This window comes from Schistocerca piceifrons, chromosome 4 (assembly GCF_021461385.2).
Source record: "Schistocerca piceifrons isolate TAMUIC-IGC-003096 chromosome 4, iqSchPice1.1, whole genome shotgun sequence".
NCBI classification, from domain to species: Eukaryota; Metazoa; Arthropoda; class Insecta; order Orthoptera; family Acrididae; genus Schistocerca; species Schistocerca piceifrons.
Genome location: NC_060141.1, coordinates 454,774,940 through 454,919,118, shown reverse-complemented (window position 1 = coordinate 454,919,118; position 144,179 = coordinate 454,774,940).

Genomic DNA, 144,179 nt, shown 5'->3' with positions numbered 1-144,179 from the left:
TGTTTTATGTATTAACCTTATGTATCTCCAATGCTCGTGATTAGCGAGTGTTAAGCGCCGTCTTCCACAAGAAAGCTCATTTTGAATATTGGGGGTGTGCATTAATATATGCGTCACCTATTCTTGTCCGCCTTGCCTCAGTTCTTCTGATTTTTAAAGTATATGATTGGTCATGTAATTTTTAACTGGAGGTTCAATGAACTGTTTATATTACTTGTTACCGCGGATGATCAATTGTTCTCGCCAGAATGTGTGTCTGTGTTGGCGTTTTATCGGCCTATTTGTAAATTGTTTTTGTTTCTTGAAAGCTAATGCCAAAGGCCTATGCTGTGTAAGAAATTATATACCTCGTCTGTACTATTTAAGTAGCTCAGATAAATTTAAGTCTATTCCAAAAATGGTTCAAATATCTCTGAGCACTATGGGACTTAACATCTATGGTCATCAGTCCCCTAGAACTGAGAACTACTTAAACCTAACTAACCTAAGGACAGCACACAACACCCAGCCATCACGAGGCAGAGAAAATCCCTGACCCCACCGGGAATCGAACCCGGGAACCCGGGCGTGGGAAGCGAGAACGCTACCGCACTACCACGAGATGCGGGCATAAGTCTATTCCAGAACGTATTTGTTTTCTCCTAACTGTTACGGACTAATGTGTGTTCTGATGAGTTCTGAATGTCATGTGAATGTTCTTGCGGCTGCTTTAATGGTTTGGTAGAAAGGAAAATTTTTCTTGTATTAATATCTTATTCCTGAAATTATTTCTTAAAAATATTTGCAGCTGGTTTATTAGAGCCTTTGGTTGATTTGTTAAAAGCCAGTCAAGTTGTCATCCTTTTGATAAGAATCCAGATTAATTAATTCTACCCTAAGACTATTTATTTGGTGCGTGGCTGTGTTTTGGAATTATGTCTAAGATTATTTGTGCTACAGGAAATTGTCGTTAATAATCTCTTGTAGTCCATTGCTGGGAGTGTCAGCTACGATCGGGCCTCGTCAGTTTGCTACCCGGCTGTTGATGTCATTTGGGGTGCATCGTGGCCGACGAAAGAGACAGGCCCCGGTGCATACGTAACAAGCTAACTGTCACGTGGCCAGGGTAGGTCTGAGCCCGCTGGCTCCGCTCAGCAGACGAATCACATTTCTAAATCTTTTGACTCTTAACTGGCCGTTTTCATACAAACTAGAAATAAGTTTTGTGCTAGATGCCGCTATTTTGGACTCTTGCTGATTACTACACTCCTGGAAATTGAAATAAGAACACCGTGAATTCATTGTCCCAGGAAGGGGAAACTTTATTGACACATTCCTGGGGTCAGATACATCACATGATCACACTGACAGAACCACAGGCACATAGACACAGGCAACAGAGCATGCACAATGTCGGCACTAGTACAGTGTATATCCACCTTTCGCAGCAATGCAGGCTGCTATTCTCCCATGGAGACGATCGTAGAGATGCTGGATGTAGTCCTGTGGAACGGCTTGCCATGCCATTTCCACCTGGCGCCTCAGTTGGACCAGCGTTCGTGCTGGACGTGCAGACCGCGTGAGACGACGCTTCATCCAGTCCCAAACATGCTCAATGGGGGACAGATCCGGAGATCTTGCTGGCCAGGGTAGTTGACTTACACCTTCTAGAGCACGTTGGGTGGCACGGGACACATGCGGACGTGCATTGTCCTGTTGGAACAGCAAGTTCCCTTGCCGGTCTAGGAATGGTAGAACGATGGGTTCGTTGACGGTTTGAATGTACCGTGCACTATTCAGTGTCCCCTCGACGATCACCAGTGGTGTACGGCCAGTGTAGGAGATCGCTCCCCACACAATGATGCCGGGTGTTGGCCCTGTGTGCCTCGGTCGTATGCAGTCCTGACTGTGGCGCTCACCTGCACGGCGCCAAACACGCATACGACCATCATTGGCACCAAGGCAGATGCGACTCTCATCGCTGAAGACGACACGTCTCCATTCGTCCCTCCATTCACGCCTGTCGCGACACCACTGGAGGCGGGCTGCACGATGTTGGGGCGTGAGCGGAAGACGGCCTAACGGTGTGCGGGACCGTAGCCCAGCTTCATGGAGACGGTTGCGAATGGTCCTCGCCGATACCCCAGGAGCAACAGTGTCCCTAATTTGCTGGGAAGTGGCGGTGCGGTCCCCTACGGCACTGCGTAGGATCCTACGGTCTTGGCGTGCATCCGTGCGTCGCTGCGGTCCGGTCCCAGGTCGACGGGCACGTGCACCTTCCGCCGACCACTGGCGACAACATCGATGTAATGTGGAGACCTCACGCCCCACGTGTTGAGCGATTCGGCGGTACGTCCACCCGGCCTCCCGCATGCCCACTATACGCCCTCGCTCCAAGTCCGTCAACTGCACATACGGTTCACGTCCACGCTGTCGCGGCATGCTACCAGTGTTAAAGACTGCGATGGAGCTCCGTATGCCACGGCAAACTGGCTGACACTGACGGCGGCGGTGCACAAATGTTGCGCAGCTAGCGCCATTCGACGGCCAACACCGCGGTTCCTGGTGTGTCCGCTGTGCCGTGCGTGTGATCATTGCTTGTACAGCCCTCTCGCGGTGTCCGGAGCAAGTATGGTGGGTCTGACACACCGGTGTCAATGTGTTCTTTTTTCCATTTCCAGGAGTGTATTACTGCAACGGAACACAACTTTGCAGTATAGTGTAATTTAAGGCATACACTCAACATAAATGATATGACCGCATGTTCTTAGTGTTGAGTCTCTCCTGCTGAATAGTCCTTATTTCATACTAGATGTAGTGCCTCATAGAATTCACAATCCTTTCGCAATGTTTTTTTTTTATTTTACATAGCAAACACATGACAAATTATTAATGGGTCTCTAGAATTCTAAATTTTCCCAGCATAAAAACGCAAGATAAATTATAACTTTTGCGCATCATTGAGAGAATTCTCATACAGAACGTCATTCGTCTATTTTACATTAGATGAACCAAACAACATCACAAATCAGGTGTATGAACTTTATTTATCTTGTAACTGTAACTAGAACAAATACAATTGGCTCTGAGCACTATGGGACTCAACTGCTGAGGTCATTAGTCCCCCTGAACTTAGAACTAGTTAAACCTAACTAACCTAAGGACATCACAAACATCCATGCCCGAGGCAGGATTCGAACCTGCGACCGTAGCGGTCTTGCGGTTCCAGACTGCAGCGCCTTTAACCGCACGGCCACTTCGGCCGACAGAACAAATACAGAAAACATTGTTCACTGTTGTTGTTGTGGTCTTCAGTCCAGAGACTGGTTTGATTCAGCTCTCCGTGCTACTCTATCCTGTGCAAGCTTCTTCATTTCCCAGTACCTACTGCAGCCTACATCCTTTTGAATCTGCTTAGTGTATTCATCACTTGGTCTCCCTCTACGATTTTTACCCTCCAATACCAAATTGGTTATCCCTTGATGCTTCAGAATATGCCCTACCAACCGTTCCCTTCATCTTGTCAAGTTGTGCCACAAATTTCTCTTCTCTCCAATTCTATTCAATACCTCCTCATTAGTTATGTGATCTACCCATCTAATCTTCAGCATTCTTCTGTAGCACCGCATTTCGAAAGCTTCTACTCTCTTCTTGTCTAAATTATTTATCGTCCACGTTTCACTTCCATACATGGCTACATTCCATACAAATACTTTCAGATACGACTTCCTGACACTTAAATCTATACTCGATGTTAACAAATTTCTCTTCTTCAGAAACGCTTTCCTTGCCATTGCCAGTCTACATTTTATATCCTCTCTACTTCGACCATCATCAGTTATTTTTCACCCCAAATAGCAAAACTCATTTACTATTTTAAGTGTCTCATTTCCTTATCTAATTCCATCAGCATCACCTGATTTAATTCGACAACATTCCATTATCCTCGTTTTGCTGTTGTTGATGTTCATCTTATATCCTCCTTTCAAGACACTGTCCATTCCGTTCAGCTGCTCTTCCAGGTCCTTTGCTGTCTCTGACAGAGTTACAATGTCATCGGCGAACCTCAAAGTTTTTATTTCTTCTCCATGGATTTTAATTCCCACTTCGAATTTTTCTTTTCTTTTCTTTCCTTTACTGCTTGCTCAATATACAGATTGAATAACATCGGGGATAGGCTACAAACCTGTCCCTTCCCAACCACTGCTTCCCTTTCATGTCTCTCGACTCTTATAACTGCCTTCTGGTTTCTGTACAAATTGTAAATAGCCTTTCGCTCCCTGTATTGATAAGATTGTTCTCTATAAATCGGAATTTATAAACCAACAATGGAGGAGTCACTAATTCTAATAAAGGAAATATTATACCAATCACCGTCCGCCGCTCGTGGTCTCGCGGTAGCGTTCTCGCTTTCCGAGCACGGGGTCCCGTGTTCGATTCTCGGCGGGGTCAGGGATTCCTCATGATTCATCCCCATTCCGGTCGGAGGAAGGCAAGGGAAAACAACCTCCATTAGGACTTTGCCTAGTACAGCGGTGCGGGTCTCCCGCATTGTAAGCCTACGCTCGGTCAAGAAGCATGGGACTTCATTTCCATACCAATCTTCAAAGAAGTAGATCAGTACTATAATAAATACATTCTTCATCCCCAGTTTCAGTTACATGAACTGGAGCTACTGGGATGAAACAAGGAATCATGCCTCTGAGGCCACGTTTGACATTCATAGCTGATTAATTTGATAAGAAACTGACTTACAGAGATTTTATAATTTCTTACGTAAATCTGGAGCTTCAGCTTACTTTCTTGATTAACAAAACCGAAGAACAAAAAACTAAAATAATGTGGTACCCTGCATTTCTTTAACATTTCATCCCCGTGTATAAGAGATCAAATTGTGGCTGAGGTAGGTAGTTAACTCCCTTTAAAGTAATTAAGTGGCGGAAATCTCTGACAAAGTTACAGTTTGTTCACAAGTTAGAGAAGAGAAATGCAGTAAACATACTATCACTTCAGGATATCACCTTGTGTATAAAGATTCGTCTTAGTAACAGGGCCTATCTTCACTTTTTACGTAGTGTCAAGTTTGCTTCTCTTATTCCCGAACATCTCACACCTTGGATACGACGCCTTCTTACGACGGCAACGGCTGTCTTTGCAGGAACAGCACCTACGCTCTTTCACGAGCTCGATGCTTTGTATTTCCACTCCCCTTCATTTGTCGTCTCTTTCTGCACATCGCAAAACAGCGTGAAAGTCACAACAGTGGCTTCGCCGAATGTGCACGGAGCACAGGCTCGAACACGTGGCTTCAGGGCGTCCGAGGTTCCATGTTGTAGCCGACTGTGGGCAGACTCAAAGCATCGAAGGTTTCGGTAGAACTGTTCTCTACAGTGTCGCAACACATTTTCAATCTTTTACAGACGCCATGCTTTGTCCGTTCGGCTTCGAAGCCGACTGCCTGCATGACTTCTCCACCTTGGTAAAGAAAACACTTGAAAACCCATGATGTGTATTAATGTAAACTGCTAAGACAAAAAAGATATAAAGCACTTAGCGGTAGCTACTGTCATGTACACCTGAACGAAGGCGAAATTGTAATTAAAGAACAAATTTTCCAAGTTATCAGCAGGAATATTAACCAACTTTCTACATAAATTTTACCTTGCAGGAAATAGCAAATTATTTTAATTCACAAGGTACTGAACTTTCTTAGACTAATAAGTTGTATCAGAGATTATTCCAGTGTACTACATTTATAATGAATTTCTTCATCACCAAAGGAGTTCATAGGGTTTTAGGTTTCTACATTCTCTGCACTCAGGGGCAGAAATATTCAAGAAAGCACAAATGGCTGTCTTTGTTGTGGGTCTCAGAGTGCATACGCTAGGAAGCTGTCACCGTTGTGGCCTTTCGCGCTGTTTCCTCCAACTGCAGCCGCACTACTTGATGTTCCTGTTCAAGTTAAGTTTATATGTGGAATAATTCTAAATTTGTGTCCGTTAGCTTGTGGCCTTTATCTTACGCAGATTTTGATGTGTATTGGGATCCTAACAAATATCTTAATCTTTGTGACTTAATTATTGTTGTGTTACTGGAAAAAAGGTTTGTCTTGCTCTGTTTTTAATGTTTCCTTTACTCTTGTAATGTTTGTCAAATGAATAAAGTAGTATGTTCGAGTGCAACTGACAGCGTCTCATTTTGGCCCCTTTCCACAAATTAAACTATCTATCCTGTCCTGCAGGTATAGCAGAGGATCTCGGGTTTTTTTTAAACAGTCAAGTTTAAATCATGTTTTATTCGCATCCATTTATATTTAGAGCCATTCTGGTCTGTTCGACAACTGCTGTTTAGAGTTACGTTTGCCTTTGTTACGCCTTTAGCCTTAATACATTCAGAGCCTTATGTAGGACGTGCCTTTGCCTGAAGGAATATTAAATTTTTTGTGGGTTAAAAGTAACTTTAAATTTTTCTGTAAATTATTTAAGTTGGCACTGAATTTTAAATGAGTTTCTCATTGCTTGGAATTTTAATTAATTAAAAAGGCTTAATCGGCTGCTATGTGCTTGAAACTATGTAAAATAAATTTGTGTTCTACCAGTGAATGAAGTGTGTAAAATCCCCACTGGTCCAGTCCTTGCAGGGTTTCCTTCCTAATGAGGATGGTTCAGATGGCTCTGAGCACTATGGGACTTAACATCTGAGGTCATCAGTCCCCTAGAACTTAGAACTACTCGAACCTAACTAACCTAAGGACATCACACACATCCATACCCGAGGCAGGATTCGAACCTGCGACCGTAGCGGTCGCGCGGTTCCAGACTGAAGCGCCTAGAGCCGCTCGGCCATACCAGCCAGCCCTATTGAGGAGTTGCTGAATGGAATTGGGGAGAGAAGAAATTTGTGTCACAACTTTACCAAAAGAGGACATCGTTGACAGTACACAATTTGAGACGGCAAGTGATCAACAGTTTGTGATGGTGAAGTATGGGCGGTAGAAATTGTAGAGAGAGACCAAGAGATGAATACAGTAAGCAGACTCAAAAGGATGTAGGTTGCAGTCGTTATTCGGAGATGAAGAGGCTCTCACAGGATAGAGTAGCATGGAGAGCTGCATCAAACCAGTCTCCAGACTGAAGACCACAATAACAACAACAAGAAATAACTTGTATTTTTCTTCTTTGATCAGTCCAATCACCTCACTTGTATAAACTGTTTTAGCTTTCAGGCAGAGTTTGGTGGCGACGCCTCTGTATTGCCGAGGGTTAATACGTTTGGTTTTCGGGATCTCGCCTTTGGAAAAATCCTTTGCATTACTGAGGACAATGTGACAGATTAATGAGGTACTACACTTCATGTAAACAGGGGACACTCGTATGCGCAGGAGGGGAAATGCAAGGAGGGGAAGAGGTATTGCAATGTAGAGGACGAACCAAAGGGGTTAGTGGCGGCACGGGCATACATAATAAAATGTAAACGGGTTTATTTTTACAAGCATAGCCATGTGAAACGTAAAACTTGATCGCAAATATTAGCTTCACTGTTAAGAAGACGTTCGCAGATCTTTAGAGTAATTGCAGGTACAATTACTCGTTACAGACAATACAGTTCATCATTCAACATATAATCCTATGAATTTTCATTGTTCTCACACACCACATTTACAAATTGCTCCAGTCCTTCATTTTCAGTAGCGATGCCTCACTTACACTGACAGTGTCAGTCGATTCACTATCGCCTTCACTTACGGAATTAGTACTGCTTTCATCAGTATGACTCTAACTATTCGAGTCTGCATCACTTTCCACATCCATGATCATCTCTAGCGCTTGGTCCAGTAAAGCTTCACTTGAAATATACTGCTCTTCAATTTTCTTTACGTATTCACAGCGTTTCTTCCAGTCAACTCATCACTACAGTCTCAAAGGTAACTAACGCTCAAGACCGTTACAGCGCATATTAAAGCCAAACTGATTTGCATCCTCTTCCTGGCGCCACTAGCGCCACTCTTATCTGACTGCCGCCAAATTTGAACAGACATCATCTTTTGGATGTATAAACATGTTTACCCACTTTCATTTATCTCGCACAGTTCCTTGTTGGTGTGGCGATTTTTTTTCCTCCAGTGTATATTTAAAATAACCTTTCACAGTACTAACAATAGTCCTTGTATCTAACACCCATAGCTATTAACTCTTGCCGACCGGAGTGGCCGAGCGGTTCTAGGTGCTTCAGTCTGGAACCGAGCGACCGCTACGGTCGCAGGTTCGAATCCTGCCTCGGGCATGGATGTGTGTGATGTCCTTAGGTTAGGTAGGTTTAAGTAGTTCTAAGTTATAGGTGACTGATGACCTCAGATGTTAAGTCCCCTAGTGCTCAGAGCCATTTGAACCATTTATTAACTCTTGAATAACAATCAAATAACAACAAGTCCTGACAAACCTAGTACAAGTGTAATACGTGTAGGCTCAAACTCGCAAGAAACAGTGCTGCTGTCGGAAGCCGAATCGAACAGAATTAAGCAAAGGTACAGCATCAAGTATGGCGAGTTACAATACTCACATAAAAAATACTTTGCCACAGTCAATCAGCAGGATGAGACCAGCTGTGCCACTCATCTCGATTCTTTCTTTACACACCGGTTGTCAATCGAATAAGTGACCAATTTAAACATAGGTCAAATAACATTTATTTCCAACTCATAACAACGATAACAAATTAACGGGCGGAATCAATTTAACATCAGACACTGAGTAATCAATTCTTTTCAAGTCTGTCGGAATCAATAACAGAAACCAAGTAAGAAACAACATCAATCCAATGAGGAGTGAAGTTCCGGCAAATATCAGTAAACAGACTGGGCAGTTTGTTGAAGTTGGCTCTGCGGCATAAGCGCACAAGAACAGAAAATTTTCTAAAACGTGCTCACCAGGGTCAGATCTTTTTGGTTGAACATGAGCTGTCGTAAATGGTAACTGATACATTGACCTTCCTTAGGTCAGTCCCCGTGATTCGACAATACCTTCGCTCGATGTACAGCCACAGCGTCCAGTCTGCACGTTCACATGGCACCGAAGCCGGCATCGTGCACTCGGTCACTCTCTGTTCTAAGGGCTCCCACTCAGCTTGTCCGCTCGGAATGGACTCGGCGTTCTTGTTGCCATGTGGAACCTTCCTTGTTCGACCGCCACGCAGGGACACTTCCACGCGAGCCCAATACGCCTGTATAAATGGAAATGTCGTGTGGCTAGGGCCTCCCGTCGGGTAGACCGTTCGCCTGGTGCAGGTCTTTCGATTTGACGCCACTTCGGCGACCTGCGCGTCGATGGGGATGAAATGATGATGATTAGGACAACACAACACCCAGTCCCTGAGCGGAGAAAATTTCCGACCCAGCCGGGAATCGAACCCGGGCCCTTAGGATTGACAGTCTGTCACGCTGACCACTCAGCTACCAGGGCGGACAATACGCCTGTCAAATGCTCTGAAGTCGCCGTGCGCGCCCTCTCGGGCGTCACGCCCGAATCCGTTGCTGGGAAATAGCCAGAGGGGTGTAATCACGCGCAGTGCCGATAAGAGCGGACATGGCTCACACACAGCAGCGCTATAGGATTCATTTATGGGCAGCATGGAGGAAGTCGTAACAGTGTATGACCACGTTTGGTTAAAATCCTGTCTATTTTACAATTGATGTCTGATTTTTTCACTTTGATCAATGAATAAAACTGGTGTCTTAGCACGTCTTTGTGGAAAGAAATTCCCTTTTCTGTCAATCAGGACATCATTTTTCTCCTCTTGGATTTTTCTGTGGGAGCATGAGTCACTTGTTTACTATGGCAATGGGCGTTAACTATAACGAGGACAGTATTAGGCAGTATATTGTGTATTAATCTCTCCTTGAGCCACTTGTCATTATTTGTGAAGTCCCATGTCTTTGTGATAATTCCCTCTTTTCTGATCCGATTTAACCCTTACATAAGCATTTGGTACAAAAGCGTCCTCTCTGCCAGCATGGATGATGATGATTCTGCTCCTTTTACAAACTTTGTGTGTGTGTGTGTGTGTGTGTAGTCGTACTACCAGCTTTGTGGCTGGAATACCTGTGTGGTTAATGTAAAGATAATGAAGGCTCTTTGGCTCTTAATAAGAACTGTGGGTTCCTGGTCTTCTAGTTCGTATGAGGTGTTGGTTCTTCTGATTTTTAGTTACTGTGGAATCTCGACGATTGCTCTTGGCAGGCTCACCCGGTGCCGGAGTTGTGGTGCGACGGATCCTGTGTATTGAAGGTGTCGTGACGTACAACGCAAGCTTCAGTATGTCGAGATGCTTTTCCATAACTTCGGTAATGCACTCCCGAATCAAGGGTTGACTAAGCTCCTCTACGCGCCCAAATGGGGGCCCCAAGGATCGGACGTAAGTACCCGCTTTGAGGAGTTTGTATCAGTGTGTTAGTTGTTCCCATTGTAGAACAACCATATAGGATAGTCGGGAGAAATGTTGCTCTGTGTAATTTCAGTTCTGTTCGTACGTGCATGTGGGAAGTATTAGGCGAAATATCTTCACTTTCTTGTCCCATATTTGCTGCTTCAATAATAGCTTATTGTCCAGGGTGACTCCAAGGTGCTTAATGTAGTTATTCCAAGTAAATGCCTTGTCATGAAGTATCAGACGTCGGCTAGTAAGCATAACAGCACGTGCTTTGTCAGCGTTAAGGGCAATGGTATTGTTCTTTGCCCACTCCTCAGTCAGCGTAATACGGCGTTGCACACACCCGACAATGCCGGCCGAAGAGGCCGTGCGGTTAAAGGCGCTGCAGTCTGGAACCGCAAGACCGCTACGGTCGCAGGTTCGAATCCTGCCTCGGGCATGGATGTTTGTGATGTCCTTAGGTTAGTTAGGTTTAACTAGTTCTAAGTTCTAGGGGACTAATGACCTCAGCAGTTGAGTCCCATAGTGCTCAGAGCCACACCCGACAATGGCGTTCGTCCTCCGACCGCTACTTACGAGAGTGACGCGTGGCAGTACCGGAAGATTGTTCACGTATATGACAAACAGTGTTGGTGACATTACGGATCCTTGAGGAATGCTATCGGTGAGTAGTTTCATGCTCTCCAAACAGGTTTCGACAAATCCTGTAATGGAATGCCGCGCGGGATTAGCCGAGCGGTCTAGGCGCTGCAGTCCTGGGCTGTGCGGCTGGTCCCGCCGGAGGTTCGAGTCCTCCCTCGGGCATGGCTGTGTGTGTTTGACCGTAGGATAATTTAGGTTAAATAGTGTGTAAGCTTAGGGACTGATGACCTTAGCAGTTAAGTCCCATACGATTTCACACACATTTGAACATTTGAAATCCTGTAGTGAATTGTCACTCGATTCCTACGATGCTGTGCAACAAGTGTGAATTATGTCTCACGTCTGTACTTTCGGATATTTTTAACTAAGCAGTTCGTTTTGCCCTGACAATAATTAGTTCCTGGAGAACTTCTAGTTATTTTCAGTCTTCTTCCACCTAAATCCTAGAGTACGAAGAATTTTACTAAGTGTATTTATACCTCCTTCAAAATTTATTAAACTCAGTAACTTTTTATGAATTTCCTTCAAAGTGGGCCTTCTTTTATCTATGATGTGGAAATTGTTAACTACTCGGCGAACGACCTACTCATTAAAATTATGTAAACTGGCCTTTCAAGATCTTCTGGTCCTTTCCGTATAAGGTGCTGAAGATGTCAAAACTTCACCTTCCTTGATTCTGTCAAATTGTCTCTTGGTTCGCCCAACGGATGTAAAACGTTAGTCCAGTTGCTTCGGCCACTCGTTTCAGTGTGGATTTAAGTTTCAATGGAGCACCTAGCACAGCTTCTTTCTTCATAAACTGGTAGGCATTTGCAGCCATCTCCCGTGTTTGACTACGATGAACTTTACCCTTTGGCTTACTTTTGTACTGATGAACTGATGGCATCTTCAACTTAGCATGTGTTCTCCCAGAGTCTTCAGTCGTGGAGCGCTCCGCTTGATAGCAACACGTCCGATGGCTTGCTCAAAGGGAGTATGATTTTTATACGCAGACCAGGAAACAAGTAAAAGCAAGTTATTTTGACCCACTATTGTCTAAAAGCACTGTTCATACCTTAATTGCAGTTCTCTTACGCCAGTTTTTCCACCCTTGTTTGTTGTGACGTGAACATTCCTTTCTGCCCTTGGAACATTACGCATATGAGAAAGAATCGTAGAGGGCAGAGCACAATAAATAACTTTCAAGCGAGTCTACCAGCCAGATTAACAGTTGGCATAATAGTATACGAATGCGTGAAGGCACTGATGTTAGTTGATGTTGATACAACTCCCGTGGTACCTCTGATTTCCGGGATTCCTTTCATATGCATTTACTCTTCAAATAACGATTGGTCGGAGTTGAAAATAAATTCTTCGCTGAACGATGGGATAAGTTTGTTCATCTCATCTACAAATTTTCGGGCTGATTCCGGAGTTTGCTGTGCATCGTCAAGTTGACGCTTTGTTTGAAATTTCGTTACCTTACGTCTTCCAATTCTGTAGCACTGGTTGAAGGTATGCAACCATTCACTGCCTCCCTCGAAATCACTGTAATCTATGTCGCGCGCAGTTTGATGCGCATAACGTAGTGGGTCACAATCATGAACGTCTCGTAAATTGTTAAATTGTACTGAGCATCAAAAATGGTTCAAATGGCTCTGAGCACTATGGGACTTAACAGCTGTGGTCATTAGTCCCCTAGAACTTAGAACTACTTAAACCTAACTAACCTAAGGACATCACACACATCCATGCCCGAGGCAGGATTCGAACCTGCGACCGTAGCAGTCGTGCGGTTCCGGACTGAGCGCCTAGAACCGCTAGACCACCGCGGCCGGCTACTGAGCATCCTTAAAACGCGCAAACACGAGGTTTTATAACAATTGTCGCTTTCTTCCCATGAATATCCGTAGTTTGCCTGATGCACTTATCGATCATATTGCTGCGGACTTATTCGAAATCTGCTCATAATTTTTATTTATTTATTTTTTTACTATACTGCGGGTGATCTTCCATGTACGTAATTACCGTTAGTACCCGCTCCTTGGACAACGATTGTCCTTTACAGTGGTTGTCTGGAGACGGGATTTGTGGATCCTTTCCGTCAACCGCACGGCTTGACACCTGTTTCGGTACCTCTTTCGCTTGTTAAGCTCATATTGTTGTCGTTGTAGTCCTCATGTCCAATGTCCGCACAGTCGAGCGTATACGACACCGCACATTCCACTTACTTATCTTGCAGAAACGTTGATATTTCATCTGGCATTTCTTTCTCGTTCTGCCAAATTCCTCGGATTCCTTTCCCAAGAAATGTTATTTCGGGAAATGTCGTTTTGGGTATTATGCAATTTTTTCTTTCTTTATCGTTGCCATTTCTCTGCTCTGCTTCACCACCACTACCACTGTAGCAGTGCTGTTTGTTACTCGTCGACTGAGCAGTTATACTACGCCCTACAGCCTCATGACGTGCTCACTATTAGATACCTCCAGTCCCGCCCCTTGTCGCTATTAGCAGCCAAATATTGTCGTTACATGGTAGCCAACATGGGGTGTGTCGTATGGCCCTAGACATCATAGGCATTTTGGGACCTCACACTCAAAGGGTTCCTGGTCAGCTGACATGTGAAACCCAAATTGTTGCACAATCTATGTTATGTGTATTGATCGATTGTGACCCCACTTTCAAAGTCCGTTGACTTACGACGTTACTATCAGACATCGTCCGGAACAGACTTCTCAGAGAGCGTGTTTACTACACCTGCACCATACGCCACATCTAGCTGCAACATTCTGGAGACATACACGTCCCGTCTCCAAATGGGTCAACCCGCCCCGTGACTTTTGTCCACTCAGTTTATCTGCGAAACGATAACGTTAGAAAGGGAGACTGACGGCTCGTCGACGACAGGTCATTGAAGAAGGGGCACGAGCTCGAGAGCACGAAGATGGAATTCCACTGTGTCGTTTTGAAAGCCTAAATCAAGATGGCATGACGAGATTTGAAGTCCTGTCCTCTAGAATATAAATCGAGGGAGCTAGCCACTGCGCCGCCTGTCTCTCTTATAATGAAAAGTGGGAAGACGCGATCACTGAGCACATATATTTAACGGAGATTCGCAAGTGATGGTTATACTGGAGCAGTTTCTAAAATTCGAACTTTGAATACGTATTTGAGAGCAGCGCGACTGGAAACATCGTCGGCAGTCACGATTTAAGTACTCAGTTGTTCCCTTTTCTGTCTATTAGACTCGGTCATTATGCGAAGGTCTAATCGCGTCTCACACGGAGATAATAATCGTCTGTGGTCAGCTAAGATGTAAAGAAGTGTGACCTTTAGAAAAAGCCGAAGTCGAACGATAATAGTTTCTACGGTCTGCAATAGAATCGGTGTACTGCTGATTAGTTTTTTAGGCCTGTGAAACACTAAAATATCTTATGCGTTGACTCATGGCTGACATATAATTTTATGTTATGGGATTATAAAAATATGGAGTATATTACAAGTTGTATTTTGGGTCATTATAAACTGAATGTGAACAAAATATAAGAATATGATTCAAAACACTTTGACGGAGTTACAGTCAGTGGGATAACTAGGGTTTCACAGCAAGTGGGTATGCCCTGGGTGCGCCGTGTCCGGCGGAGGGGTTCAAATGGCTCTGAGCACTATGGGACTTAACATCTATGGTCATCAGTCCCCTAGAACTTAGAACTACTTAAACCTAACTAACCTAAGGACAACACACAACACCCAGCCCTCACGAGGCAGAGAAAATCCCTGACCCCGCCGGGAATCGAAACCGGGAACTCGGGCGTGGGAAGCGAGAACACTACCGCACGACCACGAGATGTGGGCCCGGCGGAGGGGGGTTGTGGTAGGAGGGGGGGGGGGGCAGGGCGCAGTTTTGAGACGGACGAAAAATAATGAGGAAGGGCAAAAGGAAAGAGCAAGAGGTGAGGGAAAGGGGGGGTGGGGAAGAAGAAGAAGAAGAGGGGAAGATTGAACGACGGCAAAGCAAAGATGGTGGAGAAGTATGATAAGAAATTATGAGGAGATTCGAATTGGAATGTGCTGAGCGACATTTGCACGAAATTTATGAATAACTGATCCAGTTGCTAAAAAGTTCTTTATTTTAGTACACGGGCGGCTTCGTCTTTAATCTTGAAGTCATTTTCTAGTGGAAACTGACATTGTAAATGAAACCAAACATTATGCATAATTATATAATTAATGTTTAGATAATTTACATAGCAGGAATGAGGAGTAAAACAATAAAAAATATAGATTTCTTTGTGCCGTGGCGTAGCAAAGTCAAATGATTAAGGAAGTAAGAATCGAGTAGATTTAAAAGTCATATACTCAGTAATATAGTCGGAAGAATGGGCACGTCATTTTTACAAAACTAAGGATTTTGATACATTAGAAGTATTGACATGCTTTAGCATTAAAAATGACAATACTTTTGTAAGACTGAGAGCGAGGAGCTGGAAGTGGAAGTGCTATGCTAAGAAAATATTTATTCCAAAGATAAATTATTTTATTTTTAAAGCCTGTACTGCAGCTAAACGATAAAAACTGCACAGGTATCGCCGTTGAGACTTAACAACAAATAAAAGTAATTAGTCACTTACAGAAGTGACACCTATAACTACATGTGTTAACGCTGGCAACTTACAGTCGGGATGTGGCCTAGTGTCACCAACACTGGACACGCATACCACCTAGCAAGACAATTACACGCAGTATATTGGCCGCACATTTTATCTACAACGTTAAAAAAGTTCTCATAAAACATGAAATGATGAAATATACATAATAGTAAATATATAAAAACAGACTTCAGAATACCAAAAATCAGAGCACAGAATAAAAGTTAAGAAAAATCTGGTAATGTTAAATAAAAGAACTATTAACTTCGAATATGCATAGCTTAGGCAATAATTAACGCCGGAACCAAGACATAATTAAAATGATACGTAACCTAGGGTGAATATACATAACAAACCAAAGGACACTGATCTGCTACTTTATAGTGAAAACACAACTAGAACCAGTCCACACTGACACGACACTGAAGAAGTCAATGAAGGTGGGCAAGAAAAGCCGAAAGTGTGTGTTTTAAGAGGTTTCTCACCCAATTAATTACAGCTAGTTCGTTTGGTGCAGCTGGCCTCGGTATATCACGAGCCCAACTCTTCCGCTTAGCCGGCCGGTGTGGCCGACCGGTTCTAGGCGCTTCAGTCTGGAACCGGGCGACCGCTACGGTCGCAGGTTCGAATCCTGCCTCGGGCATGGATGTGTGTGATATCCTTAGGTTAGTTAGGTTTAAGTAGTTCTAAGTTCTAGGGGAGTGATGACCTCAGATTCTAAGTCCCATAGTGCTCAGAGCCATTTGAACCATCTTCCGCTTATAGCGTCTCCTCCTGTGGGCTGGTGTAGACAATGTGGCGCACCGCAGCGCTTCACCGTGTTGCTGTATCCACTGGTCAGCGGCAGCACCATGACTCCAAGGCACTCGACGAGGAATACACTGAAACGCGTTTGTAATTAATTTGAAAGACATACGGAAATGTATGTGTGGCGTTCCGGTGTTCTGATTGAGAACAAGTACAAACCGAAGTAATATCGGGAATATTAATTACTCTTCCCAGTGAATTATAAAGATTCAATTTTCAACCATCTGACCGCGAGTTTTAAAAATATCCTCTAGCGTCGCCAAACAACTGTTCTCCAATGCCTCTGAATGCAACGGATAACTTACCCCGTTTTGCTGCTGCAACTGGGTGATCAGCAACATGCTAAAACATTTCAAAAAGCAATACTGCGATCCATGTAGAATGCATTGCATGGACTAGTTGCAACAATTACTACCATACTTTTATTGCGATCCATGTAGAATGCATTGCATGGACTAATTGCAACAATTACTACCATACTTTTATTGCGATCCATGTAGAATGCATTGCATGGACTAATTGCAACAATTACTACCATGCTTTTATACATAGAAATTGTATGATCAGGAGGGGTTGGGTCAAATAACCCTAAAGGACGTAAGGAAAAATGGAAGAAACTAACAGGAACTTTCAATTTGCTATAGTCAGAAAATTGATGATTTAAATGCTGACAAACTTTACTCAGACTTTTAATTATTCCACAATGTCTACACTCAATAAACACGTTTCTGGCCACAACAAAGATACGAATATTACTTTGAGTGTATGCACACACAAACCTGACAAAGTCCCTCCAGTGCGCAAGCAACCAACAGCTACGTGCAGCGAAAAGGCAAATTACTAAAAATCCTCATTTAATACCCAAGCCTCCTCCGGCGCTATTACCACGATCACTGCAGCCTGCGACCTCTCATGTCGCGCGGCGTACCTCCACCGCACCCTGCGTCCGACCACTTCCGACTCGCCTCGACAACTGCTCGCTCGCTAGTACTCGCGATAATAACATCGAGACTCAGAGTTTGTGTATGCACACAGCAGATTCATAGACGTCCAACTTTCAACACTGCGAGCGAAAACTGTTCACTGAGGCGGGGCATGGCGGGCCCTCTGGTGTGACGCTAAGTAAGGCGTCAAAGTTATTATAAAGCGAAGATTTTCCATAAATACAGTATACAGAATACCGGTTGCATAAGTTTACTGTAAAAACTTCTGACCACGTTTCAGTAACACTAGGAGCATCTTGAGAAAGTTGGTCATCCATAATGTTTTAAACTTTTGTACAGCAAACGAATAAAAATTTAACATTGAAATAGAGTACATGGAATACAGGGTATTTCCGTAAGAGCGTGCAAAAATTTAACATGACATAGAAGATGCTCCACTGAACAATTTGAAGAAGCGAAGTTGTGGTCGGAGAAGCCAGCTTAAGGAGATAACAGGAATAAAATCACATTACTGTGTACGCTTTTATTTACACTAGTTACAGCTAACTGCAAGTATCATCACTGAAACAATGAACGTACAACTTGTACTGTATCTTAAAAAAAAATGTGCTGAAGCTGACGACCAACAACCTCAATGTAAGCATGACATCGGCGAACAAGATTCTGAGTCACCCTGACAAATATCCCTGGTGTGTTTCGAATCACATCACAGGCAGCTACAACTCTGGCAACTAATTCCATATCCGTATCCACTGGGTTCTCATACACAACTGACTTTAGGTATTCCCATAGGAAATAATCAAGGGAATTCAGGTAAGGTGAAATGGTTCAAATGGCTCTGAGCACTATGGGACTTAACTGCTGAGGTCATCAGTCCCCTAGAACTTAGAACTACTTAAACCTAGCTAACCTAAGGACATCACATACATCCATGCCCGAGGCAGGATTCGAACCTGCGACAGTAGCGGTCGCGCGCCTAGAACCGCTTGGCCATCCCGGCCGGCCCAGGTCAGGTGACCTCGCAGGCCACGGAATAGGACCTCCCCTTCCAATGCAGCGACCATGAAACACAGCACTGAAATGGTTGCGGACATCCACACTGAACTGAGGCGGTACACCATCATGTTGTATCCACTCGAGTGCTGCAACGCTCAATGTTTGACCGGTCATGGCTCGCCTGTTGACGGGGGAGGGGGGGACCGAGCCGCTCGTGTCCGGCCCCACACGACTCGGGTCGGTCACGTACTCGCCCCATGTCTGTTGTCCGGATTCCGGACTCACTGGTAACCGAGCATGACTGGTCACCCTTGACGTCTCACCTCGCCTCGCCCCGGCTCGCTGCGCTGTACTGTACAAATCCAACGCCTCTCTGTCTCTCTCTCTCTCTCTCTCTCTCTCTCTCTCTCTCTCTCACACACACACACACACACACACACATACACACAATGTATTTATCTCTGTCTCTCTCTTCTCTTTTAATACAAAACTAACGTTTCCAAGAACGGTTACGTGACACAACTAAATTCATCAAGCACTTGGAAAGCAAAATATTTCAATACAATCGCGGATAGAAGACGGATCTAATTTCCAATCAGAAGATACAATTTTTCCTTTCATTAATAGGAAACATTAAATAAGTGCTGTCCCTGTAATCTAGAAGACAACCATCTTCATAAAGAAAGCATACAAAGAATGTTAAACATTTACAGACGCAACTTGTCATACTTTTCACTAGTTTGCAACAGAAACAAAATTATAGTTTTTGTTGATCAACAGTAAATCACTAACGCGTTCCGGATTTAATTGGCTGCGATTTGTTAGGAACATGCCGGCTTTACTGAAGCATCTTTCACTAGGTGCGCTTGTTGTTGGGATACATAAAATACGTCTTGCAACTGCAGCCAGGCCTGGCAGATCTGTTTCATGTCTGCTCCACCACTTTAAGATTTCATCATCATCTCCGGGATGCATTAAAATGTGGAGATCTACTTCATCTGCTGCGGATGATCTGTTGTTCCTCCATTCCTTGAAACGATATCTTTTTCTGGGTGGTGATGACACAGTACTTGAAGGATCTATGATAATAAACAAAAGAGACAAGTAATACAGAACTGATGTGGAAATCATCGAAACGTCCCCGTAAAAACGAGGTGTTTTGCGTTAATGAAATATTATACAAATTATAACATTCCCGTTTATCCATAATACACTATCCACTAACTATGCAAAAGCGATTATGTTAATGATTGCAAGTTTTACCTGCGTAAGTAGCACACATTTGTCGCACATTTCTAAGAATTTCCTGCTTTTCATTTATTTTCAAGAATATTAAGATCACGGTTAGACGGCCAAAGAAACGTAGCAATTTTATGTCTGAAAGTGATCACAATCTTCTCACAAATGAAAGTCAGGACTTAATTTTTAATCCTTTGTACCTCCTGTTAAAAAATACATATCTGTTAGTACACATCAACTACGCTAGTTAATTATAAATCTATCGCGTATCATAATGAAACAGTGCTTTTAACTGCAGTAATTACTCACCTGACAGTCAGTGTCATTGACACTGCAAACTTGATGCAGTATGTGAAACCAAAGAAGAACTAACTGGATTGTAGGTTCTTTTTTGCCTTTTGATTCACCTGTGGCCTCTTTAAATGGTCTCAGAAATTCGTAATTTTTCCTGCAAGCTCATTGTCGCATCCTTGCAATCTGTAAGCGGAGTCCTTTTCCATCAGCAAAGCAGCAACTTCGTTATACTGAGTGTGTAAGGATTCCAGCATAGTGTATAAGCTGTTCCAGCGTGCGCAGACCTCTTGTTTCAACAATGATTTCACAGACGAGCAGAGGCCACTTTTCTTAATGTACCTTACAATGCACTTTGCAGTATTTATTGTTGATGCGATGTTCGGGGCATTATTTAACAAGACGTTATCTTCATCGAAAGTATGCCTAAGTGTTGTGTTTATACAATGAGCAACACAAAGAATCCTTTCGTGATTTTCCAAAGCCTTTATTACATTGGCACCCTGGTCGGAGACAAAAAACAAAACTGTGCAACATGGCCGGCGAAATGTCCTAATCAGCCATCCTCTCTTCAATTTCTTTCATAATATTTACTCTCATCTTCTTAACGTCCGGGAATTTTGTTGTAAATAAAACATTGTCCACAAGAGACCAATCTGTGTTAATGTAATGTGTTGTAGGCGTCAAATAGTGCACCTGATTATGCGAATCAGTCCACATATCAACTGTCGCAGCACATGTTTTATTAATAACTTCCGCAATAACAGAAGGCATTATTCTGTTTCGTATTGCATCAGCTTGTTCTTTGACATGTCTGCTTACTGTAGAGGGATGTGGCATGACATCTGCCACGTTAACTTCTCCATAATGCACACCTAGATGTATTAATTCTTGGCCTAGTTCTCAGAAACCTTCTCCGGAAACATCATTAAAAGGCCTCATATCTTTAGCACACATTGCAACATACTTTGCTGTATTATTTTTTATTACTGCCAGTATCCCTGAAGGAGCTGTATCTTTGTGAGGTTTCTTGCAACTGTGTTTCTTTAAATGAGTGGTTCCCGGCTGGAAAGACAATAATGTGGAGCAGTTTTGCACGATACGTACACATTAGACGCACTGTTTTCGTCTACAACTAACAGAAATGTGCTCCATACTTGGCTTTTTTAGATCTTCCTGTTACTTCAATGAGCAAATATTGGTCTCAGTCTTACGTCTTACTGCACTGGCTTCCTCACGCTGCATCATTACAGAGAGAGACACACCACAAATGAGAAGCCCGTACTGACTGCAGTCTCACACGTGTAATGTGTTTGAAGTTCCGTGCTACGTATTCGGTCACGGCTTCTATGCTCGGTCACGAGAACTAGTGCGGGCAGCCTATCCAGTTAGGATGTGCTAGCCCCATCTTGTATTTTGTGCTCGCTTACTCGGTCATGGAGGACTCTAGTATCCAAATCCTGTCACAAACGCCGGCCGGAGTGGCCGAGCGGTTCTAGGCACTACAGTCTGGAACCGCGCTACTGGTACGGTCGCAGGTTCGAATCCTGCCACGGGCACGGATGTGTGTGATGTCCTTAGGTTAGTTAGGTTTAGGTAGTTCTAAGTTCTAGGGGACTGATGACCTCCGCTGTTAAGTGCCATAGTGCTCAGAGCCATTTGAATCTCTCACGAACAGCCAAGGATACTGTCTCCAACAACTCAGGTAGAACTCTTTGCACAAACCACAAGTACAGGCGGCCATTCAGACCGTTAGGTAGAAGAAATGCTGGTTCTTCTTGTTTCCTTGCAGGAAATAGAGAATGTAGATATAAATAAACGGCACAGTACGTGTAAACTTGCAAGCATGTTAGTTGTAAATAACCTGGCAAACAGTAATGTAGGCAAAGTGGTAGACAAGTTTACTTCCATATCTGCATAAGCTGGCTTCTCCAATCCCAGGTTCCCAACCTCAAATTGTTGAATGGAGCATCCTCTATATCCTGTTAAATTTTTCTACGCTCTTACAGAAACACTCTGTATAAATTACATGTCGTTAAAATTGTAAACATACATGATGAGCTAAGAGGCTCAAGTCAGACAGCAGGAAATATGGAATGTTCAAATGTGTGTGAAATCTTATGGGACTTAACTGCTAAGGTCATCATTCCCTAAGCTTACACATTACTTAACCTAAATTATCCTAAGGACAAACACACACACCCATGCCCAAGGGAGGACTCGAACCTCCTCTGGGACCAGCCGCACAGTCCATGACTGCAGCGTCCTAGACCGCTCGCCTAATCCCGCGCGGCAAATATGGAATAAAGTTCATATTTTCAACTGTATGACTTGCGAGAAGTAAAGTGGTGTCATAAAAGTAAAGCACTTTTAACTTTTGTGGCATGGCTAAAGGTGACGTCACTCCAGAGTTGCCACAGAAATTTGGCTGTTTCCACACGCAACTTCCGTGTGTCACTCGATTGGCGGCCGAGTGGCGTCATTTTTCTTGTATGTGGCATGTTGTGGCATGACTAAAGGTGACGTCACTCCAGAGGTGCCACAGAAATTTGATTGTTTCCACACGCAACTTCCGTGTGTCACTCGATTGGCGGCCGAGTGGCGTCAATTTTGTTGTATGTGGCATGGCTAAAGGTGACGTCACTCCAGAGATGCCACAGAAATTTGATTGTTTCCACACGCAACTTACGTGTGTCACTCGATTGGCGGCCAAGTGGCGTCATTTTTGTTGTGTGTAGAGAACTGGCTTTATCCGTAGTGGTAGATGTGTCGGAGCAGTGTCGCCCGCGGGGCAGACCGATCTCTCCGCGGGCAGCCGGCCGCACCTGCGACCCGCGCGGTATGGCCGGCATCCGCCCCTCCTGTGGGAATGCCGCACCGCTGGCGACACGGGCCGAATCCCGTCCATTGTACGGTTTTGAGCAGAAATATTTTAATGAGCGCGCGGCGGACGCCCCCTCGGCGGCGCGGGCCGGTTTTTTGTTTGAGGTGCTCGGCGTGTTGTTTGTACAGCGGGCGCCACTCTGCGGCCTCGGCAGCGGGCCTGCGCGCTCCTTCTGGCCCGTCGCTTCCCGGAACGGGCTGCCCAGGTACGGAGCGCCCCTGACGTCTGTGTCAGCGGCCGCGCAGGCCTGCCGGGAATGCTCGTCAGCGACGACCAGGACAAAAGCAGGCTAATTCCATCCAGGCACTGAGCATTTGATTTCTTTTTCTGTTTGCTGATGATGCTGTGGTGTACGGGAAGGTGTCGTCGTTGAGTGACTGTAGGAGGATGCAAGATGACTTGAACAGGATTTGTGATTGGTGTAAAGCAGGGCTTCCCAACGTGTGGTCCGCGGACCCCTTAGGGGTAAAATAACGAGTAAAATTATCGAATAAAAATGTGAAAATCAAATTCATCATTATTATCATTATTTTTTTTTCGTTTGAAAAACATGTGTACTTTTACTTCAGGTCGTATTCCCAAGCAGCCTTTGCGGTTCCTAAGTGAGAACGAATACACAGTTTAGTGCTGGAGAATGTGGTTTTTCTGATCGACTGTTTGGCAACAATCGGGGGTCGTTTATGCGCCGGCTCACGGCGCTAGATGCGCTGAAACTTTTACGCATGCGCGGAGCGAGCTTTGTCGGATTTATTATGTGAAAACGCTCCAAGTACTCCATTGGTTGCAATATCCTGTGGAAGTGGAATAACCAAGAAGCGTAAGTACAACGAAAGCTATTTAGAAATGGGCTTTATGGAGACAAAGAAGGGTAAAGCTCAGTGTGTAATTTGTGCGCGAGTCCTTCCGAACAGTTCAATGGTTCCAGTTAAATTGCACCGTCATTTTGAAGGTACTTACCCAGATTTCCAGGCTAAAGACATCGATTTTTTCAAAAGGAAGAGTGCTGAACTAGCTGCTTCTCAGCATTGCATGAAAACTCATGCAAAATCAATTAATAAAAGTTCATTAAAAGCTTCTTTCTTGGACTAGTTATCGATTGGCAAAAACAGGCAAACCTCATACCATTGCAGAAAATCTCATAAAGCCGTGTGTTAATGATATTGTTTCTTGCATGCTAGACGAATTGGGAACATGGCGCGTGCATTAAGAAGCTTTCAGTTCCCATGGGTTTCGCTCTGAAATTTAAAGTTACTGTGCTCTTGACTGACGAGGGGTCCGCCATGGATTTTCGACTGAAGACGGGGTCCGCCAACTGAAAAGGTTGGGAAGCCCTGGTGTAAAGAATTGCAGCTAACTCTAAATATAGATAATGTAAATTAATGCAGATGAGTAGGAAAAAGAATCCCGTAATGTTTGAATACTCCATTAGTAGTGTAGCGCTTGACACAGTCACGTCGATTAAATATTTGGGCGTAACATTGCAGAGCGATATGATGTGGGACAAGCATGTAATGGCAATTGTGGGGAAGGCGGATAGTCGTCTTCGGTTCATTGGTAGAATTTTGGGAAGGTGTGGTTCATCTGTAAAGGAGACCACTTATAAAACACTAATACCACCTATTCTTGAGTACTGCTCGAGCGTTTGGGATCCCTATCAGGTCGGATTGAGGGAGGACATAGAAGAAATTCAGAGGCGGGCTGATAGATTTGTTACTGGTAGGTTTGACCATCACGCGAGTGTTACGGAAATGCTTCAGGAACTCGGGTGGGAGTCTCTGGAGGAAAGGAGGCGTTCTTTTCGTGAATCGCTACTGAGGAAATTTAGAGAACCAGCAGTTAAGGCTGACTGCAGTACAATTTTACTGCCGCCGTCTTATATTTCGCGGAAAGACCACAAAGATAAGATAAGAGAGATTAGGGCTCGTACATAGGCATATAGGCAGTCATTTTTCTCTCGTTCTGTTAGGCAGTGGAACAGCGAGAGAAGATGCTAGTTGTGGTACGAGGTACCCTCCGCCATGCACCGTATGGTGGATTGCGAAGTATGTATGTAGATGTACTCATTTTATGTACACATGTGATCCTTGTCCTGCATTGCAGGAAACATCACATATTAAAAAAATTAGTGAAAAAGATGATGATGATGATTGGTTTGTGGGGCGCACAACTACGTGGTCATCAGCGCCCGTGAGAAGTCCCAAGTTTTTCACCCTTCAATTTTTTACGCACTCCAATCTAGCCACTCTCACGAATGGTGATGATGGTGAAATGATGAAGACAGCACTAACACACAGTCCCCGGGCAGAGAAAATCCCCAACCGAGCCGGGAATCGAATCCGGGACCCCTTAATGAAAAAGAGGAAAATACGTGATTTAATGTCGTAATGTCGCAGTGGACATGTGAAGGATAGATGAAAACTTTACCAAAAACATTCACGAAATGAGGGGATTTATACGTTTTGAGGAGACTGGTGCCCCTGTAGGGTTAGATTATAAAAGTCAAAGTCTTAACCTACACAAATACAAATGTAAATGTAGTGTGTTCAAAATAGCTTATCTCCGAAAGTTCTTCGCCCATTTCTTCAAAATTCTGACACGACTTTGCATTCGAATAAGCGCGCGTTTTTATATATCTATTTTGTGATATATATAATATATAAATAAATATGGAATACATAAAGAGGAAACGCTTTTACAAAAATTCTCGAAAACTTCTTGACCTATTTACTTCAGAGTTTTACTTTTACTTCTGATTAATATAGGCTATATACGATATTACAGTTCCTGTGTTATTCTGATGACAATGCACTGCGGCGACCACAGCCGTTACGAAACACTTCAGATGAATTCACAATTGCGAATAATGACTACCACCAGCTGTAGAATGGAATGACGACAGTGAAAATTTGTGTCGGACCGGGACTGGAACCGCTCGCGGTAAGCGAGAAACCCGGGTTCGAGTCCCGGTGCGGCACACATATTCATTGTCGTCATTCCATTCTACAGCCGATGGTAGTAATTATTCGCAATTGTGAATTCATCTGACGTAAGCTATATATGGGGTGTTTCCGTAGCTGCATGCAAGAATGTAACAGGATCTAGAGAATGCTCCACTGAGCAATTTGAGTTAGGGAACCTGGGGTCGGAGAAGCCAGCTTAAGGAGATATGGAAGTAAACTAGTCTACCGCTTTGTCTAGCGTTACCGTCTTCCAGCTTATTTACAACTAACATGCGTACAAGTTTACACGTACTGTACTGTTTATTTACTTGTTCATTCTTCATTTCCTGCAAAGAAACAAGGAGGACAAGCCTGATTACTAGGAAGTCATGATACAGGAATTGTTTACTTGCCCATGAAGTGGTTCTATTGCACCGTTTTTACATTGACCCATGAATCAATGACAGGCCCATTCATTACTCACAAGGGAACCTCCCCATCGCATCCCCCTCAGATTTAGTTATAAGTTGGCACAGTGGCTAGGTCTTGAAAAACTGAACACAGATCAAGCGAGGAAACAGGAAGAAGTTGTGTGGAACTATGAAAAAAAAGCAAAATATACAAACTGAGTAGTGCATGCGCAAGATAGGCAACACAAGGACAGTGTAAGCTCAGGAGCGGCGTCGTCCCGTGGTTAGCGTGAGCAGCTGCGGAACGGGAGGTCCTTGGTTGAAGTCCTCCCTCGAGTGAAAAGTTTACTTTCTTTATTTTCGCAAAGTTATGATCTGTCCGTTCGTTCATTGACGTCTCTGTTCACTGTAATAAGTTTAAAGTCTGTTTTGCGACCGCACCGCAAAAGCGTGCGATTCCTTACAGTTCGGAAAATATTCATTGACCGTGTTATTGAAGTCGCGAGCTATATTTGCTGGATTCATATTGCCCACGGAATACATCTCACGTATTTAATACACTCTCGTCCAAAGTAGCGAACAGTCAACTGCTTGCCAGGGAGCCTCGTTAGCAGGAATACTCTCTCGTCCGTGCGCTGTAGTCGACTGACGTCATGTGTTTCGATGTTTGTTTAGGTTTAGCGTCCCCATACTACAGCGCAGTTACCTCGCATCGGACGGACGGACGGACAGATAATAATTGTCTGAAAATAAAAATTTAAACTTTTCACTTGAGAGAAGACTTGAACCAGGGACCTCGCGTTCCGCAGCTGCTCACGCTAACCACGGGACCACGGAGCTCCTGAGCTTGTACAATCCTTGATGTTGCCTATCTTGCACGTGGACCACTCAGTTAGTATATTTTGCTTATTTTTTTTCATAGTTCCACACAACTTCTTCCCGTTTTCTCGATTGATCTGTGTTCAGTTTTTCAAGGCCTATCCACTGTGCCAACTTATAACTAAATCTGAGGGGGGTGCGATGGGGAGGTTCCCTTGTCAGTGCTATTCAGAGACGTACAATACAATATGGTGGAGCAGTACCGATAGTTTTGCAGAACTCACTGATACGCATCTTGTGTACGGGAAGTACGTTGCAATGCTCTCACTGCTGAAAGGCTGTACAGGAAACGATTTTCTAACAGGCATCATCCGTCACGACAAGTGTTTATTTATCTCTATCGACGAATGCGGGAGACCGGTCGACGAATGCGGGAGACTGGTTCATTCGAAAGAAGAAACGAGGGACCTGGTAACATGAGGACCACACTCACTCCAGATTTTGAAGAGGAGGAGCTGGAATGCGATCCAACGCACCCCACTACAAGTACTCGTCGTATTGTACGTGAAATGGGTGGGCACATACTAGCGTGTGGTGAGTACTCCACGAACAATAGTTACACCTATGTCACCCACTAGTCGGTGCAATTCTTTTCACCAAGGGTGGCATTGTGTCAGTGGTTGCTCCTACAGTGTGTTGGTCGACCAGATTTACACCAAATCGTTCTGTTTACTGACGAGGCCTCCGTGGTGGTACTTCGAATAGCAGGAGTAGCCATGTATGGGATGAGGAAAACACTCACGCTGTAGAAGAGTCACATTTGCTGTGAATATCTGGGCCGGAAATGTAGGCGACAGTCTCACTGGGCCGTATCTTCTAACTGGCCGTCTGAATGGCCACCTGTACTCGAGGTTCGTGCAAAGAGTACCTGAGTTGTTGGCGAACGTATCCTGCGCTGTTCGTGAGAGCATGTGGATACAACGTGACGGCGCATCGCCTCACATCAGTGTGGATATCAGCAAACATCTCAATGCTGTATTTCCTGGTCTTTGGTTTGGAGGAGGAGGTCCTATTCCATGGCCTGCGAGGTCACTTGACCTGAATTCCCTTGATTATTTCCTAAGGGAATACCTGAAGTCAGTTGTGTATAAAATCCCAGTGGATACGGAGATGGAATTAGTTTCCGAAATTGTAGCTGCCTGTGATGTGATTCGAAACACACCAGAGATATTTGGCAGGGTGCCCAGAACCTTCTTCGTCGATGTCATGCTTGCGTTGAGGTTGAGGTCAGTTTCAGCACATTTTGTAAGATACAGTACAAATGGTACGTTCATTGTGTCAGTGATGGTATTTGCCATTAACTAGTCTAAATAAAAAAGTACATAGTAATATGATTTTATTTCTATTATTTCCTTAAGCTGGCTTCTCCGACCACAAGTTCGCTACCTCAAATTGTTCAGTGGAGCATCTTCTATGTCCTGTTAAATCTTTGCACGCTCTTAGGAAACACTCTGTCTGTATATGGGGAAACATTGCTTTCAAAAATTTCAAAAAGTACTCTAAGGTGGGCATGTCATTTTGATTTTTGTAAGTTATCGATGTGCACGTTAGAGAGAGAGAGAGAGAGTAAGTTATGTTACTGTTAAACAATCGTTGGTCTTGTTGTGGCACAATCTTTGCCTCTGAGCAGTCTGATACATTCTTAGTTGAAGTGTGGTAGGTGATGGATGTATTCAGTAGTGTTGTGCTGACTTGCGATGGTGCTTGTTAAATGAAGGAAGATTTATTGTAAAGGGCGCAAAGGAAGTATATGACGCATATACTGAAAGACGAAAAGAATTTAAATTTTGAATAATGTTATTTATGTGAAGAGAAGGAGTTTGAGGTAAGACTGCGAAGCTAGTTTTTCGAAATGATTATTGTCAACTAGTTAGCTTTTTTCACCTGCTCAGAGCTGAGAGAAAGCCACCCGACTTCCCTGAGTCATGTATTAACAGATCACCTGTGTAAAGTGTTTGGTTTTTATTGAAATTCTCTGTTAACATTGTATCCTTTTAAATCATTGTTCACTTTGTTAAGCATAGTATTGTTCAGACCAGTGTGATGTGTGAATATCACACGAAGTTTTAGTCTGTCTTTCTGAACACATACTTTATTCCAAAAACATTGTCTTGTAATATTATTTCCTAGGAATAGCTACTCTTCCCATCCCACTGTTTACAGAAGTTTTAACAATACGGATTACCACATTTCACCATATGGTATGCAACAGTTTGAATATTGTTTGGAATTTTTATTTAAAAACAGAAACCTAACTTAGCCGCTGTCTGCTTGTTGTTTGCTGTTGTACTTTCGAGAAATCTGCAACAATGTTGTCAAGAGGTAAGCGGAAAGTTTTTTTAGGGCCAGATAATTGTTTTGCTTCAGTTGCGCATTTAATATAAAGACAGGTTGTATTCAGACCAGTTACAGTTCAGTTCAAATTAGGTTCTGTTTAGTCGAAGATTGAAAACACCAGAATAGATCGGGCAAAAGGGGAAAAAATTTAAATAGTTGGTATAATATACATTAAAATTGCTATACCAAGAAGAAATGCAGATGATAAACGGGTATTCATTGGACAAATATATTATACTAGAACTGACATGTGACTACATTTTCACGCAATTTGGGTGCATAGATCCTGAGAAATCAGTACCCAGTACAACCATCTCTGGACGTTATAACGACCTTGATACGCCTGGGCATTGAGTCAAACAGAGCTTGGATGGCGTGTACACGTACAGCTGCCCATGCAGCTTCAACACGATACCACAGTTCATCAAGAGTAGTGACTGGCGTATAGTTGCTCCGCTACCATTGACCAGACGTTTCCAGTTGGTGAGAGATCTGGAGAATGTGCTGGCCAGGGCAGCAGTCGAACATTTTCTGTATCCAGAAAGGCCCATACAGGACCTAAAACATGTGGTCGTGCATTATCCTGCTGAAATGTAGGGTTTCGCAGGGATCGAATGAAGTGTAGAGCCACGGGTCGTAAATGTGACGTCCACTGTTCAAAGTGCCGTCAATGCGAACAAGAGGTGACCGAGACGTGTAACCAATGGCACCCCATACCATCACGCCGGGTGATACGCCACGCTTCCAATGTGCGTTCACCGCGATGTCGCCAAACACGGATGCGACCATCATGATGCTGTAAACAGAACCTCGATTCATCCGAAAAAATGACGTTTTGCCAATCGTGTACCCAGGTTCGTCATTGAGTACACCATCGCAGGCGCTCCTGTCTGTGATGCAGCATCAAGGGTAACCCCAGCCATGGTCTCCGAGCTGATAGCCCATTCTGCTGCAAATGTCGTCGAACTGTTCGTGCAGATGGTTGTTGTCTTGCAAACGTCCCCATCTGTTGACTCAGGGATCGAGACGTGGCTGCACGAGCCGTTACAGCCATACGGATAAGATGCCTGTCATCTGGACTGCTAATGATACGAGGCCGTTGAGATCCAGCACGGCGTTCCGTATTACCCTCCTGAACCCATATTCTGCTAACAGTCATTGGATCTCGACCAATGCGAGCAGCAATGTCGCAATAAGGTAAACCACAATCGCGATAGGCTACAATCCGACCTTTATAAAAGTCAGAAACGTGATGGTACGCATTTCTCCTCCTTAAACGAAGCATCACAACAACTGTTGACCAGACAACGCCAGTGAACTGCTGTTTGTGTATGAGAAATCGGTCGGAAACTTTCCTCATGTCAGCACGTTGTAGGTGTCGCCACCGGCGCCAACCTTGTGTGAATGCTCTGAAAAGCTAATCATTTGCATATCACAGCATCCTCTTCCTGTCGGTTAAATTTCGCGTCTGTAGCACGTCATCTTCGTGGTGTAGCAATTTTAATGGCCAGTAGTGTAGTTTTGTAAACTTACATTCATAATGTGATCGGTTTGTAGTCTACCGTTGCAATCTTACCAGGACTAGAATTAACATAATTTTGGAAAAATAATCTTTGAAGGCTATCAAAGCACCTGAAGACGAGCCCCCAGGGCTCGGAACGCATCGTGCATTGAAATAAAATCACAACTCTGACTGAGAGTGGTTGTTTTTTATTTTATATGGAATAAGAATTGGTACAGCGTTGCTGAGAAAATGGAGTACCTGTTACCATGAGGCATGGCCTGTGAGATGGTATACGTGTAGATGCGGTGGGCAGTGGTTGCCCCATCCGGTCTGTGTGGTGGATTTCACAGTCGTCGTTGGACATCAGTTGTGCGTTACAGAATGGCTCCATCCTTAGTCTGGAAGTATTTTACGAAGTATGTTGTGAAATAAGTACAGTGCTGCGTTTGCTTTAAAGGATTAAAAACCTTAGGAGCAACAACAAACTTGCAATATAATGTAAGGCGAAAACTTAAAACTTAACAGTTCATTGATAGTTTCCAATAAACATAGAAAGCAGCTGATCTGCTGGATGTGTCCACGTAACACACATAGCTTTGATCAGCTTGTAACTCTTGAAGACGGGCAAATTAACATGAAATATAGAGTGTTTCAAAAAATTTTTGGAAATTTGTGGTAAGATCCTATGGGACCAAATTGCTGAGGTTATTGGTCCCTAAGCTTAAACACTACTTAGCCCAACTTAAACTTACGCTAAGTAAGACTCACACACCCATGCCCGAGGGAGGACTCAAACCTCCGGCGTGGGGAGCCGCGCGGACGGTGACAAGGCGCCGTAGACCGCGCGGCTAACCAGCGCGGCAGAGTGTTGCAGTATCAGTTTTCACCCTTTAGTACTGACTATTCGTAATGTCCCAACAGTTGTATGATCCCCGATTACGAGATGATTTTTGAGCAGAGCTACAAAAAATTAGGTAATTGGTCATTTTCTGTTCGAGTCATCCACTCGTCACTTTTCGAGGAAAGCAGCGAATGGTGGACGGATTAAGTAAGCTTTCTTTTATCTGCCTATTTTCAATATTGGCTCGATTTCTACCGTTCTTAGAGGCAATAATAGGAATAGAAAATCGAAAAATTGTTCAAATGGCTCTAAGCTCAATGTAACTTAACATCTGAGGTCATCAGTCCCCTAGCCTTAGAACTACTTAAACCTAACTAACCCAGGACATCACACACATCCATGCCCGAGGCAGGATTCGAACTGCGACCGTAGAAGCAGCGCGGTTCCGGACTGAAGTGCTTAAAGTCGCTCGGCCACAGCGGCCAGCTAGAAAACAGAAAATCGGTTATTTCAAAAACCGGTTGTTTTGTGCGATTTTAATGGTCCTGTTAATATGCCGCTGAAAAGAAATGATATAACCGGAAACCGGTTTTTCAGCGATAACTGACATACGTAGGTAATTCCATTCCCAGAGATTTTTCCTTGCTGAGAGGACTGGAATGAGGTGCACTCAGCCGCATGCCGCTCAGCTAGTCGACCGATTAATAGCGGTTGCAAAGTCAAGAAACCCGAGAACAACCAAGTGAATGGCGTGCTGACCAATGACCTTTCGTACCGCATCCATTGACGGCACTGGCAGGGGACTGACCCGATTGGACCATCTAGGGCCCAGACGCGGAACTTTAACCAAAAGAAATACTTCTACATCTACATACATACTCCGCAATCCACCATACGGTGCGTGGCAGAGGGTACCTCGTACCACAACTAGCATCTTCTCTCCCTCTTCCACTCCCAAACAGAACAAGGGAAAAATGACTGCCTATATGGCTCTGTACGGGCCCTAATCTCTCTTATCTTATCTTTATGGTCTTCCCGCGAAATATAAGTTGGCAGCAGTAAAATTGTACTGCAGTCAGCCTCAAATGCTGGTTCTCTAAATTTCCTCAGTAGCGATTCACGAAAAGAACGCCTCCTTTCCTCCAGAGACTCCCACCCGAGTTCCTGAAACGTTTCCGTAACACTCGCGTGATGATCAAATCTACCAGTAACAAATCTATTAGCCCGCCTCTGAATTTCTTCTATGTCCTCCCTCAATCCGACCTGATAGGGATCCCAAACGCTCGAGCAATACTCAACAATAGGTCGTATTAGTGTTTCATAAGTGGTCTCCTTTACAGATGAACCACATCTTCCCAAAATTCTACCAATGAACCGAAGACGACTATCCGCCTTCCCCACAACTGCCATTGCATGCTTGTCCCACTTCATATCGCTCTGCAGTGTTACACCCAACTATTTAATCGACGTGGCTGTGTCAAACGCTACACTACTAACGCAGTATTCAAACATTACGGGATTGTTTTTCCTATTCATCTAATTTACGTTTATCTATATTTAGAGTTAGCTGCCATTCTTTACACCAATCACAACTTGACTGTGAACCTAGAGTGACAAGACAGAGCAGAAGGCTACGGAAAAGATGGCGCAGGTTGTCAACCGGAACAGGTGATAGCATGTAGTCCATGAAGGGAGAAGAAGAAGAAGATGAAGACTGAAATAGCAAGATTCCATTTTTCCACTATGAATAATGTTTTCATAAGTAAAAAAGACCAAAAGGTGTGGAAGATTTGCTTCCTTTGCGCGTAGGTACAATTGCTGAGGGTGGCTTCATCTTTCCCTACTAGTGTCGCAGGCAGCGCGCCCTAGTTGGCAGGTTACGCGACTGCGACGGCGACGGCGACCCACCGCCGAGGCGCGGGCTGACAGCGGCCAGCTGTATCTCTCCATCGTGGAGTGCAGGGCCGCGTCCTGCGCCGCTACCAGGGGTGAGTCCTGGCCGCCCGGGACACGGTTTTTAATTAAGGACCGCGGCTGCGGCTGCGTCCGCACTTTATAGGCGGGCGGCCGACGCCGCCGGAGATGGCCGATACGTCCCAAGATTGATCGCCAGCCCGACCTGCCCCCACGCTGAAGAAGTCGGTCGCGCGCTTCCAAGCCGTGTTATCGGCAGGCGCGTGCACAAAAAACGGCACCGGTCCCAGAAACCGACCGGCCGAGGGGAGCGCAACCCGCCAATTACTACCGCAGCGCCGCATCGCGCCACGCCGCCGAATTAAAACTTACTCCCAATCTGTGGACTCATTCCAGCCGCGCAGGTAGGCACACCTCCAACTGCTTCTCCCTCTCGCCCGTGTTGCGTGGACAGGTCGTTTGTCCTGTGCTCTGCTTATTAGCGCTGTTTTCCTTAGTTCACGAGGCAATGGCAGCATGACTGTGTTTTATTCTTCCGTTCTCCAGCGTAAATTTGATTCAACTAAATAAAAAAACTTAATTCCTCACATGTAAACTCTCTCCGTCCCTACCTACATCCAAAATGTTGCTCTGTTTACTTAAGTACCTGTGGTTCTTTCTAAATTCTATACTTTCTTTTAGCACAACTGCTGAGGTGTGTGCTGGTTTATTGCCGGTCCAATCACCAGCGTTTTTCTTGCAGCTCAGTTTTCAAACGATCCAATAACGTTGAATAATATTCACCTGTAATAGTTTTACGCTTTTCCAGATGGTCAATGAGGATTATCCCTTGGGAATCTCAAAACACAGTCGCCATAACCTTTCCAGCCGAAGAAATGGTCTTCGTCTTTTTTTGGTGCAGATTCTTCCTTGTTAACCAATTGTTTAGATTGTTGTTTGGTCTCAGGACTATATTAATGTATCCATGTTTCATCCACAGTGACGAAACGACGCTTAAAGTCCTGCAGATTCTTCCTGAACAGCTGCAAACCATCCTTACAACACTTCGCACGATTCCGTTTTTGGTCAAGCGTGAGCAATCGCTGAGCCCCTCTTATGAATAGCTTTCTCATGTCCAAGTGTTTATGCAAAAAATTATGTACTCATTCATTGGAGATGCCCACAGCACTAGCAATCTCACGCACCTTAACTCTACTGTCATCCATCACCATATCATGGATTTTATCAATGATTTCTGGAGTCGTAACTCCATAGGGCGTCCAGAACTTTCAGCATCACTTGTGCCCATATGACTACTCCGAAAATTTTGAAATCACCTATAAACTGTTCTAATCGAAGGTGCAGAGTCACTGTAATGTTCATCAAGCTTCACCGTAATGTTTATCAAGCTTCTTTTTAGTCTCCTGAGGCTGGTTGGCTCTGAGCACTATGGGACTTAACATCTGCGGTCATCAGTCCCCTAGAACTTAGAACTACTTAAACCTAACTAACCTAAGGACATCACACACATCCATGCCCGAGGCAGGATTCGAACCGGCGACCGTAGCAGTCCCGCGGTTCCGGACTGAGCGCCTGAACCGCTAGACCACCGCGGCCGGCTCTCCTGAGGCGTTTTGCCTTTCATAAAGTAGTGTTTAATCACCACACGAAATTCTTTTTCGTCCATTTTTTGACAGTCACTCGACTTCCTTGATTCACACGAATGCCAAACACAAATAAATAGACAATATGGCTCAAAATTTGTGTGCGTTCTTTCCAAAGATGCTACTAACTAAACATGACCTCCATACGTGCCGGTGGTGTCATCTCTCGGACTTTACGCGGACTTTTGAAACGCGCCTCGTATATACAGGCAGAGTTATAAAACTACTGTAGGCTATAGTAGACTATCACAAGTAATTGTAGACTGTGATAGTTTTCCTAGTAGCCTTGCTCAGTTAAGATCGTAAACGTTTTACCAGTGCGTTAGGTGTGTTGTATACCAATCGGGCGTTACCTCACTTCGATCACTTTGCTTGCGCATGCGGTCAGTGAGTGTCTCACTAGATTCCCCTAGAAACAGGAAGTCGTGAACTATTTAGAAACTGAGTGAAGATATACACTGACGTAAAATAATCGCAACACCAAGAAGGAACTGTGTGACATAAACGAAAGTTGGTAGGCGTCTTTCTTCATGTGAAAGATGATGTCTATTCAGATTTCGTGCCAGTCGCATACAAATGCCGCTAGTAGCGCCAGTAAGAGAAGACAGATCAGGTTGGCTTTAAATATACGCTTTAAACGTCCTGAGCGTTAGTTAGCTTTGACATTGGACGTGGTGAGTTGATGTTCGTCAAGAATGCATTTAAGGTGTCGAAGATGCCATTCTCCACACCTCTCTGAGGTCGTGTAACAGGGCTACGAAAAACCAGATGTTCTTCTGCGATCTTGCAGAAAGGCTTGGCAGTATTGTGGCCGCTGTACATAATCGCTGGCAGCAGTGATCACGAAAATGTACGGTCGCAAGAAGACCGGGTATCAGAAGGTCATGTGGTACTACCGAGAGGGAAGACCATCATATTCGGCGTATGGCTCTGGCGAATCATATTGTACCTGCAACAGGAATTTGAGCAGCAGTTGGCACCACAGTGACACAACGACCTCCTAATTCAAGGACAGTTCTGAGACACACTCTCTGTAGTCTTCATTCTACTGACCCCGATCCACCGTCATTTGCGACTTCAGTCGTTTCAAACGAAAGCTCATTAGAGGGCAGGGTCGAAGTCAGTTGTGTTTTCTGGTGAAAGCTGGTTCTGTCTCGGTCCCGTGTCTTGTTTCGAAGGAGGCCAATGGAGGACCTGCAACCAACCTGTCAGCGTGCTAGACATACTGGATCTATACCTCGAGTTATGGTCCGCGGTGCGATTTCGTATGACAGCAGTGGCTATCCCATGCACCCTGATTGCAAGTTATATATCAGTCTAATGATTCGACCAGTTGTACTGCCATTCATGAACAGCGTTTTCCAACAAGATAACACTCGCCACACACCGCTGTTGTAATCCCTCACGCTCAGCAGAGTGTCGACATGTTCCCCTGGTCTGCTCGATCATCAGATCAGCCTCCAGTCGAGCACAAACTGGACATCATCAGACGAAAACTCCAGCGTCATCCACAACCAGCACTAAAAGTTCGCGTATTGACCGAGCAAGTGCTCCGGACATGGAACTCCATCCAGTGCCTGTACAACACAATACAAGCACGGTTATATGCAACATTCTGACGGTTACACCGGTTATTAATGAGCCTGCATTTCACATTTGCAATCATTTATCTTGCGCTTGTGTGAATTTGTGATCTTGCAGTGCTAATCACTTAAATATTTTACCTAGACAAATTTATTCCCGAAATTACGTTACTCTACATTAATTAATTTTTTTGGTGTTGAGACTTTTTCCCGTCAGTGTATAAAGGGCCTCGTAACCCATTGAACAATTTTGTTCTACATAGTTATCCTTCGGACTGTTACTTAAAAATAAACAGTATTTATAGAAAAATTGATATCCTTAGTATTTAATTCAGGCCTTGTTCGAAAATTATTGATTTGTAACGTGAAACACAGTTACAGTCTGCAAAGCAAAATTTATGGGAAAAGTTTCGCAGCCTTTTAAAATAAAAACAGGTGTACGATAAGGTGACGGTCTATCCCCAATTCTTTTTAGTAGTGTGATAGAGAAAACAGTAAGATTCTGGAACGAAAAACTTATTGAACTCAACATCTCGCCTATAAGGTTGGGAAGAGGAAGCAAAAAGATCGAAATCAACTGTCTTGCATTTGCAGATGATTTTGCTATACTTTCTGAAAATGTGATATCTGCTGTAACTCAAATAAATCTCCTGGCAGAAATAGGCAGCCAACTGGATTAAGAATTTCTGCAGAAAAAAACAAAATTTGTGACAAATATTAAGGATTCCTGGAAACAGATAGTGGCCAAATAGAGAGGGTAAAAATATTTGAATATCTATGGGAACTAATCCAAGAAAATGCTTTGGAAAAACTTGCAGTAGAGGAAAGGATGCATAAAATGGGGAGAGCATATGGTATCACCAAAGACCTCTACAATAAAAGGTGCCTGTACAAAAATGCAAAAATAATTTCAAATATTTATGGGGTAAGAAATCCACAACAAGCTGGGTCAACGAAATAAAAAAGCATTTAGAAAGAAACAGCATAAAATCACAAGATACAACCAACAGAGAAGCCTTTCGGGAAAAAGTATTGAAGATGGAAGATTCCAAGGCAGGATAGCTTAAAAGATTGGTTCAAAATGATCTGAAGACAGAAAGAAGAAACACAGTGAACAGATGAAAGCGTACTGGAAGAAAAGAAAAGAACAAAAAACGAAGGATTGAAACTGGAACGTGGTCCTCAGATGGTCTATTCGCAGAAAAACACATATATTTGTGTGTACGCATTGTAATTGTAGGTGCAACTAAAGTAATTGGTTTTCTTACATAAAAGCATAGTAGTTACGAAACCAACTAATTTTTATTACTCATAAAATACCATTTATGTTTTGTAGGGATTTCGAATACACATGGCCTAACTCTGAAGCATGTTCGGTAGTAATTATGTGAAAAAAAACCAGAGAAATCGTCCGCTCCCAGTTTCTCTCTCACACAGTCATTTATGTTTCTTTCCCTACCAATCCTATCTGTACTACTGGTAATCCTACCATTTGCTACATCATTCATATATTGTACCAAAACGACCCTCCAGTATTTTTCGTAAAGCGCAAATCTGTATACAGGGTAGGTGGGGGTAAAGCCCCGTCACTTTCAGTTCTTCTAATATTGTGGCCAATGAGAGGTAAATTTGGCCACGATTTCAAACTGAAGTCATAGGCTGGATGTTACCTATAACCCTCCAAATTCCAGTTCTGTCTGATTATTAACTTACTGAGAAATTTACAATTTAGGTAAAACAAAAACTGCAAGGCTTTATATCACACGCCCTGCATTGGGGGGACAAGCCTCATTTCAGATAAACGTGGACAAAAATTGATGTATGCATAATGAAAACACTATTGTATAGCAGCCGAGTTATCCAATACAATATTGAACTAAAATGTCTTGTAAATTTGAATATAATGCTTAAAAATACTTACACAAAAATAATAATTTCGTCTCCAGGAGAGGAAGGTTGATAGGGTAACCTGAAAGAGTTCAGTCACTAAGGCTAAGTTATCTAGGTTCCTAGTAAACAGTGTACTTTGTTAGGTCATTTGATGCCTCCTTGAAGTCCCAGGATCTTGTTTCTTGTTCTTCTTCTTCTTCAGATACTTCTTTACCAAATAGTTAAGTTCATATCTATATCTGAGCTATGGTTATGATGTGAGAAGTCTGAATCTGAAGAATAATCAACTGGCTCTTTGATCTGTTTTCTTCCTTCTTTGGCACTGGTGTAATGAAATCTAGCTTACGTCGTTTTATTTCTGTCACATCCTCTTTTATTTCTTTGGCACACTTGCTCTCAGTAGCAATCTTATATTTTCCCACACATTCTTCTTCCATTCGTTCTTTTTTGGGTGTCGACATTACAAGTACAGATTTCAATACTTTGTCAGAAAGTTCTCCTGAATTTTTATTTTATTAATCTCACGCTATTTGTATTGAATGTCATATTCTGCGGGGGGTCATCACTGAAGAATTGTCGTCACATTATTGAAGCTGCGATGATTTACCCCAAAACACCTGCGGGGATTTGTTCAGTTTCGCCTTTTTGCTGACAAATATGCCATTGTCGATTTTGGGTACAACCTGCAAGCTTAAATGCAGAAGTGTCGATGAGTAGTTCGTTGATTTTTCTTTTCAATCCCTGTATTACACGATGTTCTAGAAAGGCATCACAAAAGTTACATGTAAGTAGTAAAAAATAAACTTGCCTCATTTTCTCGCTTCTGGAGTGACCTGCCGGGACAAAATTTCATGGGACAATAAGTTACAATAAAACGGACCTGCCACCTGGTGGTCAACTCCTGAATCGGAGGTAGTCAATCAAAAAACTCGGTGCGTGATTTTATCCCACGCGGGGCTTTACCCTCACCTATCTTACTACATAGCCATTATTACGATATGTGTTATTCACATACACTGTCCGTCCAAAAAGTTCCAGAAGTGATTTTATTCCTGGCGTATAAGCGACGTCAGAGCAGTAATTGCGGTGGTAGCTTGAAATGACAACTGTACCGACTTGCATTCGATCAGTCACTTGTGAGTAGCCAGTGTTAAGCTGTGATTGCATGGCCGTAATGTGTCAACATTGTTGTATCACAAATTGCAGAAGAGCAACGAACTGAAAATCTCTAAATCAAGTTGTAAACTGTACACCCTCCAGTAATACAGGGTGGTCCAAATATCTCACGAAATAAGCATCAAACGAAAAAACTGCATAGAACGAAACTCGTCTAGCTTGAAGGGGGAAAACAGATGGCGCTGTGGTTGGCCCCCTAAATGGCGCTGCCATAGGTCAAACGGATATCAACTGCGTTTTTTTTAAATAGGAAATCCCATTTTTATTACATATTCGTGTAGTACGTAAAGAAATATGAATGTTTTAGTTGGACCACTTTTTTCGCTTTGTGATGGCGCTGTAATAGTCACAAGCGTGTAAGTACGTGGTATCACGTAACATTCCGCCAGTGCGGACGGAATTTGCTTCGTGTTACATGACCCGTGTTAAAATGGACCGCTTACCAATTGCGGAAAAGGTCGATATCGTGTTGATGTATGGCTGTTGTGATCAAAATGCCCAACGGGTGTGTGCTATGTATGCTGCTCGGTATCCTGGACGACATCATCCAAGTGTCCGGACCGTTACGTTAATTAAGGAAACAGGAAGTGTTCAGCCACATGTGAAACGTCAACCACGACCTGCAACAAATGATAATGCCCAAGTAGACGTTTCAGCTGCTGTCGCGGCTAATCCGCACATCAGTAGCAGACAAATTGCGCGAGAATCGGGAATCTCAAAAACGTCGGTGTTGAGAATGCTACATCAACATCGACTGCACCCGTACCATATTTCTGTGCACCAGGAATTGCATGGCGACGACATTGAACGTCGTGTACAGTTCTGCCACTGGGCACAAGAAAAATTACGGGACGATGACAGATTTTTTGCACGCGTTCTATTTAGCGACGAAGCGTCATTCACCAATAGCGGTAACGTAAACCGGCATAATATGCACTATTGGGCAACGGAAAATCCACAAGTGGAACATCAGCTACCTTGGCGGGTTAATGTATGGTGCGGCATTGTGGGAGGAAGGATAATTGGCCCCCATTTTATCGATGGCAATCTAAATGGTGCAATGTATCCTGATTTCCTACATAATGTTCTACCGATGTTACTACAAGATGACAGAATGGTGATGTACTTCCAACGTGATGGATGTCCGGCACATAGCTCGCGTGCGGTTGAAGCGGTATTGAGTAGCATATTTCATGACAGGTGGATTGGTCGTCGAAGCTCCATATCATGACCCGCACGTTCACCGGATCTGACGTCCCCGGATTTCTTTCTGTGGGGAAGGTTGAAGGATATTTCCTATCGTGATTCACCGATAACGCCTGACAACATACGTCAGCGCATTGTCAATGCATGTGCGAACATTACGGAAGGCGAACTACTCGCTGTTGAGAGGAATGTCGTTACACGTATTGTCAAATGCACTGAGGTTGACGGAGATCATTTTGAGCATTTATTGCATTAATGTGATATTTACAGGTAATCTCGCTGTAACAGCAAGCGTTCTCAGAAATGATAAGTTCACAAAGGTACATGTATCACATTGGAACAACCGAAATAAAATGTTCAAACGTACCTGTTGTTGTTGTTGTGGTCTTCAGTCCTGAGACTGGTTTGATGCAGCTCTCCATGCTACTCTATCCTGTGCAAGCTTTTTCATCTCCCAGTACTTACTGCAACCTACATCCTTCTGAATCTGCTTAGTGTATTCATCTCTTGGTCTCCCTCTACGATTTTTACCCTCCACGCTGCCCTCCAATACTAAATTGGTGATCCCTTGATGCCTCAGAACATGTCCTACCAACCGATCCCTTCTTCTGGTCAAGTTGTGCCACAAACTTCTCTTCTCCCCAATCCTATTCAATACTTCCTCATTAGTTATGTGATCTACCCATCTAATCTTCAGCATTCTTCTGTAGCACCACATTTCGAAAGCTTCTATTCTCTTCTTGTCCAAACTATTTATCGTCCATGTTTCACTTCCATACATGGCTACACTCCATACGAATACTTTCAGAAATGACTTCCTGACACTTAAATCAATACTGGATGTTAACAAATTTCTCTTCTTCATAAACGCTTTCCTTGCCATTGCCAGCCTACATTTTATATCCTCTCTACTTCGACCATCATCAGTTATTTTGCTCCCCAAATAGCAAAACTCCTTTACTACTTTAAGTGCCTCATTTCCTAATCTAATTCCCTCAGCATCACCCGACTTAATTAGACTACATTCCATTATCCTTGTTTTGCTTTTGTTGATGTTCATCTTATATCCTCCTTTCAAGACACTGTCCATTCCATTCAACTGCTCTTGCAAGTCCTTTGCTGTCTCTGACAGAATTACAATGTCATCGGCGAACCTCAAAGTTTTTATTTCTTCTCCATGAATTTTAATACCTACTCCGAATTTTTCTTTTGTTTCCATTACTGCTTGCTCAATATACAGATTGAACAACATCGGGGAGAGGCTACAACCCTGTCTTACTCCCTTCCCAACCACTGCTTCCCTTTCATGTCCCTCGACTCTTATAACTGCCATCTGGTTTCTGTACAAATTGTAAATAGCCTTTCGCTCCCTGTATTTTACCCCTGCCACCTTTAAAATGTGAAAGAGAGTATTCCAGTCAACATTGTCAAAAGCTTTCTCTAAGTCTACAAATGCTAGAAACGTAGGTTTGCCTTTCCTTAATCTTTCTTCTAAGATAAGTCGTAAGGTCAGTATTGCCTCACGTGTTCCAGTGTTTCTACGGAATCCAAACTGATCTTCCCCGAGGTTGGCTTCTACTAGTTTTTCCATTCGTCTGTAAAGAATTCGTGTTAGTATTTTGCAGCTGTGACTTATTAAGCTGATAGTTCGGTAATTTTCACATCTGTCAACACCTGCTTTCTTTGGGATTGGAATTATAATATTCTTCTTGAAGTCTGAGGGTATTTCGCCTGTTTCATACATCTTGCTCACCAGATGGTAGAGTTTTGTCAGGACTGGCTCTCCCACGGCCGTCAGTAGTTCCAATGGAATATTGTCTACTCCGGGGGCCTTGTTTCGACTCAGGTCTTTCAGTGCTCTGTCAAACTCTTCACGCAGTATCATATCTCCCATTTCATCTTCATCTACATCCTCTTCCATTTCCATAATATTGTCCTCAAGTACATCGCCCTTGTATAGACCCTCTATATACTCCTTCCACCTTTCTGCTTTCCCTTCTTTGCTTAGAACTGAGTTTCCATCTGAGCTCTTGATATTCATACAAGTGGTTCTCTTCTCTCCAAAGGTCTCTTTAATTTTCCTGTAGGCGGTATCTATCTTACCCCTAGTGAGATAGGCCTCTACATCCTTACATTTGTCCTCTAGCCATCCCTGTTTAGCCATTTTGCACTTCCTGTCGATATCATTTTTGAGACGTTTGTATTCCTTTTTGCCTGTTTCACTTACTGCATTTTTATATTTTCTCCTTTCATCAATTAAATTCAATATTTCTTCTGTTACCCAAGGATTTCTAATAGCCCTCGTCTTTTTACCTACTTGATCCTCTGCTGCCTTCACTACTTCATCCCTCAAAGCTACCCATTCTTCTTCTACTGTATTTATTTCCCCCATTCCTGTCAATTGCTCCCTTATGCTCTCCCTGAATCTCTGTACAACCTCTGGTTCTTTTAGTTTATCCAGGTCCCATCTCCTTAAATTCCCACCTTTTTGAAGTTTCTTCAGTTTTAATCTACAAGTCATAACCAATAGATTGTGGTCAGAGTCCACATCTGCCCCTGGAAATGTCTTACAATTTAAAACCTGGTTCCTAAATCTCTGTCTTACCATTATATAATCTATCTGAAACCTTTTAGTATCTCCAGGGTTCTTCCATGTATACAACCTTCTTTCATGATTCTTAAACCAAGTGTTAGTTATGATTATGTTGTGCTCTGTGCAAAATTCGACCAGGCGGCTTCCTTTTTCATTTCTGTCCCCCAATCCATATTCACCTACTATGTTTCCTTCTCTCCCTTTTCCTACACTCGAATTCCAGTCACCCATGACTATTAAATTTTCGTCTCCCTTCACAATCTGAATAATTTCTTTTATTTCATCATACATTTCTTCAATTTCTTCGTCATCTGCAGAGCTAGTTGGCATATAAACTTGTATTACTGTAGTAGGCGTGGGCTTCGTATCTATCTTGGCCACAATAATGCGTTCACTATGCTGTTTGTAGTAGCTTACCCGCATTCCTATTTTCCTATTCATTATTAAACCTACTCCTGCATTACCCCTATTTGATTTTGTGTTTATAACCCTGTAGTCACCTGACCAGAAGTCTTGTTCCTCCTGCCACCGAACTTCACTAATTCACACTATATCTAACTTCAACCTATCCATTTCCCTTTTTAAATTTTCTAACCTACCTGCCCGATTAAGGGATCTGACATTCCACGCTCCGATCCGTAGAACGCCAGTTTTCTTTCTCCTGATAACGACATCCTCTTGGGTAGTCCCCGCCCGGAGATCCGAATGGGGGACTATTTTACCTCCGGAATATTTTACCCAAGAGGACGCCATCATCATGTAATCATACAGTAAAGCTGCATGCCCTCGGGAAAAATTACGGCTGTAGTTTCCCCTTGCTTTCAGCCGTTCGCAGTACCAGCACAGCAAGGCCGTTTTGGTTATTGTTACAAGGCCAGATCAGTCAATCATCCAGACTGTTGCCCTTGCAACTACTGAAAAGGCTGCTGCCCCTCTTCAGGAACCACACGTTTGTCTGGCCTCTCAACAGATACCCCTCCGTTGTGGTTGCACCTACGGTACGGCTATCTGTATCGCTGAGGCACGCAAGCCTCCCCACCGACGGCAAGGTCCATGGTTCATGGGGGGGCAAACGTACCTACGTTCTGTATTTTAATTTAAAAAAAAAAACCTACCTGTTACCAACTGTTGTCTAAAATTATGAGTCATATGTTTGTTTGTGACTATTACAGCGCCATCTATCACAAAGCGAAAAAAGTGGTCCAACTAAAAAATTCATATTTCTTTATGTACCACACGAATATGTAATAAAAAAAATGGGGGATCCTAATTAAAAAAACGCAGTTGATATCCGTTTGAACTATGGCAGCGTCATCTAGCGGGCCAACCGTAGCGCCATCTGGTTTCCCCCTTCAGGCTAGACAAGTTTCGTTCTTTGTAGTTTTTTCGTTTGACGCTTATTTCGCGAGATATTTGGCCCGGTCACGATCAATGGACCACCCTGTATAACGACGCGACTAAACTAATGTACTGCAATTCTCAGGAACGGCATCTATTCCGAAGAACTTTGTGCCGACAGAATGCATATAAGTGTACTACTGACAGTTACCATGCCAACGAAACGCTTTGCTCTGGTAACGATCTAAATCGAAAAAAGCGTGTAAACGTGTTAATTGATTTAGTAACACCGCAGTTGTGCAGTGAAATGACTCGGTCACCAGTCCGTTACGGACAATGGTTATCAAACTATGTTGAGTGAAAATATGAGTTTACGTAATAATTACTGAAAGTTTTTTATCCAGCTATGATACATGATGTACTGCTTTAGACAAGCCATGTGAGAGAGCTCTGTTGACATAGCAAGATGTCATAAAACGTTTGAAAGTAATTTTACATGACATTGAACACTTTGCACTATTGTAATTCAAATCAAAAGTAATTTACTAAGTGTAACACATAACGTTAGTTCACTATAGTTTTCACTGTCTTTAGATTTCACAAACCATTTCCTTTCCTTTCCGTAAACAAAACTCGTTAAAAACAAAACAAAAATGGCTCTGAACACTATGGGACTTAACAGCTGAGGCCATCAGTCCCCTAGAACTTAGAACTACTTAAACCTTAACTAAGGACATCACAAACATCCATACTCGAGGCAGGATTCGAACCTGAGGCCGTAGTGGTCGTGCGGTTCCAGACTGAAGTGCCTAGAACCGCTCGGCCAATCCGGCCAGCTCATTAAAAACACGTAATGACTGAACACTGATTACGTCACAACAGCAATTAGAACAGGCAACGCAGAAAGTACGAAAGCCAAGAACACACAACACATGAATATGTAAATTTATATTATACTGTTTAATTATGCACTGTTATTTCACCATACAGATTAATTATGAGGACTAACTTGTTTCCTTTTCAAAAGGATAACGATTGCAGCTAAATTTGCAAATTATTAATTATACTTTCAACGAACTTATAAAATATATATACTTTCATATTAGATAATTAGAATATTCAGTAAAATGAGCCTACTACGCTGGCAAATCTTACACATTTGTAAACTTCTGAACTCTCACAATCTTATTTTGAGGCTGAGCTACTGTAGACGCGACATAATGATTTGATGACAACAGTTATTAGGCAAAAGGCTCTTCTCCTCTTTACCTAAATATATTTGGCCACAAAGTACTCTTCTTCCATTAATATTCTTGGAAATCTTCCCAAATATTTATCATATTGTAGCCCATACTATTGCTCGTTGTATTCACAATACCTCGCTTGACATTTTGGCACCGCGAAGTTCACACACTAAGTTTAGCGAGCACTTTCGCAGTGACTCGCGTCGGACGCCACACGCTGGCGGCTCTCGCGTACCAAAGATGTTAGTGCTATGCCGACGTTATCTTTTGTTAGAGATTGTTTTTACACGTAGCAGAGGCCCTTACTGTACCAGCGTGTCTACTTTCTTTCCAACATTGGTTTTAAATGATGTGAAATAAGTTCGTGTTACAACATTTTAAGTAATTAATATTGACAATAAAATGATAAAATATGTATTAATGATCTGAAATTACTTTAAAAAATGCGAAAAGAAAAACTGTAAAATTTATGGAGTATTGTATTTTAGAGCTATAACGTATTCAAGGCATTCTCTAGAATGTTAGAGAAAGAGCGAAGTGTGTACAAAGTTCCCCCCCCTCCCCCCCCCCCCCCTCCCCCCCCAAAAAAAAAGCCTTCCCATTCGAACAAAAACGACACCCGGTCGACTGATGCGACGTGAATGAAATGAAGCACGCAGACACTTCCTTTTTGGAAAAAATCATCACGGATGACGAGACTTGATGTTATAAATACGAACCTGCCACCTGGTTTGCCGATTTCGCCAGTCACAGAACGCTTCCACAGCCAAAGAAAACAAAACATATGATAGCGTCTCGCATCATCAAAACAAACAAAAAGAAGTGTACCTGTATGTTTACGACATGAAGACGTAGATCTATTCTGTATCAGCCAATGTAGTGCAATGTTCTACAAAATCGCGCACCTATTGTGGACGAACATTATGACGAAGCAGAAGCAAAAAATTTCGAGTAATAACTGTAATTCAATACTATTTAATAGTACTAATACTTAAGACACTTGTTTCAGAAACAGAAATAAAGCGAAATGCGGATGGTCTAAATAAGACTTTTGCTACATTAGAAAAGGTGATCATAACCTATATTTCTCTTTTTAAGCAGGTATAATTAGAAAAAGGAAGAACTACAATTATATCAGTGATGAAATTCATACAAAATAGGAAGGCACTGCAATGGTGGAAAAAGTGACTGGGTGCAAGGCAGTGACTACAGGAACTAAGAAACAATGCTCGGCCGAGAAAAACTGTACGTATGAATTATTAAAGAACGTTACCAAAAGGAAATAAAAACTGAGGGTGAGAGAGAGATGCGGTCTAAAGACGGCACACGACATTAGAACTTGGCAGATTACATAAGCGGTGGCAAGTGGGCGTCGGTGGCCCCTTTGCGATCGTATAATTTCAGATGGTCGGACTGTCGCAAATTGTGGGCTTGATTCTCCGACTAACCGGTAGTACTAGGCCGACCTCCTGGTGCCTGTAGCACTCAGTTAAACTATCTCTCCGTGGTACCTATCTCTCCATGGTACCAAAAAAACGGGAGAACCATATGATCTGGAGACTAACTGTAGTAGCCCTGGGAACGCGAGTAGACTGCAGAAAAATTCGGGTTCGAATGAGGCCGTGCACTTGCTGTGGGGGCTATTTAACACCTCGGGAAAACAGCCGACTGTGCGGGAGGATCTACTTTTCACAGCCAAGCAAACAGTGTTCATCTGCAGGGTTTCGGACGCGCTACAAAGGTATGTTGGCTGGCACCGCCTTCCTCTAATGGTCAGGTTCGCTCCTCAGGCGCCCTTGGTGTATCCATGCGCGATGGATCGTTCAAACTAGGTACAAAGGCCTCTTTTCAACAGAAAGCGCCATGTTGGCGAAGATTACCAACTGTTAAATTATTAGCAACCACGATCTACAAAATTTACGGACGTAATCCTATACTGTGGAGTCATCACTATTTGGTATCTATTGTTCACCCTCGCAACACACATACAATCACAAATAAATTATAGTTAATACAACCAGAAAGCCCTCGATTCTTCAAAGAATCGAACTCGAATGCATAAAGCAGGTTGAAACATCTGATTACTTCACAAATGAGTTAGTGTTCAAGCACGTAAGCAATAAAAAGTTTAGAAAAGGTTTGAAATTATGTTTAAAGTTGGTTGGAAATCCCTACTGGAATCCTAGGTAATTTGCGCTCTGTTTTAATCAAAAGTTAGTTTTTCACGCATATCAATATTTATGACGTCATATCTCCTGAACCATGTGTCGTACACTGATGTAATTTTGCACCTACACTACTGGCCATTAAAATTGGTACACCAAGAAGAAATGCAGATGATAAACGGGTATTCATTGTACAAATATATTATACTAGAACTGACATGTGATTACATTTTCACGCAATTTGGGTGCATAGATCCTGAGGAATCAGTATCCAGAACAACCACCTCTGGCCGTAATAACGGCCTTGATACGCCTGGGCATTGAGTCAAACAGGGCTTGGATGGCGTGTACAGGTACAGCTGCCCATGCAGCTTCAACACGATACCACAGTTCATCACGAGTAGTGATTGGCATATTATGACGAGTCAGTTGCTCGGCCACCATTGACCAGACGTTTTGCCGGCCGGAGTGGCCGTGCGGTTCTAGGCGCTACAGTCTGGAGCCGAGCCACCGCTACGGTCGCAGGTTCGAATCCTGCCTCGGGCATGGATGTGTGTGATGTCCTTAGGTTAGTTAGGTTTAATTAGTTCTAAGTTCTAGGCGACTGATGACCTCAGAAGTTAAGTCGCATAGTGCTCAGAGCCATTTGAACCATTTGAGCCAGAAGTTTTCAAATGGTGAGATATCTGGAGAATGTGCTTGCCATGGCAGCAGTCGAACATTTTCTGTATCCAGAAAGGCCCGTACAGGACCTGCAACATGCGGTCGTGCATTACCCTGCTGCAATGTAGGGTCTCACAGGGAATGAATGAAGGGTAGAGCCACGGGTCGTAACACATCTGAAATGTAACGTCCACTGTTCAAAGTGCCGTAAATGCGAACAAGAGGTGACCGAGACGTTTAACCAATGGCACCTCATACCATCACACCGGGTGATACGCCAGTATGGCGATGACGAATACACGCTTCCAATGTGCGTTCACCGCGATGTCGCCAAACACGGATGCGACCATCATGATGCTGTAAACAGAACCTGGATTCATCCGAAAAAATGACGTTTTGCCATTTGTGCACCCAGGTTCGTCGTTGAGTACACCATCGCATGCGCTCCTGTCTGTGACGCAGTGTCTGGGGTAACCGCAGCCATGGTCTCCGAGCTGACAGTCCATGCTGCTGCAAACGTCATCGAACTGGTCGTGCAGATGGGTCTTGTCTTGCAAACGTCCCCATCTGTTGACTCAGGGATCGAGACATGGCTGCACGATCCGTTACAACCATGCGGATGAGATGCCTCTCATCTCGACTGCTAGTGATACGAGGCCGTTGGGATCCAGAACGGCGTTCCGTATTACCCTCCTAAACCCACCGATTCCATATTCTGCTAACAGTCATTGGATCTCGACCAATGCGAGCAGCAATGTCGTGATACAATAAACCGCAATCGCGATAGGCTACAATCCGACCTTTATCAAAGTCGGAAACGTGATGGTACGCATTTCTGCTCCTTAGGCGAGGCATCACAATAACGTTTCACCAGGCAACGCCGGTTAACTGCTGTTAGTGTATGAGAAATCGATTGGAAACTTTCCTCATGTCAGCACGTTGTAGGTGTCGCCACCGGCTCCAACCTTGTGTGAATGCTCTGAATAACTAATCATTTGCATTCACAGCATCTTCTTCCTGTTGGTTAAATTTTGCGTCTGTAGCACATCATCTTCGTGGTGTAGCAATTTTAATGGCCAGTAGTGTACATTCAGCGCTATAAGTGCACACTTTCTGCTAAATGTGTTGCGAATACAGTTAGTAGTATGGAAATCGTACTTGATGCGGCAGTTTTACTGCATGTTCAGCGAAAATTTAGTTCAAATGGTTCAAATGGCTCTGAGCACTATGGGAGTTAACATCTGTGGTCATCAGTCCCCTAGAACTTAGAACTACTTGAACCTAACTAACCTAAGGACATCACACACATCCATGCCCGAGGCAGGATTCGAACCTGCGACCGTAGCGATCGTGCGGTTCCGAACTGAGCGCCTAGACCCGCGAGACCACCGCGGCCTCCGAAAATTTAGTAAGTGATAAGCATTTTGTGCGTGATGTTGGCGAGAAAAAGATTTACGAAGGTTTGAAACTATGTGTAAAGCTTGGTGCAAGTCAGTAAGTGCTCTCATTACGAAATACTAGATGAATATTTGGTTATTTGCGTGTGATGAGTTACGTTGCCTCATTAACTGTAACCCTTGTCTCACTGTGTTCAGTCAAGATTATACAGTAACTCTTAATGAGTGGAATATGTTAGCATTTTAAATTTTATCGTTTTATGATTCACGGATGTGTCAATGTCATATTCCCCCCTCCCCTTCCCCCTCTTCACCGCGTTCTCACTTCTCAGGAATGCACGAATTAGGAAGGGCGAAAAAGCATAAACACCCTTTATTGCTTCGGATCACGTTCAGATTTCGTCGAATGGTTTTGAACAGTCCCCAGTGGTTGCTCCCTGTATTACAGAGCAAAAATTGCGGTCGCGATATACTTCAAATGTTTGCGATCACGTCCAGTGGGGCTGCAGCCTCACAGTATCCTTAGAGAAGGATTATTTCGTTCGGGGGGTGCCAGCAGTGTCAAAAGTTGTCAAGATCTTAGTCCTGTTTCTCATCGTACTGCGGCCGGCCGGTGTGGCCGTGCGGTTCTAAGCGCGTCAGTTTGGAACCGCGTGACCGCTACGGTCGCAGGTTCGAATCCTGCCTCGGGCATGGATGTGTGTGATGTCCTTAGGTTAGTTAGGTTTAAGTAGTTCTAAGTTCTAGGGGACTGATGACCTCAGTAGTTAAGTCCCATAGTGCTCAGAGCCATCATCGTACTGCGAACTGTCGTTTTAGACCGCAAAAAATCAACACACTTTAAGCCACCCCAGAAGTGCTTCACGTGCCGATATTGAGCGGGGACTTCACCGCTGGCCGTCGGTTCCGACCTCCATGGCTGTGGCGTCAATAAAGTGGTGAAATGTGGGTGAGAGAAGGGTGTTACGACCATCCCATCTAGTGACAAGTCCGCAGTGGCGTTGGTCAGAATTGTGGTGGAATTTGGTGCCAATCATTAATCCACCATACACCTTACATAAACTTCAGAACTGTGGATTTTTTTTTCACATATCTCGACACCTTGCTGTTTGAAGCGTTGCCGCGCCAGAGGTTGACGTAGCAGGGCGCCACACTTTCGCACGATTACAAAGGAGGTTGTAGGCAGCTTTCAGCCAAGTTTCATACTTCTGCGTCTCAATAGGAGACAATTACAGGGTTTATAAAAATGACCATTTAATTGCTTTGCATAGTGTCGACTGGTAATTTTAATGTCGTTGATGCATAGTTCGTAGCGTTATTCCGTAAGTTTAATAGGCACAACAAATACATACACTGAAGCCCCAAAGAAACTGGTATGGGCATGCGTATTCAAATACTGGCAGAATACGTCTCTGCGGTCGGCAACAAGTGTCTGGCGCAGTTGTTAAATCGGATACTGCTGATACAATGGCAGGTTATCAAGATTAAAGTGAGTCTGAACGTGGTGTTATAGTTGGCGCACGAACGATGGGACATAGCACCTCCGAGGTAACTATGAAGTAGCGATTTTCCCGTACGACGATTTCACGTGCATGCCGTGAATATCAGGAATCCGGTAAAACATAAAATCTCCGGCATCACTGCGGCCAGAGAAAGATCATGCAAAAACGGCACAAACGACGACTGGAGAGAATCATTCAATGTGACAGAAGTACAACCCTTCTGTAAATTGCTGCACATTTCAAAGCCGGGCTATCAAAAAGTGTCAGGATGCGAACCATTCAATGAAACATCATTGAATGGGCTTTCGGGGCCAAAGGCCCAATCGTGTACCCATAATGACTACACGACACAATGCTTTACGCCTCGCCTGGGCGCGCCAACACCGACATTGGACTGTTGATGACTGAAAACATGTTACCTGGTCGGACGAGTCACGCTTCAAATTGTATTGAGCGGATGGACGTGTACGGGTATGGAGACAGCCTCCATGGACCCTGCATGTTATCAGGGGACTGTTCAAGCTGGTGGAGGATCTGCAATGGTGTGGGGGGGATGTGCAACTGGAACGCTATTGGACCCGTGATACATCTATACACGACTCTGACAGGTGACACGTACATAAGCATCGTGTCTGATCACCTGCAGCCATTCATGTCCATTGTGCATTCCGACACACTTGGGCAAGTCCGCCGGCCGCGGTGGTCTAGCAGCTCTAGGCGCTCAGTCCGGAACCGCGCGACTGCTACGGTCGCAGGTTCGAATCCTGCCTCGGGCATGGATGTGTATGATGTCCTTAGGTTAGTTAGGTTTAAGCAGTTCTAAGTTCTAGGGGACTGATGACCACAGATGTTAAGTCCCATAGTGCTCAGATCCATTTGAACCATTTTTTGGGCAAGTCCAGCAGGACAATGCGACACCCAATACGTCCAGAATTGTTACAGAGTAGCTCCAGGAACACTCTTCTGAGTTTAAACACTTCGCTGGCCACCAAACTCCCCAGACATGAACATTATTGAGAGTATCTGGGATGCCTTGCAACACGCTGTTCAGAAAATATCTCTCCATCCTCTCGTACTCTTACGGATTTATGGACAGCTGTGCAGGATTCATGGTGGCAGTTCCCTCCAGCACTACTTCAGTCATTAATCGAGTCCATGACACTTCGGCGCGATCGCAGGGGGAAGTGTATAAGGGTCTTTAGTCATCAATAATATATTCTCCTGCACTGTTTGCAACTATCTGCTAGCACTGGTCCATGACACTTCGGCGCGATCGCAGGGGGAAGTGTATAAGGGTCTTTAGTCATCAATAATATATTCTCCTGCACTGTTTGCAACTATCTGCTAGCACTGGCGCAACTTTTCGATTCCATCATTGCAGATATCGGTTGGTTTGAGGCGAAGAACTCGTCGAGCCATTTTCGGAGCGCATTTTCATCCTCAAAGGAAGTTCCTTGAATGTTGTTCGAAAGAAAGCGGGAAAGGTGAGAATATGAGAGCGCAAGATCAGGTGAATAAGGTGAGTGCCAAATGACTACCTCACCCAACTCCTAATTTTTTTGGTCGTTCTAGCAGAATGCTGGTGGACGCTATCGTGGAGTAGAATTACTTCTCGCAGTCTTCCTGCTCGGTGTCCTTGGACTGACCCTGCAGTTATTGACAGTAAATGTCAACAGTGAAGCTTACACCACGAGGAAGCAATTCGTAGTACGCCACACCGTCGCTGTTACAGTAGATGCATAACATTATCTTTTATCGATGTACGAAGGTCTTTGTACGGGGATTTGCTGTTTCGTTCGGGCTCAGCCATTCCTTTTTTACGTTAGCGTGAAAACACCATTTCTCTTCACCAGTAACGACACAGCATAGGAATGGTCGGTGTTGTTCACGAGCCAGTTGACGACCAGCAAGCGGAGATGTACATACGGACATCCGCTGATTTTTATGATACTGACTTAGAGCATACGGTACCCGTACATCTGACTTTGAACTTTCCCCATCACACCCAAATGTCGTGCGATGGTGAACTGATCGCAGTTCATCACATTTAACCCTTCGCCAATACAGTGACGTGGCTCTGTGGGAATTAATGAAATTTAAACATTCTTCATCAAACCCCGATAGGTCTTCCTGAACTTGGAGAGTAATATTAAAACGATCCTTCTTAAAAAGAAAAAGACATTTTCTTGCCGTACTCTGTCCAATGACATTTATCCCCATACATGGCGCAAATGTTTCTGGCTACCTCCGCTGCTGTCACCTCTCCTTTGAACCGACACAGAAGAATATGTCGGAAATGTTGCGATTTCTCCACTTGGAACTCCATTTTCAAGTGTCCACAGCTCCAGATGACAAAATGACAATGTTGTTGTTGTTGTTGTGGTCTTCAGTCCAGAGACTGGTTGGGTGCAGCTCTCCATGCTACTCTGTCCTGTGCAAGCTTCTTCATCTCCCAGTACCTACTGCAACCTAAATCCTTCTGAATCTGTTTGGTGTATTCACCTCTTGGTCTCCCTCTACGATTTTTACCCTCCACGCTGCCCTCCAGTACTAAATTGGTGATCGCTTGATGCCTCAGAATATGTCCTACCAACCGATCCCTTCTTCTACTCAAATTGTGCCACAAATTTCTCTTCTCCCCAATTCTATTTAATACCTCCTCATTAGTTATGTGATCTACCCATCTAACCGTCAGCATTCTTCTGTAGCACCACATTTCTAAAGCTTCTATTCTTGTCTAAACTATTTATCGTCCACGTTTCACTTCCATACATGGCTACACTCCATACAAATACTTTCAGAAATGACTTCCTGACACAAATCTATACTCGATGTTAACAAATTTTTCTTCTTCAGAAACGCTTTTCTTGCCATTGCCAGTCTACATTTTATGTCCTCTCTACTCCGACCATCATCAGTTATTTTGCTCCCCAAACAGCAAAACTCCTTTACTACTTTAAGTGTCTCATTTCCTAATCTAATTCCCTCAGCATCACCCGAATTAATTCGACTACATTCCATTATCTTCGTTTTGTTTTTGTTGACGTTCATCTTATATCCTCCTTTCAAGACACTGTCCATTCCGTTCAGCTGCACTTCCGGGTCCTTTGTTGTCTCTGACGGAATTACAATGTCATCGGCGAACCTTAAAGTGTTTATTTTTTCTCCATGGATTTTAATTCCTACTACGAATTTGTCTTTATTTTCCTTTACTGCTTGCTCAATATACAGATTGAATAATATCGAGGATAGGCTACAACCGTGTCTCACTCCCTTCCCAACCACTGCTTCCCTTTCATGCCCCTCGGCTCTTATAACTGCCATCTGGTTTCTGTACAAATTGTAAATGGCCTTTCGCTCGCTGTATTTTACCCTTGCCACCTTCAGAATTTGAAAGAGAGTACTCCAGTCAACATTGTCAAAAGCTTTCTCTAAGTCTATAAATGCTAGAAACGTAGGTTTGCCTTTCCTTGACCCATCTTCTAAGATAAGTCGTATGGCCAGTATTGCCTCACGTGTTCCAACATTTCTGCGGAATCCAAACTGACCTTCCCCGAAGTCGGCAAACTCAAATAGCAACAGTAAGCTACAATTAAAAAATAACAGTCGATAAATGAACCCATAGAATCCGGAATGCAAAACAAAAGTGGTACGAACTTACTCACCAGCCTAGTACACAGAAATATCTTTGATAGCGTCATAAGTTTGTTACGCTGTAATCCAGTACAATAGTCTGCCTTACCTCGAGCGTGTAGCATCACCAGTTCTCTTCATTTCGTATGCTGAAACCTGAACGCGCTTTCACGCTGTACCCCACGGAGTTGCCCGCAAGCGCAGCGCGTCGCTCCAGCCTGGTGCGTTCCACTGCGGTGAAGGGGCGGGGGGGGGGGGGGGGGGGCGAGAAGCGCAGAGTCGTCAGCTCGTCGACAGTGATGCGCGGTGACGGAGATTTGTTCCTGTCGCGGCAGCAAGTATGCGAGAGCGCGTCGCGGTTTACGAGGCAGCCGCAAATCAGAGCAGTTTATACGCAGGGGTGGCTCGCCGACAATTGAGGCCGCGGGCGGGCATCAGATAGCGGCCGTCGCTCAGCGGAGACAGTCCGTCACGGGCCGAGCGAGCGCGGGGTCGCCAGTCGCCGGTGGCGGGCCGCGGTCCGGGCCCGCTGGCCGGTAATTGGCCGCTATCGGCTCGCGCCCATCGCCGCGCCGGCGTCCGCTCGCCTCCCTTAATCAAACTGCCCCGCCGCCTCGCCGCTGACTGAATTTTTGTCCATTTGAGTACTTGAAAGGATGCGCTCCTCCGCGGAAACAGAATCGCCTTTAATTGGCGAGGCTTTTTGCTTCTCGTCTGTTTCCCCTCCGACAGCTGTCAGCTGCCAATGAGCGTCGCGCATAACGTACGCTAAAAGTAGCGGGAGTGTTATCAGCTCATGTAGTCGGTGTCGTCTCGCGAGTGACGGACGTCTGGCTGGCGGATCGTATTTGTTTGTTTTTAGTTCCGGGAAAGGAAGTGATTGACCTGCCGGTTTGTTTCTGGACATATGCATCTTACTGCTTTAATACGAGCGGCGTTCAATAAGTAATGCAACACATATTACACTGAAGAGCCCAAAACACCGGTACACCTGCCAAATATCCCGCAGGACCTCCGCGAGCACGCAGAAGTTCTGGAACACGACGTGGCATCGACTCCAGTAATGTCTGAAGTAGTGCGCGAGAGAGTTGACACCTTGAAACGCCTGTTTCGAATTTTTCTTTTATTTCCCTTTGTAAAGGAAACAAAAGAAAAATTCGAAACAGGAATTAAAGTTCAGGGAGAAGAAATGAAAATTTATAGTTTTGTCGATGACGTTGTAATCCTGTCAGAGACGGCAAAGGTCCTTGGAAGAGCAGTTTTACGCAATGGATCAATGGATAGTGTCTTCAAAGGAGGAGCAAAACGAGGATAATGAAATGTAGTCAAATTAAAGCAGGTGATACTGAGGGAATTAAATTAGGAAACGAGACACTTTAAGTAGTAGTCGTGTTTTGAAAAATAACTGGTGATGGCCGAAGTAGAGAGGGAAATAAAATTTAGGCTGGCAATGGCAACGAAAACGTTTCTGAAGAAAAGTTTGTTAACATTGAATAAAGAATTAAGTGTTAGGAAGTCTTTCCTGAAAGTATTTTATGGAGAGTAGCCATGTATGGAAGTGAAGCGTGGACGATAAAGAGTTTAGACAAGAGGAGAATCTTCTGAAATGTGATGCTATAGAAGAATGCTGAAGATTAGGTGGGTAGATCACATAACTAATGAGGAGGTAGTGAATAGAATTGGGGAGAAAAGAAATTTGTGGCGCAACCTGGCTAGTAGAAGGGATCGGTCGATAGGACACGTTCTGAGACATCAAAGGATCGTCAATTTAGTATTGGAGGGAAGTGTGAGGGATGAAAATTGTAGAGGGAGACGAAGAGAAGAACAGGGTAAGTAGATTCAGACGGATGTGAGCTGCATTAGTTATTCGAGGATAAAAAGGCATGCACAGGATAGAGTAGCATGGAGAGCTGCATCAAACCAGTCTTCGGACTGAAGACCGCAACATATGTAGGATCACATACTGTGTCAAACGGCGAAGTTTCATTTCTTTTCCTCTTGCTCTTCTTGCCAGGCAGTGTATTTTTAGGGAGAGGTTTTGATGCAAGTGTTAGTTCCGCCTATGAACAGCCAGAGAGTACCGAGGCTGAAAATAACTGGAGCCTCGCTGGGCGAGCGGCTGCAGCCCAGCCCGCCTGGAGTGTGGTCGCTAACAACGGCCCAGGTGGCGCTGTTGGAGGACGCGCGATAAGAGCGACTGTTTGCTGTCCGCACTCGTCACGACTGTCAGAACTGCCGACAACAGACGGCTATCGGCGCAGCACACCTGCGGACGCGAGGACCGCGAGCCGACGCCCAGGCACCCCCGCAGCTGTTCTCTGCGCAGCTGCCGGCCGCCGGCCGCTGGCCGCGTCTGCGAACGAACGGCTGAGCTTCCACGCTATCTCTGCGCACTCATAACGAGGCTCGGCCGCGTGTCATCACGGCCCGTTCCGAACGGCAGAGGGCCTCGGCCACCTGCCCAGGTGACAGCCCGTCCGTGTCCGCGGTCGTCGGTCGGCAGCAGATGCAGCAGTATATACCTCTCTACAATACACACCTCTATATTCTTTGGAAGGACACTTAAGGTCTTGGAGCTCTATCCTGCCCTTATTAATCCGTATCTTCGATACGCCCGAATCAATTTTGAGGTGTAGCTGCTTCCTCATTGGTGCAATTTCCTTTTGTGGCAAAATACTGGCAGGTTTGAACCACTAATAACAACGATACTAATAATACGTAAACGATTGTTGAGCCCACAACGGATAGCTCATGTCTATACGTATATGTGGCGAAGCATTTGCTTTGCGAGGCCCTCAAGAAAGGCAGCCCGCGGCCCGCACGTCACAGCACGTGACACTGCAGATCTTACGACTGCCAGTGGCCGTCTCTGGCGGGGAGTGGCTAACGGTTTCAGACGAATTTAATAACTTTTCTTATAAATTGACTCAAACTGTCGATTTTCCGCCAAACAGTGGTATGTCATACTACTTCAATTTTTACAAAACCGCGTCAAATTTGCAAAGAACTAGGCGGTATGAGCCCACTTATCAATATGACGTTGGACTTCCTCTTCCATGGATGGAGGCGGTTGCTAAGCCTGTCACAAAGCCGTTGTACCCTCTCCTAAAGCGAACTGGTTCTTGATATCCTGGATACTGCCATAGGGACGACGATGACGTCCCAGCTTGTCTCATGCATGTTGAATGGGCGATAGATCTGCGGACAGTGTTGGCCACGGGAGTACCTCAAAAAAAAAAAAAAAAAAAAATGGTTCAAGTGGCTCTGAGCACTATGGGACTCAACATCTGAGGTCATTAGTCCCCTAGAACTTAGAACTACTTAAACCTAACTAACCTAAGGACATCACACACAGCCATGCCCGAGGCAGGATTCGAACCTGCGACCGTAGCAGTCACGCGGTGCCGGACTGAAGTGCCTAGAACCGCACGGCCACCGCGGCTGGCGGGAGTACCTCACCATCACGCAGATAGTTCGTGGAGAAATGTGCCATGTGTGAAACAGCGTTGTCCTAATGAAAAATGACATCACAATACTGAAGCATGAGAGATAACACGTGAAGATGAAGAATGTCCGCGGGGTGTTATTGCGTCGCCACGGTTCCTGACTCACTGCCAGCCGCGACCTGAAATCGTACACGACGGGTCGGCACAGCACTGCACGAGGAGTAACACCGCTCTCGAAATCGCTGATAACGATTTTCTGGGATAGTGCGGAATCGCGATTTAACACTGAACACAATGCGACGCCATTCACCAACAGCCCATGCTTGCCTGTGATGGTTTCACTCCAGGTGCAGTCTATACCTGACACGTTATTTTCCTACTCACCGATGAATGGTGCAGGATGACCTAGAATATTGCAGGGAGTAAGTTACTTGTTCTCGGATGGCATGGGCAGATGTGAGTGGGTTGCGAGGTGTGGTGTTAAGACAGGGTCTGTACGAACCTTGACGACGATTATACCTGCCCTTACGTTACTATGCAGTCCAACATCGGACCACTGTCACATTACAATATCCCACTGATCTGAATATTGCACGATTCGACCAGCTAGATAAATAGAGACCCCTTTCAAATTCTGCCAGGTGCTGATCACTCATGACTACGCGGCGTCTCTGTGTCCTTCACATTGACCACCCAAGTCATACACTTTTCACTTCGCACGCCCCTTGTATGCCATACTAGGCGCGACAATATCACTACCTCGGTCCCAGGTTCGAGCCCCGCCACCGCTTAAATTTAGAAAATTTAGAATAATAATCATCATCACTGGTGGCCGAAGACTTTCGGAATGAGAAATCACCCTCGTTCTGTCAACGGCCTTTTCAAAGAGGGTGGAGGAGCAGATGGAGGCGTAGGATATTCTCATGATCTTTGGATGGAAAATGGCTCCTAAAGGCGTAAGAATCATATGATACGCAAGACCTAAAATCTCGTCTGCGGCCTGCGATCATTTTTATGTTAATAAATGGAAACCAATGTTGTACAATCACAATAAAGTCATGAGATGTTCAATTGACTCTTTTATTAGAACATGTTACGCGTTTCGGGATTACATCCATCTTCAGGCATCACAAACTTCAAATCATTCCAAACCAACCAGGCGTGCAGCCTTGACAACTCACAGGAAGTGTCCAATAACATATGACTATAACTGCGACGCAACCAGTCTTGAAGCAGAGCTCACTTGTGTGAACAATTCGTTTTTGTTAGGTTCGCAACGCTTCACACGAGCAGCGATCCTTGTAGCTTCCTACCTTACACAGCTGTGCCATTTGCTCGTCAAGTAACGCTGGAAGTCCACTGTCTAGGAGTGCTTGTAGCGTGTTTGGGTCTGCCAGACCGACCATAGCAAGTAGGTAAGTACTTGTTGGTGCTATAGGACCCATAGTGGCAATGATGGTATCGTTTGTCCCAACACAAACCACAACAAAGTAGCACACATTCAAATTGCTGAATCAGCCTATTTTTTTTTCATACGAGGGCTATAATGGATGTAACAGAAGGTCTGTGTAACGATGCACTGCGAAATGACGAATCAGATGACGAAGGTGGAGACGTAGACGTCGAACTATATAGTGAACACGATACGGAAAGCGACGAAGATGTAGATGACAGTGATAGACATCAAAACAATAAGAAATATAATGTTGGTAAGGACAAGGGTACTAAATGGATGAAAGGCATGCCTACTCTTCGTATCAGAACGATGTCACATAATACTGTGTCACACATCCTGGTGTGAGGGGGATAGCACAGAATAAAAGGACAGAAGTAGAAATATGGCGGCTATTTGCATGAAGTAGTGATACATACTAACCAATGCATCGATTTCGTTAAGCCGAGATACTCTTCGTCACAGACCTTCATCCATGAGACAGGTTGAGGTGAAATTGAAGCATTTCTTGGTCTGTTGTATTTGGGTGGAATCTACAAGGTTGGTAGGGTTAATTTAGAAGAACTCTGGGACAGATGGAACAGGACTGGAATTATTCTACTCTACAATGACCCTACAGAAATTCAGGTTTCTGGCACAGTGTCTGAGATTTGACGATAAGTCAACGAGGTCCGACTGGCGAAAGGAGGATAAATTGGCTCCTATACTAAATATATTTGACATGTTCACCAAAAACAGCATAGCACACTAGTCTCTTGGAGAATATGTCACTGTAGATCAAATGCTTGTCAAATTTCGAGGTCGATGTAGTTTTCGAACGTACATTCCTTCCAAACGTGGCAAATATGGACGAAAGTGTTCAATCTAGCAGATGCAAGAACGGCGTACACGTTAAATTTGGAAGTTTATTTAGGTGAGCAGCCAGATGGACCATATAAGTTGAGCAATCGTGCCACTGATGTCGTCAAAAGGTTGTGTAATCATATTTCCAAAACATCAAGGAACATAATGATGGATAACTGGTTTACAAGCTATAAACTGGCCCTGTCACTTCTGAAAGACCATAAATTAACACTTTTGGGAACATTAAGGAAGAACAAGACGGAAATTCCCACAGAATTGGTGAACACAAGTGGTAGAAATGCTTTTAGAAGCATCTATGGCTTCCAGAAGACATGCACATTAGTGAGTTATGTACCAAAGATAAACAGGTGCCTACTTCTAATTAGTACCATGCACCAGATGCAACAACTGGGTAGATTTATTAGATCAGATGTGTGCCACCTATGATGTAGCAAGAACAACTAGAAGGTGGCCGTTGGTCTTATTCTTTTGCTTACTGGATGTAGAAGGCGTGAATAGTCTCATCATCTTCAGAGCTAACAACCAGGGAGAGACCACGACGAGAGACTTTCTGAAATCGCTTGGGAAGGCTTTTGTCAGAGGCCAATTACTACACTTTGCTGGCAGTAAACATATTAACCGACCTCTCAAAAGACCTGTCAACAGACTGGCGGGGGTCGAAAATCAAGGCGATGAGAGTGTGAACCAGAGTACGGTGCTTAAGAGAGGACGGTGCTATTTGAGACAAATACTCTAAGTTTGTGTGTCTCAAAAAACACTCAAGTTTAATTTGTAGAGACTGCATGTAGTGACCTGGTGTGGTAAAACGACATGTGGAAACAGTACTTTCAAAAGACATTGTGGAGACTCTCCGTTTACTTACTACATGTTTTCTACTCATCTGTTCACACCTGAGTTTGTTTTTAGTATCTTTCGTTGTTCTACTTTGTGTGCTGTGACACACGACAGTCACATTGTGTAACTATTTTTGTCCTGTACGGTATGTTAGAATCACTGTCTAATTTGCTTATGTAGCAATAAAGGACAGCCGGCCGAAGTGGCCGAGCGGTTCTAGGCGCTACAGTCTGGAACCGCGCGACCGTACGGTCGCAGGTGCGAGTCCTGCCTCGGGCATGGATGTGTGTGATGTCCTTAGATTAGTTAGGTTTAAGTAGTTCTAAGTTCTAGGGGACTGATGACCTCAGAAGTTAAGTCCCATAGTGCTCAGAGCTATTTGAACCAATTTGGGACGAGTGAGCTGGACAATTGTCGTGTTGCAGCCACATACAGTATCGAATATACAGCCGTACCTCTTCTAGAAGAACCGGCAGGATGTTCGTGAGAAAGCGTGCGTACGAATATCCGTTTAGAACGCCTGAGTTGAAGTAAGGTCCCACAATGTAATTTCCTGTGATGCTGCACGATACATTTACGCTCCACCACCATTGAGGTTGCACCTGACGAAACCAGTGTGGATTTTCGGCTGCCCAGTAGTGCATGCTATGCAAATTTACATTAGTGAGGTCAGTAACTGTTGCTTCATAAGTAAAGAGTACACGATGGAAAAACGTAGGCTCGCCTCCCAGACGCTGAAGGAGAAACCGACAAAATTCTGTACCGTCTACGAAATCACAGTCGGCGATTGTCTGATGAAATGACAGATGATAGCGACGGAAATCCTGTCGATACAGGACGCGAATGACACTCGTCTGGCTAATTCTACATTCCTTGACAGTACGTCTCGTACCACTGAGCCGGTTCATTAGCGTTGTAGCCAGAACAGCTTCTTCGTGTTGTCTGTCAGTTGCTGTCTTCTTTCGTGTCCTCTTCTTGACGTTCAAGCAGCCTGTCCGCGCTAGCGTCTTAACAGTTCGTGCAATTGCCTGGCGCATCGGAAATTGGCGATCCAGATAGATAGCCCTATAACACTGTACTGCTTTTGCGGCATTTATTTTACATTCACTATATGAAAGTAGTATATCCAACTTCTCCTCATTGGTGTTCATGTCTGCACGTAACTAATGCTGAAGCTGAAATGAGCGGCCTGCAGTGCAGACAAGTATCAAGCAGATGTGTTGACATGGGTAGCACGAGAGCTTTGCTTGGCGGTGTTAGCACAGCTAATGTCGATTCCAGCCACCGTGTTCTCAAATTCTAGGACATTTCTCGAATTTTTTACTACAGGTTTCAACGTCAACATTAACAAACGCTGTATCACTGTAACTCTCTTCTCAGGATCTAGCGAATGCAATTATAAAGAGTATAGGGTACCATTTTTAAAAACAGTACTTGAATCAATATCTCCGTTGATACCAGCACTAAAAACATTTACCAACAAAAAAAAATTATGTGCACCTCGACGCTCTAACATTTGCCGAAAACCGCGTTTCGATATGTGTAACCGTTCACGAAATAACTGGAGTGTAGAAATCGATAAAGAACTGGACATGGGATTGTAGTAGGGATCGCAGCCGAGCTAAAGTCTCAGCAGTCTCGTGCTATACTCCGTTCATCATAAGAATAAACCTCACGTAAACATTACACTATGTATTCTTCCGCGTTAGCTGGAATCTCATTGGATTTCGTTTCACGTGGAACGGAAACCAAGCTGTCTCGAGTACAGTCAAGTGCGATAACGAGGATACGTTTTATGCTGTGCGTTACACGTACATCGACTCAGCGGTGCATTTAACTTGGACAGCACTGGCCAGCCACCTGGTCCAACTAAGCTGGAGTGAAGTGAACAGCTGTAGTAAAGACGTAAAAGGAGACGAGCAGAGAACAATATAACCTTGAATGTCATTTAATTTTTTTAAAAAGAAGGAAATAGTTGTAAAACTCAGGCAATAGGCTTCTTAGGTGATCTAATGGAGAACAAAACATGCTCTCTATCTTAGATAACATAGTAGTGTAAATAAAACCAAGAGTGGTGAAAATTCCTCACTTTAACAAGGATAATTTTTCTGCGGCAGCAATGCGAAGCTTAAAAGCACGCTGCTGGGATGTAGTTAAATATTGAAGCCACTGAAGGTATTACAGTCAGTCGTTTGCTAATCTCTCGACTCCTTGCATATCGGACGCCGAGGAATACGGTATGTTTCATTAACCCATGTTGATAACGAGGCTACCAGCAACAAATCCCAAGCCACCAACAAGTCCACATTTCCTCCTCCTCTTTTATGACGTGCGTTTTGCATTTCGCCATGTAACGTGTAACAAAACTTAGGGCATTAGTTCCAGTATGTTTGGAAGCTTAAATGTCTTGTTATTTCTTCCGACAAATCACTTAACTTGGCTCCAGATCAATTCTATTGGATTCAGATTGCAGTGTTAAGGTGACAACTGTAAAAATGCAGCACTTGTACAGTGTGCCCGACGCCATGAAAATTATTATTTTCCATGTTCCTAAGACGGTTATCACTCTGGCCCGTATGAGATCACATCTGTCCTATAAAACAATGGGCATATTCAAAGAAAGGGTATTTGATTCTTCTTTTTTCTCCAAAAAATTTAATTATGTAATGTTTTCTTAACTTCAAAATCTTTAACAATCTTTTATAAAATATCGATAGTTAAAAATGTGTATTTGAAGTGGATACCACAATTTTGCGTGGTCTAGGTGTAGCGTCTTTGATTCATAATCAAAACATCTTCGGTCCCGGGTTCGATCCCCGCCACTGCCTAAATTTTGATAAATAATCAGCATTGACGGCCGAAGACTTCCAGCATAAGAAGTCAGCCTCATTCTGCCGACGGCCTTGTCAAAGAGGACGGAAGAGCGGATAGAGGTTCAGGGCACTCTCTTGTCCTAGGGGTGGGAAATTGCCCCTAAAGGCTGAAGAATCAGCAATGATCAACGACATGAGGATGTAGAAGGCAATGGAAACCACTGCATTAAAGACACGTAACGTGTATCCACAGGACATGTGGCCTGTAATTGAAGAAGTGTCGTGATGATCTCTCCATTGGCAAAAGATTCCGGAATAGTCCCCCATTCGGATCTCCGGGAGGGGACTGCCAAGGGGGTGGTTACCATGAGAAAAAGATTGAATAATCAACGAAAGGATAACGTTCTACGAGTCGGGAAGTGGAATGTCAGAAGCTTGAACGTGGTAGGGAAACTAGAAAATCTGAAAAGGGAAATGCAAAGGCTCAATCTAGATATAGTAGGGGTCAGTGAAGTGAAGTGGAAGGAAGACAAGGATTTCTGGTCAGATGAGTATCGGGTAATATCAACAGCAGCAGAAAATGGTATAACAGGTGTAGGATTCGTTATGAATAGGAAGGTAGGGCAGAGGGTGTGTTACTGTGAACAGTTCAGTGACCGGGTTGTTCTAATCAGAATCGACAGCAGGCCAACACCGACAACGATAGTTCAGGTATACATGCCGACGTCGCAAGCTGAATATGAACAGATAGAGAAAGTGTATGAAGATATTGAAAGGGTAATGCGGTATGTAAAGGGTGGCGAAAATCTAATAGTCATGGGTGACTGGAATGCAGTTGTAGGGGAAGGAGTAGAAGAAAAGGTTACAGGAGAATATGGGCTTGGGACAAGGAATGAAAGAGGAGATAGACTAATTGAGTTCTGTAACAAGTTTCAGCTAGTAATGGCGAATACCCTGTTCAAGAATCACAAGAGGAGGAGGTATACTTGGAAAAGGCCGGGAGATACGAGAAGATTTCAATTAGATTACATCATGGTCAGACAGAGATTCCGAAATCAGATACTGGATTGTAAGGCGTACCCAGGAGCACATATAGACTCAGATCACAATATAGTAGTGATGAAGAGTAGGCTGAAGTTCAAGACATTAGTCAGGAGGAATCAATACGCAAAGAAGTGGGATACGGAAGTATTAAGGAATGACGAATTACGTTTGAAGTTCTCTAACGCTATAGATACAGCAATAAGGAATAGCGCAGTAGGCAGTACAGTTGAAGAGGAATGGACATCTCTAAAAAGGGCCATCACAGAAGTTGGGAAGGAAAACATAGGTACAAAGAAGGTAGCTGCGAAGAAACCATGGGTAACAGAAGAAATACTTCAGTTGATTGATGAAAGGAGGAAGTGCAAACATGTTCCGGGAAAATCAGGAATACAGAAATACAAGTCGCTGAGGAATGAAATAAATAGGAAGTGCAGGGAAGCTAAGATGAAATGGCTGCAGGAAAAATGTGAAGACATCGAAAAAGATATGATTGTCGGAAGGCCAGACTCAGCATACAGGAATGTCAAAACAACCTTTGGTGACATTAAAAGCAACGGTGGTAACATTAAGAGTGCAACGGGAATTCCACTATTAAATGCAGAGGAGAGAGCAGACAGGTGGAAAGAATACATTGAAAGCCTCTATGAGGTTGAAGATTTGTCTGATGTGATAGAGGAAGAAACAGGAGTCGATTTAGAAGAGATAGGGGATCCAGTATTAGAATCGGAATTTAAAAGAGCTTTGGAGGACTTTCGGTCAAATAAGGCAGAAGGGATAGATAACATTTCATCAGAATTTCTAAAATCATTGGGGGAAGTGGCAACAAAACGACTATTCACGTTGGTGTGTAGAATATATGAGTCTGGCGATATACCATCTGACTTTCGGAAAAGCATCATCCACGCAATTCCGAAGACGGCAAGAGCTGACAAGTGCGAGAATTATCGCACAATCAGCTTAACAGCTCATGCATCAACGCTGCTTACAAGAATAATATACAGAAGAATGGAAAAGAAAATTGAGAATGCGCTAGGTGACGATCAGTTTGGCTTTAGGAAAAGTAAATGGACGAGAGAGGCAATTCTGACGTTACGGCTAATAATGGAAGCAAGGCTAAAGAAAAATCAAGACACGTTCATAGGATTTGTCGACCTGGAAAAAGCGTTCGACAATATAAAATGGTGCAAGCTGCTCGAGATTCCGAAAAAAGTAGGGGTAAGCTATAGGGAGAGACGGGTCATATACAATATGTACAACAACCAAGAGGGAATAATAAGAGTGGACGATCAAGAACGAAGTGCTCGTATTAAGAAGGGCGTAAGACAAGGCTGTAGCCTTCACCCCTACTCTTCAATCTGTACATCGAGGAAGCAATGATGGAAATAAAAGAAAGGTTCAGGGGTGGAATTAAAATACAAGGTGAAAGGATATCAATGATACGATTCGCTGATGACATTGCTATCCTGAGTGAAAGTGAAGAAGAATTAAATGATCTGCTGAACGGAATGAACAGTCTAATGAGTACACATTATAGTTTGAGAGTAAATCGGAGAAAGACGAAGGTAATGAGAAGTAGTAGAAATGAGAACAGCGAGAAACTTAACATCAGGATTGATGGTCACAAAGTCAATGCAGTTAAGGAATTCTGCTACCTAGGCAGTAAAATAACCAATGACGGACGGAGCAAGGAGGACATCAAAAGCAGACTCGCTATGGCAAAAAAGGCCTTTCTGGCCAAGAGAAGTCTACTAATATCAAATACCGGCCTTAATTGAAGAAACTTCTGAGGATGTACGTCTGGAGGACAGCATTGTATGGTAGTGAAACATGGACTATGGGAAAACCGGAACAGAAGAGAATCGAAGCATTTGAGATGTGGTGCTATAGACGAATGTTGAAAATTAGGTGGACTGATAAGGTAAGGAATGAGGAGGTTTTACGCAGAATGGGAGAGGAAAGAAATATGAGGAAAACACTGATAAGGAGAAGGGACAAGATGATAGGACATCTGCTAAAACATGAGGGAATGACTTCCATGGTACTAGAGGGAGCTGTAGTGGGCAAAAACTGTAGAGGAAGACAGAGATTGGAATACGTCAAGCAAATAATTGAGGACGTAGGTTGCAAGAAGTGCTACTCCATTAGTCCACTGATCTGTCAAACTCCGACACTATCAATTACGCCACAAACATAACTGACACGTTTTTCCGTATTTTATGATATTGTGTTCTTCGAAAAAATCGTCAAAGCTGATTTTTCTCCGTAATATTGTGAAAAACATTAAGAATCCTCGTGCGTGTTTCACTACAAAGCAGGAAACAGTGTCATTCATTTTCGCGGCACACATGAACAGCGAGACAATCAGAGCACAAGTAGAGCTTGCAGAAACTGTGACTGTACACGATTTTTACGAAGTTAAAGTATGATTAAGAGAAACTTTGATGGCTGCTAATACATCAGTGTGTCAAAGTTTCATTTACAGTGACATAGTAATAAGATAATTTGGACCTACTTCCAAGAGCGGAACAACACCAGTCTACAAGAGCTGCGGCTGCTGATCAGTCATCAGGTTTGTGTTTGTTTACATCAGGTTTATTCTTATGATGAACAGAGTATAAACTATGAGAACAGCTGACACTGACTATTTGGCAGGCTGCTTGAATTAGTGGTGTACTGGTTGCACAGTTGTGCAGATTGTCATAGTAATATTTTCTCCTGGTGCGTAGTAAATTCGAAGATGACGGTTATACTCTATTAAAACCGATCATCGGGGAAATAGTCCGCCTCCATAGGTGAGTTGTCTTGGCATACCTATATGGAGATACTGATCACTCACGCCTCGATTTTTGGCAGAACTTGCTGACTGCACATTCGGAGACTGCGCGCTGTTCCCGTTATCGCGCATGTTTTGCCACTTATCTCAACAGCGTTTTCACCACGCCCGCACTAAATTGGCATGTTCGCGGCGTGCCAAGCACTCGCCTGATTTGGAACGAAACATGACAAGCCTATCCAATGAACTCGGCCCGCCCGGCATCTTTTATAGCCTTGCGGGGTTTTCAGGTTTCTGGATGGGTAGACTAGTTTTAATTTGTTTTTTCAATGTATGTATGTGAAAAAAATGAGCCATGTGAGGGTGCAGACGGGAGGCCTCGGGATTCGATCCTGTTCACCTTGTCTGCTCCAGCCTGTAGATGACAGTGACTTTAAAAATAAATAACAATAAAATAATTAATTAAAAGGTAAATGCTTTACTTGTTTCTAAGTATTGAGAAACTGTAATAAGTTTAAAAAAAGAAAAAAGTGGTCAGAGCTTCTGACTGCCATACAGTGGGCCCAGGTTCGATTCCCGGCCGGGTCGGAGATTTTCTCCGCTCGGGGAGGGGGTGTTGTGTTTCCTTCATCATCATTTCATCATCACCGACACACAAATCACCCATTGTGGCATCAAGTGAGAAGGCTTGCAACTCGGCGACCGATCATCAATGCCATACGATCATTGGGGAGACAAAATAAAAACAAAAATATTACAAGACTTGATCTTGGCTGCCAAATATTCTTATTTCCCTGTACGATGGCATTATTTCAGTACTGCTGGATCCGACATTGCATGTGGTCAATACATCGCCAGAATTTCACTGTGTATCTGTGTGCGTTTCTGACGTTTTTCCCACAAGAATCGCACAGTCCCTCGTGCTTCAACTTTGGAGTACGTTTCCAGTTACCGCGCACTGCAAGCTGACACTGTAGTGCACCTGTTATCCGTACCGCAACAGAACTGTCTCTGTAGGAAGCCCAGAACATGTGCTCTCTTCTGACAATGCGTCAAAGTTGTGGAGTAATAGGACGACGTGTGTAACTTGTCATCAATCCAAAGAGTGGTTTGAGCAGCACAATGCGTTACTACTTGTGGTGCTATGCCGTTGCCTTCCTCTGACCTCTGATCTGATTCATGCAGCCATTTAAATAGGTTCCGAACCATAGTGCAACAGAGAATATCTCACATCAAACGTTTCGAGAGGCGACGGAAGTGAGAACTGACATAAAAATGCTGGGACTGGGCACTGAACCGGAGATAGGCATGTGTGTTTTTACTTCTGCATGTGGAATTCATATTTTTGAAAGAAAGAAGTGATAGTTATTTGATGAACAGTGGAGAAGTTATAAGATCCCCGGTTGAAGAACGGTCGAACTAGTTTTTATTTTCAAGGAGGGGCAAAGAGATGTTTGCGACAATTACAGGGGTATAAGGCTCACGAATACAGTTTATAAAGCAAACATAATAAACAATAACTTGGAAGTAATAGCAGAGATGCAAGTTTGGGAAAAGAGGAAAGTGGGTTTAGGAAAAGAGGCTCGTGAGGCGTTAATATTTTAGAAAAACGGTGAGAAGTCAATTTAGGGACACGTGTTGCTTTCATTGACTTCGAACAAACCTTTGACTCGGTCATTAGAAATATACTACGGAGAATAATGGCCCAGCGAGGATACTCCACGCGTTTAATGCAGGACATTAGAAGCGTATATGGAGATACCAAAATAATCACATATACAGATAAAACAATAAATCAAGGTGTTCGACAGGGATGTATCATATCAACGACTCTTTTTAACATCTATGTTGAAGGTCTCATAAGAAATTGGAAGAAGGAAGTCCATGGAGGCAGATAGCTGAAAAGTAACTACCATCTAAATTGTATGCTACGAGTATATGCAAATGGTGCAATTGTATTACAAAATACGGAGGGAGACCTACAACACACGGCGTAGGCCTATAAGTTTTATTTGGAAGAAAACATTAGACTCTAAAAATATCTGCCACTAAAACAAAAGTTATGACGCTCTATGGAAAATTCCGGGTTCGATCTAAGCTTGTTACCGAAAACAAGGTGCTTGAGAAAGTCTCCAGTTTCAGTTATTTAGACTGTGACGAAAGTCTGGACGTATATAAAGATACGAGGGTTGCCCAGAAAGTAATGCACCGCATTTTTCTTCAACAATACTTTATTGAACATACTGAGAATTACACACGCGAAAGAACGGTTTTTTATTTACATACCCTATTTTTCCATCTAATCTCCATCCCGTGTGTTACTTTATGGCAGCGAATCCAGGATTGAGAGGAAAAAGAGATAAAAGTGATATACGTTGAGGAGAAATGAGATTTTTAAGAGCAGCGAAGTTTGCTCAAGAGGGGGACTACATAAAATTAATGACATCCGGATAGAATTCGGAATTTATACTTTGAATGAGAAGATTGAAGAGTACAGGAAATAACGGAGTCAACTCCTCAAACGGATAGATGAAGAGAGAATTCTTGTCTACATCTACATGTACATACACACTTCACAAGCCACCGGAAGGTGTGTGACGGAGAGTACCCCTTACCACTACTTGTCATATCCACTCCTGTTCCACTCGCAAATGGAGCAAGGGAAATACGACGGTCTGTACACCTCCGTAAGAGCCCTAATTATCGTATCTTATCTTGGTGATCCTTATGCGCGATTTATGTTGGCGGTAGTAGAATAGTTCGGCAGTCGGCTTCAAATGTCGGTTCTCTACATTTTCTCAACGATGTTTCCCGAAAAGAACGCCGCCTTCGCTTCAGGGATTCCCATCTGAGCTCGCGAAGCATCTCCGTAAAAGTTACGTTTTGTTCTAACCTACCGGTAACAAATGTAGCAGCCCTCCTCTGAATTGCTTCGATGGCTTCGTTCAATACGACCTGGGACGGATTCCAAACACCCGAGCTATACTAGAGAATAGGTCGCACGAGCGTCCTATATGCCGTCTCCTTTACAAAAAAATGTTCAAATGTGTATGAAATCTTATGGGACTTGACTGCTAAGGTCATCAGTCGCTAAGCTTACACACTACTTAACCTAAATTATCCTAAGGACAAACACACACAACCATGCCCGAGGGAGGACTCGAACCTCCGCCGGGACCAGCCGCACAGTCCATGACTGCAGCGACCCTAGACCGCTCGGCTAATCCCACACGGACTCCTTTACAGGTGAACCACTCTTTCCTAAAAATCCTCCCAATAAACCGAAGTCAAGCATTTGCCTTCCATATCACAGTTTTCACATGCTCGTTCCACCTCATATCGGTCTGCAACGTTACGCCCAGATACACTCCTGGAAATGGAAAAAAGAACACATTGACACCGGTGTGTCAGACCCACCATACTTGCTCCGGACACTGCGAGAGGGCTGTACAAGCAATGATCACACGCACGGCACAGCGGACACACCAGGAACCGCGGTGTTGGCCGTCGAATGGCGCTAGCTGCGCAGCATTTGTGCACCGCCGCCGTCAGTGTCAGCCAGTTTGCCGTGGCATACGGAGCTCCATCGCAGTCTTTAACACTGGTAGCATGCCGCGACAGCGTGGACGTGAACCGTATGTGCAGTTAACGGACTTTGAGCGAGGGCGTATAGTGGGCATGCGGGAGGCCGGGTGGACGTACCGCCGAATTGCTCAACACGTGGGGCGTGAGGTCTCCACAGTACATCGATGTTGTCGCCAGTGGTCGGCGGAAGGTGCACGTGCCCGTCGACCTGGGACCGGACCGCAGCGACGGACGGATGCACGCCAAGACCGTAGGATCCTACGCAGTGCCGTAGGGGACCGCACCGCCACTTCCCAGCAAATTAGGGACACTGTTGCTCCTGGGGTATCGGCGAGGACCATTCGCAACCGGCTCCATGAAGCTGGGCTACGGTCCCGCACACCGTTAGGCCGTCTTCCGCTCACGCCCCAACATCGTGCAGCCCGCCTCCAGTGGTGTCGCGACAGGCGTGAATGGAGGGACGAATGGAGACGTGTCGTCTTCAGCGATGAGAGTCGCTTCTGCCTTGGTGCCAATGATGGTCGTATGCGTGTTTGGCGCCGTGCAGGTGAGCGCCACAATCAGGACTGCATACGACCCAGGCACACAGGGCCAACACCCGGCATCATGGTGTGGGGAGCGATCTCCTACACTGGCCGTACACCACTGGTGATCGTCGAGGGGACACTGAATAGTGCACGGTACATCCAAACCGTCATCGAACCCATCGTTCTACCATTTCTAGACCGGCAAGGGAACTTGCTGTTCCAACAGGACAATGCACGTCCGCATGTATCCCGTGCCACCCAACGTGCTCTAGAAGGTGTAAGTCAACTACCCTGGCCAGCAAGATCTCCGGATCTGTCCCCCATTGAGCATGTTTGGGACTGGATGAAGCGTCGTCTCACGCGGTCTGCACGTCCAGCACGAACGCTGGTCCAACTGAGGCGCCAGGTGGAAATGGCATGGCAAGCCGTTCCACAGGACTACATCCAGCATCTGTACGATCGTCTCCATGGGAGAACAGCAGCCTGCATTGCTGCGAAAGGTGGATATACACTGTACTAGTGCCGACATTGTGCATGCTCTGTTGCCTGTGTCTATGTGCCTGTGGTTCCGTCAGTGTGATCATGTGATGTATCTGACCCCAGGAATGTGTCAATAAAGTTTCCCCTTCCTGGGACAATGAATTCACGGTGTTCTTATTTCAATTTCCAGGAGTGTATTCAAACGACTTGACTGTGTCCAGTTGGACACTAATAATCTGTATCGAACCATTACAGGTTTGTTCTTCCTACTTATCCGCATTAACTTACATTTCTCCAGGTTTAGGGCTAGCTGCCATTCATCACACCAACTGTAAATATTGCCTACGTCGTCTTTCATCCTCCTACAGTCACTCAACTTCGACACCTTACCGTACACCACGGTATCATCAGCAAACAACCGCAGACTGCTGCCCACCCTGTCCGCCAAATCATTTATGTACAAAGAGGCTAACAGTGGTCCCATCACACTTCCCTGGGGCTCAGCTGACGATATCCTTGTCTCTGAAGAACACTCACCGTCGTGGACAACATACTGCGTTCTATTATTTAAGAAGTCTTCAAGCCACTCACATATCTGTGAACTTATTCCTTATACTCGTACCTCCGTTAATAGCTTGCAGTTGGGCTCCGTGTCAAAAGAATTCCGGAAATCTAGAAATATGGAATCTGCCTGTTGCCCTTCATCCATAGTTCTCAGTTTATCACGTGAGCAAAGGGCAAGTTGAGTTTCGCACGAGTGATGCTTTCTAAAACCATGCTGATCCGTTGACATAAACTGCTTTATCCTCAAGAAAGTATATTCGAACCCAGAATGTAATCAAGGATTCTGCTGCAAACGGAAGTTAGGGATATTGGTCTGTAATTTTGCGGCTCCGTTCCTTCACCTTCCTTGTATACTGGAATCACCTGCGCTTTTTTAGTTGCTTGGGACTTTGTGCTGGGTGAGAGATTCACGATAAATTCAAGCTGGGTAAGGGGCCTATGCCAGTCGTTGTAAACGAGAACAAGAAGAGACACAGAACGGCCGAAAGAGATATCGAGTTGGTTATGCGAATTCGGAACAGGCATGTTACCTAAGGCTTACCCGCCCGGGTGGCCGTGCTTGTTAGCCCGAGTGCTTCCGAGAGGGGGAGGTATGTCAGACCCAGATCGAACCCGCCCGACAAATTAATGACGAAGGGTGGCCGTGCGGCCAGCCAACGAGGTGAATACCGGGCAGGTTCGCGTGTTCCGCCTCAGATACACGCCACGCAAACATCTGGAATACTTGCTCACAGAATTTACTCTACAAGTTGTTATTAAAGTTTAAAAACACTCGAAGCGGCGTAGGTGAGACTGAGATAATTTATTAGTAGATACATCAGTCCTCAAAAGTCGGGAAACACCCCAAAAATAGGTGACAAATGACGAACATATAATGCACCACTTATCAGAGGACGTACCTCGCCACACGTGCAGCGACTGAGGTCGTCCATATCAGCCTTGCCGGTAGGGGCTAGCGCTATGTATTTCTCCGCCAAACTGCTTTCGAACACCTTCTCTAAATGTTAACTGTTGTAAACATAGCAGTTACAGTTATTATTCTGGTTGTGACCAAGCGAAAGCTGATCTTGTTTTGTGTTTCTTCTTCTTTGCCCTTTTTTGTCGTTTACAGGCATTATTTACTAAAGAACATGAAGGTCATTCACTGGTAGCTTGTACTTACTAACTTCTGAAGCATTATGGCAGGTTTCTGTTGTACTGTTGTTGTTGTTGTGGTCTTCAGTCCTGAGACTGGTTTGATGCAGCTCTCCATGCTACTCTATCCTGTGCAAGCTTCTTCATCCTTCTGAATCTGCTTAGTGTATTCATCTCTTGGTCTCCCTCTACGATTTTTACCCTCCACGCTGCCCTCCAATACTAAATTGGTGATCCCTCGATGTCTCAGAACATGTCCTTCTAGTCAAATTGTGCCACAAGCTCCTCTTCTCCCCAATTCTATTCAGTACCTCCTCATTAGTTATATGATCTACCCATCTAATCCTCAGCATTCTTCTGTAGCACCACATTTCGAAAGCTTCTATTCTCTTCTTGTCCAAACTATTTATCGTCCACGTTTCACTTCCATAAATGGCTACACTCCATACAAATACTTTCAGAAATGACTTCCTGACACAAATCTATACTCGATGTTAACAAATTTTTCTTCTTCAGAAACGCTTTCCTTGCCATTGCCAGTCTACATTTTATATCCTCTCTACTCCGACCATCATCAGTTATGTTGCTCCCCAAACAGCAAAACTCCTTTACTACTTTAAGTGTCTCATTTCCTAATCTAATTCCCTCAGCATCACCCGACTTAATTCGATTACATTCCATTACCCTCGTTTTGCTTTTGTTGATGTTCATCATATATCCTCCTTTCAAGACGCTATCCATTCCGTTCAACTGCTCTTCCAAGTCCTTTGCTGTCTCTGACAGAATTACAATGTCATCGGCGAACCTCAAAGTTTTTATTTCTTCTCCATGGATTTTAATACCTACTCCGAACTTTTCTTTTGTTTCCTTTATTGCTTGCTCAATATACAGATTGAATAACATCGGGGAGAGGCTACAACCCTGTCTCACTCCCTTCCCAACCACTGCTTCCCTTTCATACCCCTCGACTCTTATGACTGCCATCTGCTTTCTGTACAAATTGTAAATAGCCTTTCGCTCCCTGTATTTTACCCCTGCCACCTTCAGAATTTGAAAGAGAATATTCCAGTCAACATTGTCAAAAGCTTTCTCTAAGTCTACAAATGCTAGAAACGTGGGTTTGCCTTTCCTTAATCTTTCTTCTAAGATAAGTCGTAAGGTCAGTATTGCCTCACGTGTTCCAACATTTCTACGGAATCCAAACCGATCTTCCCAGAGGTCGGCTTCTATCAGTTTTTCCATTCGTCTGTAAAGAATTCGCGTTAGTATTTTGCAGCTGTGACTTATTAAACTGATAGTTCGGTAATTTTCACATCTGTCAACACCTGTTTTCTTTGAGATTGGAATTATTATATTCTTCTTGAAGTCTGAGGGTATTTCGCCTGTTTCATACATCTTGCTCACCAGATGGTAGCGTTTTGTCAGGACTGGTTCTCCCAAGGCTGTCAGTAGTTCTAATGGAATGTTGTCTACTCCCGGAGCCTTGTTTCGACTCAGGTCTTTCAGTGCTCTGTCAAACTCTTCACGCAGTATCATATCTCCCATTTCATCTTCATCTACATCCTCTTCCATTTCCATAATATTGTCCTCAAGTACATCACCCTTTCATAGACCCTCTATATACTCCTTCCACCTTTCTGCTTTCCCTTCTTTGCTTAGAACTGGGTTTCCATCAAAGGTAGCCGGCCGAAGTGGCCGTGCGGTTAAAGGCGCTGCAGTCTGGAACCACAAGACCGCTACGGTCACAGGTTCGAATCCTGACTCGGGCATGGATGTTTGTGATGTCCTTAGGTTAGTTAGGTTTAACTAGTTCTAATTCTAGGGGACTAATGACCTCAGCAGTTGAGTCCCATAGTGCTCAGAGCCATTTGAACCATTTGAACCATCAAAGCTCTTGATATTCATGCAAGTGGTTCTCCTTTCTCCAAAGGTCTCTTTAATTTTCCTGTACGCAGTATCTATCTTACCCCTAGTGAGATAAGCCTCTACATCCTTACATTTGTCCTCTAGCCATCCCTGCTTAGCCATTTTGCACTTCCTGTCGATATCATTTTTGAGACGTTTGTATTCCTTTTTGCCTGCTTCATTTACTGCATTTTTATATTTTCTCTTTTCATCAATTAAATTCAAAATTTCTTCTGTTACCACAGGGTTTCTACTAGCCCTCGTCTTTTTACCTATTTGATCCTCTGCTGCCTTCACTATATCATCTCTCAAAGTTACCCATTCTTCTTTTACTGTATTTCTTTCCCCCATTCCTGTCAATTGTTCCCTTATGCTCTCCCTAAAACTCTGTACAACCTCTGGTCTTTCAGTTTATCCAGGTCCCATCTCCTTAAATTCCCACCTTTTTGCAGTTTCTTCAGTTTTAATCTACAGTTCATAACCAATAGATTGTGGTCAGAGTCCACATCTGCCCCTGGAAATGTCTTACAATTTAAAACCAGGTTCCTAAATCTCTGTCTTACCATTATAGAATTCATCTGATACCTTTTAGTGTCTCCAGGGTTCTTCCATGTATACAACCTTCTTTCATGATTCTTAAACCAAGTGTTAGCTGTGATTAAGTTATGCTCTGCGCGAAATTCTACCAGACGGCTTCCTCTTTCATTTCTTATCCCCAATCCATATTCACCTACTATGTTCCCTTCTCTCCCTTTTCCTACGCTTGAATTCCAGTCCCCCATGACTACTAAATTTCGTCTCCGTTCACTACCTGAATGATTTCTTTTATCTCATCACACATTTCATCAATTTCTTCATCTGCAGAGCTAGTTGGCATATAAACTTGTACTACTGTAGTAGGCATGGGCTTCGTGTCTATCTTGGCCACAATAATGTGTTCACTATGCTGTTTGTAGTAGCTTACCCGTATTCCTATTTTTTTTATTCATTATCAAATCTACTCCTGCATTACCCCTATTTGATTTTGTATTTATAACCCTGTATTCACCTGACCACAAGTCTTGTTCCTCCTGCCACCGAACTTCACTTATTCCCACTATATCTAACTTTAACCTATCCATTTCCCTTTTTAAATTTTCTAACCTACCTGTTCGATTAAGGGATCTGACATTCCACGCTCCGATCCGTAGAACGCCAATTTTCTGTCCTCCTGAGTAGTCCCCGCCCAGAGATCCGAATGGGGGACTATTTTACCTCCGGAATATTTTACCCAAGAGGACGCCATCATCATTTAATCATACAGTAAAGCTGCATGCCCTCGGGAAAAATTACGGCTGTAGTTTCCTCTTGCTTTCAGCTGTTCGCAGTACCAGAACAGCAAGGCTATTTTGATTAGTGTTACAAGGCCAGATCAGTCAATCCTCCAAACTGTTGCCCCTGCAACTACTGAAAAGGCTGCTGACCCTCTTCAGGAACCACACTTTTGTCTGGCCTCTCAACAGATACCCCTCCGTTGTGGTTGCACCTACGGCACGGCTATCTGTATCGTTGAGGCACGCAAGCCTCCCCACCAATGCCAAGGTCCGTGGTTCACGGGGGGAGGTCTGTTGTACTATACTTTGCAATTAACCAGTAGAAACCATGAGACCAGCAAATAAAATTATAACTCTTACCTCAATGCATGCAAAAAAAATACTGTCTGTTAGACGCAAGACTCCAACCCCGAGCCCCACGCGTTAAAGACAAGCAGTAGGCCTGCAGCCAAACCGAGGTAAATAGTGACTTAAAAAAAAAGCACTCTGCCTTCAGGCCAGGAGTGGCCTACCGGGACCATCCGGCCGCCTTGTCATCCTCAAGGAGGATGCGGATAGGAGGGGCGTGGGGTCAGCACACCGCTCTCCCGGCCGTTATGATGGTATTCTTGACCGAAGCCGCTACTATTCGGTCGAATAGCTCCTCAATTGGCATCACGAGGCTGAGTGCACCCCGAAAAATGGCAACAGCGCATGGCGGGCTGGATGGTCACCTATCCAAGTGCCGAACACGCCCGAAAGTGCTTTAACTCCGGTGATCTTACGGGAACCGGTGTATCCACTGCGGAAGGCCGTTGCCAAATACTTAGTGACTTAGGTTCGAATGTCAAGTGCGACAGACTACGCTCGACTTATGCACGTGCAGCGAGGTACGTCATTTGGCGATGTCACATGTTCAACATTTGATATCCACTTTTGCGGTATTTTCCGAACTTTGTAGCCCCATGTGTCTTTAATATTAAATTACTTGTCTTAGCGTCATCTACATTGGTTTGGTTTTTTTTAATGTTAATAAGAACACAACTTGACTAGAAGAAGGGATCGCTTGGTAGGACATGTTATGAGGCATCAAGGGATCACAATTTAGTATTGGAGGGCAGCGTGGAGGGTAAAAATCGTAGAGGGAGACCAAGAGATGGATACACTGAACAGATTCAGAAGGATGTAGGTTGCAGTAGGTACTGGGAGATGAAGAAACTTGCAGAGGATGGAGTAGCATGGAGAGCTGCATCAAACCAGTCTCTGGACTGAAGACCACAACAACAAATAAGAATCACGTTGTAGGCTATAAGCATACAAACTGAGGTATACTGCTTCCGTCCTGAGGTGTGAAAAGGAGACTGACGGCATGAGCTTCTTAAATGCAGAAGAAGTACACTCTCATCTGTAGTCCGACAAAGGGGTGTATTTATTTCAGCGATGGCGACGTACGACTTATGACGCTATGTAAGTAGGCTGTTTAGGTTCTTATATTGGTAACACCACCGCCACGTAGCGCTCTGTATGAAAATCACTGGCTGCGTCGTGTGCAATTGTGGCTCGGTGGCATTGTTGGAATTTGCTATTGTAGTGTTGGGCACTTGGCTGTTAACAGCGCGTAGCGTTGCGCAGTTGGAGGCGAGCCGCCAGCAGTGGTGGATGTGACTTTCAAAAATCCCTACAAAAGAATGGCCCTGACTAACAATAACCTACACGTATCATGAACCACTTACCTCACAAAAATCTTCGTTACTCGAACTACTGCAATACAGCGAGCGCCACTACTGCCAGCTAAATAAAAGATTCAAACTACTGAAGGCACTAACTACTGATAGGTATAGGTAGCAAATGAAAGATTTTGATAGAGAACAAACAATGTATTTACCTTAATAGTGTTCAAAAGTGATAATATATAGCAGGTCATGACATCCAGTCTTACAAATTTACTGTCTCTGAGGGATGCACGTCCAGATCATCCGCTCTCAAAACTCCGGCATCTCTCTCCCCACATCCACCACTGCTGGCGGCTCACCTCCAACTGTGCAACGCTACGCGCTGTTCACAGCCAAGTGCCCAACACTACAATAGCAAATTCCAACAATGTCACCGAGCCACAATAGCACACGACGCAGCCAGTGATTTTCATACAGAGCGCTACGTGGCGGTGGCGTTACCAAAATAAGAACCTAAACAGCCTACTTACACACACTCATCTGTAGTCCGACAAAGGGGTGTATTTATTGCAGCGATGGCGACGTACGACTTATAACGGACGGCGACACAAAACCCGTTTCCTTCACGGGCGAACGAGGGGATACGCAGTTAGCGGGAACTCGGGCATTCTGGCGCCGAACCCGATTAGTGGCTGAACTGGCGGCGAGGAAGAGGCTGCGCCAGGCAAGAGGACGGACGGCGCAGAGGGATGTGGATGTGCGAGTGGCGCGTTGTAAAGCGTGCCGCGGGCCTTTTACGGGCAGCGGCCGCTGTCCGGGCCGGATAGGAATCTGGCGGACGGAGTCCCCTCCTCCCCCTGCGCGCTGTCGGCAGGCGCCTGGGACGGACAGCTCGCGGACGAACGGCCGGCCGGCCTGTGGCGGTCGCCGGCGGACGCGGCAGATCGGCTATCGCGGCGCGCAGGCCGGGCGGCGTCCGCGAGCCCCCACCGCCGGCTGCCAGCAAATTGCCGGCTCCGCGGTAGCGCACGTTCCGATACCATCGGCAGGCAGCGCCGGGTGTCTTTGCCCGCACTCGCCAGATACGCGGCCGGAGCGCATTTGTAGCGCCGGCGGCAGCACAAATTGAAGATCGCGCGCCGCATCTCCTCTCGCCTGCTGCCGGCGCGCGCACGCCGACTATCGGAGCGACGTATTTAAGGCGTTGATCCCGGCACGGGATATAATACGTCTGGAGCAGACCGTCCATCTGTGCGAGGGCGCTGCCTCGTCTGCTGACCCCTGGGATGACGAGAGGTACAGCTGTCGCGCTGCTATTGGTATTTGAAAGATGTACGTGACGCCTTTATCTCCACAGTGCATCTTCACTTTAGCGGCACTGGTCGTGCGGCCACATGCACTGAGCAGCCAGAATATTATGACTACCGATCTACCTTCGATATAAACCTGTCCTGGCGATAGCAGCGTCGCCTGGTGAGGAATGACTGCTAGTCAGACACACAGTCGGTGCATGTAGTATCAGTGAGCCTGCTGTCCACGTGTAGAATGTGGAAGGCGTGCTGCATATCTGAGTGTGATCGGGGGCACTTCGAGTTGCCGCGGAGGTTCTCCACGAGCATTTCGGAAACATGACGACTTGTCGGGTGTTATAGAAGTGCTGTGGTGAGTGTTTTCAACACGTGGCAAAACCGAGGTGAACCCTCGTTCACCACCGGCCACCCCTCGCTAGATGTTGGACGTCGTAAGCTGGGCAGACCGGTAAAACAATACAGGCGCCGAACTGTGGCGTAACTGTCATCGCACTTTAATGCTGGGCAGAATACCAGTGTGTCTGAACACAAAGTGAAAAAAAAAGTTCGGATGTGTGTGAAATCTTATGGGACTTAACTGCTAAGGTCATCAGTCCCTAAGCTTACACATTACTTAACCTAAATTATCCTAAGGACAAACACACATACCCATGCCCGAGGGAGCACTCGAACCTCCGCCGGGACCAGCCGCACTGAACACTCCTAACGAAGGGCCTCCGCAGCCGACGACCCATGCATGTGCCACTGATAACACCACGATATCGGCAAATACGACTGAAATGGGCACGTGACCATCGGCTGTGAACGTTTGCACAATGGCAGAGCGTTGTATGGTCTGGTAAATCACGATACCTTCTTCATCATGCTGATGGGAGGGCGCAAATCCGTCGTCCTTCATGGGAATAGTTCCTTGACACCTGTACACCTGTACTGCGGGACGGAGACAAACTGGTTGCGGCTCCCTTATGCTCTGGAGGACATTCACGTGGGCATCCATGGGGCCAGTAGCGCGGGGTAGCCGCGCGGTCTGGGGCGCCTTGTCACGGTCCGTGCGGCTCCCCCCGTCGGAGGCTGGAATCCTTCCTCGGGCATGGGTGTGTGTAGAAACAATTCAAAAGCCAAGATCGCTTAAATGCTGTTTACTGGATAACCGGTTTCAACTCGCTAAAGGTGCCATCATCGGATCTGAAAGTAGATTAACATCTTGTACCGGTACCTTTAATATGTTGAAACCGGTTATCCAGTAAACAGCATTTAATCGATCTTGGCTTTTGAATTATTTCTACAACAGAGTGATCGCGCCACTACGCACTATGTGTTCACTGCAAAATGGGTGTGTGTGTTGTCCTTAGCGTAAGTTAGTTTAAGCTACATTAAGTAGTGTGTAAGCTTAGGGACCGATGGCCTCAGCAGTTTGGTCGCATAAGATCATACCACAAATTTCCCAAATTTTCCATGGGTCCAGTGGTGCTTGTGCAAGGCACCATGACGACCAAGCAGTATCATACACTGGTTGCAAACAACGTACCCCCTTTCATTACGGTCATGTTCCCCAACGGCAGTGGCATTTTTTAGCAAGGCAATGCGCCATGTCACAAGGCCAGTAGTGTAATGGACTGATTTGAGGAAAACAATGGCAAGTTTCAATTGATGTGCTGGCCGCCTCAACTGGCCAGATCTGAATCCGGCCGAACACATCTGGGTTGTGAGTGAACATGGCGTCAGAGCTCTTTCGCTCCCTTTCCCGAATTTACGGAAATTAGATGAACTGTTTGTGCCATCTCCATCCGGCGATCTACCAAGGCCTGACTCTTTCCATGCCGCGACGCGTCGCCGCTGTTATCCATGCGAAAGGTGTTCATAAATTCTGGCTCATCAGTGTAGATCTACGTTTGCATGATGCCGGCAATAGAAAACATGGTATGGTCTACTGCACTGGACTGTCACAGCAGTAAAAGTAGACAAACAGCACTCAGTCACTTCTATGTCATACAGTAATTGTCCGTTCCTTTTCTAAGCCGATGCTTCGAAACGGACAGTAAGCGGAAAGAAGTGTTTGATATGTGGTTCTTACTAGTGGGCGCCCCCCTTGTAGACTCGTTTGGTTCTTGATTGAGGGGTGGAAGAACGCCACTGCGCTTTTTCAGCCTAAAAACAGCAGTCACTGTGAATCTTAAATTTTTACAGGCGAGCACCAATCACACATAATTACAGTCGGGCAAAAATGCATATAAATAAATAATTGACAAAACAAATTAAATAAATACGATATTGCAGTGATTTTATTGTCAAGAAGAACGATGCAATATTCCTTCGGACAAAATTGTATGACTGAATGTATAGACACTGCGGCGACTATAGCCGCTATGAAATACGTGAAATGTGTTCGCTATTGCGATTACGAACAATCATCAGCTGTATAAGGGAATCACGACGGTGAAAATCTGTGCCGGATCGTGTCTCGAACTTGGATTTCGCTCTTTACGGTAGCTGCCGCATTAACCGCTTTGGCTACCCGTGCACGAGTCACGGCCAGACCCAATCTCGGTCTGGACTCGGCCTGTACTCGCACACACATTATGTAATTCCCGTGCAGGTGACGACATTTCAACTGAAAGTCGCTGTCTGATATCGGCGGATATATATGATATTGCTGTGCGTGTGTTGTTAAGAAGAGGTCTGCAACAGCTGGGGCCAACGGGCTACCCACTGCAAAGCCGTCCTTTATGATAGTGCTACTGACCGTTGTACAGAAAATAAGAGTGAGCCTAATTAACTCGACCGAGCCGGCCGCGGTGGCCGTGCGGTTCTAGGCCCTGAAGTCCGGAACCGCGGGACTGCTACGGTCGCAGGTTCGAATCCTGCCTCGGGCATGGATGTGTGTGATGTCCTTAGGTTAGTTAGGTTTAAGTAGTTCTAAGTTCTAGGAGACTGATGACCTAAGATGTTAAGTCCCATAGCGCTCGGAGCCATTTGAACCATTTTTAACTCGACCGCATCACTTAGGGCATGGGATGCTAGGTCCAAAGAATCTTTGGTAGACATATTCATAGCGCCACCACATCGTAATTGTCACCCTTAGTAAGACGAAGATGATTAATTAGCCTGATAAAATCTGCTGAGTTTTTAGATGATGTTCGTAGTGTACCAAATGTGGAACGAGGAGACTGGTCAAGTACTTCGCCATCTTGGATTTTGGTGGATACGACGAGACGGACGGCTTCCCATCCTTGTGGATCTTCGGTAAAGCATAAGCAGTAGGCGGTCTAGGTGCTTGTAGAAGGTTCTTGATGACACTGTCTTGCACCCGAAGATCGCTTGAGAAGTTCAGATGTCTTTCTAATTATTCTCGGTGATGAGTCGAATTGGACTTCCCTCTTCATGGAGAACTTTGGGGTTAATGCTTTAGACATGGCGCCGCTAAGCCTATTATTTCTTTCGGTACGTTGATGACACGTTCGTCATTTGGCCTCAGGGACATGGGAAACTTGATGAGTTCTTGGAAAATCTCAACAGTAACATGCAGATCACCACGGAGATGGTCCCTCAACCTCCGCAAACGAAATGAATAACATGGCCACAGCTTCTATAGAATAGCCACCGGCGCCGATTTGTACATGAACGCCAGCAGCCATCATCATCCGGCACAGAAACGTGCTGTGGTACAAACTTTGGTGCGTCGTGTAAGAATGTATATGACGCTGATAGTCTGCTCCACGAGCTGAGTCATCTACGTAGGGTCTTAGGAACAAATAATGTAGCGTTCATAAAATAAATGGAGTGATTTCAAGCAAGTATCACAATAAGACCACCGACGAGGAGCAGGAAGAGAAACTTGCTTTCTTGCTGTTTTGTGGCTCCGCGCCAACAAGATAAGCTGCCTGCTAAAAAGATGCAAGTTCAAATCGATCTTCAGGCCTCCGACAAAAATGAAATTACTGAGACCAGTTAAAGGCGCAGCAGGACTCAGAATACCTGAGGTCTCCAAGATACCTTGCGAGTGTTGCAAGTCTTACGTTGGGCAAGCAGAGCGCACTACGGAACAACGTTAGGGAGGAGCATGGGAGGTTTCATCGCCTACGGTACTTCGAGAAATGTGCTTTAGCTGAGCATGCTTTAGGAAACGGTCATCAGATAAAATTTGGCGAAACATCCGACGTGACTCGCACTAACCCCTCCTGGTACTGAAATGATTCATAGGGACAGGTCTTAATGGTGAGCATACAAAGCTTTGTAATGGGAGGGTTAGCCCAGCAACAGCAACATCGTTCACAGTTTGCATGATGATAATTTATTTGTAAAAAGTTAACCAGTTAGTGCAGGGACACAACTAAGCAACTTTCGTCCTATACGAAATACTCGAATGAAATGCTGATTACACAGTAAACAATTTGTAGTTAAGAAAAGTGCAAAACTCAACAGATTTTCGTATAAGGATTTCAATAAATTTTAGATTTAAGAGGATATTCACCTAGCGCTTATTAAACTGTCAGTTACAATTTATCTTTCGAAACAATTTCAACGAAATTTGCAATATTAGGACAATGCGCAACTGACACATATTCGACATTCTCTCACTATTTTATCATTTACAAACAGTTTGAATAATATCCATAATTTTGATTTGCAGCTCCTTGTGTTGGCTGTGTTTGCAGTTAAAATTGCTGGATGTGAGGTCCGCCAGGTATGCAAAACACCGTTTTTCTCAGTACCCAAACATGTTTTGGCACCACTATGCTATCATCAGTGGGTTTTCGTTTTCATTTATTCTGCAATGTGAGCATTTTTGTTAAATGATTATAAAATTATGCACGAAAACCCACTGATGATGGCACAGTGGTGCCGAAACATGTTTGGGTACTGAGAAAAACGGTGTTTTGCCTAACTGTCGGACCTCACATCCTACAGTTTGAATAATATTTGAAATATTAGAAAATCGTGCGCCCGGCGCTTGCCATACACTGTTAATTACCTTCCAATTGACAGTTTAGTTAAGAAACATGCGCCACAGACCTCTTTAACTGATACCAATTCAGGTTACAAGATATTTAACATCAAAACGCGCCACGGCGCTCAACAAATCATTAATTAAATATCAGCAGGTTAGTGCGAACTAAGCTCCGAACGAAAATGCTAACAGCCATCAGAGTAAAGCGAGATGCGCTAAAAAAAGTAAGATACATACAATAAAGTTATTATTGTTTTACGGCTCCGGCCTCGAATCGCTACCAAAGCGACATGAGATAGTTCGGCTTTTTCTGACACCGGCACGTCGGTCGGTCGACAGGTCACTAAGAGAGCGGCGCCAGACACGTGGCCGACCAGGGCACCGAAAACCCGCCCTAAGCTTTCGCCCGTTAACTGGGAAGATGACACAGGCCCAAAGGACTGAACTGTAACGGAATAAAATTCTAAATCAACAAATTGTTGAACACCAATATGAACAATTACAAACGGGGAACAAACCAATTCCACTCAAGGGAAGTGAGAGTGACGTTCCTGCATCACTCCACACAAACAGTGTCTATACATTTTTGCAATGAATTTGAAGTTTCAAGAAACTGGGAATTAAACCACAAGTCAGGAAATTAATATTGTTCCCGGAACAACGGTAATGGCCACCAAACTCAGTGTTAGGCATCTAAGAGCACAGCGATCTGTCTAACAGTCCCGACTACCGCAGCGATCTGTCTAACAGTCCCGACTACATAACACTTTGACTATCACATACTACACTGCTTCGGAACATTGGCTTCCTTAAGTGGCGGCTTATTACGCCTCAACAAATGGTAGAATTCTTGTACTTATGCAGCGCAGGACGTCGTCCTTTACGTGTAAATATGCACTTATCTGACAAAATGTCTCAACAGATTCAGAAGCTGGAATTGGCCACATGGATTGCAGAGAAGTCCTGGATGGAAATGAACTCCTGAGGGTTGTTGTTCCTCCCAGAGGTGATATCGAAATTTGGATATTTGTGGTAAGCTTCTATGGGAACAAACTGTTGAGGTCATCGGTCCTCAGGTGATATCGACGTCTAGACACCAAACGCGCCAAAACGAAAGCGGCAGCCCCACCGACCAGGGCGCGGTCCCTCTCCTCGGCTCCGTACACTCACTCGCCGCATCCACTCCAAGTTCCTAGTTGCCTCTCCTTTTCGCAGTGCGGAGCCCCCTCTGTATCCCGCAACGTCACTCGTTGCCGACGTATCACTCGCGCCATTCCTCAGATTTTCCGCATACCACCAGCCAGCCAATCTTGCACGCAACGTCCGTCAACCAGCCCGCTAGCGATATATCGAATCGCTCAGATTATATGTAATTAAAGAATCCACTGAAATAAAAATCACTATAAATAGAGACGGCGGCCTCCAGCTCAGTGCAGAGTGGGATCCAGTGAACGCGCTCTTGAAGCGGGAACACCGAACGCCGAGTCACCGTGTGCTCATATATGGCGATGCCGCGAGTACCAGTGACGTCAGAACCGGCAGTTGATACATATAGGAGGCGTTCTAGAAGCCCAATGGCAGTCGTGCCACTTGAAAATGGCCAAGGGGTGCTTTGAAAGCTCGTGTAATTTTAAGCATTTGACACGGCTGGAAACCCGAGAACTTTTTATTCACCTTGTAGACTGACCCTAAACGCAATAGCCCTACACAACATTTTACCTATATTTCCGAATAAGACAAAGATATTGGCTATCAAAGGGAGGAAACCAGTGAGATGGAAAATAATAATAAATGAGGAAACAACACCTGGAAGATCTTTGGGAAGGAAAACGAGAAAGGAAATAGAAATGAAATTCTATAAAGTAATGGATGCACCTACTCTTGTATGTGGTTCCGAATCGAAGGCCGTTTTAAGGCCCACGGGACACATGCCGGCGTCTGGGGCACCTAGCTGATGAGAGAGACGCAAGGAGCGCCCAAATGCAAGAAAGATTTGCATACAGTGCGTATCACGATTAGTAAAGAAAACTGACACCAGTTAAAGTCATTGAAAGAGTACGAGGGAAAAGGGTGAGGGGATGGGTTGCCAAATGGTAAGTCGTTTGTGTGGAAGATGTTCTCGCACTCGAGGACAATAACAAAAAATGATACAATCACTTATACAGGCAGGAGAGATGAAGTTCATGAGATATGTAAAGGGCTGCAATAAAATGAATAAAATAAGGAATGAAAGAATAAGATCAGATTTAAAAATCTTTTCGTTTAATGACAAGATATAAGAGATTAGAATGAAATAGAAGGATCATGTTGACAGAATGGAAAAAAGAAATTATCGGCTGATTGGAAACAGTTAACTAGGAAGACAACGTAAGAGGTAGATATATGAAACAAATCAGGGAAGGTGAGTGTAACACCTAATCTTTGGGAGGAAATGATGATTATGAATCCGACAGATCATGTGGTCTCGTAAAATTTAAAACGACACTCTTAGCTATGTATATTTCGTTTGTTATAGCATCCCTCACTGACGTATGTCGAGTATTTCAGTGACGCTCTCGCGCTGATAAAAGAAACCTCTCATGAATTTTCATATTCTCTCCTAATTTTGTTCATGTTGTCTACATATGGGTTCAGTGTATCACAGTTAAGACATAGCTACGACGAACATTCGTAGATTTAATTATCTGTGTCTACGGGTGTTACATACCCGTAGATCAAACATATGTGCTACAAGAACCCTTAATTTTATGTCATATCCAAGCACGAACCAGATTTTATTCTTACCAATAGATTCTATAAGGGAACAAAGTAGCAGGTAATATAAATAGATAGGACAGAAGATAAAAATGAAAGGATGCTGATTGCGACGTCCAGGTATAGAGGAAGAATGAACCATTTATTGTCCCGTGGAAAATACTGGGGTCCGCTAGGTAACTGATGACCACCTGCAACCCTTAGGCACAAAAAAATGGAAAAAGGTAATAGTGTGAAGATAAGCAACGTTAAGACTGAATTAAACTGGAGACGTGTGGGAAAGTACATAATGAAGCCTAATGACTATAATTAAGTGAAGGAAACCAGCAGTTTTAGTCATACGTGAGATTATTAAACGGTTGATTCTAATGTCTCCATTATTTTTTGGGTGCAGGGGAAGCTGTCAAAGTTCAGTATGTGTTTAGAAACAGGAAGTAAAATTTCTGTTGCACGGGTTACAGACTATCGAAAGAGAGGCATTATGTTAAAACACGACTTTTTTTACGAAAGGATAGAACGGAGTGAATTGGGCTCACTCAGAATTCTCTCGTCCTGATTCTGGTTTCTCTTTTCTGCCCAGATACTACGAGCATCATAGGTAACCACCAGGCAGATACTCGCAAACGAAGATATAAAAATAAATGTCGTGTGCCTAGGGCCTCCTGTCGGGTAGACCGTTCGTCAGGCGGAAGCCTTTCAATCTGACGCCACTTCGGCGACTTGCGCGTCGATGGGGATGATATGATGATGATTAGGACAACACAACGCTCAGTCCCCGAGCGGTGAAAATCTCCGACTCAGCCCGGAATCCAACCTGGGCCCTTAGGATAGACATTCTGTCGCGCTGACCACTCAGCTACCGAGAGCGGACAACGAAGAAGTGAAAGCGGAGGACATAAAATTTTTTTGTTATGGTAGCCTTTGGAACTTTGAACGTGTCATTACTGAACCATTTGAGCACTGGTTGCAGAGAGTATTGTAATTTACAATGTCGATGAACAAGACAGGTATGATGATGATGTTACTAGTGATGAAACATCAGAAAAAAAAGAAATTGAAGAGTGGTAAGACCAAATAGACATGTCAGGATTTTGAGGCCGTTTTGACGAAAATGATTACAAATAATCGTAAATCGTTATTTAAGGAATGGTAAGTTTAGTCTCTGTAGATGTGTAGCGGTTGGACGAAAATGTGGAATCACCACGAGTAATCATGTTGAACATACACTGATCGGCCAGCTACCTAATAGCCGCACCTACTTAATACCCGCTATGTCCATCTTCGGAAAGGATAACAGCGCCGGTGCGTCGTGGCATGGAAGCAATGAGACTTTGGTAATCACTAGAAGGAGATGGCATCACATCTTCACACGGAAGTCAACTAATCGCCGTGAATTTCGCAGAGGGCGGCGATGAGCTCCGATGCCATGCTAACTACATCCCACCCAGAAGTCTTCAAAAATGGTTCAAATGGCTCTGAGGTCATCAGTATCCTAGACTTAGAACTACTTAAACCTGACTAACCTAAGGACATCACACACATCCATGCCACAGTCAGTATTCGAACCTGCGACCGTAGCAGCCACGTGGTTTCGGACTGAAGCGCCCAGAAGTGTTCGATCGGGGTCAGATGTGGCGTGCTGTGGGGCCAGCACATCAATTGGAACGCGCCACTGTGTTCCTCAAACAGCTCCATCACACTCCTGGCCTTGTCACATGGCGCATCTTCCTGTTGAAAAACGCCACTGCTGTCGGGAAACATTATCGCTACGAAGAGGTGTACGTGGTCTGCAACTAGTGTACGATACTCCTTGGCCGTCATGGTGCCTTGCACGTCCTTCACTGGACCCGTGGATGCCCACGTGGATGTTCCCCAGAACACAATGGAACCTTAACCAGTTTGTCTCTGTCCTTCAACACAGATGTTATGGAGCTGTTGCCCTGGAAGATGGCCGCTCGCGCCCTCCTATCGACATGATGAAGAAGGTATTGTGATTCATCAGACCGTGCTATGCTCTGCCACTGCGCCAACGTCCCGTGCCGATGGTCACGTGCCCATTCTAGTGGTAGTAACCTATGTCGTGGTGTTAACATTGGCAGATACATGGGTTGTCGTCTGCGGAGGCCCGTCGTTAGGAGTGTTGGTGCACTGTGTGTCCAGACACACTTGTACTCTGCCCTGTATTCAAGTCTCATGTTAGTTCCACCGCAGTTCGCCGCCTGTCCTGTTTTCCAGTCTGCCCAACCTACGGCGTCCGACATCTGTGATGACAAGTGGTCGCCCAGCCCCACGACGTTTGGACACAGTTTCACTTTGGTTTCGTCAAATGTTGAAGACACTCACCACAGCACTCCTGGAACACCAGACAAGTCGTGCAGTTTCCGGAATGCTCGTGCCGAGCCTTCGAGGCATCACAAGAAATTTTTTAAATTCAGTAATCTTCAACCGTTGTCAAGATACAATCGTTTAAAGTGGAGCTAAATGTAGCACGCAAAATTCATTCTTACGTGAAGTGAATGCGTGGAAACTGCGAGGAAAGTGTATTAAGTAAGTGGAAAATGCATTTTTACTATAAAATTTGAAACTAGGTTTCAGAATGTCAAGGTGTTTTGATTTAAGTGTCTTCGAACGTGCCGGATAAGTCGCGAAGTTCGTTTCCTTCTTTCAAATCCCTAACACTGCCCACGAAATACTTGCTCTTTCTGTACTAAGGTAAGGAGAATATTTCAACCTGGTTTACTTATTACTAGCTATGACAGTAAAGCAGCAAAAAATTCGATGCCGAAAACATACAAAGAATGTCGAAAGTGTTTCATAGCACAAAACAAGTGTAAAGTGTCAAGATCAGAACAGTCCTGTAGACAACCTGTTCACAAATTTCCTCGTTTTCACAATATGCAGCGAAACACCAGAACATTTTACTGAAGCTTTGACCACAATAATGCTGCATGCTGGTGTCCAAAATGCAGCTACCTCATGTAGGTCATTGTAATTAGTGCGCTATGAACAGTGTGATTTTAGTATTGTTTGACAATGGAAGACTGGAGAGGTTGGAACCGGCGCTGAAATACAGTTTTCTGCTCTCAAATCGCACTAAAGGGTCTCTGATCCATAGGTCTTCCTCCAGTGGACGAGTGAGGGTGAAAGTACTCCACCCTGGTAAAGTATTTTACGACAAATTATATCATCAGTTGATCTGCACATCCTGATTAATGTTATGTAGCTGGAGTGGATTGTATGCTGGAGTGGGACATTGTCACACACTGTATTTCAGTGAAGCACAGACAGTAAATTGTATTGTGTCCTTGGATCCTTTCGTGGTGGCAAGACAGGATAAAATCTACTCAGTTTTCAAGCGGCGTCAATTCCAATAAAAGTCTCAAACATTCGGTGGCTGGCTCTGCCACCGTCGTCAGGAGTAAAACTACTGACTGCTGGTATGTCCCACTTTTTATTATTTCATCTTTTTATTTGAACTGTCACTCGGCTGAAGAGCGGCGGACTGTGCTGCTGACAGCCCATGAACTGCTGAATGAACTTACAATAAAGGAAAAAGAACCAGCCCCAAAAGTCAGCAGTTTTGCTCCTGACGACGATGGAAGAGCTAGTCATCGAAAGCTCGAGAATTTTATTGGAATTGATGCAGCTTGAAAACCGTAATTTTCTGGACATAGCTTGTGTGATGCAATCTACTGTGCTCCTCTCCATGGCTGCATGTACACGTCTACATACATTTCAGTTCTACGCAGACTGTCACAAGCCATCAGTTGTCGTTGCAAGGCGCTTAGCGTCGTAAATCGACATTTGAAATACTTTGCCGGTCGCGGTGGCCGTGCGGTTCTAGGCGCCTCAGTACGGAACCGCGGGATTGGTACGGTAGCAGGTTCGAATCCTGCCCCGGGCATGGATGTGTGTGATGTCCTTACGTTAGTTAGGTTTAAGTAGTTCTAGGGGACTGATGACCTAAGACGTTAAGTCCCATAGTGCTCAGAGCCATTTGAACCATTTTTTTTTAAATACTTAACGCGCAATAATATACACTGGGCAATGGAATTAAAGGATCACTTTTTCGAAACCCCGTAACTGTCTCCCAAAGCAACGCCGAAGTTTAAAAATTGGCTCTAAGGTACCTACAACCTTATTTTGCAAAGGTACACTCGACAGCAAAAAAAGTCGGTCACGCCTGAATTCCAACATGTAGGCTGCACCTGAATGTATGCAACCAACATAGCATATCTGTGTTGCACATCGTCGCAACCCTCCACAGTACAGTCATTGTAAGATACACAATGGGTACCGCTAGAGACTACTAGAGAACATCGGTCTTTATGACAGTCTATCCAGATGTAAAGTAACATCACGATAGTACAAAGAGATCAGACAGTCCTTAACGTTTGTACCCTAAACTTAATTTCAATACGTGACATTTCAAACGTTATGGGACAACTAGTTTTGTCACATATATCGTTCAGTAATCCTTAGGCACAATTAAATATTTGAGACAGTATATGGATTTATAAAGTTGTATGGCAACTGGAAACAAGTTCTTTGCTGTCTAAAAGGTTTACCCAACACATGCTGAACGTCGTTCAACGTTCAGCGGGGAGTGGTTTCGCATCAACTTTATGTAATACTAAGCTGTTAAAAGAAAACGTTATTAATGGCGGCAAGCACTCTACGGAAATCCCAACATTAACAGCGAATCATAAGTAATATCGCTGTTCACATTACTCATCAACAGTTACTTGTACACAAAGTTGTACTTTACATGACATGACCAACGTCTTCGTTCTGGATTTGGATGCAAACCCAGAATGTAAGGCCATTGTTAACCAAGCAGAGCTTTGTGCCTTATCAAGACTCGATCACTAGGCAGAAGGAGACGTCAAATATTGTCGTTTGCACCAGCATCAGTTATCAATTCTCAACTTGAACTTAAATGACGATAATGTTTTTACGAATCCAGGAACCCTAACATGACAATTACCTTCTTGGTAATTAACCTCGAAAGACGTTGTATATTGTTGCATTGTCAAGGAACAAAGGATGCACATGTTTAAAATTGAAATGCCATCATGTAATGCTGGTGACAAGGATGCGAACCTAGCACTTAATCGGATTGTAGAATAAGTACGTAAAAAAAAATGGTTCAAATGGCTCTGAGCACTATGGGACTTAACTTCTGAGGTCATCAGTCCCCTAGAACTTAGAACTACTTAAACCTAAATAACCTAAGGACACCACACACATCCATGCCTGAGACAGGATTCGAAGCTGCAACCGTAGCGGTCGCGCGGTTCCAGACTGTAGAACCGCTCGGCCACTTCGGCCGGCAAAATCAGAATGTAGTGGGGTGTCACCAGTAGTGGGGTTGGGACCTTAAATGACGACTGAAGTTGTATTGCCTGACCGGGATTCGAACCCGGCAGCTACCGCCGTCGTCGTCTAACCAGAAACAGACGAGAAATGTCCAATGTTGGTCCACCATTAGCGAGATGTGCGCACGGTTAACTATAAATAAGGAGACGAAAACGTCTATGCTGACTGAGAGTCGAACGCCACACACATGGTTATGAAGACACGTTAATAATCAAATTCTTATTCATTAGTAGCTAGGAGTAGCATGTTTAGTTGCACACCTTAAGGCCTTTCTCATCCCTAGTAACGTGTTGCCTAATATCTGTGATATCATGGTGTTAATTTACAAGTGGATTGACTGCCGTAAAGAGCAATGTTCTCTAGTAGTCGTGTATCATTGACATGTAAATGAAGTGCCTCAGCAGAAAGTAATTTCCGTCGTGCAGCACGTCTTGTTTCAGAGACACTGAGTACATGTTATAAGTGCACAAAACGTGTATTACATACTACGCATATACTATTATTTGGAGAAGCTGCCGCCAAACCTGTTTACTTTTACATTCCGCTTAGTTGTCGTGGTTGAATACACATTTTCTTAAGGCTACATCTAATGCACAGCGCTTACAAGAAAGAATAGTTCCCTGCGTCATGCTATTGCTAGCAAGATGAAATATTTTGTGGTAGCTATGTTCAAAATGAATGTATTTTTGAACGTATTGTTCGTCAAATATTTGAATGAATCGTCAACTGCACATGTTATAGCATAATAGCTGTAGCTGCGTTAGTTTATACTACAGGCTTGGGTAGGTTAGGTGTAACTTTTGATCCTTCAAGGGGTGATCGTGGCCTTGCGGCCCGGGTCTGTACTAGCCGCGGCTCGTGAGCTACGGGCCAGCCAGGCTAGCAGAGGCGAGACGGAAGTGAGCGAGCTGGCCGTGGCGTTGGTGGGCCAACAGCCCGGGACGAGCAAGCACGGCTGCGCCGCATGCCTCTGCCTCTGCCGCTCCGTTTGACGTAAATATGTTTACCTTCTCTCCTGGCATCAGTATAAGAGCGGCAATCAGAAACACACATCAGGCTGTCTGCCGTAATGGCTCACTGGGAGAGGTCTGTTCTGGATAGAGTCGTCGCTCTCATTGAAGAAGGAGGATGTTCCATCAGAGAAGCTGGCAGACGGTATGACGTACTGCAACGAGATGTTAGATGATCTGCCTTGAAAGAGGCACCACCAACAGGGCTCCTGGCTCAGGCAGGAAAAGAGTGAGCTCACAGCAGGAAGACAGAGACCTAGTATCTAGGAACAGAGAAAATCCCATTCTGAACGCGAAGCAGTTGCGGAGGGAGACCAACTTCCCCGACTCCAGTGACACGATTCGCCGAAGGCTGAGGGACGCTGGACTGCGTGCACGTCGATCCGCCGTGAAACAAGAGCTCAGCGAAGACAACGTTTTATACCGGCTAGCATTTGCGGAGCTCCATCTGAGGGCGTCGTGGGACAACGTCATTTTCACTGATCAGAAGGTGTTTTCCACCAGTAACGACGGTCCACGAATCGTTTACAGGCCGCAAGAGACTCGCCATCGACGCGAATATGTAACCACGACGAGAAGTGGCCGGCTACCTGTTACCTGCTGGGGTTGGAATTCTGCGAGACAGGCGGGAATTCTTCACAGGATAGAAGGAACTCTGGACAGCCTGCAGTATGCCCACATATTGGAAAATGTGATGCTTCCGTCAATGCGAATGCTGTACGCAGAAGCGCTTGAAAGAGCAGCTATTCTAAAGAAAATAGACTACAACGATGTGAAAAAGTGTGCAACTAATCCTTAAAGGGACAGCTGGATACGCTGCCATAATAAAGGGTGAGTGGAAGTATTAACTTCGAATGTTTGGTCGAATTTGAATGACAAAATTGCAGTATAATGAAAAATTATTTTTGTAGTGACATAACGTGGTCACCAATCTTAGAGCGGAAAATTAATTTCCGAAAATAATGATTTTAATAGAATTTCCATTTACGAAACAATCAGTAATGCATATATGGATGACGTCAGACATTATTTACGTTGAAGCTAACTTGAATATCAAAGTCGTAACAGAAATAGGTAGTCAAATCCAAGTACATATTCAAAACGTCTAAATTTTTGAAAGAACTTATAGGCAAAACCAAAACTGAACGATTTACGACATTGCATGACATGACAATAATGTCACAGCGTAACCTCACTGTATTGTAACTTATACTGCTTGCGACATCCTTGGCGCTCAATAATTGTTTATATCTGCTCTGTGTATGTCTCTGCCCCGTCGCTAGAAGGGCGGGGGATGCCTGCCCGCAAGAGTGCGCTTGAGCAGAAGCGGACGGTGATACAGGGAGGGGTACGCTCAGCAAGCAAGAGGGAAGTGAACTGTTGAGGGCAGGATGGAGAGTTGGAGGTTCGGTTTTATCGAGGACGTGTGAGCGCTCTGTTGGGTGGAACATAGCCGGCAGGCGGTGGCCTAGCCTGTGGAGTGTTACTGGTGCCATCACGCCGGTTAGGCTACTCTACCATTGGAGGAAGTGAGCCTGCTCGGGGAACCATTGTGTGGTGTCACCGCCAGACACCACACTTGCTAGGTGGGAGCCTTTAAATCGGCCGCTGTCCGTTAGTATACGTCGGACCCGCGTGTGGCCACTATCAGTGATTGCAGACCGAGCGCTGCCACACGGCAGGTCTAGAGAGACTTCCTAGCACTCGACCCAGTTGTACAGCCGACTTTGCTAGCGGTGGTTCACTGACAAATGACACTCTCATTTGCCGAGACGATAGTTAACATAGCCTTCAGCTACGCCATTTGCTACGACCTAGCAAGGCGCCATTATCAATTGTTATTTATCTTGGGAAGCATGTACAGTCAGACCGATGTTCACCAATTATGGATTAAAGTTAAGTATTCCAGAAGCTACGTACTTTTCTTGATAGTATAATTACTTTACCTGTTCCAGACCTCACGCCAGCCTGCGTGCGCTTAAACGCGTGCCTTTCGGCTTCCTCCAAACCCCGTGAATTGGCTCCTGCCAATTCACAACATATGGCGACGAGGATGGGATTTTGCGTTCGTATTTGCCCTGATTTACTTGTGTCATGGCTTCGTCACAATCTCCAGATGTACTGTCCGAATTTTATCGCTTACAGAATCAGCAGAAGCAGGCCTTGCAGGATGCCCTTGGACAGCTCGTCCAGGGTCAACGTGCAATGCAAAACGATGCGGCCGCCGCCGCTCCACCGCTCACGCAGCCACAACACGCAGTTGCACCACCTTTTCGTCCTTTTGATGCGGCACTGGAGAGCTGGACGGAGTGGTCACGCCAATTTGGATTCCATCTCGCCACTTGAAATCGGCGTTGCTTTCCAATACTTGCCATACGCCATTCGATCCCCAGAAGCCCCTTTTGTTGATGGTGGATGCTTCGGATTTCGGGATCGGTGCTGTGCTTGCGCACAAAGATGGTTCGCACGATCGCCCTATTGCCTTTGCGTCCAAATTGCTCTCGTCTGCACAAAGAAATTATTCACAGATCGAGAAGGAAGCTTTGGCTCTCGTATTTGGTGTTACTAAGTTTCATGATTTCTTGTATGGTCGTCACTTTACCATCATCACAGACCACAAACCTTTGACATCGCTTTTTCATCCGAGCAAGCCTGTACCTCCACGTACAGCGCAGAAATTCATTCGCTGGTCTATTTTCCTCTCGCAGTACCGCTACGATATCTTGTATCGGTCCACTGCTAAGCACGGAAACGCCGATGCGTTGTCCCGTTTGCCTGTTGCTGAGGATAGGGCATTCGATTCCTCCGAACTTGCTTGCATGTTTATTGATGCGGAAACCGATGACGTGGTCGAATCGTTTCCGATTGATTTTCGTCGTGTAGCTACAGCCACAGCTGCCGACCCTGTCCTTGCTACCGTTCTGCGTTTTGTTGCTACGCAATGGCCCTTGTCAAAGTCACGGATCGAGGATCCGTTGGTTCGCCGATTTTTTGCTCACAAGGAGAGACTTTTCGTTCGACGTGGTGTTTTGCTGTTGCGTTCCGATAATGATCAGTCCAGGGTCGTGGTCCCACGTTCGTTACAGTCCTCTGTCTTACAGCTTCTCCACCAAGGACATTGGGGTATAGTGAGAACGAAACAACTTGCTCGTCAGCACTGTACTTGGTTCGGAATCGCTGCTGCGATTACACATATGTGCTCTTCTTGCATGGCGTGTGCCGAACACCAATCCGCACCACCGCGGAAATTCTTTGCATGGCCAAACACCACTTCCCCTTGGCAACGCTTACACATCAATTTTGCTGGTCCATTCTGGAATGCTCGATGGTTGGTTGTGGTAGATTCATTCAGTAATTTTCCTTTTGTTGTCCGGATGTCTTCCACGAAGTCATCTGCCACTATCCAAGCGTTATCCGCTATCTTTTGCATTGAAGGTCTTCCACAGACTATTGTTTCCGACAATGGCCCACAATTCATGTCCGCAGAATTTCAGTCATTCTGCAAGGCCAATGGTATTCAACATCTGCCGTCCGCGCCGTTTTCGCCGCAGTCAAACTGTGCCGCTGAACGATTGGTCAGGACTTTCCAGTCCCAGATGTTGAAGTTGAAAGAGTCGCATTCTCGGGAGGACGCGTTATTGCTCTTTTTGTCCTCGTATCGCTCTCAGCCCCGAGATGGTCGCTCGCCGGCTGCGTTGCTCCACGGTCGTCCTCATCGAACCTTGATGTCTTTGCTACATCCGCCGCATCAGGTTCCTGTGCAGCGGCAGACACCTGCTTTTGCCCCAGGCGACGTTGTATACTATCGCAACTATCGAGGTTCACGGCGTTGGCTCGCAGGGCGCATTCTTCGCTGCCTCGGCCGCGCTATGTATCTGGTTTTGGGGGCCTCTGGTGAGGTGCGTCGGCATCTCAATCAGCTGTGCCTCTGTCGTCGCACGGGTTCTGCCGCTCCCCGTCTGCTTTCAGCGACGGTGCCGTCCGGTCAGCGCCCTGGGGACCCATCTACTGGCTCGCCTCATCCCCAGGTGTTACCGACGCTGCCTTCCATTTTGCCCCATGGCGACGCGCTGCCGCCTGTTCTCCCGCCGGCGACGCCCACAGTGGACGCGTCGCTGCAACCGCCGGGCGCCTCCCTGGGTCACGCGCCGCCGATCGCTTCCCGTGACCAGTTGTCCTCCGCCATGGAACTCTTGCCCGCTCCGGACCATATGTCGCCTCCGCCCGTCGCTTGCCCCCGCTCGATGGAGGTCGACCCTTCGGCCCCTCCTGTATGTCTACGGGCGCATACACCGCATGTTGGCGTGCACCCTGGTCTAGGTTTTCAGGCGTTTCCTAGCTCCCCTCGGACCGAATGGCAGGGTGCGGGTGGCACAGCCTCGCCTGTTGTTAGGCTCCCCACCTCGTCGCATACGTCAACATGGGGTCCTCTCCACGGCGGGCGGAAGCCTTATGCCACAACCGTCCGCCGATTTGCGGGGGAGGAATGTGGTGTCACCGCCAGACACCACACTTGCTAGGTGGTAGCCTTTAAATCGGCCGCGGTCCGTTAGTATACATCGGACCCGCGTGTCGCCACTATCAGTGATTGCAGACCGAGCGCCGCCACACGGCAGGTCTAGAGAGACTTCCTAGCACTCGACCCAGTTGTACAGCCGACTTTGCTAGCGATGGTTCACTGACAAATTACGCTCTCATTTGCCGAGACGATCGTTAGCATAGCCTTCAGCTACGCCATTTGCCACGACCTAGCAAGGCGCCATTATCAATTGTTATTTATCTTGGGAAGCATGTACAGTCAGACCGATGTTCACCAATTATGGATTAAAGTTAAGTATTCCAGCAGCTACGTACTTTTCCTGATAGTATAATTACTTTACCTGTTCCAGACCTCACGCCAGCCTGCGTGAGCTTAAACGCGTGCCTTTCGGCTTCCTCCAAACCCTGTGAATTGGCTCCTGCCAATTCACAACACATTGCGCGCCCATGTTGTGTACTATATGTTGAAGCCTTTATGATGGATAGTAATTTTTTTAACTGATGCGTGAACCAATGCATCCTGGTTCATTTCGGGTTTAGCTGGTATTTGTGGTCATACCTCTAATTTTCCGTTATGCGCAAACGTGCTCCTTCATATTTTTCTTGTTGAGTAATTTTTTGAACACGTATTCGCGATTTGTGGCAAATATTGTTATAATTTGATTTTTTTTGCCTATTTCCCGTGTTACAGATAGCGTGACTTGAACTTCCTGTCAAATTGTTCTGTAAAGCTACGAATGTAGTGTATTACTCAGTGCCTGCCAGACTTTGTTTGTTTATTGATGTTTTGTATCTTATTAGTATAGTGTTTGCTTCTGCTTATGTTTGTGTGTTACAGGACAGATTATTCATTATTTAATGCCCTGTTTATTGAATTCAGGAGTGAACCCAGAAAGGGTCCTCATTGAATGCTTTGATTGGTCTTGTGGCATTTACCAAATCATCTTGTAATGTAAATTCCTGTTGCATGTATGGATTAAGTATTTGGCCAGCTGATTCTAGTAAATACGCATTACTTGTTGTTAGCTGCCTTCTGAATTAGCGACCTGTGTAGTAAATTTCTTGTGATCTGTTTGTTTGCCTTTTCTGTTCGCTGGACTTGGTTGATTCCCTCTGTATATTTGATCGGCTAATGCCGTTGTTCACTTACTTGTAAACCCTGAGGAAGGTGCCTGAGCTTCTTAAGAGGTCTTCACCGGAAGAGAGTATTATGTTCTCCCAAGGGAGCCTCGGCCACCTACATTGTATGACCTCGCAAAGGTTCACAAGAGGAACACACCTTTACGTCCCATCGTGAGCACCATTGGACCGCCGACTTACTGATTCCCGAAACATATGTCCCGCCTCCTTACTCCGCACGTTGGTCTCTGTGTGCACCATATCAAAAATACGAATGACTTCATCAATCGAATTACATGCCTGAGTTTTGGGGAAGGACATATTACGGTCAGCTCTAATATGGTGTTATCCATGGGCGTTCCGATACAGGTCTCCGCTACCAGTTATTTGACCACACTGTTGTGGATTTATTTAAGCACACTGTGACGTCATTGTGGTTTCTGTGTGATGAAGAATATTTTAATCAGACGGACGGCGCCGCGTTGGGGAGCCCATTAACTCCAGTTACAGTGGAACTGTTTGTGGAGCACTTTCAGGATATCGCATTAACACGGTCCTGCAAAATCTGTTTGTTTTAATCTTTGCGTCGATGACACGTTCGTCGTCTGTTCTCATGGACGTGAAAAGCTGGCAGAGTTCTTGGACCATATCAACAATATCTACAACAACATCAAGTTCACGGTGGAGATAGAGACCGATGGTGCCTTGCCATTCCTTGACGTCCCTGCCAGGCGTAAAGCAAATGGGTGTCTTAGACACAGTGCTTACCGGAAACCTACTCACACGAACCGATATCAACACGCTAACAGCTGTCATCATCTGATACGTGGTACGTACTGGAATTAAGGAAAACGTGGAAGGGAGGACCCTCCAATAAAAGTTACGTTTCACACAACCTGTTTATTTAACAATAAATGGTTCAAATGGCTCTGAGCACTATAGGACTTAACATCTGTGGTCATCAGTCCCCTAGAACTTAGAACTACTTAAACCTAACTAACCTAAGGACATCACACACATCCATGCCCGAGGCAGGATTCGAACCTGCGACCGTAGCAGTCGCGCGGTTCCGGACTGCGCGCCTAGAACCGCTAGACCACCGCGGCCGGCTATTTAACAATATATAAACATAAAATTTTCTGTAACAAAATTAACAAATTTGGAAAATTCTTTTGACCTTAAACCTTGAGTTGACTAAAATTTTGCAAAATATATCTGAAGTGTATTGCAAAACAGCAAACAATATGACAATGATTACAAGTTGGCCAGACCTGCAGCCCGCCCGTTATCGGGTGGAACATCGGTGTTTGCTACCGCGCTAGACACAGTCTGTCTTATTCAATGCTCTTCTGCAACACATGAAAACTACATAAACGCCATTGATGACAAGAGTGATTCAGTTACTCAAAACAGATGACGTAACTTTTCATTTGAAAGCTGTATGTCGAAAGGTTCGCGGTTAAGATGCGCACCTGTGCTTAAAGGTTAAACAGAATAGGAAACAATATGACAATGATAAGGCTTACTTCAAAGCAACCAACCTCTTACTTTCAATCGGCAACCAAGGTGCGACTGGACCCCAAGCCGTCCCCTCTGACGATTTTTTTTTTTTTTTTGACTAAACACTGGTGACAGTTGGCTGTCAATATTTTCAAAGTTAAATTGATCGTCAGTTATTAAGACCGCTCTGAGGGAACGTCTGAAAACATTACTTGTGAACATTTATTACAAGAGAACTCACTCGGCGAAACCGCAAGATCCAGCTGAAATACACCAATAATGACCCGGTCTTTCAAACACAGCAACGAACAGCTTAGTACAACAGGTTGTTCAGATTATAACTAATAACTAAGAAATGCAATTACAATCAAAGAATTGAACCGGTTAACATCTAAATCTAATTACAAGGTCCCTCTTTTGTTTAACGGCAACCTGTGCCTTAGTACCATTGTTTTGGCTGTGTTTACGACCAGGAGCTGATTCATTATAACATTAATGAACGGGTACAAACCAGAAAGGAAACGCAGTATAATAGCGGGACAAATTTTTAAACAACTAGTGTCTTAGTACAATACTACGTGCCGGCCGGTGTGGCCGAGCGGTTCTAGACGCTTTAGTCTGGAACCGCGCGACCGCTACGGTCGCAGGTTCGAATCCTGCCAAGGGCATGGATGTGTGTGATGTCCTTAGGTTAGTTAGCTTTAAGTAGGTCTAAGTTCTAGGGTACTGATGACGTCAGATGTTAAGTCCCATAGTGCTCAGAGCCATTTGAACCATTTGAACAATACTACGTATGGCCTATATTTACGACCAAAGAGCCGACCGAGTAAAACTCTGAAGATCGGATACAAACCAGAAAATAATAAGGAGGGCAGGTAAAGAAAGAAACATATCACCACGAGGATTACAGAATGTTAATCCCCTTTATCAGCAAGCAGTTCCATGAATCTACGGTGCGTCGCAGCGGTTACTGAGTGGTGCCGATGAAAGCCAGGTAGAAGAGGGCAGCCAGGCCACAAGCAGTCGTCCGACACGAATGTTGCGAACCAACCGACGGATGTCGGCCTGTTGCTTATAGTCGACGCTGACGCCGGTGAAGTACTCCGGTATCTTCACTGTGTGCAGGTCCTCCTTGCGCAGCTTGTGGCTTCGGCCGCTCGGACCTCTTGTCGCGACGCTACCGCCAATCCCCAAACTGTTGTGGTGTCCTTACTTTGGAATTGACGTTCCATTGTTGACATGGCTCTATGGTCACGGCCCGCAAGCTACATTCATTAAATTGCCAGTGTGTCTAGTATACACAAGCTTCAAAATTGTTTGGAATCGTTTATAATAAATTAATTTCTCAAGTCTCCTTGAATACAATTCACACAGTATCGAAGCTTTGGTTCATCAAGGTGTACTGAATAGCTGCGCGAAATGTTCGTCTGAGGACCGCTCTTACTGCTATCGTGTGCTTTGGTACTGTGAGGTTTGACGGTGCACTTTATTGAGGGACAGCTGATGTCAGTAAGACATGATTCTAACAAGGGAAACCCCCCATCGCACCCCCCTCAGATTTTGTGGTAAGATGGCTCAGTGGATAGTCCATCAAAAACTGAACTCAGATCAAGCATGAAAACAAGAAGAAGGTATAATGAAATGAGGAAAAGAGTGAAATAGAAAGTGAACGGTCAAAGCCTAAGAAGCGTCATTTAAAGCAGCCAATAACAGCAACGGCGTCGTGGTGTGGTGGTCATGGTGTTGGATTACCAGGCGGGCGAGCCGTGTTGAAACATTTCACGAGCCTTTGAGTTTAATTAATTAATTTTTTTTCACGATATGAACTGTCCGTTCGGTCATTGAAATGTTTGTTCACTTTCTGTACTGTTGGTAGTTGTCATGCTATACTCCGGTTGTCGAATATAAGTCATGTGGTAAGAATACGTTACCGTCGCAAGTAAACGTAATGAATAGTGAGAGCAGGCGAGATACCACGTAGAAGCTCGCCCGGCTAGTGGCGCGGTCTAACGCACAGCTTCCCGGGCGGGAAGGCGTGCGGGTCCCCGGCACGAATCCGCCCGGCGGATTAGTGTCGAGGTCCGGTCTGCTGGCCAGCCTGTGGATCGTTTTCAAGGCGGTTTTCCATCTGCCTCGGCGAATGCGGGCTGGTTCTCCTTATTCCGCCGCAGTTACACTATGTTGGCGATTGTTCCGCAAATACTGTCTCTGCATATGCGTTCACCGTAATTACTCTACCAGGCAAACATTTGGGGTTACACTCGTTTGGTATGAGACGTTCCGGAGAGAAGGGGGAAGGGGTTCCAGGGTCCACTGTGGGCCGAACCGCACAATAACCCTGGGTTTGGTGTAGGGCGCCGGTGGGGTGGGTGGACTGGTGTGGCCTGTTGTTGGGTTGTTTAATGTGGGACTGACCACTAGATGTCACAAGAGGCAAACCCGCCGTTATAAAAGGAGGCGGGGAGGGTTGTGTCTCAGTAGAGAAGCAATAGCAGTCAGGAGAGGTCACTGACTTAGAACTTGTGCCAGTCATTGGATACCACCTGAGAAGTAAGTACGTCAGGGACATTTCAGCCTTTCTAAAGGCGGCCAAGTGGGGAACGCGAAGGTACAAGCGCTGTTTAACCAAGACCTGTACCGACAGGCATGAAATCAGTGGAAGGAATCACTCGTGTCTTCCGACGTGCTAATAGCAGTCCCACTAGCACAGTGACTGAGCGTAGTGAGTTAAAAAGAATGGTCGAGCAGCTCCTCATAAGCCAAACATTTCTGTGGTCGATGCCAAGTGATAGCGACGATTGTATAGAGAATAATGGCAATGGGCGTGGATGAGTGGAAACGAGTGGTCTGATGAATCACGCCATACTTTGTGGTAATCAATAAAGGGTCTGGGTTTGGCGAGTGCCTGGAGAACGTTACTTGCCGTTGTGAGTAGTGTCAACAGTGAACTATGGATGAGATGGTGTTACGGTTTGGGGGTGTTGTTCGTGGCCAGGGTGTGGTCCCCTTAATGCACTAAAGTCAACGTTATATTCGAAAGTATACGAACTCGTTTTTACGGCAGTATGTACTGCGTACAGTAGAGGAACGGTTAGAAGACGATGATTGTTTATATCACGATGGCAATGCACCCTGTCGTGAAACAGCTTGTGTGAGGCAATGGGTTGTGGACAATAACATTCCTGAAATAGATTATCCGGCCAAAAGACCCCACTTGAATGCAAAGGAACATCTGTGGAATGAGAAAGTCGATTTCGACCCAGACCCTCACATCCAACATCCACTACCTTCTCTGGTTTCGGTTCTTGAGCAAGAATGAGCTACCATTCCTACTCAGGCATTCAGACTCCTCATTGTAAGTGTCCCCAGCAGAGTTCAAGTCGTTATAAATGCGCAGGGTGGACACACGCTGTAATTGTACTAATAGGTGTCCATGTACTTTTGATCAGAAAGTGTATACAGATCAGGCGTATGTGATGATCAGGCTAGAAGCCTCTTAATCGATCATGGTATAACAAAAAGAAAAGCTTTTAACTGCAGTCTGAGGCAATTTCTTTTTATCCTGACTGACTGGATTTGCAAGACCACACAGCAGGGTCAGAGAAAGAAAGGCTTTATTCAGGGAAGTAGTGTCCGGTAAGGGATAACAAGAGTGTGTCGAAAGCGGTAAGTGATTGAGACGTGCGCGCCGGTAGCGTGGCCCGGTACGAGACCGGACTGCAGGGCCCCGGCGGCCGCGTCTCGAGAGGCGGAGTGACACGCGGGGGCCGCCTCCCAGCGCGCTCAAAGCGCCGCCGCCGTCCGATGTGGTTACCAGATAAACTGGTCCGCCAGCGAACATCAATTATTTATAGGGGCGCGCCGGGCAAGGCAGGGCATGGCAGTGAGCAGCGCCAGCGGCCGCAGACGCAGGGGTCACGAGTCCCGCGAGACGCGCACTGCCGCCCCCGCCGCCCACGTCAAGCCACGCCCCCGCTAATTAGAGACGCGCGTCGTGACGTCACGCTGGCGTCGCCGCCGTGTGCAATGTCCCTCGGCGCCGGACCGCGTAATTAGCGTCGTGCGGCCGGCCCGGCCACGACCGAGTCGCAGATCGCACACACGGAATACGGATCGTCTCGCGACTGTTACTCGCTTCGGTTCCAGCGTTCGTGCTGATCGTGCCTGGCATATGGTATCACGAATCCTGCTGTAGTTACTTGTGCGACCGCAGGTGTGACACAGAAGTGACAGCTCCAGAAAAGAAAGGGAAAGAAAACAGTTACATCTGCTACAACTGAACTCCGTCCGAATAGGCCCTGGAAGGCCCAACGATACCTGCCGACCGCCGTGTCATCCTCAGCTGAAAAGTATCACTGTATGCGTTTATGGAGCATACCGCTCTCCCAGCCGTTGTCAGCTTTCGTGACCGGAAGTGCTGCTTTTTAATCAAGTAACCCCTGCATTGGTCTCACAGTGCCAGAGTGCAAACCCCTTGGTGACAGCGCTCTGCAGACCTGGACGGTCACCCACCCAAGCCCCACAAAGCTTAACTTCGGTGACCTGCCGGGAACCGGCGTTACAACTGCAGCAAGGCGTCTACACCCTGCATCTACAGTCTGCATCTTACTTTTTGGTTTGTGGTGGAATGTACTATGAATACCACCGTCACTCCAGCCCACCCTCAACCCCCATTTCCTGATCCAGTCAAGAAAGGTTCGTGTTAAGAGCGATTTCTGGTAAGTCTTCTTGTGAGCTCTAATCTCTCTAATTCTGCCTTCACGGTCTCACGGTCTGTTCGCAGAATAAACAAGCGTTGGACAAAAATATGAAACACCAAAAACGCAACACATTATCATGCCCAATACGGAGTAGGAAACCCGTTGGCAATTCAAAACAGCTTCCAATCGACTCGGAATGGATATATGCAGGTCCTGCATGGTTTGTAAGGAAATATTATACCCTATTATACCATAATTTCTGCCAGATAGTGGCACGTTCACGCAATGATGATTCAAGTAGACAGCAATCACGCACCTTTCTCTCCAAAGCAGACCACAAAAGTTCAATAAGAATGAGATCTGGTGACTGTAATGGCAAGGGAAGATGCTACAATTTAACCTTGTGCCTAAAAAAGCGGCCTTTGACGATGTGAGCTTTTGAACAGGGGCATTGTCGTCTTGGAACACAGTATCACCATTGGGTAACAGATACTGTACCATGAGATGGGCCTCATCTGCCAAATTGTCGCATAATACTTGGCCATAATGCGATCTTGCAGAGTACTCATGAGGCCCATGGAATACCGCGATATGACTGCCAAAATCATCACAGAACCCTCGCCATGTCTCACTCTTGGAACATAAACTCGGCCAAAAACTGGAAACATGTGAAACAAATCTCATCTGACCAAATGATTTCCTTCCTTTGCTCCACATTCCAGGTTTAATGGCTCGGGAACCACGTTATGGGTGTTTACATCATTGTAGCTTACCCTTCAATTCCCAACTTATGGAGCTTCCTTCGTGTTCAAGAGTGCGACATTTTTTTCTGCAGTGGCTTTTGCAGCTGTCATCCTCTTGTTTTTCGTCACAGTCATTTTCAATGAGCTTCTGTCACAGTCACTCCACATATCCACACACACACATTTCCGCGTTGTGACCTAGCATATGATGTTTTCCGCTTTCCCTGTATGCAGTATCTCTTGAAACACCAAGAACTAGGGCTTCCTTGATTATGGAAGATCCACCATATGAGCACCAACAACTTGCTCACCTTGGAAGTCATAATGCACTCACAACTGACAGGACCTATGGAGACATCAGAGAGTAACTTCCATGGTGATAGATTGAGCTGCAGAGGGTAAAAACTGTAGGCGACAGCGATCTTAATACATCCAGCAAATAATTGAGAACAAAGGTTGGAACTGTTGCTCTGGGATGGAAAGGATGGTTCACGAGAGGACCTCGTGGCAGGCCACATCAAATGTCAGAAGACTGATGACTCAAAAAAAGTTAAAAGGCAAAAAGCCAAGATAGACACATAGACGGCTGAAGTGATGACGCAGACTGCCAGGGAGAGAGGTATCATGGCAACGAAGCAGTTGGTGTAGTGCGTAAGAGAGTGATTGTGTGGACGGATCTTTCGAGGAGGGATTTGGGAGAGTGAGGAGGGATGCTGTTCCAGACCAACCCTTTGGATGTGCATGGAGAGTACTGGGAGGAAGGGAGTCCTGACTGGAGGACGTGGGGTTGGTTCTCTTGGATCTGGTAGGACGGGTATACGTCAGGGCAGATTATGTGGTCTGGTAAGGGAAGGGGATTAAAGCTTCGTTGGGAGATGACGTGGAGAGTGTCGAGGTGTAGTGCAGGGGGGGAATGCGGTGGAAGAGGTGCTGCAGCGTACCAGGATCAGTGTGCAGGGGGGAAACTAGGGAGGGGTATGGTGTCGAGTTTACATGTAATGGAGAATATTCGGTGGTGTTCAAGATTGGAGAGTAGCGTGCGGATTTTATAAGCTGGTACAGGATGCGGTTGGGGAAGGTCAGGCGTATCTGAAAGTCTAGGCAGAGCGCATGTCGTTCGGGGATCTGTAGGGGGTGGTAAAAGGAGGGAGAAGCGAAAGTCCATTTTCATAGCAGAGGATAAGTCGGATTAGGGATTAATAAGTGTGGAGGATTTTGATAGGGTCAACCCTGTGTTCTGTCGGTTAGTAATTTTAGTCTAGAGTGGACTTTCTGATGAACGGTTAGTGAGCCATGCTGTGGCTCGCGTTGATGCTGTTTGTACTCGTAGGTTTCTGCCCTCTGTTTGGAGGCCAGACGGTATCGTTTAGTTGGCATGGTTGCGGTTGTTTGTCTTCTTCTCGTGTTGACTGGTGCCACTCGAGTTCGCAAGCATTGCCTGTCCGCTCGTGGCAGCAGCGGCGGTTATCGATATGTAGTAACTGTTGCCCTATCTTTGGGGCGATGCCGTTGTTTTTCCAGGTCATGTGAGGGTGGAGTTTGGTTGAGACTCAGGAGAAGCCAGGTCCGCACAGTGCCAGAACACGTGTGACCGCTGGCGGCACACATGGACTGCCAGATGGAAGGGCTGTGGTCACGAGGGTGCACGACTTCGTCGTAAACCAGATCCAGCAAGCTTTAAGATGAGTGCATTCCAATTCAAGTAGAGAAACCTCCACCATTGTCATACATCGCGATTCTCCAGTGCCGGCCGGTGTGGCCGAGCGGTTCTAGGCGCTTCAATCTGGACCACGCGACCGCTACGGTCACAGGTTCGAATCCTGCCTCGGGCATGGATGTGTGTGATGTCCTTAGGTTAGTTAGGTTTAAGTAGTTCTAAGTTCTAGGGGACTGATGACCTCAGAGCCATTTGAACCATTTTTTTAATTCTCCAGTGACTTGAGCTTGTATTGCTCTCATAGTGTCGCCGAGGCGAAGATCAGCGAGTGGAGCGCTTGGGGAAGGCGGATCTGATTAGCTTTCCTCTACTTCTTGTTCTGGAATTGTTGGTTTAAAATACATTGTGTGTAACTGTAAAAGGCAACCAATAGTAACTGATTATGGCCCCGTCCACAATCGTACCCGAATCCTGCCTTCCCTTGGCTTCCAGGCTCAGTGGGTTAGTTAACTGGATAGGACGGTCGTAAACGGTGAGGTAAAAGTCGTGGTGGTGGAAGTTGCGAGTGGTTCGTCCTATAATTATTGACTGGGTTTTGTTAGGGTTGATTTTGGGGAGCCACTGGTTGTACCAGGAGGTGAACTGATTGAGATGGAGTTGGAGGGAACCTTAGAATTTCTCAGTGGTAGGGTAGAGGGCGAAAAAGGCAGTGTTATCGGAGTACTGGAGGAGATGAAACGGTCGAGGGGGCTTTGGCATATCGGCGGTGTAGAGGACGTACAGGTGAGGAGAGACGACAGGACCTTGGGGCAGAGCATGCTGTTTCATTTTTTTTTTCTTTGTTGAGTTTCGATTCCCCCCGAAGGGGGCGGGCTGGCAGCAGCTTAGTACGTCGCTCTTCAGCCTACACAATTTTTTTTAAAATGATGAAGATATCAAATAATAAAAGCAGGTGATAAAATCGGTGACTTAGATGGTAAAATGGCGGAAAATTGTGGAACTTAAAACATAAAACAAAGGGTTGATGATGCGAATAAAATACAGTGGAAGCAGACAGGTAAAATAATAGACAGATAATTAAAAAACACGGCGACAGTCTGGTTTCTGTTCGCAAGAGATATAAAAATCACACCAAGCGACAGCATGATTTCTGTTCGCAACACTTTGGAAAGACGCACAACACTGAACACCCACTTGAACGCTGCACTAAAAAGTTGGCACAAATATGACACACCACAGCCGAGGGCAGACGGGGGGAACCTGGACAGATGATGGGAAAGAAAAGGGGGGGGGGGGAAGGAGAGGAAAAACGAAGTGGGGGGGGAGGGGGGAAGGAGCCGACGGAGGACGTGGACGAGGACTCATAGGAGAGGGGAGGGGGGGGCTGGGCAGATGCGAGAGGGAGTAGGGAAAGGCAGAGGGGAGGAATGCAAAAGGACTCGGGGGGGGGGGGGGGGACGTGCTGTTATGTTGTACTACCCTTGTGTTACGTCAAGCTTGTTAAAATAATTACGAGAGCCATATACATACACTTGTTTTAATCCATATATATCGGTTATTTTAATGTTTACTTAACAGATTTACAAAAAAAGAAAAGTATATTTTTAATGCAACTTACATTCAGTTCACGTTTGCACTTATCTGTCGTCTGTCAAGATAGACAGCGACTTATTGTGCTTTGAACGCCACCTGAAGGTGACTGTGTCGCCGCGAGTATGCACCTACACTTCGCATGAGTAGGTGCTGTTTAACAAAAAACATTATATTGATGTTTTAAAGTATTTGGTACGGTTTACTCTTGTATGTTGCTGTATTTGTACCCCTCTAATCATGACAATTTCTGATTTTGTGGTCTACTGAAATAAAGCACACGCCATGGTTATTCTGTCTTCTTACGAAAAAATATTTCTTTAATATCTGCAAACAACAGTATATTCCATTGTTATAGTTTTTGTCTCATAACAGATTCGATGATGGCAGTTAACCGAAACGCGCAATCAAAACCACAAATAGTAAAGTGCGACCAAGACTGAAAAATTCTTTGTGTTTGTGCCTGGTATGGCCGCTGAGGTCTCTCTGTCACTTCGGTTATTAGCGACAACACATCGCAGCACCTTCACTTGATGCGACAACAGAGGGAGGATGGACAACACTGGACACACGTTCTTTGTGCAGATTCACAATTTCTATTTCCGTGTGTGGAGGCTCTGAAACGAATGAACTTTTCCAGATTGCAGCCATCGTCGTAAATACTGGCCAAACACATGGTTCGATAGTATGGGCTTTCATTTGGTACACACCCGGTAGTTTGGACAGCAGCATTTCTGATGTGTTAGGTCCGTTGGCCCCGTCGTATCTTAGATTAGATTAGATTCAGTTTTCGTCCGAGAGGCCCAAAAATGAGATGATTGTCGTGCGCGTGGAACAAGTCAGAAAGTGTAACATAAAAAACATAAAACATAAGAATATAATACTCAATACCCCGATCATTTGTCAGGCGATTGTTAAAATAGGTGAATGTATTACAGTAAACTGGAACTGCTAATATTTACAGAATTAATACACTGTCAGAATGAAACATAGCTATACACATTTAATAAATTTATAATTCACAGAATACCTAATCCTGACTGTTGTGACGAAATGCTGTCAAAACTGAAATCTAACAGAAATTTTTATTTAAGTTGGTCTAACAGTCCATGTTAAGATATCCATTTATAGAGTAAAAGGAATTGCCCATCGAAAAGTCTTTCAAACTCTGTTTAAACTGTACTTTACCTGAAACCAATCTTCTAACAGCTGCTGGCAATTTATTGAAAATGTGTGTTCCTGAATATTGGACCCCTTTTTGTACCAAGGTAAGTCATTTTAGGTCTTTATGTAGGTTGTTCTTATTCCTAGTACTGATACTATGTATTGAACGATTGCTTGGAAATAGAGCGCATCACTTGCAACGAAGTTCGTTAACGAAGAAATATACAGAGAAGTAGTGGTTACGATCAAAGTTCCTTGAGCAGGTTTCTACATGATTTTCTTGAGTTTACACCACAAATAAGTCTTATTACACGCTTCCGCACGCTAAAAACTTTTGCTCGGTTTGACGTGTTACCTCAGGATATGATCTTATATGACATAATTAAATGAAAGTAAGCAAAGCATGCAAGCTGTTTTGTATTTATATCTCCTAAATCTGACGTCATTCTCAGTACAAATACAGATTTTTTCAGGCGCTTCAGCAATTTTGTGTTATGCCCGAACCGAACTGAATTTATTATCGACTTCTAATCCCAGAAATTTAACACTGCCAACCTCTTATATCTGCGTGTGTTCATATGTTATACACATGCTAGAAGGAAATCTCTTACAGGTTCTGAACTGTATATAGTGGGTATTATCGAAGTTTAATGACAGTTCATTACTACCGGTGAAAATTTGATTAGCAGCCATTTCTAAATCTGAACTTGACTTACTGCTTATTGCAATGCCTGTATCATCAGCAAATCAAACAAGCTTTGCATGTGGCAATGTAACAGACCAGAGGTCATTAATATACACGAGAATGAGCTTGATGGTCTTATTTCCAACAAGACAGTACAAGACCACGTGTTGCCCTTGCTCTCCAGAAAATGGCTCTGAACACTACGGGTCTTAACATCTGAGGTCATCAGTCCCCTAGAACTTAGAACTACTTAAATCTAACTAACCTAAGGACATCACACACATCCATGCCCGAGGCAGGATTCGAACCTGCGACCGTAGCAGTCACGCGGTTCCGGACTGAAGCGCTTAGAACCGCTCGGCCGCGGCGGCCGGCCTTGCTCTCCAGACCTATCACAATACAAAGCTGTTGTTGCCCGGGCCAGCACCTTCTACAGATCTCCTCCTTCAAAATATCTGATCATGGGTCGCCAAACATTACGAATGATGAATTCTGGCGTAGAACTAAGGCTGCATGTAATGTAGTTAACCGTATCACTCATTCAAGCTCAGTTAGACTCGATACTTAGCCATGTTAGAACCACTACTACTGCCAGAGATGGCACCTCTGTATACTAAATTTCGCACCCTGTACACCCGCAATTCACCTACAAATTTAATCATGAATTCTTCGTTTTATACAGCACACGTACTGTTATCAACAGTCCGATACCGTACCGGAGTGGTCGGCGCAGCTGATCACCATGGGGGGCTCCTCTAATTCGCTTCCCATTTCTGCCATTGGTTTGAGGACTGATACAGGGTGCTCTCAGCGTCGTGAGACCAACTCAGGCACTATTCGGCCGATTAGTAGCTGTTCCAGGGTCAAGAAAGCTAATAACATACAGGAGAGGAGTATCTACATCTACGTGATTACTCTGCTATTCATAATAAAGTGCTTGGCAGAGGGTTCAATGAACCCCCTTCATGCTGTCTCTCTACCGTTCCACTCTCGAACGGCACGCGGGAAAACTGTGCATTCAAATTTTTCCTTGCGAGCCCTGGTTTCTCCTATTTTATCGTGATGATCATTTTTCCCTATGTAGGTGCGTGCCAACAGAATGTTTTCGCAATCGGAGGAGAAAACTGGTGATTGAAATTTCATGAGAAGATCCCGTCGCAACGAAAAACGCCTTTGTTTTAATGATTGCCACTCCAATTCACGTATCGTGTCTGTGACATTATCTCCCCTATTTCGCGATAATACAAAACGAGCTGCCCTTCTTCGTACTTTTTCGATGTCATCCGTCAGTCCCACCTGATGCGGATCCCACACTGTACAGCAGTACACCAGAATAGGGCGGACAAGGGTAGTGTAAGCAGTCTCTTTGGTAAACCTGTTGCACCTTCTAAGTGTTCTGCCAATGAATCGCAGTCTTTGGTTTGCTCTACCCACAATATTAGCTATGTGATCGTTCCAATTTAGGTTATTTGTTATTGTAATCCCTAAGTATTTAGTTGAATTTACAGCCCTCAGATTTGTGTGACTTATCGCATAATCGAAATTTAGCTGATTTCTTTTAGTACTCATGTGAATAACTTCGCACTTTTCTTTATTCAGGGTCAATTGACACTTTTCGCACACGTACAGATATCTTATCTAAATCATTTTGCAAGTCGTTTTGATCATCTGATGACTTTACAAGGCGGTAAATGACAGCATCATCTACAAACAATCTAAGACGGCAACTCAGATTGTCTCCTATGTCGTTAATATAGATCAGGAACAATAGAGCGCCTATAACACTTCTTTGGGGAACACCGGTTATTACTTCTGTTTTAGTCGATGACTTTTCATCTGTTACTACAAACTGTGAACTTTCTGACAGGAAATCACGAATCCAGTGGCACAACTGAGGCGATACTCCGCAGCACGCAGTTTGATTAGAAGACGCTTGTGAGGAACGGTGTCGAAAGCTTTCTGGAAATCTAAAAATGTTGTTGGTGTTGTGGTCTTCAGTCCTGAGACTGGTTTGATGCAGCTCTCCATTCTACTCTATCCTGTGCAAGGTTCTTCATCTCCCAGTACCTACTGCAGCCTACATCCTTCTGAATCTGCTTAGTGTATTCATCTCTTGGTCTCCCTCTACGATTTTTACCCTCCACGCTGCCCTCCAATACTAAGTTGGTGATCCCTTGATGTCTCAGAACATGTCCTACAAACAGATCCCTTCTTCTAGTCAAGTTGTGCCACAAGCACCTCTTCTCCCCAATTCTATTCAATACGTCCTCATTAGTTATGTGGTCTACCCATCTAATCTTCAGCATTATTCTGTAGCACCACATTTCGAAAGCTTCTATTCTCTTCTTGTCTAAAGTATTTATCGTCCACGTTTCACTTCCATACATGGCTATACTCCATACAAATACTTTCAGAAACGACTTCCTGACATTTAAATCTATACTCGATGTTAACAAATTTTTCTTCTTCAGAAGCGCTTTCCTTGTCATTGCCAGTCTACATTTAATACCCTCTCTACTTCGACCATCATCAGTTATTTTGGTCCCCAAATAGCAAAACTCCTTTACTACTTTAAGTGTCTCATTTCCTAATCTAACTCCCTCAGCATCACCCGACTTAATTCGACTTTTGCTTTTGTTGATGTTCATCTTTTACCCTCGTTTCAAGACACTGTCCATTCCGTTCAACTGCTCTTCCAAGTCCTTTGCTGTCTCTGACAGAAGTACAATGTCATCGGCGAACCTCAAAGTTTTTATTTCTTTTCCATGGATTTTAATACCTACTTCAAACTTTTCTTTTGTTTCCTTCCCTTTCATACCCCTCGATTCTTATAACTGCCATCTGGTTTCTGTACAAATTGTAAATAGCCTTTCGCTCCCTGTATTTTACCCCTGCCACCTTCAGAATTTGAAAGAGTGTATTCCAATCAACATTGTCAAAAGCTTTCTCTAAGTCTACAAATGCTAGAAACGTAGGTTTGCCTTTCCTTAATCTTTCTTCTAAGATAAGTCGTAAGGTCAGTATTGCCTCACGTGTTCGAACATTTCTAAGGAATCTAAAAATATGGACTCAATTTGGCATCCCCTGTCGATAGCACTTATTACTTCATGAGTATAAAGAGCTAGTTGTGTTTCACAAGAACGATATTTTCTGAATCCGTGCTGACTGTATGTCAATAAATCGTTTTCTTCTAGGTACTTCATAATGTTCGAATACAGTATATGTTCTAAAACCCTACGGTCGCAGGTTCGAATGCATGGATGTGTGCGATGTCCTTACGCTAGTTAGGTTTAAGTAGTTCTAAGTTCTAGTGGACTGATGACCTCAAATGTTAAGTCCCATAGTGCTCAGAGCCATTTGAGCCATCTAAAACCCTACTGCAAATAGACGTTAGTGATAGAGGCCTCTAATTCAGCGGATTACTCCTACTTCCCTTTTTGGGTATTGGTGTGACTTGAGCAATTTTCCAGTCTTTAGGTACGTATCTGTCTTTGAGCGAGTGGTTGTATATAATTGCTAAATATGGAGCTATTATATCAGTATACTCTGAGAGGAACCTGACTGGTATACAATCTGGACTGGAGGCCTTGCCTTTATTAAGTGATTTAAGCTGCTTTGTTACACCGAGGATATCTGCTTCTATGTTTCTCATCTTGGCAGTTGTTCTTGATTGGAATTCATTCTGACCGCATGTCCCCCAATACCGTATCCGATGTCACAGCGTGGCGGTCGATCGGGCCAAATTGGCCCGTCTGGAGGCAGAACGTGGAATTTTACATTTTAGCTCATAATTACTATTTTTTTGTATGTATATTTTCCTTCCCTCTTGCTATTCGAGTTTTAATATTGAGCAGTTCACTTTGGCTCAAGAAATTGCCAACATTACTCTGAAACTTCCGGTGCGAATTACCGCTTGCCAGTACGAATTGTCTGTATTTTTGATTCTCACAGAATTGTTCAGCAATACTTTTTCCTCCCTCAGCAGCCTGTACTTTATCACAGGCCCGTGAAAGGCGACCATCTACTGCGGAAGACCTGTGAATTTATCCCTGACGTAAGCGTTTGCAACGAGGTGCCGAAACTCGTTCTTCTCTCCTCTCGCAATTTTCCTCGAATCTAATCACTGTTTTGCGTCCGCTAGCTGCATCGTTGGCGGAATGTACGGCTGTCTAAGGACAGGCTGCCCCGCGCAAAGATACCGGTTTCCCTGAGACCATTCCCACATTATCGGCGGATTAACCGTGCGCTGCGTAGCGGTACCATCACACCTGTCGACCGGAGCGGCGGAAGACGTACAGAGCCCAGAGAGAAACAAAAGCATCTCGTTAGCTCTTGCCAGAGCTCTACTATTGTGGTGACAGTAAAGCACAAAGTTGAGAAGCACGCAAGAAAATGTAAAATACTCACGGGGAAGCTGACACTTGCAGCAGCTTAGAGAATGAGATATACTTGGAAAAATGCATGACACAATACTGTCTTGTTCTCCCTACTTATTACGACCGTCTTTGCCATCCTGAGAGTACCGTACAAACGACAAAACAGAAGAAAAACGCAATGTAAGAGCAAAACACGATAAAAGATCCTACGAAATTATACAGTCAACTTCAAATAGATTGTAGTCACAACATCACACGTAATACATTCCTTCATGTATGACAAGCAATACACCACGAATTCAACAAGATAAAATACCAAAAATACCATAGATAATACAAACCAAAGATAATACAAACAAAGAGTGAGTGATAACGGTTTACTGACATGGAATGCAAATAATTATTTAAGGTATTTTGAATTCACCTTTGGAACAATCAAAACATTCGTGTTTATTTTAACAATCGCTCTTTGATTTATGCATCTCTTAATTTTATTCTCTTAAAACATCATCAACGGTCTTGAACCATTATACAGTTTGGTATGCTTCTAGATCTAAAACCTATTCGTTTGATAAGATTTGAACATACTGCATATAATGTGCATACAGGTGACCGAACTGCAAGCGTAAATCGGCCAAAAATGCGGTAAGTAAAAATAACACTACAGCATCAATTCAAACGAACGGTTTTTGAATTCTGGAAGAAAACTAAATACATTTGACTCCAAATAATAGACTTATGCTTTAAGTGAATAAAACGAACACGCATGCCAAAATAAACACACATTTTTAGTTTTTTAAAAGACAGATTTAAAATACCTCAAAAACTGTACAGCAACTACAGAGGCAATGGCCACAGAAATTAGGAATGCATATAGTTTTCTGATAAGGAATGTTAGTTGTTTGGACTTCCAGTAAAGCCTCGATTATTACATTAACAGAATTGCAATCTCTCACAACACTGGTGAGTAGCTATACAGCTTACTCTTATCTTTATTTGTTGCGAAATGTTAACCTATACCGTGAGTTAACCCTATCTCTCCACAGCCAACAGCATTCCCAGCAGTACGGGGACGTCTTGAAAAGATCTCATCCTGACACGGAGTTCCGTTGACGTGACCGAAAATATGCTTTCTTATGTTGGTGCGTTTTGTGCTTTTTGTAAATAAAACTCAACTTGGCATAGGAATTGTTTCGTTTATGTTGTTGTTGTGGTATTCAATCGTATAAGTGCTTTGTTTCATTTTTTTACGCTAGTTCATTCTGTGATAGCCTCTTCATCTCTGCATATCTGCTGCAACATACAAACGTTTCAACATGCTTGGTGTAATCAAGCCCTGGTCTCCCTCTACAATTTTTAGCCTCCACATTTAGATCCATAACCGACCTGACAATTAATTATGCCTTAGGATGTGTCCAAAGAATTGATTCATTCTTTTAATCACGTTGTGCTGTAAATTTCTTTCCTCCCTAGTTCGATGTAGCACCGCTTCACAAGTTATCTCATCCACCCATCTGACTTTCAGCATTCTCCTGTAGCACTACATTTTGAAAACTTATATTCTCTCCTTGTCTGAACTATATGTCGTCACGTTGACATTCTTACAAGGCTACATCCCAGAGAAACCATCTTCAGAAAATACGTCTTAATACTTAAATATGCTTTCCATGTTAACAAAATTTCCTTTTTCGAGAAGGCTTCTCTTTGTATTGTCAGTCCGGATTTATGTCCTCTTTACTTCACCTAATGTCATTGTTTTTGCTGCCAAAATGGTAAAACTTGTCTATAATTTTTTGTGTCTCACTGCCTAATCTAATTCCATCAAGATTCCCTAATTTAATTCGATTACATTATGTTACCTGGTTTTACTTGATGTTCATTTTGTAAACTGTTATAAATACACTATACATTCCATTCATCTTCTCCTCCGAGTCCTTTTGCCGTCTATGGCAGAATCAAATTGCCAACGAAGAATCCTAAAGTTTTTATTTCTTCTCTCTAAATTTTGATTCCCTCTCTAAAAATTCCCTTGGTTACCTTCACCGCTTGCTCAATATTCAAATTGTATAACAGTAGGGATAGGACACAACCCTGTATCATTTTCCTCTCAACTACTGCTTCCATTATATGTCCTTCACTCCTTTAACTGCAGTTCGGTTTTTGTACAAAATGTGGACATACTATAGCTCCTGGCTTTTATCCACGCTTCCTTCAGAATTCTAAAAGTGCATTCGAGTCAACATTGTCAATGGCTTTCTCTAAGTCTGTATATTCTATAAATGTAGGTTAGCTCTATTCCGGCCTGTCTTCTAAATTGTAGGGTCAGTATTGCCTCTTGTTTACCTACATTTCTACAGAACCCAAGCAGATCGTCCTTGAGGTTGGTTTACAAGTCTTCCCATTCTTTTGATGCTTGTACCGGGCTTTTACAGCAGTCTTTCTTTGCGTATCATTCCAGTGGATAAACTGTCATGCAATGCCGTTCTGAAATTCTTCGTTTCGAACGGATATTAAAAAAAAAAAAAAAAAAAAAAGAATTGCCCCTTCCGTAAAAGATCCACGTGAAGGATGACCAAAATTGCGGAAACACAGAGATAGAGCATAACGTGGTATCAGACAATGGGTACTGAAAAGTATACGAAGCAGCTAAAGGCATGGAAATGCCACGAGAAAGATGATAGTACGTTTTTCACGAAGAGTTAGTTGTGTATAAGAGTGCACACGTCTTGAATGCGGACGATAACAGATGCAATAATATCGTTTTTAGTAGAACTTCAGCCATCTTAAAAAGAGTCCGCTGTTTCAATCTGTGTCTACTACCATATGAAAAAAAAAAAAAAAAAAAAAAAAAAAAAAAAAAAAAAAAAAAAAAACCTAAACAGAAAGGAAAGCAGAGGGTCGAAGAAGGCTACCCTCAACTAAATGCAGTGAAAACGATTTCATCTGCCGGATTCGTTATTTCATAGTTTTTTGTGATGCGTGCACATTCTACTTACCTTGAAAATATGTGTAACGTAGCTGACAAATACTTTGTAAGCTTGTTGGACAAAACGGATGAGCAAAACTAGAGAAAAGACATGAGAAACATGACATGTAAAAAAAAAAATATCCTTTTTCAAGACAATACGCCTACACAAAAAGTTGCTTTGACAATTGGAAAACTGGGGAATTTGTAGTACAAAATGTTGGAACATCCAGGACAATTAACTGATTTGGCATTCTCTATTACGTATTTTTGTCCATTTCTAAAGAAATTGACAGGAAAACGAAGAGCTTTTGCAAATGACGGATGAGTATGTCACAGAACATCCTGAACCACATCACTGTGATGGATGGAACTTACCGTCTAGGGAAAGGTCGAACAAAGCACATTAACGTAAACGCTGACAACGCAAAAATAAGTATATTCTGAACTAAAGTGCACACTTTTCTATTTAATTTACAAGCCAAACAATTGTCATAATCACATAAAATTTATGCCATGTGGCCCGCAGAAGAGCGGCAGTTCGTCACAGACAGGACTCTGCCAGTTGATCCATGTGCTACTGGAAAGAAAAATAAGTGCAGATCAGCTGTCCTGATATTCACCTAGAAGCACGGTTGAGGTGACAGTTGGCTGGGTCAATCATATCCCAATAATGATCGACTAGGAACATGGTTGTTAAAATAATTTGTTGGTATTTGTATACACTGAGGTTATAAATCATGGGATAGCGACATGTACATATACAAGGTTTCCGACGTGATTATGGCCGCTCGACGGGAATCAACTGACGTTGAAAGTGGACTGGTAGTTGGAGCTTGACACATAGGACATTCCATTTCGGAGATCGCTATGGAATTCAATATTTCAAATTCCACAGTGTCAAGAGTGTGCCGAAAACACCAAATTTCAGGCGTTATCTCTCGCCACGGACAACACAGTGACCGAAGGCCTGCAGTTAACGACCGAGAGCAGCGGTGTTTGCATAGATATGTCAGTGCTAACAGACAAGCAACACTGCGTGAAGTAACTGCGGAAATCAATGTGGGATGTACGACGAACGTAACCTTTAGGACAGTGCGGCGAAATCTGTCCTTAAGGGATTATGGCAGCAGACTACAGACGTGAGTGCCTTTGCTAACAGCACGACGTCGCCTGCAGCCTTCTGCTGGCCTCGTGACCAGGTAGCTTGGACCCCAGACGACTGGAAAATCGTGACCTAAGTCCCGGTTTCAGTTGGTATGAGCTGATGGTAGGGTTCGAGTCTGGTACAGACTCTACAAAGCCATGGACCCAAGTTGTCAACAAGGCACTGTGCTAGCTCGCAGTGCCCCCATAATTTTGTGGGCTATTTTTACATGGAATGGACTGGATCCTCTAGTTCAACTGAACCGATGATTGATTGGAAATGATCATGTTGGGGACCATCTGCAGCCATTCATGGACTTCATGTTCCCAAACAACAATGGGATGCGCCATCCCATCGGGCCACAATTGTTCGCGATTGGTTTGAAGAGCATTTTGGACAGTGCGATCGAATGGTTTAGCCGCCCAGTTCGCCCGACATGAATCCCACTGAATATTTATGGGACATCATCCAAGGGTCAGTTCGTGAACAAAATCCTGCACCGCAACACTTTCGCGATTGTGGACTGTTATAGAGGCAGCAAGGCTCAATATTTATGCAAGGGTTCAGTGACTTGTCGAGACCATTTTACGTCAAGTTGCACTATGCCAGGCAGAAGGAGGTCCGGATCGATACTGACAAGGGAACCTCCCCATCGCACCCCCATCAGATTTAGTTTTAAGTTGGCACAGTGGATAGGCGTTGAAAAACTGAACTCAGATCAATCGAGAAAACGGGAAGAAGTTGTGTGGAACTATGAGAAAAATAAGCAAAATATACAAACTGGGTAGTCCATGCGCAAGATAGGCAACATCAAGGATACTGTGAACTGAGGCCCGCCGTGGACCCGTGGTTAGCGTGAGCAGCTGCGCAACGAGAGATCATTAGTTCAAGTCGTCCCTCGAGTGAAAAGTTTAATTTTTTATTTTCAGACAATTATCAAAGTTCAGGCACTCACACATAATCAACTTCGCTCTCCAAAATTCCAGGCCATGTTCAGATTTGCTTGGACATATGCAGGATTTGACGGTTTACACACGGAAAAATTTGAAAATGTTAAAAACATATGGTTTGACAGAGCACAGGGAAAACTGTGCGACTGTGAAAGTGTTGCATTCATTTGTTGCAGTTTACGCGACAAACTCTTATGTTTTCATCACTTTTTTGGGAGTGATTATCACATCCACAAGAAAATCTACATCGGGCAAGGTAGAAGAATCTTTTTACCCATTCGCCAAGTGTACAAGTGAGGTGGGTCGACAACATATTCCTGTCATGTGACGCACATGCCGTCGCCAGTGTCGTATAGAATATATCAGGCGTGTTTTCCTGTGGAGGAATCGGTTGACCTATGACCTTGCGATCAAATGTTTTCGGTTCCCATCGGAGAGGCACGTCCTTTCGTCTACTAATCGCATGGTTTTGCAGTGGTGTCGCAACACAGACACTAAACTTGTTACAGTGAACAGACACGTCAGTGAACGAACGGACAGATTTGCGAAAATAAAGAAACTAAACTTTTCACTCGAGGGAAAAGTTGAACCAAGGACCTCTCGTTCCGCAGCTGCTCACGCTAGCCATTGGACCACGGCGCTCCTGAGTTCACACTCTCCTTGATGTTGCCTACTTGCGCATGGACTACTCAGTTTGTATATTTTGTTTATTTTTTTCATAGTTCCACACAACTTCTACCTGTTTTCTCGATTGATCTGTGTTCAGTTTTTCAAAGACTATCCACTGTGCCAACTTATAACTAAATCTGAGGGGGGTACGATGGGAAGGTTCCCTTGTGAGAGGTATGACATGACTTTTACGTCAGGATGAGTCAGGAGGAAAGGTAAATGCTTTGAGGGGTGATACTAGTGATTCTGAACAAAAAACTCCTAATAAACATATGCCCTTTTCTTAACTGTTTCCGGGTAAACCAGTGAAAACAACTAGGAACGGGAAACGTGTGGCGTCGTCGTTACTAACCGTGTCAGTACGCGGTTCAGTTGCGCATGGTGCAGTTGTTTACCTCAAGTCTCAGTCCGAGAGTGCTTGTCGTACTGCACGGTACTACAGTGTTGTTACGTGAGGAACGAATATAGTTTTGTGTAGTGAAAATGCCACGGATCTTCACACATGCAGAGTATGCTGACATGGTATTTGTCTACGGTTTGTCCAATGAGAATTCCAGATCTGCTGTGCGATAATACCAACAACGATTTCCGAATCGTAGAGTGCCAGATAGCAGGGTTATAAATCATAGAGTGCAGCAATCAGTCGTCCTTTTTAGATTTAATTATGCAAATCCACATTGCGGCTAGTAGCTAACCATTCTCAATTCGCTATTTTTTATTCTCAATGTATGTAAGTGCCAGTTGTTCGGGCGTCAGTCAGAATTAAGTCAGTCACAGTTGAGTATTCAAAGAACTGTGACTGAAGCCCGAACAACAGGGACTTGCATACACTGAGAATAAAAAATAGCGCATTGAGAATGGCTAGCTACTTGCCGAAATCTGGATTTGCTTAACAGCCGGCCCCTGTGGCCGAGCGGTTCTAGGAGCTTCAGTCCGGAACCGCGCGACTGCTACTGTCGCAGGTTCGAATCTTGCCGCGAGCATGGATGTGTGTGATGACCTTAGGTTAGTTAGGTTTAAGTAGTTCTAAGTTCTAGGGGACTGATGACCTCCGATGTTTAAGTCCCATAGTACTCAGAGCCATTTGCACCATTTGCTTAACACAATCTAAAAAGGACGACTGATTGCGGCACTCTATAATTTATAAGTCACACACAGTCATTGAGTGCATCCACTTTCCGAATGGAAGGTAGGTAAGCTGATGGAGATAGCAGGGTGTTTGGCAGGGTGTTGGGTTGTTTGGGGAAGGAGACCAGACAGCGAGGTCATCGGTCTCAGTGGATTAGGGAAGGATGGGGAAGGAAGTCGGCCGTGCCCTTTGAAAGGAACCATCCCGGCATTTGCCCGGAGCGATTTAGGGAAATCACGGAAAACCTAAACCAGGATGGCCAGACGCGGGATTGAACCGTCGTCCTCCCGAATGCGAGTCCAGTGTGCCAGCCACTGCGCTACCTCGCTCGGTTTGGCAGGGTGTTTCACGGACTGCGTGAGGGTGGTACGCTTCCCAGCGTAAATGTCGTCTCTTAGTGAAGTTGAGAACATTCTTCAAGTAGTGGAATGCAACCCTACTACTAACTTTAGAAGAATTTCTGCCCAACTCGGTATTCCACAAACATGAGTGATAAGCATAGTACACGAGCACGGTCTATGTCCCTGGCATCGGCAGAGTGTACATCTGCATGAAGGAGATGCTGCTGCCCGGAAAGAATTCTGTCAATGGACCATTGCCAATGAGTGATTAATTCCACGTGTTCTGTTCACCGATGTGTCAACATTTACCCACAACGGAATCAATACGCGGAATTCTCATTTATGGGCAAATGAAAATGTGCACGCTACTGTAGAAACGAATTTTCAATGACGTTTCTCAGTCAACGTGGGTGCGGTATTTGTTGTGGATTGGCAAGAGAGCCAACCCACTATGAGAGGAAGCCGAAAGGCACGCGTTTTAGATCACGCAGGCTGGCGTGAGGTCTGGAACAGGACAAGGAAGTTAGACTTTAGCAAAAAAGGACGTAGCTGTTGGAATACTTAACTTTAATCCGTAAATGGTGAACATCGCTCTTGACGGTACATGTTTTACAGCATCAATAGTAACTGGTAATGGAGCCGCATGACTTCAGGTAATGTTTTTTACAGCCATATACTGACACTTCAGTGAAAATGTTGGAAGAAGACGTTTTGCACTCTTTCATATACATGAAGTGCGTCCTTCGGGCTATTCCGAAACTTCTGACTATACAGTGAATGTCGTGGCATCGCGCAGTGTCGTACATAGAGGGTTGTCACTGTGTGGACCACACAACGCCTAACGGCAGTAACTGTTCTGCAATAGAGTATACATCAAAATACGGACAGAAATCAGTAAACAAAACTGAAAATAAAAACAAAAGATCACCATGTGTTGGGCTTAGACGTCAGAGCCATAATTTCATCATCTGTGTTATGACACCTAACTTTTGCCTGCAACGCAACTCTGTTGACGAGGATGATATGTTCTGCTCATTAGTCAGATCCATCACTGGAAGTTAAGCGTTTTTCAGTTCATGCGGTTTAACGTCAACGTTCTCGTAACTGCGTACCCTGCATTTATCCTTCTGTCGTCATTAGCTGGCATCTTCTTCTTTCCGAGATTGTTTTCCAATTATAGATCCTTCAAGTACATACTAATCAGTTTTATCTCTTCTCATCTTGTGTCCTAGCCAATTTACTGTAACTGTTCTTAACTGCATCCAGCACTCGTATTTTCTCATTTAGCCTTTCCAGCATAACCTCATTCTTTATTTTACCTGCCCACTTTAAACCTTCCATTCTTCGCCACAACTATAAGTCAAGAATATCTACTTTCTCTGTCGCTGTGTCCATTTTTCGGAACATTGCTGGATGACAATCGTATAATACATTTGAATAATATTTTCCTTAATTGTGCATTTCCTATACCACAGAGAGCTTTCGTCTCCCTGTAAAACATTTCTTTTGCAGTAGCTATTCTCATTTTAATTTCGTGATACATGTCATGTTACTGGTTCTTTAACATCGTACGAATGTGACGGCATGAACTTGGTGCGCTAACTAATCATGCAATTTCACTTTTATCTTCTTTGATTAACTTGTAATATCAAGTATGTCAGGCTTTTTCGCAGTCATCCTGAGTCTACATTCCACAAAGCTGGTGTTCAGCTCTTGTAACAAGTTTTTAATTGACTTTTTTATTTTGTCTTTTTAATACCATCTCATCAGTGACTATTTATAGTTCCTTACTTCTGATGGTAAAAACGGAACTCTTACGCGATTACTTTGTTGTCCGTCCGTCTGCCTGTCTGTCCATCTGACCGACTGTTAAAAACTCAGGAACGGTTGGACGTAACCCGCTGAATGAAATTTATGTCGCCTACGAAGAAGTATGGTCTGTTGCCGGTATAAAAAAAAAGTAAGATTCCAAGTCAATGCAGTCAACAGCTATGGCCATTTGTGTCACATATTTTGATACTCAACTCGCTCATCAAAATATATAGGGTACTCTCCGTTGACCTAGAGTCATGAAATTTGGCAAGAAGGAAGGTTTATCAGTATATGTAAAAGAAAAAATCCGTAAAGTGCTAATTTGTAGTTGTACCATAAACAATATTCTTTTGTCATCTGTTATCCGACTGTCTGTTTGTCTGACTTTTAAGACTAATTTTTCTCAGGAATGGGTAGATCTATCATGTTAAAATGTATGACAAATGCTAAAGTCTACGGTCTCTTTGCGGTGTAAAAATTTTAAGCTTCTGTCAATGAAATCAAAAGATAGGGCCATTTATGTCACATAATTTGAGACTCGCGAACTCACTCATCAGAACCTTTAGGTACCTACCGTGCACCTAGAACCATGAAATTTTGCAAGAAGCAGTGTTTAACACCGCAAGTCAAGGGAAAAAATCCTGAAAGTGTTAATTTGTTATTAGATAACACGAAATAAATATTTTTTGTCATTTGTTATCCGACTTCAAACTTAAAATTAAAACATTCTCAGAAGCCTTGGAATTTCCGGGACTGATATCTTCCCAGAACCAGTGTCGATAACAAATAAAAGCTGTCGGTATCCTCCATTTCCCGATCGATGAACTGTCTGTATACAAATTAAATTAATAGGGAACTTTCAGAGCGCGAGTACCTCTCCCACCCCGCCAATTCTTTTTCCTACTGGTACAACATTCTTTTCTTGGAAAATGTTTTTAACTAAAGCATCTAAATGGGTCTTGTACTGCGTAGTTGAAAGACGATAGAGTTGTACAGCCCCTCCTCCGTTGTTAATCCCTTCAGTTATCTAATTTCCTATCCTTACTTTTACTCGTTGTGTCGTACAGACAGTACTGATCGTTAAATTGAGAAAAAAAAAACGAAATCTGACTTGCTATGGGAATACAGTATGTAGGAAAACACTTGAGTATATTTCTAGGTGAATTGAGATATAAAGAATGTGACGCTTCATTCGAACAGATCTAGTGCGGATGGGCATCACGTCCATCTGAGCGTCGATGACAGATACTGGCACATCATTTCATGTCGCACCGAACTCGATGCCAAAGTTCCACAATCGTAGTGGCTGGCGAGTGACAACGTGCCAGTCTCTCAGCGCCCCGGGGCCCTATGAGCATCATGAATGCAGTCTGCCAATCTTCGTGTTCGTTGGCCCCTCACTTAACGATACGTCAGTCGTGACACAGTGAGCAGAAGCGAGATGTCTAGAAAGAGGACGCGGTGCTGTTCTCATGCCCGCTGTTGTCGTTGGTCACAACACTGTCTGTATACCTCCCACTGCTGCTGCTTCGAGGGAAGCTATGACAAATGTTCAGATGCTAGCAATCTGTGTTGCTACGGAATTCACCACGCTGTCCGCTTGGAAGTCTGTCTTGATGCAAGTAAGCCCATTTAACGACTCAGGCTGTGTGACATGATTGTACGGTCCTGAACGGGTGAGCATACTGCATACACTGAAGAGCCAAAGAAACTGGTACACCTGCCTAATATCGTGTAGGGCCCCTTCGAGCACCCCTTCGAGCACGCAGAATTGCCGCAACACGGCGTGGTGTGGACTCGACCAACGTCTGAAGTAGTGCTGGAGGGAAGTGACACCATGATCTGTCCATAAATCCGTAGAGTACGAGAGGGTGGAGATCTCTTCGGAGCAGCACGTTGCAAGGCATCCCAGATATGCTCAATAATGTTCATGTCTGGGGAGTTTGGTAGCAGCGGAAGTGTTTAAATTCAGAAGAGTGTTCCTGGAGCCACTCCGCAGCATTTCTCGACGTCTGGGGTGTCGCGTTGTCCTGCTGGAATTTCCCAAGTCCGTCGGAACGCACAATGGACATGAATGGATGCAGGTGATCAGACAGGATGCTTACTTACGTGTCACCTGCCAGAGTCGCGTCTAGACGTAGCAGGGGACGCATATCATTCCAACTGCTACGCCCCACACATTACGGAGCCTCCACCAGCTTGAACAGTCCCCTGCTGACATGCAGGGTCCATTAATTCAAGAGGCTGCCTCCATTCCCATAGACGTCCATCCTCTCGATACAATTTGAAATGAGACTCGTCCGTCCAGGCAACTTGTTTCCAGTCATCAACAGTCCAATGACGGTGTTGACGGGCCCAGGCAAGGCGTAAAGCTTTGTGTCGTGCAGTCACTAAGGGTACACGAGTGGGCCTTCGGATCCAAAAGCTCATATCGGTGATGTTTCGTTGAATGGTTCGCACGCTGAAACTTGTTGATGACCCAACACTGAAATTTGCAGCAGTTTGCGGAAGGGTTGCACTTCTGTCACGTTGAACGATTCTCTTCAGTCGTCGTTGGTCCCGGTCTTGCAGGATGTTTTGCCGGCCGCCGCGATGTCGGAAATTCGATGTTTTACCGGATTTCTGATATTCACGGCACACTCGTGAAATGGTCGTACGAGAAAATCCCCACTTCATTGCTACCTCGGAGTTTGTGTATGCCACGGCTCGTGTGTCGACTATAATACCACATTCAAACTCACTGTAATCTTGATAACCTGCCATTGTAGCAGCAGTAACCGATGTAACAACTGCGCCAGACACTTGCTGTCTTGTATAGGCGTTGCCGACCGCAGTGCCGTATTCTGCCTGTTACGTATCTCTGTATTTGAATACGCATGCCTATACCAGTTTCTTTGGCGTGTATCTGTCCTCTTGGACTTGTCATTCTCTATGGCATTCTTGAGCCGAGCGATCCATATTCGCACTACTGTTGTTGGTTCTCGATCAAAGAGAGCAGCAATGTCGTGGGACGACAAAAACCGCTCTCTCGACAGTCCACGATCCTAATGATAACCGTTTGCGATATACAAGCATGTAGAGTAGTTTATCTCGATATGTCGTCTGTTACGTGCCGTTGTAAGATCGAACGAAGTACCGTATGGAGGTAATATTTAAAGAGTCTGCAGCACACCGGCCTCACTACTTGTGTCCAAAAGTAAATACGGCGATTTGGCTGTCTGCAATGCAATGTTCGGTGAAGTTGTGGAGTTACGATTATTCTCAATAGTAACTCCACGTACAAATCTCTCAGAATACGTCAGTCAGAGCGTGTTATTCTGCTCCAGTGCTATGAAGTTATACGAAATTTAGATGAGCGATATGCAACCTCGCTTGATAGGAAGTCATAATTACAATACAGAGTATTACGATTCATTTATTTACTTGAAGTTTCGATCAGATAAAGCCTGTGAATTCGTGTCGGGAACACCAGCTTGGCTGTGCGGCCGTGGACCCTAAAATTCCTTCGGGAGGACGTCTCCAGCCATCCTGATTTAGGTTTTCCGTGATTTCCCTAAATCGTTTCCGGCAAATGCCGGGATGGTTCCTTTGAAAGGGCAATGCCGATTTCCTTCCCCATCCTTCCCTAACCCGAGCTTGCGCTCCGTCTCTAATGACCTCGTTGTCGACGGGACGTTAAACAACACTAACCTAACCTAACCTAACCTAAAATTCCTTGGGCTCAAGTCTGAAGCGCGAGGCCAGCCGGGCCATCCCAGTGCCTTCGGATTCAATGCTCGCCCGGAAGGATTGCGGAACCAAACTGCTCCGCAGTAAAGCTAGCCCCCACAGTTTATGGTAAGGAAATGCCCAAGCCGGAAGGCTGTTAGGCGTATACACCTGGAGGCTCTTGAGGGAGCAGGTTGTTCCCAAAACATAGGATTTCTCCACTTTTAGTCATTTGAAAAGGAAACCAGAATTTTTTCCACTTGAAATGCCTGCTTCCCAATCGTTAACGGCAACAAATTGCCGAGTAGAGTCCGATGGAGATAGAGGAAGTTGGAAAATAGCTGTAATCGAGAAGACTGGTGATAGAGACGAAAGTAAACGTTAGAGCTTGAAACTAACGCCACCATTGGCTGGAAACAGTAAAGTGGGAGGCGAGAGAACATCTCCGCCCCCTGAAAAACCGTTAGCCTCAACAAAGTAAATTATAGGAAGGAGGAGCTTGTAAAAGTAACAACAACAATTCCACTTCGCTAAAGGTCGCCTCACCTAACCTGCCAGGCGGCTCGCCCCCGTAAACCGAACCGGAAAGGTAGATCAAATGACACTCTTGTTGCGGAAATCGAATAACACTGCTGTCGTTGACCTCGTCCGAGAAGCGCCGCTCCACGACATCCACCATAGCTCTCTACCGCCGTGATTCAGTGCAGCCCTCGCGAGATTATAAGTTCATACCAGGCGGCGTAATACTTCACAACTTGCAAAAAATGATTCAAATGGCTCCAAGCACTATGGGTCTTAACGTCTGAGGTCTTCAGTCCCCTAGACTTAGAACTACTTGAACCTAACTAACCTAAGGATAGCACACACATCCATGCCCGAGGCAGGATTCGAACCTGCGACCGCAGCACCCGCGTGTTTCAGGACTGAAACGCCTAGAACCGCTCGGCAACAGCGGCCGGCCACAACTTGCAGCATCTGACGTTTCGGCATTTCAGCATGTAACACGGTGAGACCGAACAAGCAGCAAGTAGAGAGAAGGAAATTTTACTAGACGGGCAATGCTCGGTAAGTTTCACTTACTCCCGTTTGCATTTGCTAATGACTTGATTTCAACTACCGTTTGTTCGATGGAATTTCATCCCTGAGTTGCGCATTAGATTTAATTACTTGTTTCCCTCTGTTTTCACAATCACAGTGCCCATTTACCTTTATAGTCAAATAGCGGTTTTGAGTGTTTGATTTACTTTGAAGTTAGACTGCAGTTTGAGAATTTTCAATGTTAGATTGTACATCAAGAGCCATTAATTCTAATGTAAGATCAGACAGCATGTCAGGTGTCCCATCCCTTATTCAAAGCACATTTGAATACTTTAATAGTAATAACTATATCTCTCTCTCCCTATATATGCCCAGCATACAGTAAACAGAGTTTGCGTCAACAGAAACTAACAAAAGAAACTGAGACCTATTCCGTCTTTTCATACGTAGAATATGAGACAGTTTGCTTAAATTATACTTCATCTGTGTTAAGAAAATTATCAACATTTTTGAGCAGACAAAGACATGCAGCGAACGAAAGTCAATCATTCTGCTTGGGAAAACACATGCGAAAAATTTTACCTTACACAGCAATTTTAATGGACTGCAGAGTAGGTGACAGACAACATACTTGTTTGTAAAGCTGATTGAATTTTCTCATTCTAAGAGCATTGAAGAGCGATCTGTTCCAATTGCTAAAAACCATTCCACAACCGAGATCGCATAAAATGTTTCTTTATTTAAGACAACCGGTTTCAACAGACTTTGCTGTCATGTTCCGGTCTTTAAAATCATGTTCATTTTACACTGAACCTCAAGCTAAGGCGCCAAGTGGATAAAAATCAGCACATTATAAAAGTTTTGCTATCGCTAAAATATTTAGAAACATAAGCACCTTGTGCCCAAAGCCCATGTCCATATATATTGTGCTCACAGATGCTTGTTGCTTCACACAAGCATGGTACACAATAGCATATCTGTTTATATATGCTGGACATATTCTAAACAGCGCGAATCCAATCTAAAACGGCGTGTAAAGTACAAAACCACTCTTCCAACTTTAATTTCCTCTGTAATTTCACCTTCTTATTTTGACTTGTTGTATTATGTACAGGATGTCCCACGAGGAGTGGTCGGTATTCAGCGACATGCAAGGAACCATCATTCGAAGCAAGAAAGCCTAGTAAACACGGGCTTAAGAGCTACAGAGAGAGATGGCGCAGTGGTTAGCACACTGGACTCGCATTCGGGAGGACGATGGTTCAAACTCGCGTCCGGCCATCCTGATTTCGGTTTTTCCGTGATTTCCCTAATTTACTTCAGGCAAATGCCGGGATCGTTCCTTTGAAAGGGCACGGCAGACTTCCTTTCCTACCCTTCCCTAATCCGATGGGACCGATGACCTTGCTGTTTGGTCCCCTCTCCCCCAAAAAACAAACAACCAACCTTAAGAACTATGGGCGCTTCAATACCACGTAACATATGTCTTCCACTGCAAGCTCTTTGCTTTCCATATTTTGGTAGAAATAACGAGAAAAAATTATCTAGTAAACATGTGCTCTGAAATGCATACCTTAAGACGAGCACTTGTTCAGAAGAAGAGATGCGTTTTACATTATCGAAGATGAGCGAGTGCTCATAGCACTAAAGGTATGCCTTGTACAGTCCGTGTTTACTGCCCTTTTTTGCTTCGAATGGTCGTTCCTGTCGTTTCCCTGAATATTGATCATTCTAAGAACACATTTATGTAACGGCAGTAGCATACAAAAAGTCACTCACTTGCCAAACATGGAAACACAGCACAATTTTTATTTGCGAGTTTATTAATTTCAGTACATTATCCGATTTAGGATGTTTCAAAGTATGCACCAGCGTTCTGAGACTGTAAGCAGTACGCCATCTGTTAGTAGCATATGAAACTGTTTGCATAACTATTGCTATGTCCGTCTGAATACTATGACATTTACGGTTAATATTATTCTTGTCATTAATTATTCCAAAAGTTAAACTATACTGAAAAGTAGATTGTGTGGTAAGAAGAAACTTGGTGTGTAAAACGTTTATTGTATTTGTACGAGCGCTGGACTAGTTAGAGTCTTTCCTTATCGTAACAACTTTGAGAGTGGAAGTCTGTGGCAGTCGGTTCGTTGTACAGTGGCGTGTTTTCTGAGTGAGCATTCTGTGATGATCGGTGAAATACGTATGGAAAAGTATCCAAAACGTGGCTTTATATGGAGGTGCTCCAGGAATAGATGTGTCCCTATGTAATAACTAGACCTTGGATTTTGGGTAAAAACTTATTTTGTTTCTCATTAAATAAAGTCAATAGAAGTTGTACATACACGAATTACCCCAATTTATGATCGAAAACGCAAGTTTTATAGCACCTTAAAATACCTAATTTTAAAAATCCAGTTAAGTAAAATTTTTTATGACTAACGTCCTCTCGTGGTCTTCCTTGCTAAGAATTACGCAAATATTTTAACGTTAATTGTAATTTTATGGTACCTAAAATATGTAATTTCATTTTAGAACCTGACTGAACCTCATTTTTAAAAATCCTAAAAATACCTAATTTCATGTTAGAACCTGTCTGTATCTAATTTTTAAAAATCCAGTCAAATAAAATTTAATGACTTTTATCCATAGTGGATGCTGTCGAACTCTGTGACTGTTCCTTTATAGGGCGTAGAAAAATATCCCCTACCAGTCACAATAAAAGATTATTTATTTGTGTAACTTGGTTCAAATGGCTCTGAGCACTATGGGACTTAACATCTGAGGTCATCAGTCCCCTAGAACTTAGAACTACTTAAACCTAACTAATCTCAGGACATCACACACATCCATGCCCGAGGCAGAATTCGAACCTGCGACCGTAGCGGTCGCGCGGTTCCAGACTGAAGCGCCTAGAACCGCTCGGCCACACCGGCCGGCATTTGTGTAACTAAGTGGCAAAACTATCACCACGGCATAACTGTAATAATGTTGCTTCATCTTTATGTAAGTACAGATATATTTTCGTCAAATGCTGCCTTACCACTTACAATTGTCCCACTTGTACCTGTGTAGTCACCAGCAAATAATTTTTTTTTGTATTTACACAGTGATCTCCAACAGTATAAACATCTACATGACTGTATAAACACCTGAGGATGGGCGCAAGCCCGAAACCGGTCGTGTGACAAATAAATGACCTTTTATTGTGACTGGTAGCGGGTATTTTTCTACACCAAATAAAATTTCTATGAGTGAAGCTACTCTTCTGGTCTTCCTGGCTACTTAGGAAACAGTAACTGAATGATAACTGGTTTCTTTGCACGCGTGAACGCCAATCGTGAGACAGGCGACGACAGCGTACGCCAGGCTGTTGCAGCCAGTCCTGATCCGCAGAGCTTTGTCGCTCGCTGTGAACCGTCAATTGGGCCGGCAGGGCACGGAGGAGTCTTGTGATCTGCCTACGGCGCCTTCCTGCTCTGTCGCAACAGCCTGTTTAAAACAGCTGCCACGGATTTTACGTACTGTCAGCGGGTAAAATTTTGCATTTAGCGGTCAACGGATTTGTGGATTGATGTCTGCAACAATATTTTTCCGTTTCATTCAGTCTTTCCATTATTCAGTTTGACATGAGATTTAGCGTGAAAAATCCTAACCTGGCAACAATATGGCTCCAGCTAACTCTTAATAATAAGATTTCAATATAGTGTCTCCCCTGTGTCAACACCAGAACAATCCTCTCCAGTCTTAGTTCCTTGCTTTTACCATTGCAGTTACAAGTTACCGTGGACCGAAGCCGGTACAGTGCGTAGCGCTGAATTGTTAATGTTTATGGTGCAGTCAACCGCGTTGTAATCAGTGATTTTCTTTACTTTTTTATAAGTTGTCTCATGAAAACTTCGAAGCAAAATGACAAAAAATACACCCAAAAGTTTATAAAAGAGTGGCTTAGCAACAAAAAATTGAAAGACTGGCTTCTTGAGATCACCGCCGATCCTTCTAATGTTGGATGTAGATTTTGCCAGTGCAATTTAAATTCGCGTCTGTCGGGTTTATTGAAGCATTCAAAAAGCAAAAAGCATGTAAAAGATGCGGCACCCTTTTCTTCACAGGGACAGTTGAAACTACATGCACATGTAGTTAGGAAGTCCAATGAAGTTTCTGTTGTGGCTAACCATTCCGCAATAAGATCTGTGGATCACCTCTGGAGTCTTTCAAAAAGGTGTTCTATAGGTGCTGACCATATCTCTCGGTGCGTTTGCATAGAAGCAAGTGTGGTGGTGTGATTAAAAACATTGCCACGCGGGGTAGACGTGCGGCCTATGGCGCCTTGTCGCGGTTCTCGCGGCCTCCCCCGTCGGAGGTTCGAGTCCTCCCTCGGGCATGGCTGTGTGTGTTGTCCTTAGCGTTACGTTAGTTTAAGTTAGATTAAGTAGTGTGTAAGCTTAGGCACCGATGGGCTCAGCAGTTTAGTCCCATAAGACCTTGCCACAAATTTCCAAAAATTAAAAACATTCTTCACCCACATTTCAAGGCCAGTCTGAAAAAGGATATAGGAGACGGATATTTCAGTGTACTTTCGGATGAATCTACAGACATTAGTCCCAGTAAATTGTTAGCTGCGTGTGTGATATACTTTCTGAAGCCCAAGGTCGCATTGTTTTCACATTCTGAGGAATCGTAGAGTGAGAGGAAGACAACGCAGTGGCAGTAACCAACAGTTTGAAATCTTTGCTTAATTAATTGAGCTTGAATATTCATTTAATGCGAGTTTGGGTACTGACAATGCAGCAGTTATGGTAGGCATCAATAATGGTGTGTATCAGAATTTAATAAGAGGATTTTCTTATCTCGTCATAATTCCTTGTGTCTGCCATTCCATGCAGCTGGCGGTATCTTCTGCAGCAGCTGAAACTTTGCTCCGGAATTTGGAAATTTTGTTGTCAGAAACGTATTCTTGGTTTTTCAAGTCTTTATCTCGTCAAATTGCTTATAGAAAGTTATTGAGTGCAATAAATGACGGAGCCAATCCATTGAAAATAGTTCAGAAGTGCAATACACGTTGGATGTCTAGTTTAGAGGCTTTTCTCGTGCTTTGTCTCCGTGGCTTGAACTAAAATCCCACTTTCAGATAGTAGAGCTACATGAAAACTGCTATACTGCCCAAATCCTCCGTAATATGTACAGTGATGACGTAAACAAAATTTGTCTTACTTTTCTGAAACCTTATTTGGAAAAGTATCAGCTGGTAAATAAGGAATTTCAACCAAATTCTGCAGAACACTCACGGCTCCTAAACGATGTTATTTTGCTATCAATGGACTTGTAAGGAGAATTGTTGTACCAGGGTATAGAGGCGATCTTTTAACAGCAGATGTTCGCAAGTATAAGTCGTCATGAAGTCGAAGTCTCACTGCAGGACATGAATACTTCCAAAAAAATTTCATCTGAGATTGAGACTGCCATAAGGAAAAGATGTGAACATTTTCTTGTCTCCCTTCCTTCTGAGCCGCAACGCCGATTGCCCCAAAATGTAAAAGTGTTGCAAAAAGTATGCCTTAATTGCTTAAAGAGAATGCTTGAGAGTTATAAAAGAACCAATAGTATCGCTGGCTAAGGAAACGGGCTTGTCAGACAGTACAGTAACAAAAATTGATTTTCAGTGGTCCAAGCTCACTACTGTCCAACGGAAACAAATCAACAATACTGCGGCCTTCTGGAATGAAATTAGGTCATACAGAGATGCCAGAGACTTAAAATCCTTTCCAAGAACTCTCAGATCTTTCTATTATGCTTTCGGTCTTACCATGGTCCAATGCAGAGATGGAAAGAACCTTTAGCCACCAAGTTGATAAAAACGTCTCTCCGGAAGAGACTAACGCCATAATTACAATAAGATCTGGTATTAATCGTGTTGGTAAGTGCTGTCACGATTACGAGCTGCCGGAGAATGTTCTCCAAGAAGTCGGCACCATGAGAGCATATGTCCCAGGGATATCTTCACTAGGTCAAGTACTTCAGCAATGGACACGAAACACAAGCTACTGCAGGATGAGAAGGAAAATGAAATACTGTTGCTTGAAACACATTAATGTGGTGAGTGGAATCTGAACATAGTAAACTTTCTTTTAGTAGTAGTAGTAATAATAATAATAATAATAATAATAATAACATGCCATGACGACGACAAAAAATTTCTTTGTAAGCTATCAGTGGATTGAAATTTATTTTTCAGGGGGGGTAAATAACAATAATAAGCATTTAGAGGATTTTAGCGGAATTATAATTCAGTTTAGCAGAATAAATTTTTCTGTGTTGGCAACGCTGACCTGAACTGTCTTCATTCAGTCGGTCAGCGTGCTGCTTGAGTGTGGTGAAATATTTCACACTGACAGGGTATTTGTGGAAAGTCAAGCATGCCGAAAGTAGCCAGTTACAAATGATCTCTCATTCGTCAGTGGTTACAAGAATTTCCTGATTTCTCTACAGACGGAAGAGTTATTCACTGCAATGTCTGCAACAAAGACGTAAGTAAAATGTTAATCTTTTATCTGCTACGTCCACTCAGGGAACAGTAATGCCACTGTTTTCCCCGAATTAACTTGGACCAGACATATACGAATGCAAAAATATTGTTTCCAAACCCTTAATGTAGGTTAATTTTGCTAAGTGGATCTCGTACGTAAATTTTTCCTCAAAGTATTTCTCATTTCTGTTTGTTTTTAGGTACGTTCTGAACAGAAGTCGCATTTAAGTCTACATGTTGCAGGGATTAAACACCAGCCAAATTTAAAAAAATAAATAAAACTCGAAACAAACCTTTGTAACCAAACCAAATACAACAAACAAAAACGAATTTCATCTAGACCTGTGTTGAGCCATTGCAGCAATCATACCATTCACTGCAGTTGAAAATAGCCCGTTCAAAACTTTTCTAGAGAAATACTGTCACCGCAGCACTCCATCAGATTCTACACTGAGAAATAACTATTTAAATACTTTATATGAAAATACATTCAGCAGGGTAAGGAAAGATATAATCGGTTCATATATGTGGATCTATGTCTATGAGACAACTGACAAACAAGGTCGATATGTGGCTAATTTGATTGTTGGAACGTTGGATTCTGACATTCGATCTGTACCTCACCTGATGTGCAGCAAGGAGCTAAAAAAGACTAACCAGGAAACAATTGCTCGCTTTGTTAATGAAACCCTCTAATTACTTTTCCCCAACAGTCTAGATGAAAATAAAGTACTTGTAATCTATACTGATGCAGCCGTATACATGATTGCTGCTGTTAAATTGTTAAAAGTATTTTGCCCAGGTTTGCTCCATATCACATATCTTGCCCATGTCATGAATCGTGTAGCTGAGACGATACGTGTCGAATTTCTACATGTAAATAAACCGGTTTCAACCATCAAAAAGGTTGTTATTAAAGCACGTACAAGAATCCAGTTATTTCGAGAGGAACTTCCCAATGTACTCGCTGGGGACCGTGGCTAGAGGCCGTGGAATATTACAGCGAGTATTTGGAATACATTAAGAACAATGTTGTTAAATTTCAGGAGGAGGCAATGAGCATTACTTCAGCTAAAGATTTTCTAGAGGACCCAACAATTTCCAACAACATTGTATATATAAAATCTCATTATGCATTTTTGGTCACTGTTGTTAAAGTTATAGAGTGTTCAGGGAAACCAATCTACACCCAACTGTGATTGATAGAAGATGTGACAAAAAAAAATCAATTTGATCCCAGGTTTTGTTGGCATGAAAGTTAGTAAGAAACTAAAAACAGTGCTCCAAATACTCCAGGACTGACCACCCTCTGTACAGTGGCTGACATCTTATCAAGTAAATCTACAGAATATGAGTTTGCGGTCCCATTGCGCCTAATAGCGTCATTTAAATTCGCTCCTGTGACACCTGTTGACGTGGAACGCTCATTCTCGGCATATAAGATGCTATTAACAGACAAGAGATGCAGTTTCTCAACGGAAAATCTGGAGAAAGTATTAGTTATTTACTGTGACTGTAATCATGGACGTGGACTATAATATAATGTGGATTTTTGTCAATCTACACTCCTGGAAATTGAAATAAGAACACCGTGAATTCATTGTCCCAGGAAGGGGAAACTTTATTGACACATTCCCGGGGTCAGATACATCACATGATCACACTGACAGAACCACAGGCACATAGACACAGGCAACAGAGCATGCACAATGTCGGCACTAGTACAGTGTATATCCACCTTTCGCAGCAATGCAGGCTGCTATTCTCCCATGGAGACGATCGTAGAGATGCTGGATGTAGTCCTGTGGAACGGCTTGCCATGCCATTTCCACCTGGCGCCTCAGTTGGACCAGCGTTCGTGCTGGACGTGCAGACCGCGTGAGACGACGCTTCATCCAGTCCCAAACATGCTCAATGGGGGACAGATCCGGAGATCTTGCTGGCCAGGATAGTTGACTTACACCTTCTAGAGCACGTTGGGTGGCACGGGATACATGCGGACGTGCATTGTCCTGTTGGAACAGCAAGTTCCCTTGCCGGTCTAGGAATGGTGGAACGATGGGTTCGATGACGGTTTGGATGTACCGTGCACTATTCAGTGGCCCCTCGACGATCACCAGTGGTGTACGGCCAGTGTAGGAGATCGCTCCCCACACCATGATGCCGGGTGTTGGCCCTGTGTGCCTCGGTCGTATGCAGTCCTGATTGTGGCGCTCACCTGCACGGCGCCAAACACGCATACGACCATCATTGGCACCAAGGCAGAAGCGACTCTCATCGCTGAAGACGACACGTCTCCATTCGTCCCTCCATTCACGCCTGTCGCGACACCACTTGAGGCGGGCTGCTCGGTGTTGGGGCGTGAGCGGAAGACGGCCTAACGGTGTGCGGGACCGTAGCCCAGCTTCATGGAGACGGTTGCGAATGGTCCTCGCCGATACCCCAGGAGCAACAGTGTCCCTAATTTGCTGGGAAGTGGCGGTGCGGTCCCCTAGGGCACTGCGTAGGATCCTACGGTCTTGGCGTGCATCCGTGCGTCGCTGCGGTCCGGTCCCAGGTCGACGGGCACGTGCACCTTCCGCCGACCACTGGCGACAACATCGATGTACTGTGGAGACCTCACGCCCCACGTGTTGAGCAATTCGGCGGTACGTCCACCCGGCCTCCCGCATGCCCACTATACGCCCTCGCTCAAAGTCCGTCAACTGCACATACGGTTCACGTCCACGCTGTCGCGGCATGCTACCAGTGTTAAAGACTGCGATGGAGCTCCGTATGCCACGGCAAACTGGCTGACACTGACGGCGGCGGTGCACAAATGCTGCGCAGCTAGCGCCATTCGACGGCCAACACCGCGGTTCCTAGTGTGTCCGCTGTGCAGTGCGTGTGATCATTGCTTGTACAGCCATCTCGCAGTGTCCGGAGCAAGTATGGTGGGTCTGACACACCGGTGTCAATGTGTTCTTTTTTCCATTTCCAGGAGGGTATTTATCTTTCTTGACAATAAAATGTCAAATTTTGGTCACCTATTTTCTGATTTTTATAATCTATTTTTGTAAGTGACAGAACCTGTTTTAGGTTCCTGATTTAAGATTTTTAAAACCTAAAAGTCCAAGGTCTAGCAGTAACTAATGTAACATAACTGTGAAATGAATGAGGGAGGACATAAAAATTGAAACTTCCTGGCAGATTAAAACTTTGTGCCGGACCGAGACTCGAACTTGGGACCTTTGCCTTTCGTGAGCAAGTGCTCTACCATTTTTTTTTTATCCCATTTTTTCAATCTTGTTCGTTGAATTTGTTCTTGGCGGACATCCGATGACACCCGTTCAGGTTATCCGTTGACCCCTTCACTCAGTTTTTTTTATTACAGAGGGTAGCTAAACCCTCTGACCGAACGCGCTGAGCTACCGTCGGCACCATTTGAGCTACCCAAGCACGACTAACGATCCGTCCTCACAGCTTTACTTCTGCCAGTAGCTCGTCTCCTACTTTCCAAACTTAACAGAAGCTCTAGCAGGAGAGCTTTTGTAAAGTATGGAAAGTAGGAGACGAGGTACTGGCAGAAGTAAAGCTGTGAGGACGGGGCGTGAGTCGTCCTTGGGTAGCTCAGATGGTAGAGCACTTACCCGCGAAAGGCAAAGGTCCCGAGTTCGAGTCTCTGTCCGGCACACAGTTTTAATCTGCCAGGAAGTTTCATATCAGCGCACACTCCGCTGCAGAGTGAAAATCTCATTCTGGACATAAAAATTATTTATCTGCCACTAAATAGCGACATCACAGCAACAATTCAGCTAAGTGCTACTTACTTGTAAGGCGTGTCTCAGTAACGTTTTGCACCCACATTCTGTACTCAGTGTAAATAACCGATTTCTTTTCCCATTTTCACATCCTTCAATTACAAGTTATTTTGGCACTTAGGTATAAGTGCGAGCGAGCTGTGTCAGCCATTGCCCCTTTAGTAAGTGTACTATTTGATCTGTGTGAGTAGTTATTTTGATTGATATATGAATATTATTTTAAGGTGTGTGTCTGGTAGGTACGTTATCAGATTGTTAGGTGATCCAGTGATGCAGTGTTACACATGACAACCTTCCATTTGTCGCAGCGGTTTTGTTTCATTCTAATTACTAACTGCCAGTACGTGATAATAAGCTCGGCTTCCAATCGGCCGATGTCTTTACGTTCACATTTTCAGTGAATTCATATCTTTTGTAGTAAATCCCGAAGGCCACGTAACATCATTCCTTTTGGGTCACCGTGTATAGATAGTTTATTAAGCCGGCCTTGGTGGCCGAGCGGTTCTACGCGCTACAGTCTGGAACCGCGCGACTGCTACGGTCGAAGATTCGAATCCAGCCTCGAGAATGGATATGTGTGATGTCCTTAGGTTAGTTAGGTTTAAGTAGTTCTAAGTTCTAGGGGACTGATGACCTCAGCAGTTAAGTCCCGTAGTGCTCAGAGCCATTTGAACCATTTTTAGTTTATTAATCTCCTTTCTTTCCGTATTGGTTAAAAACAGTCTTGGTTGCAATTTTAGTATTTTTTATTTTTGAACGACGCGTTTCGCGTTATTTAGGCATCTTCAGGTTATCTAAATAAAAAACAGAGAACAAATACATCTATTTAACAATCGCGCTCGCGTTGTGCAGACTTGGATAACCTATAAGCATGTATAAACAGATCACCTTTGAAAGAGCAAATACCTTAATTTGGTATTTCTTAAGAATCCTTTAGTCAGTTAGCCAAAGGGCATCGTCGAATATATCAGGCCAGCATCGCCTTCGTTAAACTCAGTAAAAACTAGAAATATAAAATAGTAAAATCGTTACCTTTCCTAGATGGACGCGAGAAGCACCAAGATCTGCATAACGCGTTCCCGTTCACAGGATGGGGGCTCAGGTAGTAAGCATAATGCGCCACAGCGTTGGCGAAACGCGTCGTTGAAAAATAAAAAAAAAACCAAAATTGCAACCAAGACTGTTTTTAACCAACACTGTTAAGCACTGGTTTGCTGTTATGCCCCTATGGACTGGAAGAAATCCTTTCTTTCCAATTAAATCGAATCTGCTTCACTGCATGTACCAGTTTAGACGTTCAGACACTGTCAAAATGTTTTTCCAAGCGAACAAAATCTGCACAGACCTACCTGTGTCTAGGGTTGGCCCGTAAAGCTGTAACGATTTTCTACTGTTGGCCCGTAAAGTTGTAAGTGCACTTCGCTCTTCGCTTAGCCTGGCTCGGCCCCAGTCTGAGAAAGCCTGGAGAGAGAGAAGAGAGAGAGAGAGAGGGGGGGGGGGAGGGAAGGAGAGGGAGAGCGAGAGCAGCCAGCTGCCTGGGAACCCGCTCTGCCATCACTCAGCCGGGCAACCGGACTGCCTAGCCAGGCGGTCCCAGCAGCGGCCCGCCAGCAAATTGAGAATACATTACCGGCCCGGCCAGCGCAGCGCAGTTCAGCGCACGGCGTCGATGCCATCGGCTCGACGAGACGAGACGAGACGGCAGCCGCGACGCGGTACAGGGCGCCTTCCCCAAATGAGGAAGCAGCCGCCGCATCATTAACGTCCCATTAGTTAGGAACCGATCGACGTCGCTATCGGCGCGGCTCAAACGGTCCCTCAACAACTTAATGCCGTAATTAAACGCGGGTAAGGACGGGCCGCCGGGCGGGCACTCGGTGGACGGGGGCTATGGGGCGTGGACACGCGCGTCTCCTCGAGGGGCACCTGCCCGTGTCCCGCTCGATATTTACGACCTTCCGCGGGCCGATCTCCCGATCTCAATAACGAGCTCCCTCGGCAAGCCCCTCCCGCGGTTGCGCGTACGGTAATTATTGCTAATTCGCCGCGATGGGGATCGAATGGTGCTTTGCCTGTTTTACATGCGGTTACGCGAGACACTCCCCACATGGCGGGAGGCTTGCGGCGGACAGCGCATAATTACCTTCGGCAGTTGCATCCAAAAGCACCCTGGTTGCAGCACAGCCGAGTGCAGGTGGATGTGTAGCGCCGGATGCCCAGCAGTCAGGGGCTACGCTGTGCTACTAGGACTGAATCATTCGCAGCAATACTCCAGTGAAAATTTATTATTTCATTTCGGCAGCCTTTTGCTTGTTTTATCTGACAATTAACATTATTTAGTCAACTGATACTTTTCATACCATCATTCGTTTATATAACTTATCGATGTTGTGATTATGGGATAGCAAATCAGCACTAAGCGACGATAATGGGAAATGCTTACCTTCCAGGGATAACAAACATTTGATTTTCTTTCGAATTCTAAAGGTGGCAGGGGTAAAATACAGGGAGCGACAGGCTATTTAAAATTTGTACAGAAACCA